At 42.0% G+C, this 125,402-nt stretch overlaps 5 protein-coding genes across 7 annotated transcripts; 1 reads left to right on the top strand and 4 right to left on the bottom strand.

Moving 5' to 3' along the window:
* Positions 1 to 3,389: 3,389 nt before the first annotated feature.
* On the bottom strand, positions 3,390 to 11,644 carry si:ch211-153b23.3. Its single transcript, XM_035408756.1, has 11 exons — positions 11,592 to 11,644; positions 9,154 to 9,331; positions 7,359 to 8,813; positions 7,159 to 7,251; positions 5,748 to 5,852; positions 5,419 to 5,528; positions 5,124 to 5,318; positions 4,760 to 4,922; positions 4,490 to 4,655; positions 4,197 to 4,291; positions 3,390 to 4,027 (listed from the first exon to the last, which is right to left on the bottom strand). The coding sequence occupies exons 2-11, from the start codon at positions 9,308 to 9,310 to the stop codon at positions 3,942 to 3,944; spliced, it is 2,625 nt and encodes an 874-aa protein (XP_035264647.1). The 5' UTR covers positions 9,311 to 9,331; positions 11,592 to 11,644; the 3' UTR covers positions 3,390 to 3,941.
* A 1,352-nt stretch (positions 11,645 to 12,996) lies between these two features.
* Positions 12,997 to 18,895, top strand: irg1l (immunoresponsive gene 1, like). The gene is made up of 5 exons (XM_035408748.1): positions 12,997 to 13,048; positions 15,444 to 15,631; positions 15,757 to 15,849; positions 16,477 to 16,682; positions 17,399 to 18,895. Exons 2-5 carry the CDS (start codon positions 15,554 to 15,556, stop codon positions 18,324 to 18,326), a joined length of 1,305 nt encoding a protein of 434 aa, XP_035264639.1. The 5' UTR covers positions 12,997 to 13,048; positions 15,444 to 15,553; the 3' UTR covers positions 18,327 to 18,895.
* A 7,541-nt stretch (positions 18,896 to 26,436) lies between these two features.
* On the bottom strand, positions 26,437 to 32,117 carry glod5 (glyoxalase domain containing 5). 2 transcript variants are annotated; one of them, XM_035408141.1, is made up of 4 exons: positions 31,767 to 32,117; positions 30,378 to 30,533; positions 29,775 to 29,930; positions 26,437 to 28,085 (listed from the first exon to the last, which is right to left on the bottom strand). In XM_035408141.1, the coding sequence occupies exons 1-4, from the start codon at positions 31,770 to 31,772 to the stop codon at positions 27,942 to 27,944; spliced, it is 462 nt and encodes a 153-aa protein (XP_035264032.1). In that variant the 5' UTR covers positions 31,773 to 32,117; the 3' UTR covers positions 26,437 to 27,941. The 2 variants fall into 2 exon arrangements, with proteins under 2 accessions (XP_035264032.1, XP_035264031.1); XM_035408140.1 differs by having other exon boundaries at positions 31,780 to 32,090.
* A 2,066-nt stretch (positions 32,118 to 34,183) lies between these two features.
* On the bottom strand, positions 34,184 to 42,104 carry rlim (ring finger protein, LIM domain interacting). Its single transcript, XM_035408139.1, has 4 exons — positions 41,968 to 42,104; positions 40,458 to 40,668; positions 38,380 to 38,478; positions 34,184 to 37,966 (listed from the first exon to the last, which is right to left on the bottom strand). Exons 2-4 carry the CDS (start codon positions 40,624 to 40,626, stop codon positions 36,105 to 36,107), a joined length of 2,130 nt encoding a protein of 709 aa, XP_035264030.1. The 5' UTR covers positions 40,627 to 40,668; positions 41,968 to 42,104; the 3' UTR covers positions 34,184 to 36,104.
* Positions 42,105 to 46,423: 4,319 nt separating this feature from the next.
* On the bottom strand, positions 46,424 to 118,430 carry nexmifb (neurite extension and migration factor b). Of its 2 annotated transcripts, XR_004764293.1 has the most exons (4): positions 117,930 to 118,430; positions 62,354 to 62,475; positions 50,030 to 55,555; positions 46,424 to 47,476 (listed from the first exon to the last, which is right to left on the bottom strand). XR_004764293.1 is itself a non-coding variant. In XM_035408138.1 (3 exons), the coding sequence occupies exons 2-3, from the start codon at positions 62,427 to 62,429 to the stop codon at positions 51,417 to 51,419; spliced, it is 4,215 nt and encodes a 1,404-aa protein (XP_035264029.1). In that variant the 5' UTR covers positions 62,430 to 62,475; positions 117,930 to 118,430; the 3' UTR covers positions 46,424 to 51,416. The 2 variants fall into 2 exon arrangements, 1 of the variants encoding a protein (XP_035264029.1); XM_035408138.1 differs by having other exon boundaries at positions 46,424 to 55,555.
* Positions 118,431 to 125,402: the final 6,972 nt, after the last annotated feature.

The following is a 125,402-nucleotide window of genomic DNA, read 5'->3' on the forward strand; positions in this document are numbered from 1 at the left end:
AGTGTATCACCCCAACACTGAAGATCAGAAGGAAAAGGTTTGCATTCTAGCTATGCAACTGCATGCAGCTTTTACAGTTTTGCAAATGCCTGGCTATCTAGATTGCAACACTAGCCAAATAGGGTAACATGTTAGACAAACTCATTGTAGCATTACATAAGAATGTCATGAGGAACTTTAATGAGTTACCTTAATTATAACTTACCCCAGCACCACTATAATGTATTCAGAGACATATTTGACTATAAACATATTTTAATTGCCAGAAATTAAGTGGCATTAAATTGTAGTCACAATGAAGAGACAGTTTTATATCAGAATACAACAGGTGCCACACAAAACTGATATGACCACACTCTTTCTAAAACAAAAAAAAGCAATACCACCTTCCTTCTTCCGGGGACCTATTCCAGTTTATTCTGACCATCTTTCCAATAATGGAAAGATCTCACCTTAGGCACCAAGCATAAAAATTGGGTCAAGTCTTAAAATTACTCAATTTGGAAAGAAAGTAATGTAATACTCCATATTTACTTATCTTTTCATTTCCTTCCTGGGGGAATAATCAGCGTAGTGTTGCTACTGAACCTTATTTATTGTTTCGGAGCTTCTTCCTGAAGCAGTATCTCTCTTGTTACATTCCAGTAGGGTTAGGGTTAGGGTTAGGGTTAGGGCTACTTATATCGCTGAGATAAGTTGTACTGCATCATTTCCTTTTAAGTGTATGTTTTTTCACAATTGAGCCATTGTGTGCAGACAAGGATATTTTAGATATTTACAGACATTTCTGATGACGTAAAAGCTTTATAAATTGCTGAGATTTATAATAGGGCTTTTGGAAGTTTATGGCCCATGCAATACAATCCACCAAAGTGCTAATGTGGCGCACACACATTACATAAATACTTGTTTCTGTCCACAAGGGATTTAACTCATATTTCTCAAGTGGGGTAAACATAGAAAAAAAATATGGAAAACATGTAATGCAGCAGTTATTAAGTTCTCTACCGGTACATGTATTTTTTCAATGTTTGTTCTGACCTGTCTTCGCGTTATTCTTTACTGTGTAACATTACACTTAACATTTAATACACTGATTTACTGGCTAGCATTAAATGTGAGTTTATGAAGTAGTTAGCAAGCAGTCATAACTTGCTATGTTCAGATAGACAGTTTATAGAGTGGGTGAGAGCAGCATCCATCTCTTTTTTTGTGCATTAGTAGGTGATATGTCACAGGTATGAAAGTATAAAGTTCATGTGACGTATGAAGTTAACCATGCATGATTAACACAATGGCAGCATTATGGGACCCTAAGTTTCGGGTAGTTAATGAAGTGACAAATTTGGTTAGCTTGCCAAGTGTTCTGTAAAACAGGAAGCAATTTTATTTTTGGTAACGGAGTTGCTGACTAACTCTTATAGTCATGAGGCACTGAAGATGATTGCATCAGCTCACAAAATCATGCTCCCAGCACCGCCTGATGGACAGCTTTCATCCAAACAAATTGCTTGTTTTGTATACATATTTACAGTCAAAACCAAAAAGTGTGTAACTTGAAAGCAGCTCATCAATTAATACTGTTGCTGCTGCGAGTAATCAGAGATACCATATTATGTGTGTGTTTTGTATTTAGGTTAAACTGATGGAAGCCACATGAATCTGATTACACACTCAGAATGTTAGCCTATAATCTACACAGGTTATGTGAATCAATACAGGCAAATCTCAACTCGAAACTCAATACAGACCTCTCAACTCAAATTTGAATTCAATGTGTTGTACCCGCATTTCCAAAATGCAGCAAACATTATTTTTCTATTTATTCATATTTTTCTGTGTGAAAAATGTAGAATCATATATTCATGGGACCTCTGGGACTAAACATTGTTTGTGCTTGTGCACTTCCAACTTGGCAGAATAGACTATAAAATAATCTGTTTATATGTACAGCCTCTGGAAACATGAAGGTGCTTTTAACTTGTAAAGACTTGACACTAAAACTGGCAGGTCAACAAAAATTTAATACACTATAACTGTAATAATATTTTTTTAACTCCAGAAAGTGAACTCTCCTTTTAAAACTTCCTTTAGAGTTACTTCTAATCTTTCCTTTGGAAAAGGTACTTACCCTAACATGTCCAATAGCCACACAGTGTTTAATGTGTATACTTTCCGTTGTTTTTAAGTGAACATCAAAGTCCTCTGGAGGAACTTTTCTGAAAGTAGAATATATACTGACATAAAATGCTCAAGATCAAACAAGTTCTTAAGAATATATGGGCAGATAAGCAGGCTATTGGTGCTTTCAGATACTGCAATTAAAATTAAAATAAAAAACATTTCATGTGATGTATGGCTTTACATTTTTTTTATTTTGTCTTTACATACAAGAAACAAAAATTAAATACTCACTGAAATACCGGCTCTTAACCATGAATTCTAGTGACTAAATTGTAGTTATCAAAATTTTAGATTGGTTATGGATATTTTGTTTCATTTCTTTAGTGACATTTTCGAACAGCCTGGGTGTGTTAATTAGACTATCGTTCCATTCCGACAGAGGTGTTTCTGACAAACTATTATCAAAATTCCTAGAAAGTACGCAATTAGGCTATAACCAACCTAAACTTTCTGATAACTAAAAGGTGGTCACTTGAAATGATGAAAAACAGAGGAGGCATTTCAGTTTTAGTTTCTTTGTATTTACCTTTTTTTTACCTGTGGTAATTGGCCAGTAATTTGATATTGGGACTGTGAAAGGAATCGTTACCATTTACAATATATTGCAATATGTTCTATTTCTTTAATAGAAGCCATTCAAGACAAAGGCGCTACAAATCCCTGTGGGGGATCCTGGCTATGGTATCAGCTCACATACAATGCAGAGACACGCAGTCGTGGATTTTCCCATTGTGCACCAGCGTGCGAGTGGTGTAGGCTGATCATAAGCTGCAGGGTGAATGAACGGGCAGCATGGGGACAACCACAGTGAAGCTGTAGGCGAATTGTGAATGAAAACGGCTGGGTGGGAGCATCACCAGACAGTTCTGGGGTCTGCGTGTGTGTCAGCGCCGGTGTTTGCTGCAGCCGGCTGGGACAGGCTCTTCAGCTCGGCTGTTTGTTTGTGGGCCCAGCTGTGGGCCCATTATTCTCAGGCTGTGCACTGATGTGTCAGGCATATGCCAAGACAGGCTGAGCTTCCAGTGTACCTTGGGTGCCACGGCACACTAGTATACGGTGTAAATGTATACTATGGAATAAGGAGTGCATAAATCAAAGGAATTTTTTTAACATATGAACATATGTGAATGGTTCATTTTGCTGAATTTTATTAAACAATTTTATTAAATGACACACAAGCTGGATACACAACGATTGCGCAAATCTGCTTTCCTTTTACTTTTATTCATGATTTATAGTACATCAATATGTATGCCCAATGCAGGCCCAATTTACATAGATTCCATTTAGTAGATATATATATATACAGTATATTATGTATGCATGCTTGTATGCACGTAGATATGTCTATTATCTTCCAATAAATATAAAAACATATAACAGTATTTTAAATAAAAGCAGTGTTGCCCATTAAAAGTGCATCTTGCTAGAGTGCTTCGTCATTAATATTTTCATTTCATCAATGCTATATTTGAGTGCACACATTGCTTACGTGAACAGATGGATCTATACTAAATACAGTAGTGTGACATATTCATCTCATCATTCAATTTTCATATTTTGTTAACTTCAGCCCATAAAAATAAATAACACAGATGCCTAAATATTATTTGTGACAATTTCCTACCCTCTACATATTTGCTTATTGCACATGTTTCACAATATTAAGTTAACATTAATGTGTGAAGGCCAGGGTGGGGCGGGGGGTGAAGCAGGAACACTGCTGATTTGGGTATGTCGATGGTGGGGAGGTGTGCTCACAGCATGCTGTTCTTTACTCTCTCAAATATGTTCCTGACCTTGACTGCCGGCACACATCCTTCTCTCAGGATGCCGATGGTACCTGGAAGCACACAGACCCCAGTGGCATTCCTTAACTGGTCACTTTTTGCATTTCACCTGAGTTTTACATAGCCCCGAGATTCCTCAGAGCCCTCAGAGTGAAGATACATGAAGGTAACAGTAGAAGACAGTACACTGTACAGTAAAGACAGAACCTTCTGCTACTTTACCTTCATCAATCTTCAAACAGTTGACCACGGTTGATGCCACCACTTCATTTGACTCTCCATCGCACAGTACTCCTTGTATCTTGTGTCCAAGGCGTCTATACCAAAAGAAGCGATTGTATACACTTCTCCATGAACATGAGCAGCTTCATCCACATCTTGACAGATTGGCATGACTACATTACTATGTAACAGGTAAGTATGCCATATAATGATATCTGTTCCACCATCACTATCAAGACAGGAGCAGGAAGACAGACACATACACACTCATTGCATTCCTGGAAAACACTCACGTGACAACCATATCATGGTGGGTGCTGTCTGGCTCCCCACTGGGGTTGGCAGATGTGATGGCAAGGGGCCCAGTGATATCACAGAGGTGCACCGTGACCGTGTGGTCAGGTACGCGGATCATGATGCTGTCTTTCGTTCCAACGCGGTCATAGGCTGGTCCAACTCCTAAACACATATTCAGAATCAACCCAAGAACACTAAGCGCTACCATTAAAAATACTAAAGATACAGTCACAAGTAGGAAAGATGATTGACTGTCTCTCTGTCACCTAGTTTGAATAGCCACTCCCCCTTGGGAACGATGCAGCTGATGCCACCAGGGTATACGTTCTTCATGAACTCCCACAACAGGGGGCTGAAGGGGGGTTTGGCTGCCATCAGCTGCTCCACACTGCTGATGCAGATACAGATAGGCTTCTCTGCTGGGCGGTCCTGTGGATGAAGAGGTGTGGAGGACAAAATGTTCATAACCCCACCCTTAAAATTAGCACTGCCTCAGCGCACTTCAAAACAAAGGTTTTAGAGTCACAGATAATCAGGCACTGATTAATTGTAACATCTGCTCCAGAAAGCTATCGACCACTGTTATGCCAGACGTGCCTTCATCAGGCACACACAATCCACGGCCCTCACCTTTATGTTGTAAATCTTCTCAATGGCTTTAGGGTTCTTGCAGGAGGCTGCCAGGGCATACACGGTGTCTGTGGGGATGCCACACACCCCGTTCTTATCCAGCAGCCGCGAAATGCTCAGCAGCCCACTGGTCAGGCGGGAGTCAGCGATGGGGCAGGGGAGAGGTGGTGCCGCTTCTTTCTTCTTCTTTTCATCCTGTACACAGAAAATATTGTGAGATAAGCAGTGAGATCCCCCTCCATGCCAGCAGCCAGGGCTGAACGAGATAAAATATACGAGGAAAAGGCAGACTAACCTTAAACACTGGAGGGCCTGTTGGCATCAGGTCCTTGGAGAAGATGCAGTTGGCCATCGAGGCGAGGGCTCCATACAGACAGATTATGGAGAATATTGCCAGCATAGCAACTGTAAGACAAGCACAGGAGTTTGAAAAGCAGACCCCCCTACCATTTACTGACTTACCCAAGGAGTGTGGTACAGTTCTTAGATATTTCAAATTGCTCTATAGTGATGTCACTGTTTTGTGGTGCAGAATCATTGTGACTCCTTAGGTCATACAAGGTTTGTATTTTTAAAGAATCTTAAAATCTCATAATTATTTTGTGTAACATATGAAGATCTTACTTTCCAGCTGGTAGGGCAGTCTGCCAACGGTGGAGAGGAGAAAGCAGACCAGTATGACCTCCATCACAGTGGTCAGTGTTAGTAGGACCAGGTTCGCATAGGCAGCTGTGTACAGAGGGGCCAGAACATGATAGTCCCATGAAAATTAGTCACCAATGTATTAATGGTTCCACCATATCAATCGATACCTATAACCACTATAAATACATACAGGAGATTAGGGGTAGATGAAAAAAGTTTCATTTGACAAATTCAAATGGATTAGCCTGTCATGACTTCTTCAACCCTTTGAAGAGCATGTTATTGGGATTTTGTTTTTAAAATTTTTTTATTTTATTTATTTTAAGTCAGTGTTCTAGAACTGCATTGCTTTCAATTATCAGTAATGATTGTTACATCAACATTAGAATATTCAGTTAAGAATATACTAATCACATATTTGTGATCTTACACCTTTAAAAGGGTTAAAAAATAAAAATAAAAAAACAAAATTGCTACATCAGAACCACAGCCAAGAATAATCTGCAGTGGCATTTAGCTTACATACCAGCTGTAAAAAATATTTGAACAGCTGCATAGCGATGTTGTTGTCAGGATGCGTGGGGGGACCCAAACGCAGAGGGCAAAAATACAAAAACTCCAAATGAATGAGAACAAGACTTTACTAACAAGGGGGGAACAAAGGGAACAAAAAGCCTCTCAGGGCAACCTTAACAAATGACGGAAAACTTCAAAACGCAGGAACAAATAAAATTCAGAAAATACAAAACACACAAGGGAACTAGAACATTGGCAGGAATACATGGAGCAGGTACATGCAGAGGCTTCGCACAAACAACCAGACATTACCACAAGGATCCAGCACCTGAGTCAAGCAAGAGGGAAACTTAAATAGAACAGACACTGACGAGACACAGGAGGGCACCATGAACAATCAGGCCACAGAGAGGGAAGGAAAAACGAGACAACCAGCAAACACTAATTGGATAATGGAAAATAATCATACAATTAACACAGGGGGAGCAGGACACAAAACAGAAGTGCCGCCATCTGGCGGCCCAACAGGGAAAACGCAGACAGGAAGACCGGACCATGACAGTTGTTACTTTACTTTTTGTTACACCTGGCTAAATACTTTATGGAACCCTTTGCAGTTTTTAACTCAAAATGCAAATTGTAGTCCTCCTAAAGTGACTTGATGATTACAAACCTGAATTCTGAAGGGAAGTAATACTTTTTTTCATCATTTCACAACATTTAAATTATGTACAGGTGGCTTGCCCACCCCTCCCATTCCAATATTGTTTTTTCTATATTAACAGATTATAATGTTATAGTGTTAGGGTTCTTTTCAGCAGAGCATCCATATCACTGCATTACCCCAAGAACCTTTTAGTGCCTTTCTACTTACCAGCAAGCATGAGGAATCCATTCACTACAAGGAATGCGATTGCTCCAGCTGTAAAGCCATATGCTGAACCAGCAGAAATACCAAGCTCCGGGCCTAATGAAAAAATAAAGGCATTTATATTAACTACATGGATGCTATATTACTGTTATAGTAACTACATGGATGTTTGTAACGTGTGACGTCATACAGTCGGCTCTCACCTGCAAACCGATACCAGGTCCAGGTGGCCCAAATGGCTGCATAGAGCAGAGGTATCACCGAGCCAAACCGCCGGCCGCCTTGGACCTGCAATCGGCTGACATACACCTGAACAACCGCGCCCGAGATCAGCACCCAGGGCACGGTGAGGTGCAGGAAGGCGGGATTGGGCTGGCTGGCGTGGATGGCAGAGAGAGCCGCCACCCCATTGGTGAGATAGAACAGGGTATCAGGCAGTTCTGCGGCTGTGTGTCCAGTGGGAGCCTGCTGCCATGCTCTACCCCTGAGAACAGACAGCGCCCTCAAGAGGTTGTCCATAGACACGGGCTGCGGCCCCACAAAAATCAGTGCCTTCTCTGCTATGGTGTTGATCAAGCGGGCAAAGGTGCCATAGAAGGAGAGGGCGGTGAAAAGGGAGCATGTGACCCCGAAGAAGACATAGTAGCCCTGAAGGGGGATCTGGGAGATGGTGGAGACTGTGAGCAGGAGGAAGAGGCCGTTATGGAGCAGCTCTAGGGTGTCCATGTTCAGGCTCAACAAGCAAAGGATCATCGCTGCAGCCAGGAAGAACCAATCACCCACCATGGCCTCCCTAGCACCAGCTGGTACCTTTCCGTCCATCAGGACCGACAGCACAAACTCCTCCCAAGATTTGACCAGCCAGTAAGTGCAGTGCAAGCCGAACTTGGTGGCATGGTAGCAGTCTTGGCGGAGGTAGCTGTAGTAGCTGGAGAGCAGCTGAGCCCCGGAGATGATGGAGACCCATACGGCCCCCACGGCGAAGGACGGGACATAGCCGAAGCAGTAGAAAGCAAAGATGAAGGGCGATACAGTGTCACAGAAGAAGCCCAGTGCCATGGGCTCAGCATATTTGGTGTTCTTCTTCTTCTCCTGCCCCAGGCTCTGGGAGCTGCTGGAGTTGGCCGTGCCCAATAGGAGTACATTGAAGAGCGGGCTCCCAAAGCCCTTCAGCGCGTAACGCTGGGACACACCCTTGATCAACAGTGTAACCGACCCATAGATGGCAAACAAGAGGATGAGCAGCTCTAGCACCCCGGACACCACCAAGGCCCACCGGCCCACCAGCCCAACCGCCTCAAACACCAGGGCGCCGGTGATAGCCCCAAACACAAAAGGCATAATGTAGTTGACTGTGGCGGAGCAGAAGGCCAGAATAAATGACAGGAGTGTGTAGGGAACGAGCCCCGCGATGGCGGACTGGCTGATGGGAGGGGAGAGCCACTCAGGACTCCCCAGGGTGGCATTAAGGTCTTCGGCTAATGAAACGTTGCCTGACAGGGAGGTGGACCCCCCAAGGAAGATCCTGGTGGCACCATAGCTGCTCCACAGTGCCGCATAGCCAACGAAGGATGTCCCGCTTAGGTGGTCATACTTGCGGAAGGACAGCAAGCCAGCCAGGAGTTGGCACACTCCTCCTATGAGAATGAGATGAACGCCTGCACACACACGCACATACACACAGACACACAGAGATATATACACGTACGTACGTACACGCACACACACACACACACGCACACACACAAACACACATAGAGAGCCGGAGGAGGGAGAAATAGGAGACATCTATAAGTGTCATCTGACACTAGTGTAAATTCTATATTCCTCTTGTGTTGGAGAGAAGTGTAAGAAACTATATGAGTCACACAATATTTTCCATTACGTTCAAACATTTGGTTGCCACGTAAATATTAGAAAAACTTTTTTTTTCATCAGGTGATTTCTCCCTGATGAAAAATGATGTTATGAAATGTTACAAAGTTCAACCTGCCTTACCTGCCAGAATGTCCTCCACCCCCTGTGCTGGAATGCCAGTACGTGCTCCGTTAAAGTTCTGCAGCAGCACCAGGAATGCACTGATCCCATTGGCCAGCAAGCCAAGCGTCCCTGGCTCCCCATAGAAACTGGCAGGAAATCCATCTGAGATTGTCATTGTGATTGTCTAATGAAGTTGCTAGGAAACAGGTTTTTTTTAAAGACAGAAAAAAGAAAAAGCAATAATATTATAATATGTTTTAAGTAAGAACTGCTACTGCAGGTGGCAAAACATTTATGATTTAATTCAAGCAAAAAATGAAACCCTGAGTGCACTTGTTTTTCAAAATATATTGCTCTCATGAAATATTAAACAATTGTGACTGGTTGTTAGAAATGTTAACTGCCGCATATATCAAATATACTTAGATTACTAGTTATCAAAATATAAATATAAATTAGAAACATAATACAATTATAAAATAATACAATTTCAGAAAATACAATTGATGTTTTACTTTTATCAAAATTACTTCAAGACTGAATAAATACATTAAGAAACAGTATATCTAAACCTGCATGCCCTCTACATACAGAAAAAGAACAGACATTCAAAAAGTGAAGGAAAAAAAAACATCCCCAGTGTTCTCTCCTTAAAGGGCTGATAGATAACTATGACTTTCAGACATTAAAAATTTTGGAACAATGCTATCCAAAGCCATATAAAATGATTCAAAAGAAGAATGGCATAGGGGAAGATCATAATAATAAGAAATCGCACTAGTCTATTAATGTTTGTGTACTGTTACACACTTGTGTCTTTATAATTCACCTCTTATGCTTTATTCTTAAGGACCCCAAACAGAAATGTTTTAGAAGATGATTCAGCTTAGCTACTGAATACCTGTGATAAAAATATTAAATTTAGTTCTGCCTCTGACAAATGAGATGATCAGATAATGATTGTTAACTCCACTCAGTATTGAAATATTTGATTTCAAACATGGAATCTTCAGCAACTATTACTTGAGAATAAAAATAAGATTACTCTTGTCCCGGGGTGGAATGTCCAGGAGTAGAAAATAAAAGTTCTGCCATGTGTTTCTTCCACCGATGAAGCTGGCTCATTTCACTAATTAGTTCTACATGCTGGCTGAAGTATTGTACTAATTAGCAAATCCAGGTGACTGGAACAAAATACGGGGAGGGGTTTTTCTTTCTGAACCTGGATTTTCCTGCTCTGTTCTTGTTTTACCATAGGCTCAGGGCGTTCAACTTTTAACTCCAAATGGCTCCAGTGATCAGGATACTTAATCGTTTGATAATCTATGAGGACCTCAGTGTCTTATTTGCCATTGGAAATTCACCTTTGATGTTTCGGGAGCTGAGAGAGAGAAACAGGTATGGGCCAATCCGAATAAACAAAGGGATAGATAATCAGCATTCCCTCTCTCAAAACAATATGTGGATCCACCCGCTGACATCTTATTCTTCCACCACTGTATCTCATATGTAATGTATAATAAATTATCCAAATGTCTTGGATCATAAATATGTTATTACATTTATGCCGTTTTTATGCATAGGTGTCTACACTTTTTTCCCCTTTCACTTTAACCATAATTTTTTGGACATTTATTATTATTATTATTTTTTTCTAGTCAGACAGAAATTTCCTGAATGGCTGTTTGTGAATGGTAAAACAGGCAAATACAGGCTGAGAGTGTCTGAAATAACATTACACAGTTGAGAGACTAAGCAAATACCTCAGAGACTAAGAGGAGTGAAGAGCCTGCTCTCGGGTAAAGTGTGCCATAATAATATCCAGACACAGGTGGCGCTATTGAGCAGCCAGACAGAAGGTTGCTGCATCTGAGTACTGAAAATCAAACCTCAGAGGGGAGAGAGGAAGAGCCATCCCACAGGACTGTATTACAGAGGACACACCTGCCTAAGTGTTTCTTTCAGTTTGCCACTGTAGTAGATCATGGACACAGAAAAAGACACCCGGTCAGGAATTTAAATGAAAATACAGACGGCAGTCCCGAGCAGCAACAGTTTGGTCTACTCCCACCTCAAATTAACTAACTGGCTGACTGACAGACCCAGGCATGTCCAGGAGCAATCTCTCGCAATGGTACGTGCCATTTTCTGTACACTAAACTCTGTGGTCTGTGTGCAAGTACCGGCAATTAATGTGCAGCACAATTTACTTTCTGAAAATAAATCTTACCCACTGATTTATTGCATTTTAATATACTGTATTATTATGTTACAGTTCACCATTACCAGAGGACCATTTCTTTAACAATTTCAATGGAATGCCCAGGTAGGTTTATTTACATTATCGTACATTAAATTTTTAAATTACTGGCCATGTATATTATCATATACAATTATTGCAAAGTTACTCAATTATATATAGTGCAGTACGAAGTCAGTATTGGAAATGTGTTTACCTGGTAGAGATGCTCTGTCCAAAGTGTGAAATGAACTAGGGGTGTTGCCCCATCACTATTTATAGGCCAAATGCCCTACCAGTGAAGCAGGAAGAGTGCAGAAATATGGTGACCACCCCCAGCTTCCATCACCCTTGACTGCCACCCCTACACCCACCCATCTGAATCATTTACCAACATTCAATACCATTTACTTCCTGCTCCAGATGATAAGTCCCCGACCAGAATATTAAAAAAGGAGTGTTTTGGGAATTCCTGCCCTTCTTTCTGCTGAGGTGCATTAGTGATGCTGGGAAGTCAGGGACTATATAAAAGGGGAATCCTTCCCCTCATCAGCACAGCAGCACGTTCCTCAAGCCTTGACATCTGACAAACTCTCAGAAAGAAGGAGAGAGAAAGAACAAGAGGAGAAGACATCAGAAACAAGGCAAGGAAAGCCAGAACAGACAGAGTGCACAGATAGACAGTGAGGTTTGCGTACCTTCAGTACATCGCACATTGACCAGAGTGACATTATGTGGTCTACACTGAAGGTGAGTACCAGTGCTCTATCATAGGGCGTTTGAGGCACTGACTTGATGTCATTAAGGTGCATTTAATGTGTAAGTTCAAGGCACTGATTCAATGTCATTAAGTTGTATTTACTTTGTGAGTTTATGCAACAAGGGTTCTGGGGCCAGCGTATGTTTCAAGTTTGTTCCCTTAGCCTGTGACTCATTTTATTGGATTGTGAGCAACTGTGAACAATTTCTCAGTTGTTCACAGTTGCTCACAAAGAATGATTGTCTCACATCCAAATGTGAAAGACAGGGGTTACAGGCAGGAATGGGCAGATTAAAGTTTTTGCTGACCATATGTCATATGTCTGCAGTTGTAGTTCCATTACATTAGAGGCAGTTAGCAGACTCCCTCATCCAAAGTGACTTATACAACATTTTTTTTTACATAGAATTTACATTGGATCTATTCATACAGTAAGATATATACTGAAGCAATGCAGGTTAAGTACCTTGCTCAAGGGTATAATGGCACGGTTCTACCTGGGAATTGAACCGGTGACAAGACTAGCTCCATACCCATTATACTACACTCCCTCTCGTTGGTCCATTGGTCTCTCTGGCTGATATGTTGACACTTTCTGGATTCCAGGACAGACTAATTGGCAGGGCAGGCAGGGCAGGGCTATAAATGTGTTCCAAATTCCTTCAGTAATCATTCTTGGAAAGACCACTATATAAAACCTTCTACTCTTTCATACTTTTTTGTGGTAAAATACACATTGTTGATAAAGATAAGACTTTTACTTTGGGTGTAGAGGTAGAGAGTGTCAAATGAAAGCAACTTGTTCAATACAGAGTGTGAAAAGGAGACTTACCTGTGTTACCTATGTTTTCTGTTTCAGAGGTCTTCCAGATATTCTTCTGTCATCCGAAGGCTGCATAAATCTGCTCTAGAAGGTGGGGTTAGTTCCTGGGCTGAAGACGGCTCAGCTCTCTTCCCTCTCCTGCTATATCAGTCCTTTCTTATTGTTCTTTATTGACACTTTCATCAGAAGAGTGACAGGACATACTAGACCTAACTTTTCCATGTTCTCCACAGACAGGAAATTGTGGCTTTCCTTAATGTCGTCTAAGCCCAGTGCAAATACTTTTTTTTTTTTAAAGCATGCTCAGTATTTTCTCAGAGGTGAAAACTGCCGGGCAGCTGTGTAGCAGAGGTTTTTAAAGTGTACTTTTTATCGAGGACATCCTCTCTTGGGCTGTACTCGAGTGAGTTACTTAACCAGAGTTCCGTCTGTAAATATCCAGCTGTGGTCAGTGGAGTATGTTCAAAAACTTCACCCCAGAAAAAGGCAGGAGTCCAAAGGTAATATTTTAGACAGTGATAGAAGGGCTGCAGGAAATCACTTTGTGTTTAGGGCCACTTCTAAAAATTTAATGAAAAAGGAAAAATGCAAGTTACTGCGCTCACACTTAAATTGGCTGGGTAAATGCCAGATAAAGTAATGAATAAAAGAAAAAAGAAGGCTCTGCGCACCGAAAGATGCCCCAAACATGCTTAAAGCACTACGTTTTTAATGGAAGACTATGACAATGTTTCAGCGTTGGCTTTTGTCAGTGTGAAGAAACTGTAAAACGCAAACACTAAAACGTTTGTCATAGTCTTCTATTAAAAACTTTTCTCTTTAAGAGAGTTTGAGGCATGTAGCAGCCAATAGTGTAATAACTACCGTTAATGTAATAACTGCCAATAACGTAATAATTTTTCCGTTCTTAATGTAATAAAAGCCGATAATGTAATAACTGACCAATAATGTAATACATTTTCTGAACCAACAACGTAATAACTTTTTGCATATAATGTAATAAGTTATTACATTATTGGCTGGTTATTACATTATTAGCTGGGTTTTTAAATAAATCATAAAAAATGTAATAACAGGAGCCGATAATGTAATAATATACTTATATCGCTTTTTAAAATTTATTTATTGGCTATAAAGTGTCACACTTCTATGACACTTACCCTTGCTTCCTCTTTCAAATAGCTGCTCAAAAACCTGACCACACGCACGTGCGCACACACACACACACACCTACTCTCTCTTTAGGAATTATGACTATTTATTTGTTTGTGGTGCTTGGTTAGACTTATCTCTAGCCCTGCCTTCTACTCCTTAACCATTTGAGTACCAAATGAAGTGCGAGCACATATGTTTGCAAACACAGACAATTACTCATGTCATATAATATGAAATTTATACCTCTTTGAAGATGCTTTGTCCACAAATACAAAGACCACCGTTTCTTTTCATGAAAAATGTCATCTTTAATTAAATGTATTTAAATAACTTTTTCAAGCAAACTATTTCAACCACACTATTATAGCTATTCAGCACTCTCTCTCTCTCTCTATGTATATATATACCAAACCTGACTCCTGAAAGGTTACATGAAAATGTATTACCAAATCAGAATCCTTGCCCTATTGACATCCCTGGCTATTTGAATACAGTCATGACAAGCTCAACAAAGAGTCTAAAACCGAAACAAATGATATCTATTGTTCATTCTTTTTTATTTTTGCCATTTTCTCCAATTTTAGTCGTTATACCAATTCTCTGTGTGTATCACGGTCCTGGTCGATGCGCTATCCTCTGGTGGTCTGGGGAGCATATAATGGGCCAGCTTGGTACAGACAACAGACCATCACTAAATTTCAAATAGTATCCAGCAGGAGCAGAAGCTGATTCCAGCCAGATTCCATCTTAGTCTGGTAGCTGGATTTTCCACCAGGATGTTAAACAATGCTATTAACGGAAGCCTACTAATTACAGATAATGATAATTAAAATGAAATGTGATAATTCATGCTGATGTGCAGAGATAGGGGTCAGGTGGGGCTTGAGCCTGTTGGGCAAGTGAGAATTTGTTCTGGGTGAGGCCCAGAGAAGGCTGGTCTCTTCCCTTTTTATGTACATTTTGGTTTTGTCTACATCGTTTTACAGTTATAAAGAAAATAACTCTAAAATAATGAATTTAAAAAATAAATTGGGATGAAACCAAAGGCTGCAGTTTTCACACCTTTCAATATACTTCTGCCCAATTGTGAAATTCATAGAGATTATAGACTATTTCATACAGATAGCCTGCTAATTACAAAATACTAATTACCTAGTTATTGATGTTATTGACACCTACAATGACCTATTCATTCAAACTTCAAAACAAGATTTAATGTATACATATGTACAATAACATAGATTTTAATATAAAAAGGACATTTTATTATTTTAAATGCAATGTCCTCCAGTGTGTCCTATAACATGCCTGAACAACAAATGTTTTGTCAGTGGCGGAACGTCCAGCCCCAGATGACACGGTGACCGGCAGTTTTGGCGCGTTCATCCATGGCGTGCGGCCAGACCAGCTCTCCCAGACGGTGCTGCGGCGGAGTAAAAGGATGGTGCTGGACAGCATTGGCGTGGGTCTCCTGGGTAGCACCACCCAGGTGTGCCAGCTGGCACTGCAGTACTGCCAGGTGAGAGCACTTTGCCAGGTACAGATGCACAATTCAAACACTAGGGGGCAGATTGACTGAGGATAGCATTAATTAGTCCATTTGTACAATGTATTCAGTCTGTAACCTGGCCTCTATCCCTCCAGCACATGTACGCCCCTGATGACATCAGCTCCATCTATGGCCACAGCGGCGTCAAGCTGTCCCCAACGCTGGCCGCGTTTGTCAACGGAGTGGCGGTAAGTGACACTGAACACGTCCAATGACCCATACGGCCACAGCCATGCCATTGTCCCCTCATCACTTCCCTGAGCAGCCCGGTGTTTAAATGTTACAGTGCCACTAGGTATAGTTGTAGACCAATGAAAAACAAAATAGGAGTCAAATAGTGAGGTGTGACTTTGAGTGAGAGGCTTTGGGAATATCCTCCCTGAGAACCTGACAACTGAGACACAACACTGTGACTGAATTTTTATTCATTTTCCTTTCTCTAGGGCACCCATCCCCAATGCTGTAATTTGGGCCAGCTCTCAGTTTCCTAAGAGAGCCCAGGCCTTGTCTTGATCTCTGGCCCTGGCATTATTGTTATAAGGAGCCAGACAAGGCTATTTTCTAGCCTGGCTCACACATATGTGTGTCAGGTACCATTTCTACAATGCCGGAGCTCTTATGTATGAGCAGTAACATGAAGGCTCTTCCCCAAGACCCACAGTGCATTACATGACCTGGCACACTGTTTCTTGCATTAAAACTGAGTGGAAAAAATACTACTTGGTATCTTGCTCTGCTGACATCATTTTGTAATGTATTATTACAACAGAGGAATATTTGAATATCCTTTAAAACTCTGCCCTTTTGCCCAACAGACTCACTCAATGGACTTTGATGACACCTGGCACCCAGCTACACACCCTTCTGGGGCAGTGCTTCCTGCCCTCCTGGCCATTTCTGACATGTTGCCCAGCAACATTAAGCCAAGTGGGTTGGACTTCCTCTTAGCCTTCAACGTGGGCATTGAGATCCAGGGCCGACTGATGAGGTTCTCCAATGAGGCACAAAACATCCCTAAGAGGTAAGGTTCTCCTAACTCTGTCCCAAATCTCATATGCAACCTATTGTGTCTCCTGCCTCACGCACACTAAGTAGTGATCTCTTCCTGTGAGGTTGAGAAAGGTTGTCCCTCAAAAAAACAGGAAACAGCGTCCACAGGATGAGACCCTCCACACTCTGCTGTGCTAATTTATGGCTACATCTCTTGTTTTTACAGTGTGAATGACACTTTGTTCACAATACTACATTGTATTAACCTAGCAGGTGCTCTCATCAAAAATAACTATGCTAAGCAAGAACCATAATACAAATAAAATCCAAAATATACATCCTGAATTAACAAGCTCTAAGGATGAGGGCAGGTCTGCAAACACTGCCAACCAAACAGGTTATTCTCCAGCTTCTTGCTCCCTCTTGCTGGCAGAGACAGCAGGAATGTTTAACTGAAGGCTCCTTCACACAGACGTTTACAGAGGGAAATTATTTCTCCGGCCTGCCCTGTTTATGTTGGTGTAGTGAGAATGAAGTACAGTGAGCAATAATGTGTTATTTCCTCAGTTGCCTCTGAAATTCTGGGAGCCCCAAAATCAGACACAAATAGGCAAGCACATACCAGACCTGGGACAAACATTGCTGGGCTATTACCAGTCAATACACATACTGTAGTAACACAGCTGGTGAGGAGAACATGCAGTTCCCATTGGTCCAACCCTCCTCCCTCTCTCTTTCCTCTCTCAGGTTTCACCCCCCCAGTGTGGTGGGAACTATGGGCAGCGCTGCTGCCTGCGCCCGTCTCCTGTCCCTGGAGCGCGCTCAGTGCAGCCACGCCCTTGCCATTGCCGCCTCCCTGGCAGGTGCCCCGATGGCCAACGCCGCCACCCAGGCGAAGCCGCTGCACATCGGGAACGCAGCCCGGTTCGGCCTGGAAGCGGCGCTGCTGGCGTCCCGCGGCCTGGAAGCCAGTCACCTGGTGCTGGACGCCGTGCCGGGCGTGGCTGGCTTCAGCGCCTTCTACGAGGACTACGCCCCACGGCCGATGCCTTCTCCCGAGGAGGCGGAGCCCCGCTTCCTGCTGGAAGAGCAGGATATAGGCTTCAAGCGCTTCCCTGCACACCTGGGCATGCACTGGGTGGTGGATGCCGCTACCTCAGTGCACAAGCTGCTGGTCAGTGCCGAGGGCGGAGCTTTCTCCCCAGGCCTCATCAGAGAGGTCCTGCTGAGGGTGCCGCCCTCCAAGTACATCAACAGACCCTTCCCCGAGTCAGAGCACCAGGCCCGCCACTCCTTCCAGTTCAATGCCTGCTCTGCCCTGCTGGACGGGGAGGTGACGGTACAGTCCTTCTTGCCCGCTGCATTCCAGAGGCCCGAGCTGCGTGCCCTGCTCTCCCGCGTGCGGGTGGAGCACCCCCACGACAACCCCGGCAACTTTGACCGCATGTACGGAGAGGTGCAGGTGAAGCTGGTCGGCGGGGACGTCCTCACTGGCCGCTGCGACACTTTCTACGGACACTGGCGCAACCCGCTCACCGATGAAAGCCTCCGCAGGAAGTTCTGTGCCAATGCTGGTGCCGTGTTGCCCCAAGAGAAGGTGGAGGGCCTGATGGAGACGGTGGAGAGGCTGGAGCAGCTGAGAAACTGCAGCCCACTCCTGGAGCACCTGCAGTGAGTGGTGCTGTCCAGCGGGGAGAGACATCAATGTAGCAATGTAGAGTTCCCGCAGTTTCCCTCTCTACCCACAGCCACCCTCTCCCTGTCTAAATAACAGCGTTACTTTCGTAAGACTGGGGTTTCTACACACTGAGTATGTGCACAGACTATAAAAAGTGGAACTTAAAGCACCAGAACAGAGTAAAAAGTAATACTAAATGTATTGCAAAACGCCAGCTCCAAGTTCCACTGATGCACATTAAATTGCAATGGTCTTAAATCTGAGAATCAATTCTGTAAAAACTGGTTTCAATCAAAATTGTTTAATTGAAAATAAGATGAACCATGCTGAAGTGATGATCCCATTCCCTGTGAATCAGTGACTGTTCTATATTCTTATGAATGCCACTAAAAGATTTATGACCTTGAAATACTGTCTGTAAAGTTAACAATAAATCCCATATTTTGTAATGATCAGTGATATAATCTTGAAAAATCATTTACTGTACTTTCAGAAAGGGTTTGTGTTCATCTGTAGCAATGCAACTGTATGTTCTGTAAATATATGCTAAATTAATATTTGTTAACACTATCCACATGCATACTCATATGTAATGAGTACAAATAACTGGTCTTTCACATAATTAAATAAAATATTTAAAATAAGCTGTTTTTCTTGCAATTATTTGCCTATAAATAAATATGTCAACTGCAAGTTCTGACTGTTTTCTCTAGTATTCTTTTGCAAATGCAGTCATTGCAGTATGGAGTCATAAAATAACTGCTGCTTAGGGGGGTTGTTCCTTCCTAACAGCTAAAGGCCAGAATACCTTTTGGCTAAAAAGTTCTCAGTGCTCTTTCTAAAAAAAATTTTTTTTTTTTAATTATCAGCTCTCAAAAACATCCCCAAAATCTTGCAGTAGTGACCCATATGAATTCAACATTATTTATATAAATATTATCTTTGTCTATAAAATATTTTTAATTCTTAAAAATCATTTTCACCACATGCAGTACCATATATTTCCAATGGAGGGTAGAAGGGTGAAACTGATGTAGGAATAAATCCCATGCATTTTGAAATATGGCAGGTGGCCTTTATTTATAGGACACATGACGTCATCATGAACACCAGTACGTACAAAGATATTTAAATAACAAAACAATGCACCCCCCCCCCCAATGAGCTTACAAGATTTCCATTTTCATTTAAAAATTAAACTTTTGAATGCAATTCACTTATGATTATCTGCTTATATAAGTACAGATATCATATAATGAAATATTAAGTGTTTGTAGACAAGTTTATACAGTTTAAAGAATTTTTAATCATGAACAAACTAGTTTAAGCAGGTGTGCCCAAACTTTTGACTGGTACTGTATATGTATGTGTGAGAACTGCTCTGCTAAAGCCCTGACGAAGGCAGCTTGCTGCCGAAACATTGGAGACAAAAATTTGCATTGGAGTAAACAGAGTGTGAGACCCTTCTTTCTGTTTAAGTTTTACTTGCATGTCCTTCTGGTCTGCACCTCGCTAAAACAAGGTGTGCGTTTTCTTTTTCACTTTTGACCAAGTTGATTATATATCATTTCAAGATTCTATAAATTTCTGACTGCAGTAGGCTACTTCTGTATGGCTAATGGAATGAATGACAGGAAATGCATAAATAAGTTCAACCATTTACTCAGGATAGCCAAAACCTTTACAAGAATATTATTAATTTTTCTTTACAGTTTTTGAATGTAGGATTTAAAATGTGCAAGAAAAGAATTATGAGCAGGTCACATGTCAGATTAAACAAACAGCATGGGCTCTATTTTCCAGAATCAATAGCTCATGGACAGGGTCAATGTGTGGGTTCACTGGGTGTGGCTAGTGAATGATAGTATTTTCGGGACCAGAGCATTGACATGCATATTTAATTAGACAGGCAAGCACATCTTCAGCTAACTGATTAAGCTCGTGAAGTCTCGGAAGCAAGCCAGTACTGTGCATGCTGAGTGAAAAACATTAAAACACCAATTAAAATGAATGGGGAATATCAGACTTTTGAAGGCAAAAGAACTCCCCCAATGGTATTCTGAAACGTCATATGAAAAGCAGATTGTAAAAAATATGTAATTTGTAATTTAAAAAAATATACATTTTAATAAATATTTTCCCCCAGACTCCTGGACCAAAACAACCATTGTTTCACAAACTGCTACACATATTGAAATTTATGATCATAAAAAAAATGACTGATTAAGTTTTCTTTTTTAAATCACCTTGGTTTCCTACGATAAATTCAATGAACCGCAAGCTCTTTCGTCCTCAACATGTGCAACAGAGGCTGTTTTCCATTACTTCTAAAGCTTTACCGCCTGGACCCTCCTACCCTCTCCAGTTCCTGTGTACACTGTAAGGACCAGTGGCGAGGAGGCCACCGAGCAAAATGCGTGGTGCAAGTCAAGGCAAGTCAAAATCCATCTAAAACCATTTCGCCAGTACGACAGCTCACAACGCATCATGCACTGGCCAGAAAACAGAGCGCCATGACTCAACACACTGACAATCAGAAATTCTGCATGGTTTTGACAGTACTTGGAAAGTAGCATATAGTACCACTAGACAGTATGATTAATCAGTTTCTGTTGATATTACTCCATTTTTCAACAGGAGAGATTGGGAGATTTTCCAACTGTATGTTGCATTGTCACTACTTTGCTGCAAATGTAATAGATATTCTATGTGGTGGATGTTATGCACGTATGGATGGAGTGGATATCCCTGAGGCACAACCAGGAATAAAGCAAGAGCTAGATTTGGGTTTTCATTACATTATAGGCATTTAGCAGACGCTCTTATCCAGAGCGACTTACACAACTTTTACATAGCATTTTACATTGTATCCATTTATACAGCTGGATATATACTGAAGCAATTTCGGTTAAGTACCTTGCTTAAGGGTACAACGGCAGTGTCCTACCCGGGAATCGAAACTGTGACCTTTCGGTTACAAGCCCAGTTCCTTACCCACTGTGCTACACTCCGTTCCTTTTTCTGTCACACAAGCAGAAAACAACAGGTAGAAAAACAACAGTCACCTTGTGAGGGCCTCTCCATATACCAGAGCAGAGCTACAGTACATCTACTGTTTTGTAGGGCAAGTGCATATTTAAGACAGGTAGCATATTAGATGCTGTAAGCATGAGCAGCTGTGGCAAACGTGCTTAATTAAAAAATAAAGCCAAATGAACCATAGCGAATACGGTTCATTTGAAATGATATTTGATCCAGAATTCTGTGTTGAATCAAAGACCAGCATCCTTGTCCCTGGCATCAAATTTTATCATAAGAAAATTACACAAGAGTCATACATTCATTTTAAGAATTCCTCAGGGGTCCAAGTCCTCTGATAGGCAATCCTAATGTACTTAAGAAATGTTCCAATATACCAGGCCGCTGCCAAACCTAAAACTGCTGTCCGTCAAAATGGTTCAGCTGACTGGCTCCTTTTTCATTGACCTTGTTTTTTAGTCTCTTTGGATATCTAAGTATCCAGAGCCGACAATGTAAAAGCATCAATGTAAGCAAGATGTGGTTGAGATACAAAAAACCAGCAGAAATGATTTCAAATGTGTTAAAATTTGTATATTATAAAGAGCTGGTGCAATTACAATGTACGGATTCGTTGCATTCTTTGTATGCACGTGTATACTTTTGGCTTTCTTCTCCCCTCTCATGTTTCAGTAGTGGTAAATAGTCCGTTCCATAATGTTCGGGACAGAAAGACTGTTTTCTAGATTTGGCTTCGTAGTCCACAAGATCAGACAATTCACATGTGGTTAAAGTGCAGTTTCTCAGCTTTTATTCGTTTTCATTAAATTTTGCTTTCATCACGTAGAAATTACAGCACTTACATTTGAATGCACTCATGGGCACCATAATGTTTGGGACATATTAATGTTACATAAATGAAAGTAGTAATGTTTATAACTTTATTGCCTATCCTTTGCATGCAATGACTGTTTGAAGTCTGTGATCATTAGGCATCACCAGGTGCTGAGCTGCTCTGCCAGCCCCTTACAGCGGCCATCTTCAGCTCATGCTCGTTTTGCGGGCTAGTTGCCTTACATGTTATCTTCAGCATACGGAACGCATGTACAATTGAATTCAGATCGGGTGACTGATCATTGTTGCTTTAACAGTATGTTTGGGATTATTGTCTTGCTGTAAGGTAAAGCACCATCCAATGAGTTTGGAGGAATTTGGTTGAACTTCAGCAGATAAGATGCTTCTGTAAACTTCAGAATTCACTGTCAGCAGTTACATCCTCAATGAAGTCAAGAGAGCCAGTACCAGTGGCAGCAATACGTCCCTGAAACACAAAACCCCCATCACCATGTTTTAGAAATGAATGGGGGTTCTTTGGATCTTGGGCAGTTTCTTTTGGCCTTCACACATTGCTCTTGCCATGACTCTGATACAAGTGACAATTGGTCTCATCTGTCCAAAGGAGTGTTATCCAGACCACTGCAGGCTCTTCGAGGGACTTCTTAGCAAACTGTAACCTGGACATCTTGTTTTGTGGCAAACTGCTCGTCTGCATCTTGCAGTGTAGCCTCTGTAATTGTGCTTGTGAAGTCTGCTGTGGACAGTAGTCACTAACACATCCATGCCTGCCTCCCGAAGAGTGTTTCTGATCTGTCAGACAGGTGCTCAGGGGTTGTTCTTAATTATGGTGAGAATTCTTCAGTCATAAAACATGTAGAGGTTAATGAGCTCACCAGTGCTCTCTTCTTAATTATGTTCCAAACAGTTGATTTTGGTATGCCTAAGGTTTTAGCCTATATCTCCATGCCTATGACTTCCAATGGCACAACTCTGGTCCTCATGTTGACAAATGCCAATAACAGACTCCAAAGGCAATTAATCAACTAGAATCAAGATTAGATACTGCAAGCTCTCTTATACCTGCATTAAGGGAGCAAATAAACACACCTGACTAATCATAAACACCTGTGAAGCCATTTGTCTCGAACATTATGGTGCCCTGAAATGGGGGGGGACTATGTATAAAAAGTGCTGAAATTTCAATTACAAAGGTGAAACCAAATGTATGAAAATATATTTTATTAAAACTGAGAATGTGCACTTTAATCACGTGTGGATTTTTTTGATTGCAAATCTCTAGGCCTAGGCCTTCTGAGACTTCAACTGATGATCAATAGTTGATTTCAGCCCCGTCTCTTAGAGTGAGATCCCACAAAAAGGGACAAAGATTAAGGCCAATAGTGTCATTGGGCTCTTTTTTTCTCAGTAAATGCGTTTGCCAGGGTGTTACCTTCAGAAGGCAACAAGTGGCCAAAGACTGGAATAGATGGCTGGAAATTTTTGTAGCAGTGGGATACATAAACATTTTCATTATTCAGACAACTGGGCTTTTATAAAACCACATTACTGTAACAACTGAGACTTGACAGAGCTGTTTCCAAGACAAGCACTGTTTGAAAGCAAACAGTTATTTTCCAGTAATAAGTTAACAGTAATAATGTTATTCTAAAAGTAGCCCAATAAGTTTGTTTAACATTTAAAAATGAGACCTCGCCTGCAAGTAAACACAGAAGGCCATTACAAAAAATAATGTTCACAATAATTTGGAAAAATATGCCAATAATACAATCCAACTCTCTGTGTAAATCCCCAAAAATAGTTCATAATCTTTTTAAACATGGAAGTATACAGTACAATTAGTACACACTATATAAAATAACACATTGAAAAAAATAAAACATTAATGTATTTTTTACACTTTTCACATTTCTTATCTATGTGCCAGTAATTACTGACATGCACTACATTTTGAGATTGACTGAACTAATTTTGCGTGCACCCACACACACGCACACACACATGTATTCCATATTAAATAAATAAATGCACACATAATCATGTTATATTTTGAGAAAACACTAAAATAAATACTTTACTAAATAGATCCGCTAATATATATTTTTATATGTAATTATAAGTCCGATAACTGTCGACATGCACTACATTTTCAGATTGACTAAATCCATTTTGAACATATATACATATCTTAACTATACTTATGTAAGAACCTTTCTAATTAAAAATAAATAATTTGTGAGTACATAAAACAACTACAAGCTCAACTGCATCATCTACTTTTTATGCTCTGACCTTTTACAGGAAGAGGAAGAAGAGTTACTGGAAATCAGGTTAGCCTTTTCCCAACTATTACAGGCAATGCAGAACAAACATTTGTGAAAGAATCTGAAAGTATAAGTGTCAGACAGTGAAGCACATGGGCTAAGTGTATTATGCCAATGTGAATGCATACCTCAAAAGGCAATTCATTTGGCTGAATGGTAATGATAATCAATCAACTGTAAATATTCAGAGAAAGGTAGCACAAACGTCCAGTAAGAACACTGTAAAGACTTTCCTTGTTACTGTATCTGGTAAAGACTGTCCTACTGGCCAATATGCAGAAACCACATTCAGTATCAAGTAGCCCTCTGTATCCTGATGATTCATATAAGCAATAAAGAGCTCACACACAGTAACCATAGGTGCGGCGGATAAACTGACAAAGGAAGCCTATAAATAGCCAGAATTTTGATTATGAAGAACCTGCAATGAGGAGGTCCTGACATACTGGAGAAAACCAACTGTACTTATTATTTGCATGGGCAGCAGCTCCAGCTGGGCACTTTGTATATTTATTTAACAAGACCAAACTGACTCTTTAAGGCCCTTCTCTGGCTAGCTAGTTTCTTTTAGAAATAGTACTCTATACCACTATACAATCTCATGGACTCTGGTTATTTTAACTATTGTTTTACTTGTTTGTTGTTGTTACTGGCCAGATGAGATGCCAAGTGGACAAGATGTTGAAACTGGGGGATCACTGAAGAATTGTATAGTTACTATGCATAGAAAGTGATCCAGTCCAATAGTCACTGTTGGCAGCCCCAGGTTTTGTAATGATTTTAGAAAACTGAGTGAGATTTCTAAATTTGATGCCGTTCCAATACCATGTGTGGATAAATTTCTGGACTGCCTATGGAATGCTAAAATTATTAGCACCTTGGATTTCTCCCTACAGGAAGAAGACTGCTTTTCCGACCCCCGGTGGACTATACCACCTTGTCTTTTTGTAGTGTCATCTCTAAATACATATATAATTAAAGTCTGCGGTACAAACCTAAACGACTGGCATTGTAGGAGAATGGCCTAAAGTACTTTGATTTAGGGCACCATGGATTTCTTGTCACAACCAAGAACTTGGCAGGCCTGCAGGGCCGTCCTGTTTTAGATCATTCAACCATCCAACAACTTCATTACTTAAAAGATGTTGTTTAATAAAGCTGAAAGGAGGACAAACCAGTCTTCCTGAAAATATTTGCTGAGTTCAGAGATGTTCTGTAGGCTGAACAATTTCAAATATCATTAAATAGCAGAATTGTTGCCTTGTTGCCTTCAAGTCTCCCACCAGCTCCCATTACCTCCTCAGACCACTTTCTGCAAAGTCAGGCCCTTCTCATCTTATCGTTTAAAACAGCACACATCTCTCCGCTTTCACAATGTTTCTACAACAGCACAATGCAAACATCTAGATATACTTTCCAAAAGCACTTTCTTTAAAACGGGGCGACATAGCTCAGGAGGTAAGACCGATTGTCTGGCAGTCGGAGGGTTGCCGGTTCAAACCCCGCCCTGGGCGTGTCAAAGTGTCCTTGAGCAAGACACCTAACCCCTAACTGCTCTGGCGAATGAGAGGCATCAATTGTAAAGCGCTTTGGATAAAAGCGCTATATAAATGCAGTCCATTTACCATTACCATTTACCAAAATACTTCAAATTGGCAAGCGGTGGTGTCAAATGTAAAAAAAAAATAATAATTGTTAAATATTTTTTTAATACAGTATACGTGATACAAATTTCCACTTTATAACAAGGAAGCACTGTCAGTTTACTGTAGGGCCATACAGTACCAATTAATCAATATTGTTAAATGCTCAAGAATGACATACACCCAAAGAAAAAATCAAGAAACTGGCTCTGACATTTAACCAGAGTGCTGTAGCACACCAAAGACAAATCACTACAAACACGAAAGTGCAATCAAATTATCATTTTAATAGACATATTATAAAGAACCAAAGAAAACAAAGAGTACTTCAGTAAGCACTTATTCTGTTAAGATTTTGAGTGAGATTTCCTGCTGAAGGATTTGATATGGATCATCTTAGACCTTGTTTCTGACATGATTAGCAAGTAAGTTAAAATGTTTTCCCCAATCACTAGTGATGGAACCCTAGCTTACAGTACTGATTGTACCATTACAAAGGTACTGTATAGGGATCATTGCTAAGCCACTGTGTAGACATGTTTATTTAAGAGTATAATGGAAACTTTAACAGTAATTAAAAGGAAACTATACTATAGCGGTGCAAGGGAACACAGTAAAATAGTAAAATAACATCCCCAATGCTCAAAAGGATTATATAGTATAGGAAATTTCATCAGATAGCTAGCTGTCGAACTTGATTTGAGACACTGGAAATTTGACAGAAGGCTACATGACAAACTGTGCTGCCATATATCTTGCTTACCTAGATAGCAACCAATCACGACAGCGAATGTTAGTCACTACTCAGTTTCATCTGTCCAACAGTTTCAGATCCCACTCCGGATGTGGTGGTGGTGGTTTCAGTCACTGGGATTGATTATTACCTGCTCATATATGTACAGCAGAATCTATGTAAATGTACACGATCTGTCTATTAAAAGCAAACTTGTGAATTTGGTCCTACTGTCATCCAACAGTTTTTTTAATATAAAATTTTATATAAAAGGAAAATATTTTAATCTCCGCATGAATAAATAGATCTTTTTCATGCAATGTGAACACTTCTGGAAGTAAAAAAAGTGACTGCGCTAGGTCTTTACAATCATACATGACACATAAAAGTGCTGTAAAGTTTTCCATCATCTACACTGAGCCCTGGATGAAGATTTAGTAACAGTTAGTTACAGTTCAAATGTAGCCCACTTTTAAAAAGTCAACACAAGGCTCATTAAAGCCTGGGTGGTGGTCAGTTTGGTTTTCCAGTAAAGCAGCAAGTTTTTCAGGTGAGGAAAAATTTGAGGACATTTGCACATGCCAAGATTAGCAGCTAGGTATTACGTGTGTGTTTGGGGGGGGGGGGGGGGTGGGGGGGTGGGGTTGGTGTAATGACATATTGACGTAATCTGCTGATTTTATCAGGACAAGCGTAGGACAGCTGATTGTTTTGGGGGCCGCATATGATTTCTGAATACATCACTGATTCTGAGAATAGGTCAAATGGGTGCGTTCACCAGTAATCTCAAATTTCCCGAGTCAAACCAGGACACAGCCATAGTAGCCTACTCAGAAACGACAATACAAACATTTTCTTGCTTCTCCTTCTATGCTGAACCACATACTTATGGTAATTAGGCTTAATTTCTTACTCTTTACTGTATATTTTTATAAGCAAAATTAGCATTTTACACTACATGACCTCTCAGGCTGCCTCATGATCTGAAATGAAGAGTTCATGGACAAGTAGCATCTGCATCTCTGGAAAGGTATAAAGTCTACAAGCCCCCCTGGCCCAAGGGCTGGTTGTAATTGGAGACTTCGATCAGGTTGTCATCGGGATCACGAAAATACAGAGAAGTGATGGAACCCTCCGCCCCAGTCCTCTCCACGGGCCCTTCCTCCACCACCACCCCACATGCCTGTGCACACACACACACACACAAACAGGACAGCACTGTCACATACAAAATAATGTCATGAAAATCTGAATGCCACCACTACATATTCTATTCAATCAAAATCTGCATTTTAAGTCATATTATAAATGTAGCACCAAAAATACTACTATTTAAGCACTTGTTATTCTCATTGAATTAGTTTTTATCCTCAAAGCAAAAATGTTCTTACGCTGCTCATTATTGGAGAATGTTTTATTGGTCTTTGAAGACAAAGGCTTTTTCACCAGTCACCAGCATGTTATACAAATATGGTAATACATCTACAAGTACTGGCTGAACTAGAGAGACTGTAAGGGCATCATGACATGTTGTGTAAGTGGCTGTGCAGGTATGAGGCAGAGTAATGTGGAGCTGCTGGGTGGCTCATTCGGTTAATGTGCTGTGTTGCATGGATGAGCCCCAACGGCTTGATGACAAACTGACTGAGTTGCAGAGATGTTCCTATCACTGGAAATGCTTTGGCGATCACCTACACACGATGGTCATTTTTCATTACTTGACTGGATGGCCACCTCAGACAGGTTTCACTGGAGTTTGTCATAGATTATTCAATATAGGCTAATAATAACTGTTCTATTCCTCAGTGCACCTATTTAAATTTACCAATACTGTGAGAGTGTTTCAGTCAAAAAAGATAAATGTCTCAATGTGTCATTATGATTGTCATGTAGTTATTTGCCCGTAGTTATTTTTTACAGTTTGAAAACAAATTCAGCATCGATTACTCTGTTCAACATGGTTTGCATTTCAATGATCTGTCTGTGAAAAAAAAACTGTATTTTTCCACTGCTGGTCTTTAATCGTTAGAACATTTGGATGTTTGTTTGAAAGGTGTAAGTGAAGAGTTAAGAGGCCTGTACCACAATGCCATCTGTCCGTTTTTGTGCAGACACATTTCAGTTAAAGGACTGATGAGCTAATCACACGTGGCCTAATTTTAGGTTCTAAATTGAATCTGGGTCACCATTCTGACACTGTCTAAATGAAAGCAGAGTCACCTTAAACTAGAGTGAAAAACAGGTATGTTTTCTCATGTGATTTATTTACTGTGGATGATTTGGGGTGTGGTGCCATTTCCTCTTTTCTCTTTCGCAGTAAAAAAAAAAAAAACCCTAGATACACTTTGTCTCAAGCAGAGGCTGCAGACTGCAAGATTCCAAATATTCCGATCCAGGTGCTTTTTTTGATTAAATGGTAAATGGTGAATGGACTGCATTTATATAGCGCTTTTATCCAAAGCGCTTTACAATTGATGCCTCTCATTCGCCAGAGCAGTTAGGGGTTAGGGGTTAGGTGTCTTGCTCAAGGACACTTCGACACGCCCAGGGCGGGGTTTGAACCGGCAACCCTCCGACTGCCAGACAATCGGTCTTACCTCCTGAGCTATGTCGCCCCTCTTTATTATGTCACTTTCAGAGGCAAAATACAAGAGTAGCGTTTAGACTTTGGAGAATTTGGAATTTTCTTTTTTTACCCAACAGATTGAATTTGAATGATTAAAGTGATAGGTAAACAGTGAGCCAAACCCACACACTGTCAGCTTGATGACTTTTCCCCCAGCGTGAGGAAGGGAGGAAGAGAGCGTGCTCCTTAGAGGAACAGTGATGGCGAATGAGGAGAGAGAAGTGAGGTGATGTGGAGTCATCTCACCTGGAGGTGCTCAGCCACTTTCAGCAGGGGCGTGTCTGTGATAAGACAAAGGTCAGCAGAGCCCGGGGTTGGTCGCTGGGCTTTTGGCTCAAACTCCTGGCCTAACTGGTGCAGGTTGAACTTCTGCTGTCCGAATCCCAAAGCTTTGCGGTTACCCTGGGACACCAAGGGAGAGAGATTTGTTCAGGGGCCTTAAAATCTCAAATTAAAATATAAAATGTTGAACTATTAAACCATGAAATCATTTTACAAAAATCGTCAGTGGACAGTGGGCATGTTTTCTGTAGCAATGGTGTCATAGAGCAATGGTGCATCCAATACTAGTACAATGTTGCCACCTGGTGGACATTAAGTAGTCTGCAAGTTACACTACAGAATTTGTTTCCACTTAATACAACAGAATGGAAACAAAGAATGTGAAGTTAAATGTTTCAGTTAATGTCATGCCAGTCTAAACTGTACTGAAAGTATGAAAATAGGAATAACTGGTAGTATAGATAATTTATACAATGTAAGCTACACCCATTATGAGCGCTGCAGGCATGACGTATCCTTGCAACTCCCCTCTTAGCTTTCTTTGACAAAGCCCCGCCTCCTTGGCACCTTAAAAGTAACAATCTCCATCCCCAGGACTTTGGAGTAGAAGGCAAGGGTGTCTGGAACACTCTTTACTGTCAGAACCAGGTGGTCCAGCTTACTGATCCGGACCGGGCAGGAGCTATGGAGCCGGGGTCCCATGAGCCCTGCATATACCTGAGGCTAGGACAGAAAAAAACACAGTAAAATTCTCTATTAATAAGTCACACATTGAAAAATATTAAGAAAATACCAGGGTGTCACATCATTATGCAGCAGTTGACAAAAATGGTCAAAATTTATATTTAGTTTGCACATATAAAGTGGTGGAGATGCCAAAGACTGCTAAATTAGGTACTGCAGTGAACAGGAGACTGAGAAGCAAATACATGGATGTGAGAGCAAAATATGTACATGGTTTATGTGCGTGTGTGTGCGCGAGCGAGTGTGTGCATGTGTGTGTGTTGAGGGGTTTAATTGACATATTGATGTCTGGATTTAACGTCTCCAGTTCAGCTTCTACCTTGAGATGCGGGGTGACCTATTGGGATGAAGGGGGGTCAATGCTCCTGCTCTCAGTCCCTGCCTGCATCTTCTCTGGCAGACCTGCCATGCCTTGTGCTTACCAAGGCACATGGTAAGACAGCAGACTTACCATGTGCCTTTGGTAACAGTAGTTTTTCAGAATAGTGGTTTTTGTCAGGCAGTAACACCAGTGGCATGACAGCAGGGGATGCTATTCCTCCAGCTTATATTATTTATAATATCTAGTTGGTATTTTAGTTTTATGTTATCAACTTCATAAATGTAATAGTGGTGTATATATTATTACATTTAAAACGGGTTAAAAATATTTTTTAACTCAAAATATGTCCTTAAACTCCCATACATGACTGGAGGGACGAGAAAAATTACTGCACTTAGAATTACATATATTTGATTAAAAAAACAAATATTGCCCAATGCATTGATCAAATAAGTTTAATTGTTCAAATAACACCATCCATTATTCATATATATATATATATATATATATATATATATATATATATATATATATATATATATATATATATAGGGAACCATCTGTCTCGATATCCAAGTTGCAATAGCTTTTACATGATATATTACGGTAATTCTTTATCGTCGGTTGAAATCATAGGTTGAAAGTCATTCTCGTGTTCTTCCGCGTTACCTCAATTTATTTCAAGTTTATAATAGACTTTGTGTTATTTTGATTAAATATACGTAGTTTTTGGCTATATTTCAGCAAAGACTAATCAACTGATTCGTATGGATTTGTAATATCTACCTATATTTTAAGCAACGCATGCAGGTAACATCACTCCTTCGAAGTTGGTCTGGTGTGCTACCTGAACATATACATTTTTACATTTACATTTTCGGTAACGTTACCTTCATACGTTACCTTATTAAACACTCCACGCCATCGAGCACCAAAACTCCCCAATCTCCCAAATACCATTGTCACCATTGAGACGAGAAGGAAATACAGTGGTGTTTTCTCAGACAAACTTGCGGAGTTTCTGAATACGGAATTCTCAGGAAATACCGTAATTCTTAAAATACGCTTTCCATGAAGGAAAACAAACCAAACAAGTATGATCGCAGGATGTCGGCGGGGGCGGGTCCGAATGTCGATGGGTGTGATTCGGCATAAAAGCACCCAGGATGTGATGCCTGGAACGTAAAACGGCTTCATGATTTGCGAAAAGCAAAATCCCATTATTTTCAGGACAATCGGTATCAGTCAGTGCCTGAATCATCGCATAGATACAGATTACATTTTTTTGTTTTACTGATTGTGCCCCAAAGCCTAAAATGTCATGCCAGAGGTGGCAATTTGAATACATGTTCGACAAGCTCGAGGAGCAAATGAAGAGCATTAGCCCACGACAGTAGCGTTTTACAGAATATTTTAACGAAGATTATTGCCTTTTGATAATCTGAGGGATTTTGACTATGAATGGGTATTAAAGCAACAATTATGTACACAGAATATGCGATTTGGGTGTATAATCGTAATGGTAAAAAATAGCCGACTAAGATGCTGGAAACGCCGATGTTATTAGGCTGGTGCCCTGCTACGTAATTGCATTAGACTACTTGAAACCATAATAGTGGTACAAAGCAGAAAATATTTTTTCTACAGGAAGCACACAGTTAATACAAATAAAATACGGGTACAAACTCTTTTTGCGGCAGCAAAGCACTACCCATCTCAGTAGGAGACACACCTGTACTTCGTAAGCGTGCCATTAGTAACTATGACAACTAGCAAACCCTGTAGTTTGCGTGCAGGAGGGTTAAAACCGTGCACTGGCAATTCTGGCAGTCTACAATAGCATTAATTAAATCTGGGCTCTGCAAATTTGACATTTTATGCAATGAAAGAGTCCAGCTTATGTCATTGTTCACTGAACACTACAAATGAGTTTGTGTCTGCGGCCCAAGCGTGTACGGGTAGTTTGAATTAGAAAGGTGCTCACTGCACACATTATGTAGGGTGCTGCTAGGGGACATTCAGGGCCTCATTGACAGCAAAATAAATTAAATTAAATTAATCTGATAGAAGCCAAGAAAGTCTATCACCTCACTTCCCTATCTAGTGCCCAAGTTCTTATGACAGCATAAAATATAAGTTTGAAAAAGCAGTATTTTTGAAGTTTACCCTAAGAAGAAGCCAGACAGGGTAGCAACAGGAAAGGTACACTTAAGTCATTTTTGAGAAATACCTGTATCAGGCCAATTACTTCCTGTCAGAATGTAGATTATATATTCCCCCATAACGATCAGAGGAAAGACTAAAAATAACAGTAATTTCTGAAACAGAACGTACAGTCCTGAAAATAAAATGAACTGCAATGTGCTCTGGCACACTGGGAGAGGTTTTTCATGTCTGAAAACTGCTTGGCAACTGGAGAGGGTTAGGTAGACAGAGCTGAAATTCAATGACTATTGATGCAAGGTTTAGCACTTTTCTTCAGTGGACTTTGCTGTGGTTCTTGAAATGTTATAGTCAAGAAAATCAAATCGACTCAAAACACTTAAAAACAAATGGACCCCTGAGTAACTAATTCAATAAAGGCACCTGCAACAATTGCATGCTGGGCCATGTAGTCTTTGGTTCAAGCCTCCCCAATGGCCAACTAGTCAGTCACACTGGGGCAAGGTGAGTTTGAAGTGATCTCTCAATTTCTGCACATGTTGCTGATTGGTCCAGGCGGGGCCAATTGTAGTACGGCTTCCTATATCAACATCACTACACAGGTCCTAGGAAGTTAAGAGCTTACCCTGCTTGAGAACTGGGAAGAAACAAAGTACAAGCAAGATGTAAAAACTGACATGAATGCTTATAGTTGTGAATAAATGCTATAAACTCCATGCTCTTATGCATATGTCCATCCTCTAGAAACACAACTACTATACAAGCTGAAAACATCTTTTTTTGCTTTAAACAGCACAAATGCCTCCATGCCTACCACTGTAAAGCTGGCTGGTAATTTTTGTAATCCAAACAAATATCCTGCATTGCACACAACTATCCGGACCAACTAAACTGGTACCACTATTGATTAGGGTGGGCTCCAGTTGGCCACGGGGACCTGCTGCAACTCCCGACTAGCATCAGGGGGAGATGTGCATTGCCTGTGATTCAGGCTCTAATTGCAGTACTGTGGGGCCTACAGTCACTGCCTCACTGGTCCATGCATCAGTGAAGTAAATTACAAATTGGGGGAAAAGGAAAATAAAAATAAAATAAAAATAAATAAATAAATATAAAAGAAAAATAAATTTTCAAACAATGTGTGTCAACAACAAACTCGATCTTTACTTTCAGAGAAGGAAATGTGACCTTTGTACACAGGTACACAAAATAATATTGAGAAGATGTGAAGAAATTTCAGATACCCTCTTATTTAATTTGCCTAAATAACTGCATCAATCCACAGAGTAATACAACAGTGCTTTTAGAACAAACATAACCTCTAGAAAACAAGTCTGAAAGGGAACAGGGCTTAAGGGAGTGGATACTCCATCTGTACAAAGATTTAGAAGAAATAAAAGTATATAATAACCTTGCATTTATTTCCTCCCCCAACTATCACACTCACATTTAAGAGGCAGAAAATACTTTTCCCTGTACGCACTTAAAAATGCAACCTGGGTAGTCAGACTTGGGAGCAAATGCACATTACCACCTTCAGATAACGTGCACATGATCTCCCGGCAACACATTGTGCGTGCTTTTACACTTCTCATTCGGCTATATTCCTCACCAAATCAGGTTATACCAGATTCAATTCCGTCTCAGGGAAAATTCAGACACAGAAATTCAAGGACAAATAATATATGAAATCACAACTTCCCTTCTGAGGAATGAACACGTACTGCAACTGTAATGGGGCATGAGGTGATGGTAATGAGAATGCTGTGTTTGTACAAACACATTTTTTAAAAGCACAATTCAAACAATCAACCAAAAAAATGGAGGTTTGTGTATCCATTAATTGTTTCATGGTTTACCATAGACACCTCGATGTTCTTATCTCATCTAGAAACATGTGCATCATGTTCTCTTAATCGTCAATATTTACTTTGCAGTTACTTTTCTAATATTCAAAACAGAAAAGGTGCAGTATTATCTGACAATAAAAATTCTGATGAGAAAACTAGTAGCAACAGTATACAGTGAAGAGGTAGGCCAGTGAATTGACAGCGGCTTAGATCAGGCAGTACCCCAGTATAACATCAGTCTGCCTCAAAGAGAATTTGTATTGAGTGATGTGAAGTGAAAAAGGTTCACCTTTTTCTGGAAGTGGGCGATTTCCATCTTCAGCCTGGAAAACTAGCTACTGCCTACACTGTAATGTATTGCTCATTGAAGAACTTACCTTCGTAATGGGAGTCTGTGCACCGAATAAAACTGAAAATGTGCATAGTTACATTTAGTTGTCACTGAAACTATGATTAGTTCTTTATTGTCAATTTAAGATACTGTTAAGACACCATTCAAATTACAATGTCAAAATGTGGGGAAAGGAATCTTCACAGGTGGACAAATTCAAAGCCTTAATTCTAAGTTACATCAGAAAGTTCACTGCATTCACACTCAAATGCATTTGACCCCAAGTCTTAAGTTAATTACAACTCCGAACACTGGTGAGGTTACGATGACGTCATTTCGAAAGAGGCGCGCATACCTCGGCTTAATCGCACCCCCCACCCCCCACTCACCCCGGTGCCAGTCAAAATTCAGCCGGGCTTCTGGCGTCTGACAGCACCAGACGCACAAGAGTTTGCTTCGCCCTTTAATGCCGTACTTACGTTTGCCAAAAGTCATCAATCGACCAATGAGGGTAGTTAATATCTCATCCGGGTTTGGGGGGTTGGCGTTAGTCTCCCACCCCACTGCCCCATCCCCACCAGCATCAAGGGCACGCTTCACACCTCTCTCCACAGAACTGCGGACAGTTTCATGCCCTCCGCTAACATAGAGGAAACGCTCGTTCCCCTACAGGTCCTTTGTAGCCAGTCTTTCTGCCACTTCCTACTGGCCCTTATAAAACCAATTTCGATGGCTTTTAAACAGTATGCAAATCAACTGGGTAACGTCTCAAGGTATTGAATGAGACTCTATGACAAAACCAAGAGGGGAAAAAAAAAAAAAAAAACTAAAGGCATGAGAAGCTGGGTAAGGCCGGCCTCCCCCCCCTAGCCCGAGGCTGGCAGCTAGACCACGCTCTCGCGGTTGGCGGGCACCAGGACGGCCCTGCGGCAGATGGGGCAGGTGGAGTTCTCGGAGAGCCAGCGGTCGATGCAGTGCACGTGGTACTCGTGGGAGCAGGGCAGCTTGCGCAGCTTGTTGCCCTGCGCGTACTCCGTGATGCACACGCTGCAGGTCTTCAGGGCGTCGTTCTCGCCGAAGTTGCGGGTGGAGAGGTTGTCGATCTGTTCTTTGGTGAGGCCCCGCGGCTGGTCGTCCTCGTCGTCGTTGAGCAGGAAGAAGTGCGCCAGCCGGAGGAAGGGCAGGGAGCCCGGCTCCTCCAGGCTGATGGGGCCCCGGGGCCCCACCCGGGCCTCCCTGCCGGCCCCGGCGGCGGGCGCCGCGCCCTCCGCGCCCCTCTCATCTGTCCGGGGCTCGGCGGCGTCCACGCCGGCGGAGGAGGCGGGGGCGGGGGCGGAGGCGGCAGCAGCGGCGGCGGCGGCGGCGGCCACATCGGGGCTGTGAAGTGCTTCCCCCTGCTCCGGCGGGGGGTTGGGCCCCCGGGTGGAGTCGGAGGAGTCCGAGTCGGAGTCCATGAAGTAGCTGAGCTCGCCGAAGCCCGTCATGATCTGCCGGATCATGGACTGCAGGGCCATGGAGGTGGCCTCGCTCAGCCCGGCGTCCGAGATGCGGCGTATGGGGATGCGGATGGTGCTGACGTAGGTGCGCACGCCGGCCCGCTCCGAGCGGGAGAAGGTCCGGCGGAAGCCGCCGCGCTCGCTCTCGTACAGGAAGGTGTTGTTGGAGGTCTGGGAGCGGGAGCGGGTGCGGCTGGCGATGCTGTCCCTCTGCCGGTACTCCCCCGGCCGCACCCGCCGCACCTGCAGGTCCAGCATGATGGTGGGAGGGCGTCGGCCGGCGGCGCCGCCTCCCCCGGCCTGGGGCTCCGCCTCCTGGGGGGCCGCGGGAGGGTCAGTCGCCGCCGCCGCCGCTGCCGCCGTCGTCGCCGCCCCCGCCCCGCCCGGCTGGGCGTCGTGCTCGGCGGTGCTCTGGCGGGACAGGACGTGCTGCCGAGTCCTGGAGCTGCCCTCCACCACGGCCTCGGGGAGGGGCTCCGGGTCCGGGGCCAGCGGGGAGCGGCTCCTCTCACTGCGGGCCCTGGTCCTGCGCTGCTCCGGGCTGCGGCTCCGGGCCCTCCTCTGGCCTCTGCGCGGCAGCGGCGGCGGCTCCTCGGCCCTGGGCCTGGGGGGAGGCGGCGCCGGGACCTGATGGCTAAAGGACTGGGTGATGGGGGATCTAGGAGGCGGGTCCTCGACCCTGGGGGGAGGCGGGGCCTGGACCGGGAGGCTAAAGGAATGGGTCACTGGGGGCCTGCGAGGCTCGGTCGGATCGTCCGCCGCGGGAGTGGGCGGGACCTGCACCCGATAACTAAAGGCCTGAGTCACAGGGAGTCCCCTGGGCCTGGGGGCGGGCACCGCTTGGACCTGATGGCTAAAGGGCTGGTCCACGGGCGCAGTCTCAGATCTGGAGAGTTCCGGCTCGGGTTCCACTATGACGGCCAGCTCCTCCACAACTGGCTCCTCTACCACCTCCGAGGTCTCCATGGGAATTTCTGGTTCCGCCCCCAGACTCACCGGCTCCTCCCCTTCCCCCTCCCCTTCCGCCTGCTCCCCCTCCTCGCTCCTCGCCTGCTGCTCGGCAATGTTGCGGTTGACATTGATCTCCAGGCTGAAGCGGAAGTCGCCGCTGCTGGGGTTGGTCCTGCTCACCGCTCGCCACGACTGGTTCCCTCGGTGGCCACTCCTAGTTGTGTTGCCTGTTCGTCTCACAGTGTTCAGCCAATCCAGAAGGGAGTCCCCATTAGAACCCTCCTCTTGGCCCTCTGGTCCTATTGGGGGGGGGGAAAATACTGCAATTTACGGGTGTGTTTTCAGTCAGCGGTGTAACACAGATGGTGACTCGGCTCTCCTGATTGCAGGGGGGAGCTCATTCCCCCTGAGGGGGTCAGAACAGAGACAGTTGTGAAAAGGGGGGGGGGGGGGGCTGATAGTGGAGGAGACAGTGAGGAGACCAATACATGTGGAGAGGAGTGGTTTAGCAGGAGTGTTAGGTTTGAGAATAGACAGAAGGTAAGAGTGTGTCATTCCTCCATAGGCTAGGATTAGAGTTTTGAATTTTATTGGGAAAAATGGGGAGAGTCATGATGTGTGATTATACATGAGGTGAGCGGCAGCATTCTGTACAGATTAAATGCTGACTTAAGTCTTAACCAGGGCTTTCTTAAGTGCGACGCTGACGTACCACTAGCCTCTTCGCTCCTGATTTCGCTGGGGTTCGACTGTTCTGGCCCATCTTTGATTTGCTGAAGGCGACTCAACAGCTCCTCTTCAGTTATCTCACCTGAGGGAGAACACACTGTTAGCGGCAGCACCAACTCCACACAGTCCCACTTTCTTTAGCAGCGAGAGCTAATTTCCCCACTGCAGCCCAATACAGCCTTTGGTGTGACAATTGCTACAAAAAAGGAACAAGAGTGTGAAGAAGGAACACAACCTGGCACATATTCTCCAAACACAAAAAAATCAAGTGGTTCCTCAGATTACCTTCCAAGAACCAGAAATAACCACATTTAAAAAGCTTTTTTTCAGGTGGAATTCCATGTGTTGGACATACATTGCAAGAGATATGCCACCTCTAGAAAGAGGGGGTTGGGGAAAATAATTATCCAGCTCTCAACTCTGAATACATGCACCAACGACAGTGTCCTTTTTGAATGAACGAACAAAAAAAAAATAAAAAATACTATGGTCAGCATATTCCGATCGCTGAAGCTGATGAGGCTCATCTCACATCATAGGAGAATACAGGAAGGCTTGTGCCTGCTACTGCAGTAGATGCCCAGATAGCTGTAATCCTCCATGTAAAACAGCACCAGGACTGAAAGCCACCAGACTTACCAGCACCAGCACAGCCCATTCAATGCCATCTCCTGGCAGGGCACTCGGCCAACGGACGCTCCAAATTTACCTTCCTTTCCACTGTCCTGGGACGGAAAGGATTCGGAGTCTTCAAGGGTTCTTCGGCTTTCTTTTATTTGAGTACACATTCACATCCACACATAACACTCAAATCAGGGGCTTACCTAATTTAAAGAAAAAAAAGCCTAAAGGTAAGTATGACAAGCACTTCATACGACCCTCCCAAAAAATAAAAAATAAAGCTAGGTAAAATTAAAATATACTGCTGTGTGCCATGAAGAGTGACAGTTCCCCACACTGTACAGGCCTGAACGCACCACAGTAATGGCCAGCTTAAAACTCCTCTAAATATCATGGGTTTCCATCATGAGTGCCACTTCTCAGGCAACATTTTTCTGTGCTGGTTCCTTCAACTTGCGAGTATAGATATGTGATTATAAAATGGACATCGAGATAGTGACCAAGAGTGTGATCGACTGCACTTCTTTTGCTGTAGTGCCACCGGTCCCTTGCAGGCGAGTGCAGAAAAAGGTTACATGGTGAAGTCACATTTGATGCAGAAGTCATTTTCTCGCAGTACAGTCTTTCATGGATTCCTCCTCCTTTCTCCACTGCTGAGACATTACCAGTGTGTGTGTGCGCGCGTGTATGCACACACATGAACAGCACCGTTGCAATTTTATCCTAAAACTGTCAAAATAAAGCAGGCCAGAATTTACTGCACTGATAACATTAGCTCTTACCATAACAGAGAGGAATAAGGCAGACACATTTCTCATAATAAACTATGTGCAATGTATTTCAATGTGTCAGCTCTCTTGTTCACATACTATTGGAAAACCTGGAAAAACAAAAATATATTCCATCTACCTACATATCTGAGTTCAGCACATGGTTTGTATCTTTCTGTTGCCCTGGTCAATTCCACTTTGCAAGGACACTCAAAGAAAAGGTACGTTTTCAAATAATAATCAATCTGTCCTGAGAGCTGACAAGAGGCACTTCTAATGCAAGAAAAGAATTTGATTCGATAAAATGTACACAGAGAGAGTAAAAAGAGGCTTTGCCAAGTGCCATGTGAATAATGTCGCCACACTGCCATTCAACTGTTACCAGCCTGTAATATAAAATTTAGGTATACTTTGTGACATTTCATATGAAAGGTGTCTGTGGAACGGGGAACAGTCCACACTATATGGTTTTCCTTCCCCATGTGTGTTTCTGTAGCCTGACCAAAATTGGGGGGGGGGGGGGGCAACTGCACAATGATAAGTATATCCACAGCGGCCATATTTAGGGAAAGCACTTGAAGTATGAGCTTTCTTAATAATCTAATAAGAGCAGTGTCTACATGATGCCGGTTGGTCTGGCATGGAAAATATGAACCCATATGTTTCCTACCAGGAGTGCCGAGAAGATTGTTGTCTCTCATAAGCCGGTAGTCCTCCTCGCTAAGGTTGTTCACAAATTGGTAAAAGGCTTCCTCTCTATCCAGTCGGTCCAACTGCCTCCTGCGCTGGGCGTCCGGCTGCTCGCTGCCACCTTGCTCTGAACTGTCCGAGTTTTCCATGGCCGTTCAGAGAGGGGTCCGGGGGCAACAGGCTAAATCCAGCTGAGGGTCGCAGGAAAGAGAGGGCATTCAGAACGACATGTATCGTCACAAAGGCTGTCATAGGCTGCCAGTAACTGCAAGTAATAGTAACTTAAATGTAAATCCGTTTAGGTTAAAGGGTTTACTAATTAAAACCAAACGTAGTAATTACAGAAAGGTATTAGAATAACTTGTTCCGATTCATTCTGATGTGAAATTGGAATTAATGACAGCATAGCTATTATTCAGCAGGTTTATCAAGCAAGCGACACAGAAAAGCCACCAGGACAAGGTAGCGCTAAACGTTTATATGTGCAATCAATGAGTGAGCGGATCACCTCCTTGCGTCATCCACACTCCATCGTCGGAGAAAAACCAGCTAGCACTAGGCAATATTTGTTGATTATGGAGTCAACTTCATAAATCGGCCATGTTAGCGAGCTAAGTGAAGCTGAAATGTTTACTGGAAAGCACCAAGCTAACGTTAACCATTTACAAACTTTCAATTAGCGGTACTTGTCACTTTGCTAAGTAGCTAGTCAGCCAAACAGTTAACAAGCAAACGACTACCATATCCAATTCAAGTTACAATCCTGCGAAGCTAGACGCTTCGTTAACAAATTAATGTTACCGCACCAGAGCAGAGGACAGACAAAATGGCATCACACAGACAAGCTAACGGTAGGCTACACTGACCCATATAAAAGTACAAAAGTAAATTTATCTTAGCATTGACGATATTAACGTTACTTTCAGGAATACTTCGTAATATCGAGCAGGCAGCTAACATGGTAGTTTGACACCAAGTAAGGATAAATTGACATATTTTATTCTAGACCGCTTTAGGATTACGCTAGCTAGCTAATGCTAACTAGCGACTTGGCAGTGTCGCACTGAAAGCAAGCTAACCTTAGTGAAAATCCATGACCAATGAATACAAAACACGACATTGTTAAATGTAGACGATTCATCCCACCTCAAAACTACAGCTTATGTTACGTGGCTCGTTAACCAGCCGAAATATATTTTTGGAACCATCTAAAATGTCGATTGCCGAACAGAGATAGCGTTCGCTAGCTCCCTAAATGTAAGGCCCCTCAACTTCCGATATCACGTAGCTAGCTGCTAGCTCCATCTAATAACAGCTGCTGGATAGCTAGCTAACTGGCCAGCTATGCTGGCTAAATGAAAAAAAACAAACAAGGAGTTAGCGAGTTAGCCGTTATCTCATTTGCAAAAGGCTTTTTACTTCGTCCGTTAAAAGAAAATTCAGACGAATTCGGACGGAATATCATTTGAGTTAGACCGCATCAAATATACCTGTTTAAATCCGTTGTCAGACGTTGCTGTTTTCTACTTTTGTTGTTTTTCTCTTTTCGGGTTTGGTTTAGCCAGACTACGTATCAGGACGCCATTTTCTTTACTGTGAATCTTCCGGAAACTGGGGGAGTAGGACACGGAAATACAGCATAGACAAATATGTCACGTTTCTTGCGTACGGTGCCCTCGCGTGGTAGGAGGGAAGAAGGGGCACATTCTGCGGCAGCGTTCATCTTGCTACTAAACTACGCAGAATAGACCATTATAAAATTTATAACAGGTCTAGTAATTTCTTTATCTGAACGTTTAAGTTTTCAGATAATAATAATAATAATAATAATAATAATAATAAAAATAAATGCAGCAGCATTATTATTGCTGGATTCTCATTATATTGCAGCTCTGTGTGCTGGTGCCTTACCTCTTTTAGTGCAGCCTAGTCAAAGCTAGGTAGACAGAATTACTATCGACAGGCGAAATAGCACAATACATTTTGTATTACAACTATGTTGATATGTTAATTTCCAATGAACTAAATAAAATATAACACCAGGCATTGTATGAACAGCAAAACAATAAGTAGCAATAGGGTCACACAGAATTTGCAGAAGAGCAATGAAAGTGTGCCATAAAAAGCATATAGGCTCTTCTGTCAACTTTGTCATTTCACTATGTGTGCATACATTTTTATGAGGGAATATTAAACACAAATACTATTCTGCATTGTACATAGGGACATAGACTGCAGCACAACTACTCCATTATTTTAGATTTTTAATAAAACAATTCAAATGTCATTAAAGTGGCTTCTTCTGACTTTCATTGGCACATCTCTGGTCTTCATGTTGACAAATGCCAATAACAGACTCCAAAGGCAATCAAAAGGCTAGAATGAAAGCTAGATACCGAAAGCTCTCTTATATCTGTACTAAGGAAACAATTGAACACACCTGACTGATCAGAAACACCTGTGAAGCCATTTGTCCCAAACATTATGATGCCCTGAAATGGGTGGACTATTTATAAAAGGTGCTGTAATTTCTAAATGATGAAACCAACATATCTAAAAATGGCCTTAAATAAAAGTAAAAGCTGAGAATGAGCACTTCACCACATTCGCATGTGACAGAAATGTTTACAAATCTAGCACAGAGCCAAATCAATAAAATATATATGCATATATACAGATGTTTGGGGAAAACAATATATACAAATGTAAGAATGATTGTAATCATTGTGCTTCAGTAAATATGCAGTTACAAATGCATTATGTGTAAGTTATCTGAACTTCTATACTGTAACTATAAAGCACCCTCAATTTTACAACATTAATTCTGGTGTTGTTCGAATGTACAGGGGGTTTTGGGCAAAAAGTTTTAAAAGATCAAAATAGAATTCAATTACCGCAGATAGTAAAATCCCGCATCAGCATCTGGTGCTGCCCTCGGTGACAGCCATGGTTCGTTGTCAGGGTAAGTCACCACGAACAAAGACACATTTTGCTCGCATCAGTGAAAGTGAAACTGTCTCTTTGATTCTTATTTATGCTTACAACATGACCTTTGGGTCCGCATAGGTCAACACTTCTTGCCAGCTTGACTCTCACTCATGATAGCTCCTAAGTTACCCAGAAAATGTCTTGAGGCAATGCTGGAGTAAGTTTAGCTATTCTCAAGATGGGAAACATCTATGTGTGCGTGTGTGTGTCAGGGGGTGTACACAAAGTGGAAGAGGTGCTATACCATGCAGTCACAGTACAGTACTGTTGTAAAAATAAAGCTCCTCCAGCAAGGATTCCAGCTACAAACCACACATTTGTTAATAGATCGAAGCAGCTCTCCACAGACAGATAAGATGACACAATGTCTTGAATCAGGCACAGGAGGGAATGCCGCTCTCAGCTGTGCCCAGTGTTATCGAAGGGTGGGGGAGAAACAAGTGAATTGAGTCAGCGAGAGAAGGGGAGGGGGGTTGGCTGACATGACTTCCACACCAAGGGATGATATTGTGTTTCCTTGATTAAAACAGTCACATATCATTATTGTCAATTGTCTTTCAATCTACCCAGTCAAATTGCTGCATTTGAACTTGGTTTTGGAGCGGTGCCAGAGGCATTGGGCAGTATGGGAGGAGGGTGGCAGAAAAAGAATATAAAAAGGCAAGGGTAGTGGTGACTTCCTGAAACAAATCCAGTTTATATACCAATCATACACATTAAATTAGCAATGTAGATCGACAAATATTAATTCTGCCTCAGTAATTTGAAAATGCAGGTGCAAGTATAAGTGAACTAGAGTGTTGATAACAATTCCATATAAACAAAAGAAAAATCACAGTATACATCCAATATAGTAACAGTTATAATATTTAGGATACCGTAGTAATAATGTTGAGGTAGACTCAAATGGTTGAAAGTGAAACTTAGCCAGCGTGTATTTGGCTAATATTTGAAATTATTTAGCTTTAACTGGGGGATGTGCCCATGAAACGTTTTTGTTCTTTACTCATTCACTGACTGATAGACTAAGGGAATAGCTCTAGCAATGCAATTGTATAGCTATCTGTAACACCACTAGGGGGCAGAAAAGAAGTCTGTCTGTGCTCAGGTTGTTGTTATGCATCAAGGATGTTTTTGGGAGACATCATTTATTGATTGTAATAGCCCTGTTCAGACAGACAGAGTGAAAAGCCGTTTGCTGCAACTTTAAGCTCCACAGTTAACTTCATTTAAAGAGATATTTTCAGGGTCAGTTAACTTTACCAACAAAATAAACTGAAAGAATAAGAAAAAGAAGGCCAAGACCTTCAAAACTAACACTGTGAATTGGACAAAGGGAGGATTCCTTGGCCAAGTGTACCTTACTTAGTAATTCAAATAGAAATGTAGTATTTGGAGGCAAGTGCACACAGCTACTCCAAATTATAAAACAGAGCAGTCTTCACAATAAAAAGTAGTCGCACTTTCATTCCTCATCACCCAATAGCTCCCCCACCAGCACTGAGATCTTGCTTAGGATATTGGGAATCAATTTAATTCTTTTGCTGAGATGATCTTACAAGCAGTTGAGTATTGTTGCCAGCCTGCTCCAAGGTAGAACTTTATGGCATTTACCAGAGCAAGTTGCTTTTCATGTGAATTGCAGGTTTTTTCCTGCACCAAGTGGGGCAACGGGGGTGTTTCTGGGGGAATCGTGCCTGCTTCGTAAACTGCTCCTGCTACTCCCACACACCTCCCCCCCAAAGCATTCCTCTCTCTGTGACACCAGGGCTGTCATCCTCTAATTTGCCTTGACACTTTTTTTTTTCGAACATTAACATTTATCTGTGAAACTTGGCTGCAAGACAGAGGAGATTGAAGATAACTACTACTCATCTCTTTTTTCTTTCTTCCCCCAGCTATTCCACAAGGCCATTTCAAAACACCTCAATCAAACTTTAGAAAGGCATCGCGTCTCTTGGCGGAAAAATTCAATAGGGAAAGTCTATGGGAATGAGAGGGTGTCATTTTCAAAGTCCTACCTTATGTTCATTTAGGAATGGATCAGAAATGCCACCAACACACACTCCTGAAACAAGCCTTCTGAACGCTTGCAAAAGCTGTTGATATTTTATCTAAATATGCTTTTGACACCTGTTCAAATAAACCAGAAAAATTTTCCAGGCCAAAAATAATTTCTGTAATACACCATAGTAATTAAATATTTAAGCCATCACACCACAAACCCATTCGCCTTGCACAATGACATCTTCCATGTTTAATATGCTCTGACAGAGTACATTTGATCAGTATTGCATTTATATCGATCTGAATTAACACTGGACATTTAACTGTTTGCCTGCAAGTGACCGCTGCCATTCTGCTTGTGTCTCTCTCTGGCAGTCTTCTTTATGTAGCCTAACAGCAGGTTTCATGGTTTGATGCCAAGCCAGGCCAAACAAATCAGATAAATAAGGCAATGTGATTGGCCATAGTATGTCTGACACATCTGCCAGTGCGACTGTTTTTTGGCTCAAGCTTGTAGTTTATCTTAACGGACCCCAGAGATGCTTGCTACTGACAGATGTTGGTTGCACCATCCCCCAACCGTGGAAGGCGTATAGACATTGTTTTCTTACCTGTTCATGAGTCTAACTCCTGAAACACTTGATGGGTTCCTGTCACTTAGCAGCAGATGCAATCCTTGCAGATAGAGGCTTTGCACAGTACACACGACAACAACACTAATGTGATTAATGTACGACAAAGACTCGTATACAAAGTTACAAAATACTTAACAAATAGAGAAATGAGCAATTGTGTAATTGGGTACTTGAAAAATGATATTAAAAACCTATTAAATTTGTATCCATGAAAAACCATAGTTTTTTTAAAGTCACTAAATATAATATTTCTGTAGCATTTCTGTAAAATTATGTGCATGCAACACTGACAAAATAATCAGACTCTCTTCTGAAATCTGCGTTCAAAAGCTTATTTTGATTTGTATATTTATTCCATAAACATTATTACAAAACTCAGCAAGTTACCAATATTACATTATCACCATACAGGCTTGATCACAAATATTTAAAACCTTTGCAACAGTTACAACAAAAAACAAAATAATACTAGAATAATTTACATGAAAATCTATAAAACAGCAAAGAGTTCACAAATTTGTATTATTTTTTCCTCTGTTTTTTGTCAGCTTATTTCTTATACACAATAGCACTACACTCCCACAACAAGATCAGCCTTTTTACAAAACTCCCAACAAAAATGTATAGATTTTTTCCATTTTTCTTTTTTGTCATTTGAATTTTGGTTTTTAAAACCAGAAACCTGTCATTATGCATCCTTTTCACTGCCTATCAGAGGCACAAAAAAGGTTACGTTCACACACACAAACATACACGCATGCGCACACAGACACAAACACACGTGCGCGCACACGCACACACGCACACACACACGCACACACACATACACACAAATACTTCACAACACTTTCTAAGAAAAATATACACTTACAAAATATGTTACAAATTGGCACACTGAAAAATATACAAGATTTCATGTCAAGAGTCCATTAAGAATCCTTCTGGTAACAACTCTAGACAATATTTATAAAGCTCAAAATTCTTTTCAAAGAAAAAAAGGCAAAACCAATTAATCCCAATTAATGTCAAAACCATGGTGTAAGTACATCGAACATAACATAACAATATATTATACATTCATAAAGAGGGCACAGAGAGTTGGGCTTTTCTTTGTAATTTTTTGTTGTCTCAGAAAAGTAGATTTTATGTGTGTGTGTGTGCGTTTGTGTGTCTGTGTGTGCGCGCATGTTTGACTTTATCAGCACAATTAAGAGACAGCAGCTCTGCAGTGGCACCTTGTACAAAAAAAATAATAATATTGGAAAATAGTACATTCAATTGACAGTAGGCAGAAATAAGAGAAGGCGGAGCATGGTGAGCTCATCACCTCCTGTACAGCGTCCAATCAGCAGCTCACCCCTTTCCAAACCTAGCAGAGTAGAGGACACAAAGGAGAACAGAGAGACAGCAAAGAAAATCTCATTAGGAATGTAACAGTGACCAAGGTCACAGCTTCCCTAAATGTTACTGTATTACTGCCCTGCCAGAGCAGCACAGCGCCTTGTCTTAATTGCTCACAACTGGACCATATTCATTCAGTCCCTCCGTTAAAAAAGAGCATTGATCACAAGAGTAGGCATTTGCAGTGTATTCATTCATTCACATCAGTAAAAAAATAAAATAAAATCATGAATTACATAATTTAGTTACATTACATTATTAATTGGTGATTCCAAATTGTGTGTGTGTGTGTGTGTATTTTTCTAAACAAAGAAGAAAGACAGTATATAAAAAGGAAACTACATTTTTGCATGAAGACTGGCGGGTAAGGTTTCTGTAATGTGCAATGTGTGCAGTACAGCAGAAGCTAAACTTGTTGTATCGCCATAGTGATCCTTTCACTATGGGCAGGCTTACATGACCTGCAGGGGGTGGGGATGACAGAGTTACTTCACAAAAGCTTACAGTATGTCAGATTAAAAAACTAGCATGCTTCATTGCACTCTGTCTAATCTGGTTTGCAGGGAGTATGGTTCAACAGGTGCTGTCACAAAGTGGTTCCAGTGAGGAGTTCATTAATGTGAGAGAAGCTCTGTGAAGATAGTAGCAGATTATCACAAAGAATAATGTAGAATACACACAGGAAAAGGGAATGTCTTCCTTTTTCAGTGTTGTCTTTTTCTGGATTTCTTGAATGTTGAATTTTGTTTAAAGACTCACTTGTCTGAACATGAGTTCAATACCAATAAGGCAACTGTAATCCCCATCCTTTCAAAGAGCTATCAGATCACTTATGAGAAAAGTCATTTTCACCAGACTCATTGATGAATCAGCAGGAACCTGACACTATTAAGAAATAAAAACACTAAAAAGTAATCTAAAGGTCCTGCAGAGTGATATCCATTTTTATTTCTTTAAATTATAGAAGGGGAATAATATAGTCAATTTGTGTTCTGAATAATTGCAAAATAAATGAATAAAAATGACATTTGGAATGTGACCTGTCTTTCCACAAGTGTAAGAAGAATGAGCAAGAACTCTGGAGAACCTGCTGGTTATTCATCACCATATACTATATAAAGGTACTTTATATAGGTGTCATTGGACAGGTCATAGAGGGAAAAGCCGTCAATTAAATAGTAATGCAACTGAATGGTCCTCATTAGGGAAACTTCTGGCTGTGGGGTTCATTTCAATTTCCTTGCCTTTGGTGAAATTCAACAGAGTCTTGTAAAAAAAAATTATTTACAGCCTTGATAGAAAAGGACTTTTAATGATTTTACTGCAAAGGAACAATATTATAAGATCAAAATGGTTGTGCCATGCCTACAAAAGTAGAGGATAATATACTTTTTTTTTTTACAAGGTCTATTTGTAAAGGTTTGGTATCTATTTTACCTTGATCTTGTCATGCTCCTAGTTGTCCTTTACTTTAAATATCATAAGATAATTACCTCAAGAAACCCAGGATAAACCAGAGAGGCCTCAAAAGGGCATACATGAGATCACTGGAGATCAGCCGTACTCCTCCACTCGACCACAATGTTCAGTTCAGAATAATAATAATTTGACATTAGCCCTCAGCCCTATTTTATGGTCTTACAATGCAGATGACCTGTTGGATACACCTGGATCTGAGTGTTTACAGAGGCAATCAAGGTTACGAACTCGGCACAAGCATACTGTATAATCACAAGCCTACTCTGTGTTTGGACCTGCAACGTCTGGTGTGCAAGCAGTCTACTCATCATGATACCACACTAATCAACATCTAAATTACAGTTTTATGCCTGCATCAACTGACAGGTCTCTGTTATTCATATTTAGATATTTTTTTGCCTTCCAGTAACCTACGATTAGAAATGCATCTCTTGTGACACGTAAAAAGTTTTCCACTCAGTGTCCTTCAAGTTATGAGACAGGAAAAAGGCTGCCTAAAACAGTCTATAATTAATAACAGTTGAAGATAATGTTCCGCTCAGGAACCACTGAGGCATGTGTTGCTTCTCCTTTCAAATATGTGATTAAGGTATTTACTTATCTTTATAAATATGTGTTGTGCAGACAGACTATCAACTGGATGTTGACCAGTGAACATTTCTTTATGACCCTATTTTATTTTTTTTTTCCACAAATTGATTTTGGCATTCAACGTTGTCAGTTGCTCTTTTACTGAAGCACTGTAAACGTTCACAAGTCAACACATTCAAAAGTTAATGTATATTGACTGGCTAATATTTTGACATTTTGTGGTAATCTCAGACAGTACTAACAGTGGGAGAAGAAAAAAATCCATGTCCTTGATGCTTATCATTTTGTATCCTTATCTTGGATGCTTATATTGAAAGGAATAAAAATTCGAATAGATGTTTGAGAGACATGGTCTTCAATTATAGCTGCAATGAGGCAACCTTCTGTTAATGCCATACTCCCCTTCAGTAGCCTGCAAATGTAAGACACATGGCATGATAGTTGTGCTTACCATTGGGCCATGGCTGAGGCTCTTGGTTTATCCAATAAAAGCTCTCATTGTACTCTTTCTTCTGTCACTTTCTTTCAGCATACACCAGGGCTTCTTTTCCACCTCTCTTTCAGCTTCATGTAACTGTGTGATGTTGAGGTAAATTTAATTTGGCAACATAATTTTAAAAGACAAAAACAAAACAAGCAAATCAGATTTTTTTTTCTGTTTTGGTAGATTCGTAGCTGTTTGCCACTGCCAGCTGCAGGTGCCAGTCAACGGAGAGGATCCCAAAATATAACTTCTCTGGAATGTCACCTCTTCATGGAGAGTCCCAAAACAGAACAGCCAATATTCAGATAGATAGAAAAATCACCTGTACAAGTTATTTGTTCATAGTTTGGCACATGAATTTTAGTATTATTATAATATTTTTCACCTTTTTTTCCAAATAGTGCATATGTTTCTATACAATGACATTAACAAAATCTGATTTTTTAAAGAACAGCGGTGGAATATTTTTAAAGTAATATTGAGTATATATTCAAGGCATAGAAACTAATCTCTGGGGCACTTGTTCTCAAGGCCCCTTAGGGGGAAAAAAGCATGTAGAACAAGAAGCAAATAACAAATTCATTCCAAGAATAAGAGGAAAATTAAGACATAAACCCAAAACAGTCTGATATGCAATCAATACAAATTGGTCCCTTTTTGCATTTGGAAAAGTCTGTCTTGAGACAAGTTTTCCACACTCCTGGGGTCCAGGTTTTGATAAAAGATGGTAGTTGCAGTTCTTTACAGGTTGTAGCTTTCCTTCATGACATGGGTCTGGCTGAAAAAAGGCAGACGGATATGCACGGAGTCCATATTCTGCGTACGATAAAACAGGGGTGCTTATGTTTTCACCGAAAGCAAATGAGGGTCACATTTTTACAGGCATGGACAGAAGTGCATAATCAGGGAGAGGGGCAGCAAGTTTCACTGAAAAAAAAATCACGAAACATGTTCACAAAAAAGGCTTTAAAAACATTTTTCAAGGCTTCCTTTTTTTCTTTTCTGACAAATATGAACCAAAACCAAAGTAACAAGAAACAAAAGACTTAAAACCAAAGCAGCAACGTATCAAGAAAAAACTGCAGCCATGGTAGTTTTGAAATCCCAGTCAAGCTGGACACAATTACTCAATAGGTAGTTTGCAAGTACAAGAAGTTTCTCATGCAAGTTATTCGATTTCTCTTCTGGGTAAAGAGGATATGGGGGTAGTCAAGGGTGACGTCTTTGCCATGCAGCTCTTGCTCTGAGTCAATGCGGGGGTGCGGGTGGGGGGGAAGGGGATAACGGGCAGGGGGCTCAGCAAGAAGTGGAAGGAAAAAAAATAAGGGATGCAACTGCAGCCAGTTATGAAATATTACCTCAGTTTTTCAAAAGAGGCCATCAATGCTATGTCCTTGCTCGGGTCTCGCTTCCCTTTAACACTCTCAACCCGGGGAAATTTCGCACTGGTTTTGTGGCGGTACATCTTTTTGTGCGCTGGCCCATTGACACTCGGGCCGCAGATGTTGGGCCTGTCGAACATGTTGCAGCCCAGAGCAAGAGGGGGGAAAAATGGGTGGGAGGCATTCAGCTTTGCCTGGATTTTACCCCCTTTTCCAGTTGGCTTCCGACCTTTTGAGGCCCCTGGGGATGCAGCACCCTTCCTCTTGGGATCAGGCGAGGTGCCTGCCAGAATTTTCAGGGTCTTAAGCTTGAGGCTGTTGGACTCAGGGGGCTGGCAGACATCAGATGCGGGGCCCCACAGCGGCTCGATGGAGGCCATCATAAACCGTTGGACCTCGGCCATCCCAGAGGCGATGTTAGACAGTATGTTGGAGGGCTCCTCAAATTCTCGCTGGTCATCATCCATAAGGTTGTTGCCCTCAGACCAGCTGGTGCCAGGCTCCTTAACCAAGGGCCAGTCCCCAGACAGCCCCAGGGCACCCCCGCCTGGTAAACAAATATTGTCTTTCATCTGACCTGGGGGAATCATACCATCCCGGAATTTCTGGGCCAATTTAGAGCCCCCTGCCTGGCCTTTACCAGCCTTTCCATCCTGCAGAGCTTTCATTTTTTTGGATGACCTAGAATTCTGCCGTGGGTTTTTGCCCTTCTCCGTCTTGGCCCCTTTAGGCGCCCTGGTTTTCTTTGCCCCCTTCTGTTCTGGAGCAGAGCCCTGCCCTGCATTCTGCTGCTTGTTTGAGGTCTTCTTCTTTGACCTTTGACCTTTCACTCCGCTCCCCATTTGGCTGACCTGCTCGGCCAAAGTGGTGTTTTTCTCGATGAGACCTGTGCTGTCTTCATCATTGAAGGTGTGGAATTGGAACTGGTGGCTTTCCACTGTGAACACGCCTGCCTGGTGCTCTGGTTGGTGTGCCATGCCGCAGTTCCACTTCATCTCAGCATTGCCACTCAGTACCAAGTCACCGGACTCCTGGAAATCCTTCCCTAATCCAACTCCCTTCAACTCAGGCCCCAGAACCTGAGGAGACAAATTGGGGGTGTCTGGAGGGGACATCTCTGACAGAGACGAGTGCCGGAACTTATCAGGAGTGAAGTTAGAGATGTCCAGCAGGTCTGTCGACTCCCTCAGCGGTGTGATGGCATCAATGCTTTGCTGGATCACCAGCTTGGGGCTGCAATGGGCCAGGAAGTTATCGTTCATATCGTCCTCACTGTCCTTCTCGCAGGACTTCAGACTCAGGGAGCTGTAATTGCTGGAAGTGGCTGACAGCGAACCCACTGAGTCAAAACTGATGAGCCTGCCATTGTCTGTGTTCAGTGTGCCTCTCTGAAACTGTAGATGTCCCTCTCCGCACGGTACCTGACACGCCTGATAATCAGCACTGGGCTGCAGAGGCTGCTCAGGCAGATAATTCTTCTCATAGAGCAGTCTGTCACAGTCCAAGTTCAGCTGGCTGTATCCTGAGACAGACAAGTTGTCTGCCATTGGCACAGGCACAGGGCCAGGAAAGCTGTTCGGCATAATGGGGGTTTCTGGAATGTCAGGTGCGAATGGCTGCTGGCCGGAGCCGAGCTGCGAATGCCACACGTGGGCGAAGTTTGGCTCTGTCTGTCCCGTGGGGTTCTGGGGGGACTGCTGGAGCTCAGACTCAGACGGAGGGGAGAGGACGCAGCTCTGGGCGAGCTGAAGAGAGGAAAACTGCTTTTCTTCCTGGGTGGGGCCGAGCTGGTATTGCCTGGCAGCCTGCTGGGGGAAAAAGGGGATCCCAGCGCCGCCCGACGAATCCGAAGCATCAAGCAGCGTCTGCAGATAGCCCCCGGGGATGACTGGTACGCTGGTAGCCACGCTCACAGATGGCGCGGGTTTGTCAGGAGAGCAGGTGGCTGGTATGAATGTGGATTTTTCGGCCGTGGTGGCGGTGTGATTTTCACACAAGTGGGGGCTGCTTGCCGCAGAGTCAATTGGTGCATCCTTCATGCTCCCAGTGGAGTCCTGATTTTTCAGCTCCGCCATGCCTTTGCCCTCCTCCTGCATGGCTTTCATTCTTTTGCTCCTCAATCTGGCTTCGCTTTTGAATTTTCTTATCCTGACTATTTTATTTCCCATTTCCTTGTCGGCCCTCTCTTGCGATCTGCTACTTAGTGCCCCGGTGTACGTGATGTCATTTAGGCCTAATGTGGCTGCACGGCTGGGGGCTGCTGCGGTTAATGGCATGCCCACGAGGGCTGCCTCTTCTTTAGCGCTGCTTTCTTGCCTGCGTTCAGATGAAGAGGAGCCCTGCTTGTGTACTGATTGCTCCACAGTGTGAATTCTTTGAATCCTGAGCCTGTTTGCAATCTTGTATTTCCTTTTCGGGGGCCTAGAACTAAAGGGCCGGTTGCGGCCGTTCAAATGAAAATGGCATTTATCGCCCGCAGTCAGCCTGCGCTGCTCGTCCAGGTCCCGTCGCCTCTTCTGCCAGAAGTCCTTCAGCGGAGCCAGCTTCTCATATTTGCTCATCGCCTCCTCACTTAAACTCACTGTCGGGATTGTCGGATCTAGTTTTCCAAGCTTGACCAGCATGTGCTTCTCCCCCTTAAAGCGGTTGATAATAATATACTTGATGATCACGGGGGGCTCCTTCCGAGAGGATTTTCGTCTCTTCTTTGGGCACCAGTCATCGTCCTCCTCCTTCTTCGGCCCAACAGGTGGCTTCTCACGCTTCTCCACAGTGTTCTTCTCCCCCTCAATGGAGTCCACGTCATACAGGTAATCCTCACTATAGCGTACTTTCCTCTTGGCCCGCAGGCCATAGTTCAGCTGGCTGGAGGAGCTGGAGTTCTCCCTGGACAGGAAGCGGTTCCTTCCCTTGGCCTCTCGGAGTGTGTCGAAGGAGGAGCCAGTGCAGGAGCTGTCATCGCTGTACTCCCCTGAATCCTCGGTGGAGTTGCTGAAGTCAAATATGTAGTGTCTTTTTGGGCTAGTGTCAGGAGTCTCATCGGCAGTGCTGCCATTCTTCCCCTCCTTGGCCTCATTCCCCTGCAAGTGGATCTCATCCTCCTTAAGCTGCAGACCAGCCGAGTCCTTTCTAACTACAGCGCCATCTTTCCTGGAACAGTTGAGGAGGACGCTGGGAAAGAAGTTGAACTGGGCGTCCTCCTGGACAGCATTGGTCTTCTCTCGCACATTGTCCTGGAAGGACTCGTAGCGTATCTTCAGGGAGCACACATCACTGCTTAGAGTGGAGTCATCATCATCATCATCGAACATGTAGTTGTCCACATCCTCCTCAGAGAAGAGGTTGACAGAAAGCTCGTTCTTGGAGCAGAGGTCCAGCAACTCCATTTTGCTCTCGCTAATGAAGGACTCAAAGTAGCCCCAGTCCTGGCTAGGATTGGTCAGCAGGGCCTCCTCACCATTGCACTTGTCCAGGAGCAGGCCCTCGTACAGGTTTTTGGAGGCAGGGTCATCTGAGTCACTGTCAGACTTCTCCTCCTCCCTCTTCTCCTCGTCGGTGGCCTTGTGCCCAGGGAAACTCAGGAGCTGGTCGGCCAGGAGCTGATCCCCATAGTGGGCAGTGTCGCTGGAGCTCATGCACTGCATGCTCATGTCTGGAATGGAGCAAGAATCATAGTCCTGGTTCATCTCCCCCATCTTCAGGCCTAGCCCAGGCTCGGGGTCAGCGGCGTCCTTGGTCTCAATGAAGCAGCCCAGGCAGGTGCGGCTTGGCTGCATCAGGCAGTCCTCCGTGAGAGCGGAGACGGCCCCCGGTTCCATCATGGCGAAGGGGGGCTTTTCGCAGTCCTCCGGCAGGGACCAGGGGCTCACGGCCTTGGCCGCGCAGGACGCAAGTGCGATAGCGTTGGTGGAGGACTCATTGGTGTCGTGCTCGGGGACCTCGGTCAGGCTCAGAGGGGAGGGCGGGCTGAGCGCGCACGGCTCCTTGGAGGTCAGACTGGCTTTCTGACCGGCTCTGTGCACGCTCACTGCGGCGGCTGACACAGGGAAGGGCGTCGCGGCGCCATCTGCGGCGGCGTACGGCTTCAGATGACCTCCCAGGTCATGTGAGTCTGCGGAGAGGAAAACAAGTGCATGGACAATATCAGAGGCATGCAACTAACTGGTTCCCATTTATTTATTTTAGATTCTCCAACATCCACTGCCCTTTTTTTGGCCCATTTCATTAAACATTGATTGTGCTTCAGTTTTACTTTTAATGGTGATAAAATCTTTAAACATTGATTTTGCTTCAGTTTTACTTATGATGGTGATACAATCTTTAATATATCCTTCCCTATTCTTTATTTGGTACATTTCCTCAAGTGTTACTCCTAGTGTTTATAATACAACATGTTCCTTCCCTCCCTCATTGAATCTTTTTAATTTCAACAGCTGAAGAATTGTATAATTAAACAATAACGGCAGCTGGTTTACAAGAATTATTAGCTTTGTTTGCCTGGCATAAATTTGTCAGCTGCTGCTGAGGCAGGTATATACACATGGGAAATGCACTTCCATGCGCTGAATACCATTTAACAAATAGCTACAAGCCTTGCTTTATATCTTACCCTCAAGCAGTAGGTTTAAAAATAAACTGGAACGGTTTCGACAGTAAGTGTTCGCAAAATGCATGGCCTTAAGAGTTGGAGAGAAAATCTCACCTTATCTCAATGTACGGGAGTGTCCTTATTACACATCGTAACATCTCTGCGCCCTTCGGTTCTCAGCAATTGCGCACTTATTAGAGTGGTATAATGCACATGACAATGCTACAGCAGATAAGCCACTATTGCGAAGTTTAAAAGACTGGGAGAAACTCTGCAGCAGTATCTCCCATTAAATAAATGAATGTGATGCTTCTAAAGGCACTGCATGTCCTGAGTGAAGCAATAGCTCATCTATGGCATAACTTCAGAGTACTACCTCAGGTTACTACAATGTAGAGGATTTTCAATTTCAGCCATGGTCATATCTACCAATACATGAAGGATTAATAAAAGAAATAATGTACAGACATGCAGCTGAGTATAGTATAAAATTAGTACACTACAAAAAAAAAACTACAAAAAAATATAACTAGAACATAACCCAGCAAAAAAAAAAAAAAGATAGATTGTTACTAAGAATCAGCTTGATAAAATAGAAAAAGACTGAAATATCAAGTGAAACATCTATGTTCATGCACTGTATGCTCCCTGTTTAAGCCCCAATACTAGTTTTAAAAATGATACAAGGCATGCTTCATTCTTTCAGATATCCAACAGCCCTTCCGTGTGTGCCCCTCCTCCACCAGAGACGATACAGACTGCAGTCCCAGAGCTTCTGAAGGCAGGCAGATTACTACTCCGCATTTGCTTAGCAAACGCCCCTGCCCAGGGGGACTCATATTGTGTTTGTGTTATAAAGCCACATATCTACTGAAGTAACTTGGGCACCTCGTTCCTGGCTCAACAGTAGTACCCTTACCTGAGGTTTGAATCTACAAGCTCCTGGTTACAAGCATAGTTCACCAAATGGCATGCTACAGTGCCAACAAAGGAACATGCACCACAGCCTTGATAATAGACTGATGGCAGTGGTGAAAGAAAGGAGAAATGTACTGTCCTCTGTCCAGGGTGTTCTATTAATCAAATACGTATGCAAATTGACTGAACTGAACACTGAAACTGCTTAGATGTTTCATTGTAAAGGAAAACCATTGTCATCAATCAAATCAATACAGTGTATAGATGTATAGCCGTTCCTTCTCACTTGGAGTTCATCAAATGTAAGCTTTTCTTTGTATAAAAGTGACATAAGTATGCACACAGTGGACATCTGAATAGTGCTTTTCGTATTAAATCCTTGCATACCTGTGTGCATTTCTGTGTACACACACATGTATTTCTTTTTGTGTATGTGTATATGAATATTTAAGTGTCTGTGGGAGTGTAATTCTGTCTGTATCTGCATGTGCATGTATGTGTGCGTGCGCAAAGAATGTGTGTGCGCATGCGAGCACGCGTGCGTGTACATGCACACAGTACATGTCTGATTTGGGTTGGGGATACTCCACAAGGCAGTATGACAAGCCTATATGATAAGACTACTGCAGTCACACTGGTGAGCTGTTTTAGACCATTCCACAGCTGTTTGACAGTCTTCTTGCGCTGCTCCTCCATTCCAGGTGCAGCTGCAATCTACCACGCCTACCATGGGGAGAGTGTGCCACTGGGGAAGGCACCAGAAAGCTGACTACATCCTTCCATCATGTGGCAGACCATGCAGCTCTTGCATCAGTTTGCACAGCCACATGCAGAGGCACAAATGAAACACTTAACAAAAATAATAAATCTAATATTCATGGAGCATGGGACCTGTCTGCGTATGTGTGTTCATGTACCTGTCCCTGTACCTGTGTGCACCTGTATGTGTGTGTGTATATGTGTGTCTGTGTGTGGGTGTGTGTGTGTGTGTGTGTACATGTGCATAGCCCTGTCTGTAAACCTGACTGTGTGTCTCTGCTGGAGGCTTGTGAAGACAAATCTCTGGTTTGATCTCAACAGCTGAGGAGTTAATGGTCCAGCAGGGGACAGATGGCCTTACAGTCACACCACACCCCTTATACAACCCCTCAAACCCACAAAAACACACACACGCACACACACACACACAGACACACACTCGCACGCACACACACACGCGCGCGCACACACACATGGACTTGCACGTGCATGCACACACACACACACACACACACACACACACGTCCACTTAAGCCATCACAAGCCTGAGAGAGCTCTGAAGAGAAGGCCAACCAGTTGGTGCAAGCTATTTGGAGCTGACATAAAGGCTCTGAATTAAAGGAATCTTTAAAGGAGCTATTGTTCTTGAGAGCAGTGTTTGGAGGAACTTGGACAGATGGAATCTTGCAGATGTGAAAAGGCTAAACTCTACTGGTGTTCAGCAATTCAATGGCAAAAAATTCCACACAAACACTCAGGACCAGATCCATAAAACCTTTACTATGTGGTAGCCTGACAATCATGCTTTCATTTTCTGCATTTCTGCTATTCATGCTACCGTCATTTACTGTGCCTAGTTTCAAAGCTTCAGGCACAATTATTTCATAATTTCTCAATCATGACAATTCAAAAGTCTTTGAAGAACTGAAAATAAGTCAGATAATAAAGTACCATTAGTAAGGTCATTTAACTTTAAAAAAAAAAAAAAAAAAATGAATGTGTCTGTACTGGTATACAACAAAGAGACCTAAAACAAATGCAGTGCAAAATTTTGTTGTTAGGAAAATTACATATCATGGGAAAAGTAAGGTCATGATTATGAGAGCCGATATAACTAAAAATAACTATTATAATAATAATAGTAATAATAATACTAATTATTATTATCATTATAGTTATTGTTATTAGCAGTAGTAGTCATATCAGTTTTTATTAATATTGTTATTATTATTATTATTATTATTATTATTATTATTAATATTAATAGTAATAGTAGTAGTCGTAGTTGCTGTAGTAGTCACAGTAATAGAAGTATGAATAATCAATTTATCAGCATGCTAGTCTAACTGGATTTATAATTGACCTGAACTAACTTCCCTGTCCAATCTTTGTTTGTTTCTTTGTTTTTATTGTGCCTTGGACTTTCTGAGTGTCTTCCCAATAACTAGTAACTGGCCTCCCTTTCAGCTTGCCAGTGTACTGCAGAGACAACCATTAGGGTGTTAACAGAAGCTACTTAATTGGTTTTGACTTTAGAGATCATCACAACAACAACACTGACCAAAATAGATTAAACCGAGAAAAAGGATATTTACCATAAATATCAAAAGCCTTCTGAAACTATTTTTAAGTAATTCCAAGATGCCAGTGTCATGTACCGGTCTGAAGTAGCCTAGCCTATAGCATGAAATCCATGGGCTAATAAAATATCTCTTATGCTTTGGGCTAAATGAGAGAAACAAATTAAAACTGGAAAAGGGAATATTAGGTTATATTTCAAAATTAATCTCCCCTCTCTCTAAACTGGAATTTAATACACCTTTTAATACACAACTTTTTAATATCAATATGTACACTTCACTACAAATCACACTGTAAACTATTTAAAGATATTAATCCTAAGTCTACTTGTGTTTCTGACCATGTAACATATGTGTTGACTGTAACCTGCCACGTATATCTCTTAACATTGGTTTTAAATGTTGCACCAATTTTAGTTTCATGATCAAACAGATATTTGTGAACATTTGTTTTTGTTTCTGTAAAAAGACATTTTCTTTTTAACGAACATGCAACCCAGTTGGGCTAGATCCTTCAAAGTAGCTTCCCCTGAATTTTCCTTCTGAAGAATTTCCCCAACTGGAAAGCACTGGTACTTCATAAAACACGTTTTGGATGAGCACCCATGAGAACAGAAATGGTTTCTGCTTGCGAAACCATTGAACTGCATTTTTATATTCGTTTTGGTGCTTCACTGCTAAAATAAGACCTGCAATCCTGTCTGGTTTAATGACAGTTTTATTGGTTTACGTGTGAACTATCATGCCTAGTGCAGCTGGTATATAAGTATTATTATCATGAATAATTTATTTTCTTTCAGTACAAGACAGATCCCCTTAGGCAGGGTGACTTACATAGTTTTTACACATTTTTACGTGCCATCATTTGTCCAGCTGGATGTTTGCCAAAGCCATTCCAGAAAAGGATCCTTCTCAAGGGGACAATGTACCTGGCAACTGAACCAGCAGTCAGAGGGCCAGCATCTTAATCACTGTGCCACACTGTCAGCCTTACAATCCATTCAATCATGTATTCGAGTACATAATATCCTGCATTCTTTCTAGAAACATCTGAGCTGAGTGGGAGTTTTGCAAAGCTACATTATGTTCTGTGCATATTTTCCTGTTCCAAATTTTTTGGCACATCTGCCCAGTCTCGCATCACACTGACCCAATGCAAATTAAAGAAAACCGAGGATGGGATCTTCTTCAGCTGCCTACATTTCGCTCTTGCATACAAATCGCAAAAAATATAGAGCAAGGCCCTATTTTAAAAAGTTGCACATCAAGGTGCTTGTCATTATGCACACACAGAAAAAAAAATCTGAAAACATTTAATCTCTGGCAAAACAGAATCGAGCCACATGATGGTATATTTTTTCACAAATAATTGAATCATCTTAAAATGGCTAAATATAAAGTTTATTTTAAACTATTTCAGGAATAATATCCAAAAACTTTGGAGATAAAGCATCTCTGGTACAGGCAAAATAATAATATGATGGTTTATCAATGACTCACTGATCTGAGCAAACCACTATAAAGGCAACACCTTTTGATGGGTTTACAAGGGTCAGCAATTGACACCACATGATAGCACAACAAATTTACATTGCTGAAGCCTCACTGTTCCATCACTCGGCTAAAAGCCTTCTCATACAATAATTTCTGCTCGGGATCTTTTTGAAGCATTTGCTGACATACAAAGACATTTAAGTATGTGAACCGAAGACCACTGCAGGTGACCAAACATCTCCAGGAATGCACTAGGTGGACTCGATGCAGCCCAGTAAATACACATGGCTGATGTGAACTGTGGAGATGGATCAGTTATCCCTTCTCCAAACAAGATGCTATAAATGAAGAGTGATGCTGGATGAATCATCAGGATCAGCTCTGGAAGCTCTTCTCTCTTGCCTCAATCAAACATATTTCCTTCTCCACAGCGGAACACACTGTATAAGTCATCTCAGCATTTTCCTCAAGGGTGGGCAGAACTCCAAGCTCAACAGAACGCAAATCAACTAAAAAAAACCAAGCTCTAGAGCTGGACTAGAGATGGAGCTGGATTGAAGGGGGAGCTGGCCGGATATGGCGCTGAAGACAGCATCTCAACAGCAGATATGAAATGCCTGTCCTTGATAAGTACTAATTAATGTACAAAGTAAATGGCAGTAAGTTTTATTAAAATATACAAAATATAGATATAGAAATACCTCAGAAAATAATCAGCAAATATAAAGCTTATCAACAGGGCTATTATTGAAAAATACAACTAGCTCTGGAGATAATATGACCAGTATAGCACACCAGTACGCTTCGTTACGTAAAAAAATGATTTGCTACATGAAATTATAATAATTATACATTCTTCTTATTCATGTCTTTAACAGTCACTCAAAAAGTGACTCTAGAGCCTGACTGAGCATTTCCAGATCTGGGGACTGGGATTACTCTGGAGCACTGCCAAGTCCACATTACAGCTAATTTGAACAAAGAAGCACATTTCTAATTCATGTGGCAACAGGAGGGGCGCAATAAGAGCTAGTAATTCCATTTTCAATTTTCATCATAAACCAGTGGAGTCCATTGTAGATCTATGGGGTTTCACGCTTCATTCTGGCTCAGGTCTTAATTAATTTCTTTGGAGCCACTCAGTTGACAGGACTATGAATCACCTGTTGTACCATGTGAATTTGTCCATCAGCAGCAGCTGGTTAAAATGCAGGTCCTAAACCCTCGGCGATGTGACTCTCTAAGGCCAAAATGGGACATCATTACACTGGATCTTTTTAATTCTTTTTCTTATTTTTGTAATTCGTAAACACCTGAAACTACAATAGCTCGTAGTGCTGGCTTCATGAAAATCACTTCGAATGCAGACAGACGACAAAAACCACTGCATAAAAAAAGGCAATCAATTAAATATTTTAGTGCTTTCAACTGTGATCTGACCAGAACACATCCCAGTACGTCAGCCTACTGAGAGCCAGAAAGGAAAGGTTGCATAGGCAGCTGGCAGTCACTTTAAGCCTGGACGGGTGGTGTTGCCATGGGTAGAGATGGGGTGAGGGGGGTTGCTTACCACTCTCATCCACCGCATTGATCCGTGTGGGGTTCAGGGCCTGCACAGCGAGGTTGGTTTCTTGTAGAACATCCATCAATGTGACCAGATTCTGCCCCCATGCATCATTACCACTGCCCAACCTGTACAGACACGACCACAGACAGAGAAACAGAGAGAGAGAGAGGGGATGAGAGCGGGTTACGCACCTGTTCAGAGCCAAATCGCAAAGGACCAAAGCCATCACTTGCTCCTCACATTTGCACAGGCCGGATTCAGAATGGCTGCGGGTGTGGGTTCGCTCTGTACGTGGTGCAAACGCCTCTCTGCGAGCGCACGCACGCAGAGCCTAAAGGAGACATCAGAGGGGTCCCTGGGGCGGCACGCACACCCTCTGTTCTACACTAATTGTATCACACATCCACGCCGGAGACTAACATCAGAACTACCAGGCAGTAAGTAAATATAAAGCCCCATGCGATCACGGCTACAATCGCCATGGCAACGCAATGCAAGATGTTGCTATTTCAAACTCCATTTACCATTGATTTCATAGTTGTTAACCCTTTGGGAGCACTCATTGTACAGTACTTGAAAGATTGTGGTTAGTCGGATCGGGTTGTGCTAGTAACCCTTCCATCTTCCCTATTATATCTGCCGATCACAGCCCATTCCACTAAAGCTTTTAAACAACAGATCAATGCGGTGGAACTCTTTCATTTTCTTTTCCTTTCTGTCCCCTTTCCTTACGGTTGCAGAGGAAAAAAAATCAAGACAAAAGCAGACAATGGTGTACACGAAGTCCGCATACACATCATGTTGACACAGAATAATGGAATGGAACACGAGCAAGCTCCAGATGTGTTTGGCTGCTTGCTGTCTGCCTTTTAATTTCAGCCGCAAATACATACAATGTTATATTTCACCAGCTGTTCCTTCAGGCAGCTGAAAGGTATCAAAATGTTCAGCACAGCCAGCGTGGACAAATTTCAGAGAACCTGATTATGCCCTCTAATGGCAGACAGTCATAACACTCGGTCAGGCTTGATCACAGTGCAGTTATTCACACAGAAGGTGAAGTGTTGTTGATGCACTGGCCTGCCCCTTCTACTACAGATCACCCTGGGTTGTTCCTGGATTGGCACACCACCAGCCCTGCCAATCCTATCTTAAATGGCAGAAAACACACACAACCACATTCCACAGGTCTTTGCGACTGGCTTTGTAAAAACATAGCCCGAGTGCCACTCGTGCTCCCAGTTCAACTGAAACTGCTACAATGCATTGTCTTTTAACATACAGCAACACAACTGTGTAAGCGCTCATGTTTTTATATGCCTACAGTATGTCATGTCAGGCAGCGTTCAGCAGTCCAGCTCACCTTGGCTGTCTAAAGTCTCTGCGTTGCCTGCGTAGCAGTGGCCACGCAGAGTCAGACTAGTCTCTGTCCAGTGCGTTGCGCTAGCTCAGCCCAAGTGGCTGGACAAAGCACAAACACCCACGATTCTGTTCCAGTTGTCAGCTCAGCCACTATCCCTGACAGTTGGAGGTACGTCCGTGAGACGGTGCTTTGGGACGTGGGTGAGGGAGGGCGAACAAGCCACAACACGGGACCTCGTGGGTAAGGGCGAGCCTCCAGCAGTTTCAGGTGCCCCAACGCACGGAGCTGCTAATATCCATCCCCACAGGGCTCCAACACGCAGTGCAGAGGTGTCTGCTTTCCCACGCTATTCTGACCCTCCGGCGCAGCTCGCTCCCTGTGCCCACCTCGCCCAGGAGGCCGAGGTGAAGAGAAGGCCAGAAATTTGCATAAAGAAGACAGACGGCCTGCGCTGCAAAACCCGCATAAATATATACGCCCTGGCCAATGGCTGCATCCGATTGAACAGGTTGTCCTCCTGCTTGGTCTGCTCACCAATGCTGACTGAAAGTTTGGGGGAGCAGATGGGGTAGATGGCCCGCAAAATAATACTTGATAGCATCCCAGACTTTAGCAATGAGGCAAGCTGATGAAGTACAGCAAGCCAAGAATCCAGCAATCACTCCGACATGACCAGGACATCAGTGACCCTTAACTCACTGCTCTTTGGATGGGAAGAGGTAAGGCAGCTGTAACACACACACACACAGTGCCCAATAGTATTCGATTAGAATCTCACAATACTCCAGGGTACACCTGCAAACTGGCACTGATGAAAATGAGACTACATGACAAAACAGAGTTTGGATGGATTTGTTATGGAAATTCATTTTTCACTCATAACTGTTTTCAGCAAGAGTAGAACACTTCCAGCATGATGATGGCAAGTGATGTCATGCAACACTACACAAAAAAAGGCAAAACAAAAAATGAAACCGTCTTTCGTTCACACACATGCCAAGGGGCCCGTGACAGCATTGTTCAAACTGGCAATGTTCCACTTCAGTGTAGACCTCTGTACATAGCTAACTCCCAAAGCTTATGCAGGACATACAGCACCGACTACATATTACAGGGAGGAGCCAGAGACTGAGCTGCCGTCGAAAAGGAGCAAGGGAAGAAGCGAGAGAAATTCTCATGCATTATTTTCAAAGCCCTAACACCCTTTCGATCAAGGGAAAAAAATCATCTGAAGGCTGTGACTAGTTTAAAAAAAGTTCTCTCTACCCACGTCATTGATGAATAAATAACAAGGCTTTTGTAACCAACTACGTTGTTTCGTGTGGTTCCCAGAGTTCCGATGATTGCGTATTATAGGTTGCTGAACATTATTAATAGCATTGGCAATTCCAATGCCTCATATGCATATACATACACGCACATACACATTTCAAACGTGTGTTTGCGAAATGTATTCATAGTCTTTCATTGTATTTAAGGTGTTTTTTATATGTATAAACAGGCAAACTAAAGAAGGACAAGGGGCTTCAATATTAGCACTAGCGTTTCCATCATGGAAGACAGCAAGAGGAGGACAAGTACCCTACGAGCAACATCTCTGGTTGAACCTGCAGTCTGCCTGTGCCAGCTGAGCGTACTGTCCTCTGGCTCAAAGGCTGCGCAGCTGCACAGCTCAGCTGGCGGACCGAAATGAGTGGTGGTTGACAGAATGTACACGGAAGGACAAGCATGCAAGTATGTGCTCTAACAAACTGACTGGAGGACTACAAATGAGATAGGGCATTCTAAAAATGAAAGTATTCCAAATTAAAGAAGTATTCCAAATAGCAGATGGTATACTTATTTTAATGGACATCTGCCAAAAGTAACACAGTAGAACTAAATCAAACATTTGAACAGATTTTTGTTTGCATGTGTACATTCTGTATAGGAATGCACAGGAAGCCCAACAGTATTCAGCAAACAGAGCAGCCGAAGGTCAGCCGGCATGACCACGCAGAGATTCTCCCGGCATGGCTGGAAGCAAACAAAATTAAACACGCTTCTCCTGCCTTTCTGTGGTGTGATCCATTAAGACACTGGGCGTCCTTCTACGTGCAACCGAAACGAGTGACAGAGAGCGATGTCATTTTTTTACGAGACCAGACTCGCAGGGATGGTCTGTGAATATTCATGAGAGAAGAAGAAAAAAAATCAGAATTCATTTATGGGTAACTCATGGGCAGTGAAGGCCGCACTGACACACATGCAGTCATATCACATATAAGCTGCCCCACAATCCCTCAGTGAGCACAAGCAGCAGGGCACACCTTCTGCTCTCTGCTGTCTTGGTGCGAGAAAAGAAATCTTTGCACAGTACTGGGCATGCTCCTCACTCCATGCTGTTCACAGACAACCAGGCACACACTTTTGAGGAGTCCTTCTAATTAAGCCATTAGGCCAGTGACTAGAGTCAGGAAAGTCCGAACACTGTCAAAGTCAAAGTCACTTCCAAATGTGAGTCTGCCTGCCCCTCCCACGTCGATTGGACTCATTGTCAAGCTCTCACCGTGCCCCTCACCTAATGCATTATGGGGCAAAAACGTAGCACATTTGAAAAAACGGGGGTTACAGGTCAGAGAGACGGTTCTGCCGCGAGAATAGATGCAATTCCACTGGGAGTGTATCTGCGTGCAGAGAATCATACCTTCTTCCAGTATGAAGAACAAATAGAAGAAATGAAGAAGACAATATTGCTATAAACCCAACTTCAGCCCCCCCATACAGTTAATTAATCTGCAGTCAGGAAAGAAGGAGCGGCAATGGCATGACAGACTCATGATCATTTAAGGGAAGAACCTAACATATCAGTTTCTCTGAAAATGACAATTACCATGACTTATAAACCAATCTCCTTTCAGTGTTCAGTGTAGCCTTCATTTACCACTACCAACAATCTTTATAATCATTCACGGATACTTACATTTAAATTGACATAAGCACTTGAAAGTGAACTAAGTTATAGCCCCTGTGCCACATGATAAGATGTCTGATATTTGTTTATGCATGCTTTTTTATATTTTTATGAATGACTATGTCATATTTGTGGCTTATGATGCCATTATAAGAACTGGAGAATATATAGGGTAGTTGAAAAATGAAAAAAAAAACAAAGCTCATTTTTCTTTTCGTCTTCGTTCACCAAAAGTGAAGATATGTGCTTGAGGCAAGTCTTCTTTGGCAACAGCACATCCCAAAACATTTGGAAATCCATCAAAATCCAGCACCCGCAGGCATGTGTTCTGGGTGTAATGCAAATGAGCTGGGTCAGCTGATAGCTTTTGCATGAGATAAGCCCTTCATCTCTCCCTCCAGGTGTCGGCCTGTTTGTAACAGTGTGACATCATCGCGCAGGACAAAGGGGAATGCAGCAAACACGCAGGCACACACAGCCTGCGGCCTTGGGTGGGGGTGCGGGGGGGGTATGGGGATGTCTCATCAGAGGGAAAAGAAATGCACATCATTATCTAACAGTGGAGCCTGCCCACAGCAGCCACTCCCCTCAGGACACCCTCATTTTAGCCTTGCACTTCACAGGCCACGGTCATGCTCATTACGCCTTTCATAACTCCAGCCCTGCAGCATGTAGCGCCACAGCTCCACACCCTGCCTGTGCTCTCGCCACACATGAACCTCCGACCTGTTGACCACGAGCCTCTCCCCTGTTGACCATGTGTCTCTTCCCTGTTGACTGCGCGTCTCCCCTGTTGACCATGTCGTTCCTCCATGTTGACCACCTTCCCCTTTGGTCGTCTCTTCCCCACTCCTGCATGCAGACACACTGCACCTTCAGTAATACAGTACTTAAAATAACGTTCACTCCAATTCTTTTTTTGTCTTCCAATTTGTAAAGTCAGTTTGCATTTCTCAGCGCTGGAATGTCACTCTGTCACTCTGGAAGACAGCCGACACGCATGTGCTATCTACCGAGGCATTTGATGCCAGCTGCTTACTACTTACTGAGCTCTGCAGTCATTGTATCAAATGAGTGCATGTTATGTACAATTTTATGCGGGTAGACTCCAGGCAAGTGGTTGCTGGTTGACTCCACTAAAGCACAGGCATCGCAAGATTTTGATAAAAGACTGTGGGGCCCATCCACTCACAATCTCAGCCACCTAGCATTGTATGGCTGCAACTTTTTCTACCCTTCCAAGCAATGGGTGGTTATGCTTCACATCACAATGGCATTGTTAAGAAGATGCCCTTCAGGCATTAAACAGACAGCATTTTTCATTTTGTCCATTTACACAGCTGGAACCTTACATGAGCAATTCAGGTCAAGAGCTTTGCACACGGTTACAGCAGTTCCAGTGTTTCCCTTGGAATTCAAACCAGTAGCCTTCCGGTCACAATGCAATTGTCATGTCTGTACGTCATATAGTGATAACTTTTAAAGTAAATGTGTTATTACATGGATTGATTAAAGGTTTTCTTTATAGTCAGTACCGGATATACTCACATAATGTGTGTACAGAATTTGCATTTATAACTATACAGGTACAATATCAACCATCAAGTTTTGACTTCACATACTATTCACACAACTACTCTTGAATTTGGTTTGGTTTAAACAATGTCAGTGAAATTATCCTATGGAGGTCTAAAGTCATTCTCTCTGATATTCCCTCCAAAGAAGACATAAAAATATTAGCTCATTGCCTTGAATTCTAAATGATGAGCAGCACAACTCCGAAGGCCACATCCCTCAACCTGGGAGGGATGTGGCCCAGAGGTCTTAGCTACTGTGTCGCTGATAAGTGACTGTTTTTATTTTAGCCAACTTCGTGTTCTCTGGTAAATGGAGGGGTGACTAAAAAAATGTTTAAAAAAATAAAATAACATTCTAGTCTAAATAATAAAACAGTATCCAAACTGTATTCATATTCATATTAAATTATAGTGAATCCAGTGCAGTCCTGCACACTGGACAGGTAACGAATCATGCGCAAAGCGCAGGTGTGTGTGTGTGTGTGTGTGTGTGTGTGTGGGAGGGAGGGGGGGGGGGCTTTAGATAAAATGCACAATTATCTCTCACCCCCAGACTCAGCTTATCTGCTAATTCACCAGCATCGCAATTACGAGCTCCGTCTGGACCATAGTTCTGTGTCGACACATTCACAAGTGCAAAGAGCCTGGAGAGATGCAGCAATCTGCCGCGTGGGGCAAAGGTGCTAGTTAGATTTTCAAGATAAGATTTTGTTTAGTTGTGCAATTTATTTTAGAGATGCTTCTGATCCGCCTGTATCCCTCTTCCTCTTTATCGTGTGTGTGGGCGGCGGGGGGGTGGGGGGGGTTGGGAGTGGGGAAAGGGGGAGGGTGAAATGGGGGAGGGGTTCGAAATCTCTGCTTCTTCTGTGGTTTCAGTTACAAACATTGTGTGTTTGCGTTGATTGTACTATGAAGAGGAGGCCCTCGGCCAGGATTGCCAAATGCGCTTTGTCATGCCAAATTGGGCTAGTTTTTTTCCAGCTGACTGCAGGGTCTTTTTTTTTCTTCCTGTTTCTGTTGGTTTTTATATTTTTTGCCCACTTGTATGCTCGGCTATGTTAAAGCTGGGTGCTTAATTTTATTTGCGCTTCATATCCAATTTGTTAGATACGGGGCTGCACAGATTACAAAAATAGTAACGAAACGCTGCTTAATCTAGTGTGAGATCTGGCAGCAAACTGGATGTGGCCACCAAAATGAAAATTCATCATGGATTTGAAGCATAGCACACCTCAGTTCTACTAAGTTTACAGTTCTAAACTGCATTGTCCAGCTTTAAATAAATCAAAGGCTGATGTCATTTATGCCTTTATGTCATTATGTGGATGTAATTTATTGTGTTCGCATATGAAGACATGTGAACACACTTTTAAAACTTTAAACAAATACGTACAGCACTCTGAAGCTCAAATATCCCTTCCATTGTTTAACTACCATTAAACTGCATATAAATAATTAGCTTCTTGTAATAGCTACAATAATATTTGCTAAAAACCTCTAACAATTCCTATATTTGATCTATTAACTACACATGGGCTTTCTGGCAATCTACAACCTAAGGATCTGGCAGCCTTGCTCTCAGTAAAAAGGTGTAAAATTGTGCCTATTCTGTGTGTGGCCTGTAACATGACCTCAAAGTGAGCAGAGGGGATCACAAAGAGAAACATGCTACAAGAGTGACTAATGGAAGTAAAGCTTTCTCCAAGGACAGTTGGTACAAACACTGACATACCGCTGACCTTCTGAAGTACTGCTGTCTGACACCTTTGAAGGCTCCCTGGAAAAAAAGAGCCTTGTTTCCTATGCGTATGTCTGCATGGCTGACGTCCACCTTGCCTGCACCTACTGGCTTGGAGACAATGCCGCGACGATGTAGGAGCTCTCTGCGACTTCAGGAGAGAACATTCCGTGACATCTGCTCTTGTGAGAGCTCATTAGAGGAACTTTACATTTCACGCATAATGCTTTACTTAAAATCTGTGTGCAAATGTCAAACACACATGGTGAAGGAACCCGCTATAATCTTCAAGCCTACGTACCGCATTTTGACTGTGAGGGCCCTTGGGCTGCGCTGTTTGCAAAGGGAAGTTCATTTCTTTCCTTTCTTCTAAGACTGTACAGCCCGCATTTCCAGTCAATCAACCAGAAATATATTGTGGTTTCAAGTTAAATGTCAAGCAAATCAATTAACCTTCCTTTTTAACCATTTATAAACCACAAAGTTCATTTTATTTAATGTACTGAGAAGTTGTTGCTTTTTTTTCTTCAAAGGATTTGTTTGCATTTGCTAATCTTTGAGGGGGAAATGGTGGGATTTTCTGTTTGTCTTCTACAGGTCTGTTTATAAAAGAGACCCACTTACACTGTCTTTGACTCTGATTGGCTAAATAGCTTGTTTTCTTTGCAGTCATGGCAACATATAGTCACCAAGGAAATATGGTTTAAGGCAACAGATATGGAAATTGAATTTCATGGTATACAATGGAAATGATGAACAAGGGCAGAGCAGCTTTGGTAGACCTATGTAGTTTTACAAACATATAGTGTCTAATTTATCTCTTTATAAGCATAAAAAATATCATAGTCTATTATACTGCTTATAAAATACAGTTTATGCAGTAATTACTTATCTTACAATAACAGAGCACAGCTAAAAAGGCAAGAACAACGGTCTTGTGGAATTATAGTATGCAGTGTTGCAATAAGTGCATTGCTTATTTATAATGGTAATAATGATCTCAGAAAATATAATAACAATATTCATATAAAAATAATATACTCTGTACTGAAGGAACACAGTTGAACAGATTGGTACTGAGCTGGTTAATCGCAACACCATACCATACTGCACCTGATCTAGTCACATTTACAGTGATTATCTAGCTGTGGTTGTCATCAGGTGTTGATAATTAACTATGCAGCTGTCAATAAAGGCACAGGATGGAGTGAAAAATAGCTTTATCTGCAACATTTCACAGAATAAAATGTTTCATGAAAATGTTACCAGCTGTAACTAAAGGAAGTATAAACAAATGAGCATGATGCAAAATACAAAACAAAAAAGTTATTACTTAAAAAAACAGGGCATACTGTTCCACAATTTAAAATACCTGGCATGCATTAACTCTCATTTTTGCATTAAAACTGAAACACAACACCCAGTATTTAATGTGGTGTACATAAAATGCGATACTATAACAGGACAACTATGACCAGAGATGAGGAAAGGTTCTTTGGCCTTATTTCAGTTAACAGAAATGTAAAGATGGAACGCTGCCGATATCTCAAATACTCTAATCTTCACCCTTATTTTATTTAATAATACTGCATTTCAATAAAACAAAAAGTGTAAAAAAATATCACATGCTCAAAAACGCATTTTCATCCATCCACGCTATCTCAGCAAATCTGATTCTGCCTAAGCGAATTACAATGCATTATTGGATACAAAATCAAACGGAGGTGGACAAATTTGCATGGGTTAGAACGAGACGGCACAACAGCGTAACGGCGCGGTGTGTCTGCGAGGCACGGGGCTCGAGATGCGGGCGAGTCCCAGCCGTGAGATTCGGCTCCATGATTTATCGTTCAGCAACGCTAATCTGACAATGGGTCTCGCGCTGCGCCCTCCGCATAATAACACGCGCGGTTGCAGATGTGCCATTCTGCCGAAAACGGCCCTTTTTTTCTCTCTTCTTCTCGCCGCTCGGGTCAATGGACTGCTTCACTACTGTCAAGAGCAGCGTGTCGGCGAGGCATGATGAAGACACTGCGACCGCACTACGAACAATACTCTGTATCAACAAGTCACACTGCGACCGCACTACGAACAATACTCTGTATCAACAAGTCACACTGCGACCGCACTACGAACAATACTCTGTATCAACAAGTCACACTGCGACCACACTACGAACAATACTCCATAACAACAAGTCACACTGCGACCGCACTACGAACAATACTCCATATCAGCAAGTCACACTGCGATCGCACTACGAACAATACTCTGTATCAACAAGTCACACTGCGACCGCACTACGAACAATACTCCGTATCAACAAGTCACACTGCGACCGCACTACGAACAATACTCTGTATCAACAAGTCACACTGCGACCGCACTACGAACAATACTCTGTATCAACAAGTCACACTGCGACCGCACTACGAACAATACTCTGTATCAACAAGTCACACTGCGACCACACTACGAACAATACTCCATAACAACAAGTCACACTGCGACCGCACTACGAACAATACTCCATATCAGCAAGTCACACTGCGATCGCACTACGAACAATACTCTGTATCAACAAGTCACACTGCGACCGCACTACGAACAATACTCCGTATCAACAAGTCACACTGCGACCGCACTACGAACAATACTCTGTATCAACAAGTCACACTGAGACCGCACTACGAACAATACTCCGTATCAACAAGTCACACTGCGGCTCAAATACTATTTCTTTTGAAACTGGTTAACATACGGCCACTTACAGAAAAATCCAAGCGCTTTTGACATTGCTTGATGATGGCAAAATGAACCCCGTTAATGTCACCGTCCACACATAGCAATAGCCCCAGTTTTGGCTGTAGTGCAGTAGGAACGTGTATGACAAGGATGCACACTGCAGATAATACGATATTCGATCACTCAATGACTCCTAATAAGCTGTACTCTTATTTGTTGCTCCTGAATCACTGTATGAATCCATTTTCTGTGTAATAATAATGACTAATAACAAAGAGATCAGCATTAACACTCACTTTCAGCAAAGGAAATGAATAATCTCAAAGACATCTTATTCTACACAGACATCTTGGGCTCTCCTTCATGAATATTGATGCAAGAGAACAAGTTTTTCTTAATTTTTTCTCTTAATTCACAAACATTTCAATAGTCATCAAAGCAATCATGTAGTTATCTCACTATGCAAGCTCATTTCCAATATATCACACACATAATGTACTTGACTGAACCACAATTCCACAGCTGTGTGCAAATATTCTTTCTACTAAACTTTATGTTTGGCAGGCCTCCAGCATTTCCTTCCTCATTAATTGTACTACAGTAATACTGTAACTGAAACTTGCTGGTGTGTTGTCTATGTTTGTACATATGTATGCATGTTCCTGTGCATGTGCTTGTTGCTATTGTTGTTGTTTTGTATTGTATTGTATTGTACTGTGTCATGTTCCTCCTTATGACAAACAGGTGAAAAGGATTCACAGACAAACAACCAACTAGAATAGAGGATCTATTGAAGAAAACTCACATACTCTCACATGTAAAGTAAGCTGCTTTATGTGGATATGTTTTATATTTTATTCAATAAACAACACATTAACCGTGTAGCTCCTGCTGCATGCCACAGTCACCAAAAACATGCATTTTCACGTTTTTATATGCCAACCCCACTTGCCAATGAGAATGCAGTCTTTACCCGTGACTGTGCTAACGGTTTACCTTTTTTCAAAATATAACCAATTCTAACATAGGTTACTTCACTATACTGTGCTGTATTATTTTGTATGATTGTTTATGCAAGTACTGCTTGGGCGGGGCTCCCTAGAAATATTAATGTATTTAATTTATATATCAATCGGAATCGTGTGCATGTGTACATATGTGTCTGTGTGTGTGTGTGTGTGTGTGTGTGTGTGTAGTTGTGGGTATGTGTGTGTATGCGTGAGCGTGTGCTTGTGTGTGTGCGTGTGTGTGTGTGTGAGCGTGCGTGTGTGTATGTGCGCATTTCCATGCGGCACTATGCACGCAACCAAGCGCACCCTCTCGCCCCAACACCGGGGGGAGCTGGGCAATGATGCTGATCGTTGCAATTTGTCTCTCTAGTTTGGTTCAAATAGCTCTTCCAGAGGACCCTACTTTTACATTTTCTGGCGAAGAGGGAATCTTTTTAATTTTAATGTTGCTAGCAATGCCCTTTTATGTTACATACATTTCAAAAGCGTAGCTCCCAGGAACAAACATTCACCGCCTGATGACTAAAAAAATGTCCATATTCATAAACATCTCAAAAAAAGAGAGACACCAAACAGTTATTACAGTTCATAAAGATACATTCTTTTACAAGATATTAGCAAAGACAATCTTTATAAATGAAATGAATTATATATAAAATATATCTAAATATTTGATAACTGGGTCCGGGTTTTATCATGTATAGGACAATGCAACTAAACAGCAGATTTTTTTCATACTAAATTTGAATAGCCTTCCCTGTATGTCCCTTCACGCATTATAGCATATGTAAAAAGCAATATTAGCTGAACAGTGAAGTACACTGTCTCAAGTCAGCTCATGTATTAAAACATTGATTTGTCTGACATCTTATATGGAGCATTTACAATTCTGCTTAGATGTGTGGAAGGCAGGGGTTAATGTCAAAGGTGGAAGGGTTGAGTTTCACCATCTGTACTTATCTGCCTTTAATTATCCTACTGTTGACATTCACTTGTTAATTGATAGGCAGTCTGGAGAGCTCTTCTCCACAGCTTGCATTGTATCCATAGAGCTCCATACATCTTGTTCAGCCAACCACTGATCCCAGCTTAGAGACATAAATTACGCCATTGTTCTCTCCCAAATCGGCAAAAAACGGCAACAACTGGGAGCAAGTCATGCAGTGCGTTTCCCTTTCCTAGCCTTACCCAGAAATATGGTCTTCTTCTGAATCTACTGCTTTATTTCTCTTTTCTTGGTCGCAACACGCACACAGTGTTTAATTATGTCTTGTTTTTCTTTTTTTTTTTTTACAAACTTATTCCAGACAACAACAAAAAAATCAGTGAAGCACAGAAGACAGTTGTGCAGTTGAGAAAAGTCTCAAAGTCACAAACCGCCAATCTTTTCATCCAAAGGTTAATTTCTGCACCGTGTATCGGATCCTTTGCTCAGCCGCACCGTTCGAACAAAGCCCCTCGCCTTGAGTGACAGGCCACACAAATACTGCAGAGAACGGTGCCGTTTGAGTCTGGAGAGCCATTGATTTCTGGCAACAGCACAAGAGCTGATGTTAGGTAGGCAAAAAGGGAACTCTAAACGAAACAAGAGCTAAAATTAGGGAGGGTGTACTCTCCAGCAGTACAAGACACATAGGGTTAATAATATTCAATTCAAAGGTACAGGGGATTAGGCTACCTCCGTGTGCAGTTAATGCCAATGAAATTGTGTGCAACGTTTTAGGGCTACAGTATTTTTTCAGGATTTATTGAAGCTGGCCATTACAGGGACCATTTCACTGTCTCTTAAACCAACCTCATTTCTTGTCCGAAGGTCTCTCGCAAAGTCTGTAAAAGCTTTTCTATTTGAGAGTAAACTGAGTGATGGTGTGTGCTTGTTGAGCAGAAGGTAAAGAGGAATTCTGTCTGGCCTCAGTCATAGCTGCTAAAGGGATCCGATGAGGTGTTAGGAGCTGATTATGCAACTAAAAGTCACCATGTCAAGGAATCTCTCAGGACCCCAGAGCTAACGAACCAGAGACGGCAGCGCTCGCTGAACGATAAAAGCTGTCAGCGTCGGTCTGCTTGTCCAAGAAGCAGGGAATGATGCACTGAAGCAAACCCTGTGAGTGATGACCGGTTTAAGCAATCAGTCCACAGTAAATAACTGTTGTATTCAATTTTTCTCAGTGATCTGATTCGCTTTTTTTTTTCTTCTCAAAATTCACTTCTCTGTCTGTATCAGCATCTGTATTGTATTGTGACTCCCATATGGGGATATGTATTGCATTGCAAGGCACCTCACCATGCCCAGCCTTATTCCATGACATAAACAAACACGCATTAATGCTCACAAAGCGCTACGGCTGTCTTGAAGAAACGGAGCTCTCGGGGGGGGGAGGAAGGGCTGCGTCTTTGGTTATCGGGGGGCCTCTGGAATGCGGAATGCATAATACGATCTTTCACGTGCCTGATCTGAAATGCAATCAGTACACAGTCTATCCAAAAGGCCCCAGTTATCTAAGCTGTGTTCACTCTGCCGTGCTGAATATGGATCAGGCGCAGGGCGTGCTGGCGATTGCTCCAGTGATTGCTGCAAAAGCGTAAGGTAGCTCTGTCCCAGAGGCTTTTTAACAAGTCAACAGAAGCACTCTGTCAATAGTGCTTTTCCTCACTGCGTTTTACCTTATCAGTCAGGCACATTTAGACTGAAAGTGATCAGTGGTTTCACATTAACTTTAGTATAACCTTTTGAAAGGCTTCTCTTTCAGAATTTCAATGAGAAAATTCATTGAATATGATCCATGCATGTACATATGCTATAATTAACATATAATAACTAGCATGCATTTGTGATATGAGTACATCACAATATTTGCATATCCCATATGTGACAAAATTATGGTCACTATTCAGACCTGTTATGAAAACATAATAAATTCTTAATAAGAGGGATATTTAAAGAACTACTGTCTGTGAAGTCTGTATAGATGATAGGACTAGGTAACACTCTCATATATATAATAATGCAGATATAGGAAAAAAGAACAGAAAAACATTATTATTCAGCATGGCAAATTTCTTTAGTCTGCTTCCTAGGTCTCCTGTCAAGTAGTATTCGATAATTGCCACCTGGGGAAGATTACAGGTCATTGTCATAAACAAGTCAGATTAATAAATGTCTATTATACTTCCTACAAACTCTTTCCCTTATTTTAAATGGTCTTATACTCATTGTTCTGATATGGTTCATTGTGATTTGGTGATATGGTTTTATTCGGATATTGTAGTATGACTGTGTTGATCTGTCAAAGCACTTTGAGCTACATACTCTGTATGAAAGGAGCTATATAGATAAAGTTATTATTATTATTATTGTTATTATACGGTAACTCCACAGAATATTTATAACACATACACAGTGCATCCCTCTTGCGCTCATATAAATTCACAGTGAGGGCTGTACTGATTGGTGAAAATTTTATTATTACATAATTAATTTTTACATACAATTCAACAATAAAATTTTTCTAACACTTATTAGAAAAATTACTAACAAGTTGTATGATTTGCCCTTGGCAATCTCGCCATAAACCTTTACAAAACCAAAATATCAAGAAAATGAAACAGCCACACTGCCCTTGAAACCAATCTGATCTTGAATTATAAGAACAGAGGTGAATCGGGGAAGGAAGGTCACTTTTAAAATCCTGACTGGAATGACAGAAATGTGGACATTCTTGGTGCGTGTGAGGAAGCACGCTGTGGGTGAAGTTTGAGCCAATGGGCAGAAAAAGCCCTGTTTTTGATTTTTTGAAAGCTCAGTGCTCTCCAGCACGTAACCCAAAAGGTCACATGCAACTGGGGCTTAAAGACCAGGTCCTGAAGCTGTGTTGATCCTTCGCCCATCCAATGCCTTCTTAAGGTGTTTGCCTCCCTTAAAGGACCGTACCGGTATTTGGACGATGAAGCCCATTTACCACACATTTTGTGTACTTTACATTACTGAAAACCAATTTGCAAAGCGTACATCAGCTATTTAGATTTGTAAATGTGTTTTTCCCTAACAATTTGTTTACCTTCCGGGCAACCGCTGGTTTCCATTCATTTCCGTACATTATCAAAATCAGGCTTATAAGTTGCTTTAGATAGCTCACTGTGAAAATCTTGTGACGTCTTATTTTTTGACAAAATTATTTTATCTTTGCATAATAACACATTTTAAAGTGTGGATTGTTATTAAAACTAGCCCGGCTAACTTCCCAGTAGGGAACTAATTTTTCATGCTGCACTCTTTGATTAGATGAGCAAGGCAATAAGATGAAAATGTAAATACAGGACAGGACTTTTAACCAATCAATGACATTCTCTGTAATTACACTGCACTCTGCTAACTGTCAGTCACAACACATTTCCCGAAGACACCACCAAAACAGAATATTTCTCCACCAGTAAGTAGTCCCAGCCCTTTTCAAGAGATATAGATGGTGAAATTGTACTCTAATCTTACCCTAGATTTACAATATGAGGTTGATTCAGTGCTCCTCCAAAGCCCATAAACGCAGCTGTCATATGTCTATTGAAATAATGAGATAAAAAATATGTCATTTTGACTTCTGACCTCAATTACCTTAAAATTTGTATGTTTGATCTTTTTTTCTATTATCTTTTTTCTATTGGTGTAAAATATAAGAAGCACATATTTCCAGTAAATATAAAAATGTTCCTATAGTTTTACATATTCGCTTGTGTGTTCTTTCTCACGTACACAGTCTAAAATAAGACGTGCATTTCGCATTGACCTAGACCCCCTCTTATGAAACACTGACCTTTAAATCATGTCTGAGAATATATTTTCAGTCATTTTTAAAAATACCCCTTTACTGCCATTTCAATGGTTCTGCCAAAGCAGCGAGGACAAAAAAAAGAAAACTATAGCATGAGAGAGACAGGAGGGAGCAAGAGAGAAAGAGGGAAAGGGACTACAATGAAACACATCCCAAGATGTTGTTTTCTTTGTCTCACCCCGAGGTTGTCTAATTTGTTGAAATTGATTAAGCATAGCAGGTGCGAATTCCTGCGAGCTGCCCACGCAGCACTTGGCACAGTGGAGTCAAAGTCGAAGGGGCACCTCGCAAACGGTGTCAGCCTTCCTACTATTCCCTCAGACTTTGTAACAACACCTGGATATCCCTGTGGAATATCACACACCTACCGCAGCAGAGAGGGGGGAAAAAAAGGAAATTCACACTTAAGTCCCAACTTTTTCAATCGAAAAACCCTGTGAGAAAACAGACCCTGTGTCTTAGCCGAGCGTGTTTGTCCGTTTGGGCTGTGTCGAGGTGTAAATGTGTCTGCCAGTCTATAGTCCAGGTTAAATTAGTTCTGAAACACTTTCTCTCATCTGTTGTTCACAGGGAGGTTAAAATGGATGGTCGTAGAGTTCAGTCCTTTTCACTGTGTCTTGGGAAAGGAGGAGGGGAGTCAATTAATAATACCCTGCATGTGCCATTTTGACCTCAGACAACAACAAACAAGATTTGCAGATGCTCTCCCAATGCTGTATTCGCTATGCTGAGACTTCTTCTGTTGAACCTGCTTCAAAAAGCAAGGTGTATGACACAATGCACTGTATAGAATCACAACAGACTATATGGGAATTAGATGTTTTGGCATTAGATAATTTTTGTACACACAATATTCTTTTGAACCAAACCTGTTGAAGTGAAATGGTGTGTGTAATTGTGGCAATTGTGTCAGCTAGACAAGGGACTGGCTGTCGATCACTGTGTAATTTATTGATAGGCAAAGAGAAAAGAGGTGAATCCTCGTCTACTGCATAGGGGAACGCATTCACCAGATGTGGATATTAACATAATTATTCGAACATAGCACATCAACTGAATTATGAGACACTGCGTTTACAGTGAAAAATACACAGAATAAGTATGGGCTCTGAGCATTCCACCAGGAACCGCAGAGAAATTCTGCCTGCACAAATAGCACAACTATAGTAGGGGGAAATATTCATTGGTGATGGTGTGAAGCAGTGCTTAAGAAACTGGACATGGACAACAAGGATGTATTTTTGGGTCAAAATCCCGAAAGGATGTCCTACTAGTGCCGCTGTGAACTGCTAAAAATGTGTACAGTCCAGTAATGGCTAACATGTTAAAAACCCATATCACCTATATGAATTGGGTGAGGGTTTCTGCAAAGAAATTGGGGGAAGGTAACAGTAAATGCATCATATACTTGGGCCACCAGGGTTAGGCCAGGGGTGGAAGGGCAATTAGGCCTATAACCTTCAGGGAATGAGAGTGGCAAGCTGAATTTCAGAGTAATTAATGTAATGATTCATTTGGAATGGATATAATACAAATGTCCCCTTATTGAACGAACAGAAAAACAGTAGATACTGAACACCCTGTGGTGAGGTGGGGGAGGGTGGAGATTTTGTCAGGTATGGGCCTCCCCCTTCCACACAGCTGCACTACATGCCCTGCTGTATAGTATTGTGGTAGCCCAGTAATACAAAACTCATTTAATGAGAGCCTAACCACATTTGTGTCTTTCCCTTTGGAATCCTTGTACAGCAGACACAAGCAGTTATGTGCAAGTGATCTTCCAAACCATTCGGTCCTCAAGTAAATCCTGTCCCTTCTGTCATTAACACATTTACTAAAACCTAGCATACATTACTCCCTAGGCTTAATGTTACAGCTCTGCTTTTTAAAATGGATGAAATTAAAGGGTAATTCACCGGACCCTACTGCACCTGAAGTGGACTGGAACAGAGACGAATCTCCACGTGGCCGACGCCTTTTCCCTCGGCGCCGAGACGGGTGCGTGCGCGGGAGCTCTTCATTTGCAGCGCGGGGAAGCTCCCTGACAACACCGCCGGGCCGACAGCGGCGGGCGGAGAAGCGCGGAGCACGGGATGACTGACACTCCCTCTCATATCCGCACCCCCCAGGGAAATAACCCCTTAATTCGCCGTTCGCTATTACACCGAGATGGGAAGAAGGGGCAAGTCTGAGTTGGGGGTTATTAAAGGCTTCCCAAGCGATTTTCAAATATCAGGGAATAAAGAAAAACACGAAGGAAAGCGGGTGACGCACAAATACAGAGGGCTCAGCGAAAGCATCGGGGGGGGGGGGGGGGGGGGGGTGGGGGGGTGGAGCATTCCCCTCCCCCACACACCCCCCCCCAAATGATGCTAAAGCTAAAAACCACCGCTATCTGGCAGCAACAGAAAGGCATGCCTTTACAGAAATGCACTACCCTGGAAGATGAATTTTGTCTCTGCTGAAACTGCCCTCTCACCACAATTTAAACCATAAAAACTGCAAACAGATGGCTGCACAGACTCTCCAGTCCCCAAAACCACCGCTAGCATTATCACCACCTCAACACCACATCTGTGGAAACAGCACAGGTTTGAGGCCTATTAAAAAAAAATCTGTACATGGCAGAAACAGCTGTCTCTCTAACGCATCCCAAACTGTTTACCGGCCATTGGACAAGCAACACTTTCTGGCGATTTTCAAACAAAGCCAAAACCGTGAGACACACCCATTTCTGTACGGCTTGAAGATACCGAACAAAGGACTTCAACTGCTACAGCGAGGATTTCACAGCATATGCGATTAATAGTATGGTACAAGCATTTAAAAAAAACAAGTCACTTTCCTTCATAGCTTACAGGTATGGCTGTGGCTCTGCTGAGGCACCACAGAACGCCACAAGTCCCAGCAAATTGGGTGATTTGCAGCATGATCTTTGCACGACGGTGAGAGCTTCTTTTTCTGGCCGACCCCTTAAGCGGCGAGCCTCACAAAAGCTCACAGTAATGGCTGCCATTCAGACAGTTATTAAATAAGCTTTCACTGCAGAGGAGGAAAAAAGGTGCATTCCCAACCACCACACTGCATTAACAGGAAGGCTCCTCTGGAGTTCAATCGCTTGGCATGAAAAGGCAAAGATAACAGCCTGATTACGATAATTTCCCATAATGCACTCCGAGGGAGAATAAAGGTACGTTATTAAAACAAAAGGTACATTTCAAAGATCTGGACCAGCACAACTCCTGTTTTCAGGCAGGTCTTGTCTGTGTTTTTTCACTATGCAACTAACATTCTCAGAATTGAGGCAGAAGGTAGGCAGGATCAATTAAGAGGAAAAGCAGTGGGATCAGATGATTAAGAGAACAAAGGCTAAAACAAAGCCCTGTAGGACAAAGGGTTAGCAGTAAGGCTCCAGAGCAGTGGCCCAATCCTAGTCAAATGGACCGACGCCATATGTAGGCTTTTAACCTCAGTTCAGCTCAGGTAATTATCTGTGATTGATCTGTTAACTGAACCTGATCTGGATTTGATAACACATAAGTTACAAATAATAATACATAATAATAATAACATATACGTTTTTTTTATGCACTTCCTGTTGGGTGGTGCATCAAGTAAAATCCTGTCCTTGATGAGGTGATGTGCCTCATGGCCAGGGTCCAGAGTCAAATCCTAACAAAGAACTAACTGTGATTGGCTTACAGGGTGAAGCCATGGTGTTTCCTATGGAGGGAGGGTTCCTGTTGGCAGGATGTTCCCCACATCATTCACTTTCTTCCAGTGCAATGGCTGTGCAGCTCGTCAGGTGCACTTCAGAGATTGCGTAACATGCTTGTCAACCTTCTCCTTGATAAATTAAATCTATTTACAGGCGTATAAATAGGATTGTACATTCCATACCTGCAGTAAAATAAAAGATGCTAATTTGTTCAAACAATAAAGTTTAAAAAAAACAATTTTTAAGATATGGAAAAATTGCAGTGGTATGTTCACCAAAGCAGTAATAAATAATAAGTAATACTGAATCAAGAGTATTATTTATTAATTGTTATAAAGGAATTAACTGAACAAATAATTATGTTTAATACCTGTACAATTAAAGATTTTAAAATATCTTTAACTCATTTGCTTTTTCATTTTCAACGACATGCTTATAAATGAAAGGCATATATTTAAAGTACCATACAATATATGATTTTTAATCAGCATTTCTATCAGTATTTCTGGGGGAAAAGGTTATCGTACGGATTTTCATTCACAGCACTCCACATGACATGGTCTGGTTGGGACATTCTGCCCATGTTGTAAAAAGGGCTGAGACCCACCAGTCAAGAGAGTACCCAGCACTGTGTCAAGCCTTGACTTGAACACATTAACAGTCTCTGCCTCTGCTACATGACCTGGCAAGCTGTTCCATGACAACTCCTTGACAAATACCTTATCATAACCATGCTGAAATTACCTTTATCTTATTTGCACCTATGCCCCCTTGTTTTCTGATCAGAATTCACTCAGTTAATTTTATTTTTTACATGTAAAAACATATTTCCAAAAACCTAAATTTGGTGCCACTTACAAATGTGTCTATCTTGCATCTAACTATCCTTATAAAGATAATTTTTGTAAACAGGAAAGAACAGAGGTCCCAACTCTAATCCTTGTGGGATGTCCATCGGTAGCTTGCCCAGATCTCCCTCCTACAGTTACTCTTTGTATTGTACCGTGCAGCCAATTTCAAACCCACTGTGAAATAACTCCTGTAATTTGTACTGATAACATTGCAAGCCATTACCCGTGTTCATTATGACTATGTATCCAAGTTCAAAAGCCTGAGTGAGCACATAAGTTAGTCACCTGCTCTTTATGACCAGTGACCACTGGTCAATAAGACGTTGGCTCCAAAATAATGCGTTTGGTAATTAAGAGCTCTTCATTAAACATGAATGATAATCCACATGGTCTCATATTTGACTAACACAGGATTAGCATCAAGAACAAAACAAAAAAAAAGAAAAGAATCCATTGACAAACTCAAAATGCTAAATTATAAAATGTTTTAATTCAAACAATTACAGCATTCACATCCAGGTTATCCCACGTTAATGAGATGTGACCCTTCTCTGGCTGACCTCGGGCAGATGTCTGATTGTGTCTCAGCAGTTCATTAAAACCGAGGAGACGCGGTGTATTTGCACCGACACCTGCATCTCTCTATTTCTGAGCTCAGCATGCAAATGCGAGTCCTCTGCACCACACAGCTGCCAGGTGCCACACGGTCACCATAATTAAACGCCACTCCCCAAATTTAATTTGCCTCCTCTCTGATACAATATGCAAAAACCTTGATTAAGGAGGACATCTCATGGGTATGGAAGGCTAGGTCTTATCTGGGTAAGAGACAGAATTACAAATTTGGTACATGCACACACAAACACACTCACACACACACACACACACACATGAATGAGCACAGATATGCGTATATATATATATATATATATATATATATATAGGCCAATATGTGCACACAAAAGCGCACAAACTTTCAAGAATAGAAAAATGCATGATTTTTCAAGGCAAACAGTAGTCTGTGACAATTAGAGTTACAAATTTAAAAAACTTTTTTCCCCATACTTTCTCAATTTAGCAACACATTACAAAAGACAAACATTATTTATCATGTATTCCTCCAATATATTTCCTGTGACGGCCATAATTGTGAGTTAACCTAATTAAGATCATGCAGACAGGAGTCACCAACTGAGGCACAAAGAATACCAGACACTTTCACTCCCAGTACCATACGCAGTAGCATACCGGTGTCAACATTGTTTCTCTTTCACTCTGATAACACCGGAGATTTTTTTTTTTTTTTGGTGGGGCGGTGGGGTGGGGGCTCGGCTGAAATCACAGTGGCTGTCGCTGTTCGTACACACAATGCGCTCCTGAGGGTAGCCCTGTGCAGTTTGATATCATATTAGCATTACAAAAGTCTTTCCACTGTCTGCGATGGAGGAGAAAGAAGAAAGCTCTGTCCTGTTCGATACCCCCGCACAGCACACCGCACCGGTGAGAGTCCTTGGATACCGTGTTCTGCGCTGGGTTGATAGCACTGCGGCTGGCAACTCAAAAAAAAACAAAACAAAAAAAAAAAAAAACAAGTAAGCTCCCCCTTGTGTGTGTACTGCAGTGCTGTAGGCTTTCTCTTCCTGCAAGCCCCCCACACCCCACCCTCCCCTCCCCTCCCCTCCCTCTCTCCCCTCCCCCTCCTTCTCCCTCTCTCTCTCCCTCCCTCCTCAAAGCCTGGGAATTTCCTCAGCACTTACTCACTGGCAGCTCCTGACTCCAGCCCTGTTCCGTGCCCAGAGAGAAAGCACCAGGGTTGCAGTGGTGACAGTCTGATTCGGAAGCTGCAGAGCCTGATGCGATTCAGAGGTGCGGTGCGCAGTGAATGAGCTCGGTGAAAAGAGCCCGCTAACCCGCAAAGACTTCCCAGCCGCAGAACATAAAAAGGAACAGGGCTGCAGGATAACAAAGATTTCTAAGCTTAAGGCTCAGTGTGTGACATTTATGCGACAAAAATTTGCAATGGTCATAAATGTGAATGTACGTGTATGTTGAGAAAAAAAAAAAAATTAAAGCACAGCTAAAATTGGGTAGTAACAGCATGCTCATAAATAAACCAGTGCAATAAAGCACTTATGTATCTGAATATCTGTTGATTTTGTATAACGTTACAGAATGTTTTACACTTGGACTTTGATGCCACCCCCCCCACCCCCACCCCCACCCCCACCCCCACATGCTGAAAATCTCACAATGGATTCAAAGCCGCAGTTTTGGAGCCACAGGGAGACAGAAGGTAGTTCAGTTCCCTGAATGGTCATTATGGTTAGGAGAGGGTACTGAATACACCTCATTCCTCTCAGCCCTCTCGCTCTCATCACAACACTGAGCCTGGCACATCCGCCGGGCCTCCCTTCCGAGTAGCCTGCCGTTGCTAGCCTCTGGTCTGGTGCCAGTTGCCTACTTGGCAGAGAAAGAGACACAGTACAATGAAGCTGGCAATTTCTGAGGTAACGTCTATGGAGCGCGATGGCGCAGCCCTCGTCTGTCGACGATGTCTGCCACGGTGGGCAGCCCCCTGTAACAAAGACAGCCACTGCCAATCACCACAGTCTCAAATCCAATCAGCATCTCCTTTTCGCCTTTCCCAACACTAATGACCTGGCAGGTCATCCCAACATCAGTGTTCCTAAACGGCTATGCCTTCGGGAAGCCCCGCCCACCGTTATTTCAAAACACAGCGCTCTGTGGGGTTCTCTGAGCAGGTGATGCCAAACCACCTGGCCTTGTGTTGATCCCAGTTCAGTGGCAAAAGCTCTCAGCTGGCTCATGGCTACCACTAATGCATTTGCCTGTGACCATGGTCCTTAGCTTTGCAGATAATTAGGAAACCTGAATGTCCATGCTGGCCCTAGCTCATTTCTCTGATTATACACACAATGTTAACCATAAGCTCATTGAGAAAACACCTGGAGTCAACTGAGCTGGCAGGGAAGAGAAGTGCCATCAACAGCCCCAAAGGGTGATCTCAGCTGACACCTACATGTCTTCCCACAAGGGCACTCTCAATCGAACTCTTTACCTAAAAACTTCTTGCTAACTAGCTCTCTGTGACCGAGTATCTAATGGCGGCCATGAAAATTAGGATAGCACTGGTCATTTTCATTTTTCAGTACCATCAATATATCCTATGAAAAAACCAAAATCTAAAATGTCCAACTGTCCAATTCTCAGTACTTTTGGACATTTTCCTACCCCATTTAGCATTTAACCAGGAAAGCCATTCATTTCAGCTGTCGAACAGAAGCATCATCGGTTTCAGTATTTTCATAGGATATGCTGGTGATACCGAAAAAATGAAAATGACCAGTGATATCCTTTAAAATAGCATTTACGTAATCTCTTTTACATCCCAATTATGGCAAACCTGGAAAGTGGCAGAAGGACGAGCCCAAGGAGCTCACTGGGGAACAAGCTCACTGGTCAAAGGGATCGCTGGAGGTCAGGAGGCCAGTGGCCTCATGGGAGTTTTGAAAAAGACACATGCGGGGTCTTATAATAAACACTAATAAGGGCATGCATCAGAAAGGCAAGAGGGGGTTTGGCCTTTGCTGATGCTAATTTGATTCCTTGGCTGAAGGGGGACTAATGTCCTAATCATTCAAACAATTGGTTCCATAAAAGTGATGGCACCCCCGAAACACACAGGGCTTTTTTAAAGACAGGTTCATGCAGATGGAATCCGGTTGAGACAGAAGCACGAGAACATCAGCACAGACTGCTAGCTCATCATACTTTCTCTTCTGAGAGACTACAGGTCATGGGTGGTAATCAGCTGAAGCATTCACATGAATGATGTTCTGGGTGCAATCCTGCGACACGGTTAATGGTCTGTAAAGGGTGCCAGTAAATTTGTTTTATTTTGATTATTTCATTGGTCATTTTATTATGATTTATTTTTCCACAGTAGATTATCTCTACATGAGGTCATTAATAACAGTGAAGACAGCTGACCTCAGCGTATTGATTGAGGCAGCAAGGCGGACACTCGCCTCCTGCTTGACTTATTAGCTGCATTCTCTTTGGTGCTCAGCAGGAGGGAGTGGCCACAGCGGTCATGTATTGTACATTGTGAGCCAATGGAAAGTTGACAGCAGTATTCAACAATGTTAAGATCTGCACTCCACTCGAGGGCATTGAGAGAAGGAAGAATAGAGAATCAAAACAAACAAAAAAAAACCGTGGCATTTCTCCAACAGTGCAAACAATGAACTCAGGTTAAATGCAAGATGAACATTCGGAGGATCTGCAGTCTGACGGAAAGAAAATTTACATTCCAGCACAATCAAACCCTCGTAAAGCGAAACAATCCTTAATGTCTTCTGCTCCCTGTAATGTAGTAATCACAGCACGGTGGACCTTAGTGACCTGCTAATTTTTCCATTAAACAAAACACACAGGGAAATCCATGAAATTTTTCCATTTAATGTCAAGGTGAGAGTCCTCCTCTCTATCCTCTAATGGAAGTAATGTGCAGTAATCATGAAAATACATGCAAATTCTGACCAAAGGAAAATGGCCTTGTTTTGGATGAAATTTTGTAAATAAAGAAAGTACTGCATCAGAATGCCTCCCATAGAAAATCTAATTGGCTTTTGGACTTTAACAAAGATTTTTCTTGGGTTTTGTTCATCCCTTTCTTTCTGTACTGGTCATTGTACAAAGACAAACTGTACCCATTGTAAAATTTGTTACTCTAATTTCATCAAGTGTTTCCACCAGTGTCTTCTTAATTATTTATGATGACACATCAATCATGTTGCAAACATAATTTTTAAACAGGCAAACTCCAATTCAGTTAAACATTTACAGTTAAACAGAAAACGGGCCCTGGAAATGTGCCTGTCACCAGACAAATAACATATATTTGAAAGCTTATAAAATCGCCTGTGATTAAATGAGTAACTGTGGTGAGTAACAGACATACCCACATGCACGTGTGTTGAAGAGACCGCAGTCTTGCTGAAACCACACATACGCAGGAGGGGCACAGCTTGGACATCTTTGCTCTACCCTTATTTTTAGAGAATGTTTGGCTCTGCATGAGAGATGAGAAAATTCATCAGAGCGTGCTGCACTTTCATATTGTTACGTGCATTCACACAGCATTGCATGTACGCAAGCAGTCTTCGCTCCATTATTTGTAGGCACAAGAGGTTAGGAAGCTGAACCAAAATTCTGAATTTGATACTGTGCACTGTGCTATTAAATAAATTGTGTTCTCCATTCTGGTCCCTGTACATGTGTAGAAGTGTATCAAGGATTGCACATAGCAATGAACAGTGTCATTTCATACGTACGGTATCTATATGGCTATGATCCGAAAGTGAGGAACAGGGGACAGAGAAGCACTCCCTATTTCAGATATACGGCTCACACAGTGCATTCCTCTTGCACCCCCAGGATGGAGGTTTTCCCTTGTCTAAGCAGAACACTCGCCATGGCTAAACCCACAGAGCATTACACAAGAAAAACAACATATTATCTGCAACCCTGACCCAATTAAAGTGTTTCAATGGTTCCAGTTGACACTGTAGACCCTCATTGTGTGCTCCGTTGCAAGTGAAGAATGTGCGTTTCGTGTATGTTCTCCCCACCCCCACACTCAGAAAGACAGCCCAGCCCAGCTCGGTTCCTCCGGAAAAAAGAGCACCAGCAGTGGCAGCGAGCGACCTGTAGTGAGGCCCCCCACTCTTCAGATTGATACAATCAAATACCCGCATTCAGCAGAAACAGACCAATGCACAAGAGGCCACTGTCTTGGGAAAATGCATAAAAATGCCCCAGTATTAGAGGAGACTCACTTCCCCTCAGCCAGTGAGCCAATTTTGTTATCTGCTTTTTCACTACCTTCAGAGTCACAAACTACAGAGCTTTGATGTTCACACAGACATGCACATAGTCATGTCAATCTGGAGGTGGACAGTGAGGCAGTGAAATAGAAAGAGAGAGGAAAACAGAGTGAGATGGCAAGCGAAATACAAAGTCAGAGTACAGAAAGACAATTGAGAGACAGCGAGAGAGAGAGAAAGAGAGAGGCAGAGCAAGAGAGAGAGCAATAGAGTGAGATGGGGGGGGGGGGGGGGGGGGTCCATGGCTCTGTTTCCCACCATGCCCACTGCCAGCTTCAAACAAAACCGAGCAGCCGCAATCAGTTTCCCATGATGCACTGCAGTCCTGGGCCCAGGCCCAGTGACATGCTGCTCCTCCTCTTTATGCCTCCCCCCTACGCTATGCCTGGTAAACAAGCCTCTTTTTTCTCTCCAGCTCAAATCATCCTTGCCGGTACGGTCAAATTAGCCTGGTCAGTTTTGTTTTGCTATTTTTTTAGGTTCATTTACACATGGCATGCTCTTGCTCTCCCTCCATCCCAGTACTGACATCTGTGGCTGGCCACAATATCACCATGTACATGCTTTCCTGCTCCTTATGCTATTTATTTTTAAGGTCTTGGAAACAAAAGGAGTAAAAAACACTGGTATGCCAGTATACTGTGTACTGGAACCCATTGTCATCACTAGACCCATTACAGAGAGTCCCTCACCCCGACCCAGTCTATGATGGCACATCCACCAGTGATTTGTCAGTCTAACCTCAGGCTTAGGATGCATTTAAAGGCCAACAAGGAGAAAACACAAAACACTAATCAATCATGTAATCATCTTCTGTGGCCCAAAGAAAAACGCTGCAATGCAAACTCAACTGAGTGCTTCAAAAGAGACAGCAGTTAAACCCTTGGGCTTGCTGCTCATCTCAGTTTAAATGTAACAATGGCATGGTGACCATGAGGCAGATCCATTGTGGAGCTGAATAGCAGAAAGGCCTTCAACTATCTACAGATTATTTAAAGTTGAACAAATCCCACAAAGGAAGCAAAAATAATCCATATTCTTTTTCATGAATGTTAAAAGCAAAATGGTTTTGAATTTTATAATCACAAAACCAATAAATCACTTATTTCACTCAGTGATCACTTTATTAGATACACCTACTTGCTAATGCAAATGTTCTTCCGAACAGAGAATAATGTGACTGCAGCTCAATATATAATGCATGGAGACATGGTGAAGAGGTTTAGTTGTTGTTCAATCTACCATTAGAAATTGGCAAGATATACGATAAGTAACTTTGACCATAGTATGATTATTGGTGCCAGACGTGGTGGTTCCAGAATCTCAGAAACAGCTGCCTCCTAAGATTTTCACATACTGCCTCTAGGGTTTACAGAGAATGGTGTGATTAACAAAAAACATACAGTCTGTTAGCAAAACCATCTTGTGAGAAAGGTCAGAGGAGAATGGGCAGAACTGTTCAAGTTGAACACACAACACATGAAAACTTGAAGCGGATGGGCAACAGCAGCAGAAAACTATGATGGGTTCTACTACTATCAGCTAAGAACAGAAAGATGAGGCTCCAGTGAGAATGAGATTCCCAGAACTGCATTACTGAAGACTGGTAAAAGGTTTCCTGGTCTGCCCAATCTTGATTTTTGTTGCAACATGGAGATGGTAGGCTCAGAATTCAGTATAATCAGCATTAATCCATGAATCTATCCTGCCTTGTGTCAATAGTGCAGACTGGTGGTGGTGGTTGTGCAATGGTGCAGAGTTTTCTTGGTACACACTATGTCTCTTAATACCAACTGAGCATCATTTGAATCCCCCAGCATATCTGAGCATTGTTGCTGACCATGTGCATCCCATTATGGCCACAGTCTACCCTTGGATATCAAATGGATATTTCCAGCAGGATAATGTCTCAAAGCATACATCATCTCCAGCTGGTTCCATAGACATAAGAGTGACTTCAGTATACTCCACTGGTCTGCAAGGTCCCAAGATCTCAATCTAACAGAACACCTTTGGAATGAGGTGGAACAAGATGTTTGCAGCATGACTGTGTATCTGAAAAATCAGTCATGCCATTCAGTCAGCATGGACCAAAAACCCTAAGGAATGTTCACAGCCCCCAGTTGAATCTGTGACATGAAGAAGAATGCAGGCTGTTCTGGGGGCATATTTACCTGTGAAAACAGAGCAAACCTCTTCTTGCGTGAATCTACCTGTGAATCTAGCCATCTAAAATGAAAATAATTCCTGAGTAGTTTGGTTCTAATAAACATGTACATGAATACGGCTTCCATCATTTATATAAGTTTCAAAACATTGTGCATGAGGACAGTTGTAGAACCCAGTGCACGAATTCAGACAATTTGGGCCAGTAAAATATGAAAAGATTGAGGGTTGGTCTGCTAACTGTGCTCCATGGAGTAACCCCTGTCCCCCCTTTCATATTGAAGCTAAGTGGTGTTGAACCCGCATAAATCCCAGGTTGTGAGCAGGGTCGCGGGCCCGGGTTGGATAATGCGGGTTGATCCTTTCACACCAGTAGCGAGCACTGGTTTTACACGAACCGTTGCCTCGAAGGGAAAGGGGTATCAGTTGCAGCCCACCTTGTCTGCAGTCTACCATGTTGGCCTTCTACATGCTTGTCATTCAGCACAGTGTTTTTGTCCACCTGCACTGTCCCTAGCCTACAGATGCTGCAGTATGATTGACATGTGATAACAGCTTGTAGCACCCTGGATATTGCTGCAGCGCTGTTAGTTCCCCACCCCCACATTCAAAAGTGCTTTTATACAAAACAGCCACACAGTGCCAAATGCGTGTGTACCAAGTGCCTTCAAGGCCCCCAGCCAGCATTTCTAATCTTATCAATGGAAACCAATGCCTACCCTTTATGTGTCAATTTACACGTGAATTTAATCCAAATGTTATTTATACATTTTGCGTGTACAGCTTGAACTTGGACAAAATATGTTAGTAATGGAGAAAAAATAAACAGCCATAATGCCTAATTATGTATGGGGCAGCATTCAAATTTCATATGGAATGGAAAGTGCTGAGCTTCTGTTTTAAATGATACATACATATGAAGAGCTGCAAATGAAAGCAAATGAGTGGAAAGGGGCCTCCTGCCAGTGTCGTCACAATCTGCAATTCGTCACCCTGGCAACTAATTATCCAATCACAAGGCAGGGGTGAGGCTTCCCAACCATTTGATACCATGCACAGTTTTCTATTCCCTAATTCTTCTCCACCAGACTCTCCAGCAGGTTTCCACCCATGTCTGGTACCACGCTGGTGTGCACACCTGTATGTCAACAGTTTTTCACATTTAAGAGAGCTTCCTGACAGAAATTGAGGGTTGTTGCCGGAAGGAAGAAGAAAAACATCTCCAATTGGTGGGCTGAATTCTATCTCCAAGCTGCTCATCCCTGCTCCCCTCTGCCTCGCCGCGGGTCTCTGAGCCTCTCTGCTGTAGTAGGCGGGGTAAAGAGAGGGAAAACCGTGGCTAATTGGGATTCATTCTCTCCTCTCTCCTCCCACTCTGCACAAAGCCAGCTGCCCCCACTTACAGAGGGCACCTCTCCAATGACAGGAGGAGGGAGTGAGGGTGTGTGCAGGAGTGGGGGAGCGGGGGGGGGGTGGAGGGAGGAGCAAGAGAAACAGAAAGGTTGCACAGCGATTGCAGAGTACATCCCCAGAGCCAGGATCTGCATTGAATACAAGCTTCTGTATTCAGTAACCCCCCTTTGCAGGGTGGAGTGATCAAAAGCATGGGGATTAGAGGCATGTCTGTGTTATGCTTTGCAGCATAGCAATGGGTTAAAAGCGCAGAATGGCAACCCCCCGCCAACAACTCATATGCACACACACACACAAGCGCGCACATTCATGCACACACACTCACACGTACACACACAACACACACATACACATGTGTGTGCGCGTGCACACACACATACACACACGCTCACACACACACAATTACATACAAGCACGTATGCATGGACCAACACATAGAAACATGTACACACACACGTATGCATGACAGCACATACAGTATACACAAACACACACACCTACACCAGTACACACACACACACATTTTTAATTACCATCCAACACAATGGGTACTGTGACTGTAATTAATAGCATTATGAAGATACTGAATGTCACGACTTGATCCTATTCCCTCAGCCAATTACTTAGTAAAATGCCATTTTGGCGGGACGCAGCCCAGACACACACACGGGGGCCAGGAGCGACCAGAGTCCTACAGCGTGCGGGAACATGCGGGGCTCCGACAGGGCTGACACTTCCTCCAGGACGTCTCCCGCGAGCTCTCGGCACCGCTGAGACCGAGATCAATGGAACGGCAGCGGGCTCCGTTCTGCGCTGCCTCCCCCCCTCGTCCCCTCCAGATTCAGCACCGCAGCGACACGCAGACCTTCACAAGCAAAGGGGAGACGGGAGGCCGAGGAAAACAGGGTCCTGGTCAGGGGAGGGGGGGCTCGGGGGCTGGGGGGGCTGAGGGGGGCTGAGGGGGGTTTCCGGCCAACCTTCAAGCTCTCCGTGTCTAAAAGATGCTGAATGAGCTTTTACAGCATTGCCTGTCACGCCAGTCATCATGATTGCCATCATCAGCACCACTGCCGTTTGACCTGCGCTAGACTGCAGACAGCTTTCTTCACGTTGGCACAGAACCGCCCCCACCCCCAAATTGAGAAGCCACTCCACCGTCCCCCTCCTCCTCCTCCTCGCACAGTGCTCTACAGCCGTTCAGCATTCAGTCAGCTTTGCAGGAATGTGATGAATGTGTGCCTCTTCAACATAAATCTTTTCTTTCCCCCCCCCTTATCACCATCACAGTTTCCAAGGTGAGCTTATTTGTACACTGGCTGTGCCAGGCATTAATCTTTTCATCACTCCAACATTAGCATGGCCTCTATTAGACAGAGTTTAAATGCATGGACATATCTCTCCTTTCAAGAGGCCAGTGCGCTAACCTGCGTTTTCCCATTTCTGTTCTGTAATCCCCAGCACTTATTAAAGCTTAGCTGTCCTCATTCTCAGGCATTTCTGAGAAGCACGACACTAGGCCTTGAGAGACAGAGAGAAAAAAGCGAGGGAGAGAGCGAGAAATAGAGAGAGAGAGAGATGTCTGCTTTGTCAGAGAGATGTTTCTCAGCTCGCTAGCCCTCCAAACCCCCACATACTCATGCCTTCTGTCCAACAAACACAAACACAGGCACAGGGATTTCAATAAAAATGCCCATACACAGCGGTTTGAGCCATTCAAGGTCTTACTAGAAACACATCAGTGTACTGATTGCTAACTGACAACATGCAGGCAATACTGTAAAGCCTGGACTGGCTCACACAAGGCTACCTGCATGACCTGGCAGGGCTATTTCAATCACTGCAGGCAAGTATGCACAAATGCAGCACTCTCATCTGACAGACAGGCTCAATCTTAGCACAGCAGCATATAGCTAAGACATCCATTCCATTTCTCTCAGCAACAACTATGGTTGTTAATGGGCACTGCTGCCTTCTTGTTCTCTTCTAGCTGTTCCCAGAAATTTTCCCTTCTTTTATAAACTTGAATTTTTGAAGTCACATGAAGATAGTGCATCTGCTCTACAGCAGAGTGAATATATATAATTTAAAAATCACTGTAGTTCTAACAGCAAAATCATATATATTTTTTGGTTGACTGCAGAAACACAGTATTCAGTGATTCAAGTGTGAACATTTGAACAACCTCGATTATAAGACACCATTTTCTGAACAAACCACCTGCTAAGAACGTTATTTCAGAAGGCTACCTCCATACAGGACAACAGCTGATTCTGAATTCACACAGCAGTAAACTCATTTATTTGGTCCTTGAGGATTAAATGAGGCGAATTCCATGATCCTGATTCGGTCATTGATGTGAAATGGCATCACACAAACTGACTGGCCTGGGTACAGTCACATCCCTTTCAAAATGTTTTTTCACCTGTATGAGAATCATGGCCGCATGCAGTAATATCCATATCATTATCTTTCACAGTGCCCTAAGCAGCAGTGTTCCTTCAACACACTGCCTACTGCTTAAGGCAGAAATGAGTGGCTCTCTTTGCAATATAGGCTACTTAGCACAAAAGCTATTTGACCGCTGCACTGAAAATTCAGTATTCTACCAAACGTGCCCTGCAATTGATTCGACCCCTTAAATAACTGCAACTCCCAAAAACAGGAAAAATGGGAGACGTGGAAATGAATGCGAAATCCCTTGACATCTCCGTGATTCCCCCGAAGAAAGCCAGAGAATCGAGACGCAGACCGCGTGAATTGCGATGATCTGAAATAAATAGATTCTTCTCTCGACGCACAGTGACAACTTTAATTTCCTCCGCGTGTGGCGCCGGTCGCTACTCTGACAATTGATCAATCAAAGGCAGAGGGTCTCTGAGGCAAAGGGCAGGCAATTTACACAGCACCCCCATCCCCCACCACAAACGTCTCTCCTCTGGTACAGCCCTTATTAGTTTTAGCTCTATACTGGGATACTAACTCATGAAAAATATACTAAATTGTACACTATACTATACTATACTATAACACATTTGACTATATTTTTACAGAGCTGTGTATTATATGAGAAGCTATAACTCGACCCTGAAGAGTCTCAGCCCTAGCACTAGTACCCAGGCCACCTGCGCCATGGGTCGCACTACCACCTTTCATCACCAACGACTGTGCTTGCTTGAGGAATACAAATGGAAGCTCAGAAAATGTACCAAACCCTGGCTGACCCTAAAAAATGAACACCTTCAATTTAGTCTAAGAAGTCTAAAAATGAGACGAGTACTCTTTTACCAGTAGCAGAAGAAAGAGAAGGTACTTCAGGAGTCAGGAAGAGGAGTGGCTTCTGAATTAAACACGAATTAACATTATGTGCTGTTCAGTATGCAAAGCTTATATCCCTGCTAAGAAAGGGCCATTCGATTAATTTAGTTAGAAACAGGGCTACTAACTTTTCTGCCAGGCTAGTGGAAATTTCAGGCTACTAGATTGGCTGGCTGATTATAAAAGCATCCTTATAAAAATTCAAAGTTTCCAAAGTGTTACAAAAAATACCAATGGTTTGATCATCATTTTCTGTATGTTAAATGTACAGGCAAAAAACATAGCGGATGGACCTTTTCTGAGCAGACACCAAGAAATGCACACGTCGCAAAGGAGCTAAGGTGGCGCTGAGAGGAACAAGCACTGACGGAAATAAAATGTCGAGAACTCCTTCCTCAACGTGACATCTCCTTTCTAAAAGCTTTAATTCATTTAATTTAATTTGTCCATGCAGGACTTATTTACATTTTATTCCGGTGATAGTTGACTGTAAGATTCCTTTGATTGGCACACATTTCTTTTTAAATACATATGCTTACATAAGAGCAGAGTCCTTAACAGTTGGATATCTGAGAGGGTGAGAGGCTAATTTTCTCTGACCGTTTAATTAAGAGAATAATAAAGAATAATTTCTACTGCCTGTGTGAGTGAAGGTGAGAGAGACTGATTTCTACAGGTTCTGAGAGCGAGAGGGTGAAATCGAGACTCATTTCAACTGGGTCTTTTAAGTAAGAGGGTGAACCAGAGATTAATTTCATGTGTTGTATCTGAACAAGGTGGACAGAGAGACTCATTTCTAATGGGTATTTGAGTAAGAGAGGAATAAAGAGAGACTCGATTTTAATGGGTATCTCAGTGAGATGGAGTAAGAGACTTGTTTTTTCTGGGTGTCTATGAGAGATGGAGGGCCAGACTAGTTTCTACTGGGTAACTGGATGTGATGGTAAAAGAGGGAATCATGTCTACAGGGAATTGGAGTGAAAGGGGGAAGTGACACCTGGAATAAATGCGACCCTCAAATTTTAATCCTCATGAAAAGAACCAGTCTCGAAAATGTGAGGGTAGGACTGAAGTTGCTAGTATCAGGCTCTAGGTCCCCAGTATTGTTGCCAGGTTTGCTTGGTTTTCTTTATTGATATATATCAATGTATTGCAGCAAAGAAGCCAAAGGAAACAAAACAGTGAGAAAAAACAACCAATATAAATAACAGTTCTGTTGTCCTAAAACCTCCCGCCAGCACATAACCCAAACTGCAGATGTGTCCTGTCATCTCTTTCATACTTGTTTCCTTTTCTAAAGGTGAAAATATGATTACCTTTCCCAGAATGTGAGACACTGTTCTGGGGTTCACGCCCTCTTTGTTCAGAAAGACATGCAAATAGCATGATCCTCTGGAAACAGCAGAGTGCTCTTTTGCACTCAGATTTCTGCGATTGCAACACGCAATGTTTTCTTTATTCCCATTTTCCTTTTAAAACAAACAATTGAGATTGCTCATAGCATTGTCTTCAATCATAAGCCAAGAAGATCATGAAAGAGACAGGGATTTTTTCAACACATGCCAGTGGACCATGGAAGGATGCCCCAAAAATTTGAACGAAATATAAAAATGATATTTTTCCTGGGTGCTGTTTACTACCCCAGATCACATCAACAGTGTTTTGCAAAATGGAAAGCAGAAAGATTTTTGATAGAGTGAATGTTTGCGCGTCAATTTATTTGATGTTCCCAACAGTGTGGCACACCGGGGAGGGTTTTTTTTTAAAAGGAAATTTACAAGGCTCATCAATAGAGGGTCAAAGACAATAAACTCGCTCATTTCAGAAGCAAGGACAGTGCACGCAGGACATTTTTATTTCAGTGTGTGACAGGAAGCGATAACGGCACTGCCTCTTCACATGCACAGAAGAACGCACAGGCATGCTGACTCGTCTTCCAATTCATAATGGCCAGACCCTTCCTGCTGTTAAGCCTCAGATGTCGGATGTTTTGTACTCACAATCGTTCCCTTTTAGTGCACTCGGATATTGGTGCAGTGACAACAGCAATAGAGGAGAAATAAACATGGAGTATGGAATCTCCAGCTACAGGGATGGTAACAAAGATTTCCCACATGTGAAAATCAGAATCGTTTCACCTATCTTCTCAGTAGAAACAGTGATGTGAAACAAATCAGTTTCTGCACTTAACACAAGCATCTTTGCATGGAACTGCCAAACACCTTTAAAGGTTTTACGTTCATTGTGACTGGCAATTAAATGTGTGCTGATTTTGAAGCCTCTTTTGTAGCACTGAATCCGCAACCATCTTCATAAATTCTTGCTAATTGATTCAATCAGGCTTTGTTGATTTAGCTAAACAAGTTTTGATCATCCACAATAAGTTGTCATGGTGACGTGGCACCACCAACCAGAAAGCATGGTTGAAAAAGTTATAATCATTCCCTATGCATTGAAAACTTATAATTAAACCAAGAGAGTGCCATATACAGAGCTGTTAATAAGCAATACTGAAAACAAGCTCTTAGAGACTCCTTTGCATTTAATTTAAATTATGGACAACTCAGTCTATATACTAAAATCCCGCCTTTGTGTTACCAGCAGCTCATTCTGTGAGAGCATGCAGGGCAGATCGCTATTTGAAGACCAGCTGGCCACACCCATGCCCAGAGGGAAATCTTTGAGGAGAGCATGTCAAGGGGACAAATGGAAGGTGAGCGTTTGCTCTTTTCCTTTTTGTAATCAAGCATATTGATCCTGCGAGTCTTCATGAGCCTGTCCGTGAGCGGCAGAGGATCTGTGTGAGCAGTGCGGTCGTTCAGCCGGCTTATTCTCTGCCTTCAAGACAACAGTTCTCCCAGCCCTGAAATCAGCCCTCCCAATATGCTTCTGAAAAAGCAAAGGTCAATCAGTAATTCTGAGCTCAAACAGCACACCAAATCCACCCGGCGCTCTCCTGGAACTCTACTGTCTTCTGTCTCCCAGACAACGACCAATGCCAAGGACTAGGGTGGCACAACCCCTTTTGCCAAGAGCAGCTTGGCAGTGCCAGCTCACAAAGGGTCTCGTCGTCTCAGGTCTATGCGATGGCCAATTAAACAAAGCCTAAAGACTAAAAATTTAAAAAAATACAAGAAAGAAAAAATAAATACAGACGCTTAATTAAGTGGATAAGGTTAATGAGTTATTTATATGGTTGACGCACTCCGGTGGTTTAAAAGGTTAGATGCTTCTACTCGGCTGCCCTTTGGAGTTGTGGAGAGATCTTCCCCTATTTGCACGCTCTCCCAAGCAACCATAATGAGGGTCACGCAGCTCAGTGCCTCCCTCCGCAACCCGTGTGCTTCAGGAGAGCCAAGGAACAAACAGATCCACGTGAAGAGAACGCCAAACACCCCCCCCCCCCCCACCACCACCATCATACGCTCACTCACTCATTCTCACTGTTTCTCTCTCTCCCTCTCACTCACTCACTCTCTCTTTTGTTCAGACACCATTTCCAAACTCCTTGTTCCTTATGTGTAGTTGAGAGTGGGGGATGTGGTGGGTGGGTTCTGTTGACTAGAGGTCGCTGGGGGCCATTATTTAGGAGCAGCCTATGGGCATCATTTACCAAGCAAACCGCACAAAAAAAGGAATTGTATGTTTTGTTTTGGTTTTTTGACCACATATTATTTTATCTGTTGAACAAAGGCTTTGGCTGCAAGGGCCTTAACTAGGGGTTTTGAAGTTTTTTTTTAACTTCTCTTCCCAGATAACAGTTACAACAAGGAGTCATGCAGTCATGGTCTGGCTTCCCTTTCTCGGTTCATGCAGGAGCCACTCAACTGAAATATTTTCTTGGACACAGCCTACTGTGTCCTACTTGTTCAGTGACACTCTGCTATGTATCGAGTAAATTATGCCTTTCTATGTCCAGAACATAATTAAGCAATGGCAATAATGGGGACACATTATGGCCTCGCTGAAAGTCACATGAAATCATCCAAACAATGGAAAAAAAAAAAAACATATGACTGATTAAATGATTACTGTAAATGATGTCATTAACTGATTAAATGATTACTGTAAGAACTGTAAGCAAATACAGTCTCCAAGAGATGCTGGTCCTGAACACTAGGCCAACATGTTCTGTTCTTACACATAATTTTTACAGGCACCCATTCTTACCCACTTCTCACACATAGAACAGCACCTCCTTTTACCATCTTTAAAGTTAATTCTCACTATTATGAGTACAAAAAGGAATCAGTACTTTTCTCTTTAGCTGCGGTCAATGTGAAGATTCCCCTAATCGACAGGCTAAGCTCACCCCTGTGTCACAAATCACTGAATGCATCAGCTGCAAAAGCACACCAGGTTACGGCTAAAAAATCCACCAGAAACTTGGGCAAGGAAGCTGTCATATCTGGGCTGTACATGCCGTCAAGCTGTAGGCAAAAAAAGTTATTGTGTTACTTTTCCTTTTTTTGCTGTTGTTTTTGTGGGGGTTTTATCACGTTTGCCATCCTGAATGGCCAATCGCGTGGTTTTTATGAGCAAGTATTGGACAAATGGGAACAAATGAGGCAGCGGGCGGTGACTCAGTGCTCTAATGAACCAGCGTATTGACTCACTGAATTCCCTCACTGTCTGCAATGTGCGGATCTCAGCTGCCACTCTGAATACCAATTACTGCGTGCCTGTGAATGGGGGGAGGGAGTCCGCCAGCCAGCAAAAACAGCCCGCTGAGCACAGAGGACGTGTGCACCCGTCAGAGGCGCAGAGGGGGCTGATGGGTGAAATCTATGGGAAAAGGGAAGTGGATTCAAAGCAGGGGAGAGGGGAGGGAACATGGGGGTGAGAGAGTGTGGGGGGGGGGGGGGGGTGGAACTGAGGCTTTTTTCAACGTCGGCCATATTCAGCACGCTGCAGAGTCTAAGCTTCATGCCGACCGCCGGGGTCCTAAAGCTGCTGTACGGAGCAGTGTCTGCTCTATGCTCCTGCTCATGCAGATGCCCCATGATCAAAACAAGTCTAACCGAGGCTGATTCATGGACGCAACCTGCTAGGGATTTTTTTTTTCTTTTTCGGCCCCATTGGAAACGCAGTCCAGTCTACAGGCGTTTCACACAAGCAACCAATCCAACCTCCTTGCAATTCTCATGACAACCCTAATGAGCCTCCTCACATTCTGCATGATACCACTAATTTGAGAAAATTTCCTGCACAAAGACATAATTAGACACACTAATTAGACTCAGACTTCGGTGCACCAAGATCCTCCGCAGTTCAAGCTATCCGCCTACCTGCAGAGTGCTAAAATAGGAAGCAGTCATCGAGTGCATGTATCTATGCTAATTCTATCTGGTGTATAAGTGCAGACAAGGTGTGCCTTTATGTATATGTTCCCACAAAAACAGCTTGCTATACTGCGGTGATGTGCATGAAAGACTGTCAATCACCAGGCCTCTCCTCCTTTAATCTTTCACATACAGATTCCCCACTGCGCCTTCCACACCTAACAGGGTAGAACAGGTCTCACTGCGAGCACCCACATTTCTATTACAATTTTGCCTGGAACCAGGGTACCTAATGAAGCGGCTGTCATCATAGAGCACACTGTATTACTCCTACACTGGACTAAATGATAAAAGTGCACCAAATACCTCATCATCCCATTTAATGTGAGGAAAACAAACTGAACTGGAGAGAGGGAGGGAAAACATGTCTGTACAATGCTAAATGATGTTCTGCTATGTTTAAGCTTTCTGGTCATTCTAAATCTAAATGAATGTGTGGGTGCGTACAGTACAAATAAGCATGTACATCTCAGTATGTGTGTGTGTGTGTGCGTGTGTATGTGTGTATGTACTATCAGTGAGAATTCATGTGAGGCTGCCTATATGTGTGAGTGTGTATACGCATGTTGGTGGGGCTGTCATTTCAGAAGAAGAGGTGGATGTTGTGGATGTCTCAAGGGAGCCCGTCGCCCCTCTTCAGGGAGATGCCCTTTATGAAAAATAGCAGGCTAATTAATATTTATCCACTTGAAAAATCCCCTCTTTAAGACTTAGATTACAAATATGAAATGTTCCCAGGCATTTGTAGTATGGAGAACAGGGGCCCATTTTACATATTCTGGCCAAGGTGAAATTTCTGATGCAAATTATCACATACCATTTATTTGTAAGTCAAGCAAGCAACTACACTACACTACATTCTACAAGTTCTCTATACTGCTATGTTAACTGCTATTTTTTTATTTTTTTATTCACTATTACAGTTCATTTCATTGCATACCAACTGTAGTGCACCAACGTAAAACTAGTTAAAAAATAAACCATTTTAGTAAGCTTTCTTTGCTTCATTGCTATTTTTTAAGGGGCACTGCTAGTGGAAAAGGAAAGAAAAACAACTTAGGTTTACTAAAATAAACATCCCATTTATTTCATGGGATGCCAATTCACTACTTGCTAGTACCTAGTTGAGTTACTTAATTGAACAGCATTTAATGAGAGGGGGAAAATGTCAACTGATCCAGTGAATACTGTATATTTTACATCCTCACACATAATTCCACACACTATGACGCAAGTAAGCTCTTGAAATCGATGAGCACTACTGTAGACCAAGACATTTAATTTCCTTTGAAAACATTTAGCATTTCTTTATTGAGGATATGAACAGGTCTTGCATATTAATCTGGATTGATGATTTGAATTAAAATATCACCCATGGTTCTGCAAGAGATTCAGAAAATAAATAATGTGCGGAAGAGTTTACGTGGACTTTGTTAGTCAAAAAAAAAGACACAGTACTGTGACACTGTGAAGTTGGTACTGTTCACATCTGGGATATGACAGTCAGTGTTTCCCACACATACGCTTTATTTGGGCGGGCCGAAAAAATAACCGACATTTCAGTGCTGAAATAATTCATCATTCAACCATCAGTTTGATTATTTGAATTGTTTTAATTTGGTGGATAAACATTGTTTTTTCTCCATGTACAGTGTACTAGTTTTTTAAGTTGTAGTTTTTAAATGGCCGACATTGGAGCTGGACTGATTTGATAGGCTATATGCTGTGCAACTGCACACAATGACACATACATTCCATTACAACACACTTATGCAACAAACCGGTAGTTTTTACTCAAAGTTGGTCTAATGATTTTGTCAACGTTACGAGTTAACTGGCTAACACGTCCTGTGAGGAACACTGAAAACAGTAGGCTGGTAACCTTCGATGGCGAATCGCCAAAGATAAAATCTCTTCCAGAGCTGATTTATGATCAGGGAGATAAATTATAAAGCCAACAAATAAAAAAATGAAATATTCACACCCAAAAATATACATATATATTTTTAAAGACTAAATTGACAACAATTTATGCAAGTGATTTGCTGTAATAGTCATAACATTGGAACCATTTAAAATACTGTAGATTGAAAGTTTTAAAGCTGTTTTTTTAAATTAGAGTATAACATTTCAAAACGATTTTCAGTAGTCATTATTTCATGGTACATTCATATTTAAAAAAATAAATACATAGACAAACAAACAAACAAACAAATAAATAAATAAATAAATAAATAAATGCAAATCAAATCAAACTCAACACAAAACACAAATAGCACTACTAGAGACCCATTCTACGATTTTCAATTTTTAAAAATAATCTATGCCAGAACATGGTGCCATCCTTGGTCGATTAACGGTGGAAATCTTGCTCTACCCCGCCTGTCCCTGTTCATTCAGCTTGCTCTAGAAGGGGATGTACAGAATCGCGCATGCTCTGCGGAGTTGCCAAGTCTGCTTGTATTATGTGACTTTGGGCTTGTGTTTCTTTTCTAAAAAAGACAACTATTGCTCAAGGATGCTAGCTAGCTTTTTTAACAGTAGCTATTTAGCTATTAATTTAGCTCAGGACGTGGAGTTGTGAAGTGTTAGGGAGTGAAACTAAGGAAATTATGGAAAATATTGAAAACAGTAAATAAGTGTTAAAGGTGACACATAGGCCATTTGTTATTTGTCATATCTGTTTAATATATGTAAAAGATTTCATATATTTAATTTCATTTATTGTAATATATGTAATGTACCATTTTTATGCCAATGGGTCACAGACGGCAACTACCCCCTCATTCCACAGACTACAATCACAAGTAAATTTCAGACCTGTGGGAAGCCCTGTTACAGTGCATATTATGTAAATGGCTTGGAATATGGTTTGGAGTGTAAAACACAATAATGACTAGGCTATTTCAGCATACAAATGTATTTCCTCTGAAGATGTCCTTATCTTTGCACTCGAATATTCTACAACACATGTACAGCTGACATGTTTGCCTGTCCCCCAATGAGAACTCATCCTGGTACTGTATTTATATTATAAACCTTTTATCAAACTTTTTAACAGCTAAGGGAGGCCACCTTTAATGAAAGCATGAATAAAGATGTGAGATACCTGAGACCACTAGCTTATCTCTCTCTCTCTCTTGTTCCCTTTCCAGGTGTCTGTCTGCATGATCGGACCATGCCACACCTGTCTTCTGTCCACCACTGAAGAAACTGGATTCATTCAACGAGCTGTGCAAAAGTCTCGAGACCTGATTTCAGTTATGGTCTGAATCTAAGCTGCTCTTTGCACGCTCTGAATAAAAACGAAAAAAGAGAGACTTGGGTGAATATAGAGTGTGTGGGTTGCACTTAGTTTACTCATACCGCTCTCTCAGCCCGGCACCAGACTGCCGCTTTCATGTGTCACAACTCACACAAGCATCACGCAAAAATGACAAACAAATATATATTTGGAACTTCACCTACAGGCATTACACAGTTTGGCTGCGACACTCACAAAATTTCACAAGCATTTAACATTAAAATATTAGAGATTTAAGGCAGATGAAAATATGATACACAGATAGACAGACAGACTGACATACAAACAGACAGACAACAGACAGACAGAAAACTCACTAGACAGCTTATCAGGCTTTGGTGGTGTTCTGCTGGCTGTTTTCACAGTGGTGGCCTGCTCTCTGCGGTAGTCTCTGAACCCTTCCCCCTGGTCTGAGCCTGTGAGATACCCAGCCTGGACTCAGGGACCTGTTTGAACTGAGTCACGCTTCACTACTTCATAGCCCAGTGAGACTTGCCAAAAATAAATAAATAAACGAATAAATAAATAAATAAAATCAGACTGCTGATGCCTTAAGAGCGCAGATCTCTGACAGGCTCTGATACGGACCTGCATGCTGATTCCAGACTGCTGAGGAATTGTGGGTAAAGCAGAGTCCTTGGACCTTGGTGACATACCACATGAGCTCTACATATCTCCTTTGAAAGACCACTCCACCCTCCCACCCCACTCACTGTATGCTAAACCAATTTTGGCTATTAAGGCAGGGGAACTTAAGTTGACCAGTTAAAAGCAGAGCTGTTTGGATTCAATAATGACTTCATTACTTGCAGGTATTTTTAAACAGCATGTGGATGGATGTCAAATCCAAATTCCTGACAAGTCATTCTGTAAATATGCGCTGTGCCATTCAACACCTGAAAAAAAAAACTATCATTGAAACACAGGAAGTGAAATCTGCTCAAATCACAGGCTGTCTCGCAGAAGCTGTATGTTGTATTGTCCTACATATAGGCCTATTGCATTTCACCATTCAGCACAGCAGATCACAGGCTTCTCTCTGTATGATACATTCTCTGCCTGACCCTTACATGCAGTGAACCTGAATTAAAAAGAGGCCGCTTCATTGAACCTCCTTTAGAAAGTTTGCTGAACCGAAATTCAGTGTTCATGCGCTGATGAAGGAGGCTGTTTCCAGAATGCAACAGCATTAAACTTACTAACGAGTTGTGCTTTCCTAATTTGGCATTGCTTAAATTATTTTCATCAAGGGCATATCATGATGAGAACATCTTTGAAGATCCTCTACATCTAAATTGTTTACACCCATGCATGCACAGTATGTCTATACAAACACATACACACAAACTAACACACACACACACACACACACACACATAGCACAAAACAGGTGCACCACAGATGTGTTAAAGAAGTAAGATTGTTGAGGGAAGAGTTCACATTCTCAAAAATGGAAATTAAAAAACTAAGTTGTTGGTACCATCCTGCACTACTCCATCAAAAAATGAATTTAGTTAAATTTGAAAAGAATCAGGGACAACCTACCGCCTTATCTCTCATGCAATGGGTCAGAGAAAATACATCTAAAATGTACACAGATTCTTGCATATTATCATTATTATGACTTTTTTTGAAGCTCCATTTGAGATTTAAAATCCACTGTATTTTAAATGAGGAAATCTGGCATGTTGTGTCAAATGAAAGTGTCAAAGACATGCCTTGTGTTTTGACAATGTAACAATGGAAGTCCGCTGACATATGGGGTTTGGTCTGCTCAGGCTCTAACTGCATGGTGAAGTCTGCATGCTGAATGCTAGATAGGAATGTGTTTAACACTTCTGGGTTGAATGGGAGTCTAACGGAATACCACAATAACTGGCTGTACTTGGAAAATGTACTTGCAAGAGAACGTTATTTTTATGAGACAGAAAAGATACACTGACTCAATACAAGCCAGGCAGAAGAGAAGAGGCAGAAAAGCACGCTTGCTTTAAACAGATCACCCCATGTTTGACAACAGTGTTTGAAAGATCTCCATTGATCAGCAGTGACTGAGAGAGGGGTTCTTTGCCGGAACCTTCACAGGTCATTAATAAATAAATCAACATTAATAGGTATTACCTTTGTCAGAGTTGTACTGTTCAGTTGTCTTATATTATATTAATTACATCTACAAGCAATTTTATGCATTTATATTATTTCTGAACCTCAAAATAGCATTTTAATGGAGTCCAATGCAATGTATGGTTAATATACATGTCACTTCAGCTGTCCAAAATGGTCAAACACTGCCGTACAGTAAACTGCTCTGAAAACATGGGAAGCACGTTCACAGCAACCAGATTCCATTCAGGTCTTAATCTCAAAAAATAACTTCAGATGTAACACAGGTTTTACAACTCTAAAAATGAATTCAGATCCTTTACATATTTTATAAGTGTACAAATCCACCTTATTTATTTTACAGCTTAAATAAAACATTAAAGAATGAACAAACAAACCAATGTAACTGTTTCTCTAAAGAATTGGGACAACCTTGGGTAAAAAAACACAGCAGGACTTCACTGCAGTGGTGTACATAAGAAAGAAAAGAGGTGATTTTTATCCGCTAACAAACACAAATTTGACAGCAAAATTATCTGAAAATTTTCTAAAAACAAAACAGGAGTGCTATCCTTTTTTCCATGTGACAAAAGAACTAAAGAGAAACATGAGGGTTACTACTTGACACTGGATTAAATGTATTTTTTAATGTTTATTTGTCACCCAGAGACAAAGAAAATAACTTCCATGTTTCATGTGCTTTTTAATGAATAAAAAAGAGTCAAACAAGTTAAATACAAACATGTAATGTAGGGCTAGCATTTTCATAAAGCAGCACCACAACTACGCACAATCACAGCAAAAAAAAATAAACATCCACAAGAAACAAGCAACAAGTCCAATGAAGGTAGCCCGACTGGTAGCAGCTTAGAACTCGTTAAGCTAAAGTAATAAAAATAAAAGCAGTTAACTAGCAAACCAAATCCATTTTCACTTATCAGAACGTATACGTATAATATACGTAAATTGCCTTGTTGAAATAAGGAATAAAATTTGCAACACTAATTGCATATTAGCTTACATCAGGATGAATACAGGCCTATGTTATTATTATTATTAGTATTATTGTTATTGTTATTATTAAAAATTCTGTTAGGTCTCTTTGAACATAGATAATTCAATTATCAATCATTGTTGTTTTAAAGGGTAACCAATGAACCAGTAGGTCCCACTAACCAAAGAACAAATTTGGAGGAAAACGTACACCCTTTCCAGTATGGTTCTTAAATGGGTCACAATTATACCTGTAAAACATTTGATTCTATGATTCTATCCATAAAACATTTTGACATTTTATTTTTTGTCTGTCAAGGCTTGAAAATTGAAAGAATGAAAGAAATGAAGAATGAACCTCAGGCATGTCTATATAATTTGTAGATACTTTTAAAACACAGGACAAAGGTACAAAAAAAATCTACATTCACAAAACCTTTGGTATGGGAAAGCTTCTAACTGGAAAGCTGAATACTGCAGATGGCACAGTATTGCAAATTCTAATTAGGGGAAATACAATAAAAATAAAAGGTCGGAATGAAAACTGGAGGGAACATACTGAACTCCAGCGCTGCTTTTGTTTGGTTCCCATAAATACCCCACTTCTCTGGCCGTCTCCTCCCCCAAAACTTTGTCAGTGCATGAAACTAGAGACTCCCAGCATCAAGGGGCAGGCAGTACAAAGGCCTCCTGTCATTCCTCCACTCTTTCACTGGGGATCTGCCCCTGTTCAAACCCCCCTGAGACACCCCCCTCCCCTGGGACCGCACTCTCCCTGCTCCTGTAAGGGCCCATTGCACCACAACCTCCCTGTTCCCCCTGCCTCCAAATCAGAGCCCACTGTGCACTTTGGCATTTACGCGTACACCGCATTTTATTCATCTGACAAAAAAAAAATAAAAAATGGACCAAAATTATATATTTTTTTAACTGACTCAAAATTTATGCAAAATGATGCTAAAAGCAACAGCTAATTTGCAGGGAGACGAAAAACTGTACAAAAAAAAAAAAAATTTTTTAAACTGAGGCCGTTTTTACAACTGGATATCTACAGTTGTGAGAAATAATGTAAGCATGTAAAATCGTTTGATGGGGTGTTAGGCAGCCATGTGCAGCCAGTATGCCCCGTACGTGCTGTGGCACATATTTTACCAGTGTCTGGAATGCTGCAGGCAGAATATGAGACCACTGTTCCACAAGAAAATTCTGTCTCGGGCATTGTTCCAGAATATCCCATAAATGCTCAATTGGGTTCAGATCCGGTCACTGAGAAGGCCCTGACATATCCTCCTAAGACCTGGAAATTAATTTTTGTCCCCTTTAAGGGACATTAATCATGAATCTCAAGAACCATATATTTTAATATGCTGAAACCTACACTGTAAGGGAAATGATTTAAAATACATATATATTTTCACTGTAACATGTTTTTGTCATCCAACATGTTTGTATCATGTCATTAAAATACTTCAACTTTTTTCTCCAGGGGCTCAGAAGGACACGGATCATCAGGACATGGACAAGGACAATATCGATCTCGTGGTCTTCCAACCACTGGCAGACTATGCATGCTGTATTGAGGGAGGCACTGGCATCTTGAAATACCTTCATCTCTGCAAAAAAAATAAATTCTGTAACATGGGGTGAAGAGGATTATTTTCAAGTAAAGACTGACATCTACCATACCTACAAAGCGTTTGACTTCAGCGAAAACATTCCAGGAAAATGAACCCCACACTATTATGCAACCACCAGATCCCTTCACTGTCGGAAGACTTTTGTTTCCATTTCTTTCATTCATTATTTGTACATTACATTTATACCTACCAGACAGTCATGGGAAAAAGCCTTGAAGTAAAGAGAAAAACAGACCCAATAAGACCAGTGTGGTGTGCTTATTTCCCTCTGTATTTAGAGGCAAACTAGTGCTCCGGTATTTTGATTTAGCCCAAAAAAAAATATCCAGCAGGTATGTCTGTGCAATTCCGGCATCTCGGGAGCTTGTAAAATTAGTAGCCATTCACATATCAGGCAATCATTATAAATATAAATAGGTATAGTACAAATAAATAAATAAATATATATATAATATAAATATTAGGATAAATCTGCTTAGAAATATGCAGCCATTCACATACAATGAAAACTTATCAGTCCCTGCCATATTTTTGTTTTACGATATAAAAAACTGTTTTAGTTTAAATCAACAATCTGACCACTTGTCAGTACTTTAAGGTTTTCAAGTTAAGAGTTTTCGCATATAAGGCTTAAGTGACAGGCTCTTTCCTCTTCTGACTTTTGATGGTAACAGTGAGATAAGTGCTTTTACAATATGATTTTTGGCCTTGATACCCTCATGCCAAATTTAATCTTGGCCTGACTGCCTTCTGATTTGCCAACGCCAATGTGGGTTTCAGCCAAAAAATGACAAAAACTGAGGCCTGCTGTTTGGGGCCAAGAGAAGCAGGGTTGTACGCCTATGTAACAGTAGCAGTTACACCCATGTATCAGAAGCACGGACGTACACCAATGTAACATTAAGCAAGGCTGTACGTACAGCCCATGGAACAGAAGGACGGTTATACACACATGTAACAGAAGCGTGCTTCTACGCCCAGGTGCCAAAAGCTACCGTCAATTACAGTCAGGGAAGCTGTTCAGTACAAAGGAGAAAGCATGTAAAGTAAGCCATTCAGAGAATGAACCTTGTTTAGTTTGCCACAGTCCCCCTTTCCTGAATGCAGCTGTTCTTTTTTTCCCCAAAGGTCACGAGACACCCAGAACAACGGCTGACTGGCTCTGTGGAAGAAACAGGTAACACAATGCCAGGGCATGCACTCGAGCGAATGCCAGGCACTCACAGCACAGAGGAGACAGTGCCAATCTGCCCGGGGGGGGGGAGCAGGGTAGAGGCAGGCCATTCTGCTGAGGATCGAGTTACACGGTGCATGGGGGGAGGCGGAGAGGATGGCAAGACAAACTGGGAATCACTGGCCACAATTGGCAGTGGCAGCACTGAATCTACTGATTCTGTACTTTTGCCATTGCTGCTTTTACACATAAAAAACCCACTGACACCCTTCTGTCAACTAATGCATCATGCTGTATAAAATCATACTTTATACTCCAGCAGGAATCAATCCGCTGCATTGATTCATAGCATTTAAGTGGCCTTTAGACAGCCTGTTATGGAGGTTCAGTGTCCAAGACCTCTGCTGTGTATGAATACAGGATGGCACAGTATGGGTGTGGAGAGGGTGTGTGGTTTAACACTGTGCATGAGTGTGGCACAGTGGGGTGTGGGGGTATAACACTGTGCATGAGCGTGGCACAGTGGGGTGTGGGTGTGGGGGTATAACACTGTGCATGAGTGTGGCACAGTGGGGTGTGGGGGTATAACACTGTGCATGAGTGTGGCACAGTGGGGTGTGGGGGTATAACACTGTGCATGAGTGTGGCACAGTGGGGTGTGGGGGTATAACACTGTGAATGAGTGTGGCACAGTGGGGTGTGGGGGTATAACACTGTGCATGAGTGTGGCACAGTGGGGTGTGGGGGTATAACACTGTGCATGAGTGTGGCACAGTGGGGTGTGGGGGTATAACACTGTGCATGAGTGTGGCACAGTGGGGTGTGGGTGTGGGGGTATAACACTGTGCATGAGTGTGGTACAGTGCAGTGTGGGTGTGGAGAGGGTGTGGGGGTATAACACTGTGCATGAGCGTGGCACAGTGGGGTGTGGGTGTGGGGGTATAACACTGTGCATGAGTGTGGCACAGTGGGGTGTGGGGGTATAACACTGTGCATGAGTGTGGCACAGTGGGGTGTGGGGGTATAACACTGTGCATGAGTGTGGCACAGTGGGGTGTGGGTGTGGGGGTATCTGTGCATGAGTGTGGCACAGTGGGGTGTGGGGGTATAACACTGTGCTTGAGCGTGGCACAGTGGGGTGTGAGTGTGGGGGTATCTGTGCATGAGTGTGGCACAGTGGAGTGTGGGTGTGGGGGTATAACACTGCGCATGAGTGTGGTACAGTGCAGTGTGGGTGTGGAGAGGGTGTGGGGGTATAACACTGTGCATGAGTGCGGCACAGTGGGGTGTGGATGTATAACACTGCATGAGTGTGGTACAGTGTACTGTATGTGTGGGTGTGAGGGGTACAACACTGTGCATGGGTGTGGCACAGTGCAGAGTGGGGGTGGGTAGTCTGCGGCAGCAATGCGCAGTCAGCGAGAGCTCAGCTCATGGAACTCATTGTCCCGCAGGAGGAGACTCAGCTCTTTCCCCTCGGGCCCCGAAAAAGCAATCAAATAAGCCCTCAGTCTCCCCTGGCCTTTACCTCTGCTTAATTACAGCGCCCGGCTGCTTAAGCCACAGCTGCGCAGTCAGAATCAGAGCCCCGCTCTACTGTGGGTGGGTCTAAGCCATGGCAGGTTGCTCAGCAGCAGTTCATACCGCTATCAGGTACGCCGGGGTTGCAGTGATCAATAATCTCCAGGGCACATCGCTTCTCTGGCCCTGTAAGTCAATATTCTGCATGATTCACAACGCGGTTTGTTGCCACAGTATTGATCTACTTCATTTTGGTCACAATTGTGGACTTTATCACTGAAAGAAAACTACAGTATATCTTCTTTTTCTAACAGCGTCAGCAGCCCGACGCTGTAAACAACACACCAGTCACGTTCCAGCTACGTGACACCATTTACAAAAGATTAATTTATTTTGGTTTGTTTGTGTTCCTAAAATTGTTTAATTTCCCTAAACTGTAATTTTATTTTGGCCGCTTGCGAAATGTGTCCATGTTGCGATATCTATGTGGTGCATTCTTCTACCAGCCTACACAGAATACGCTCTCAACACAGATTAAAAGAAAAAGAATGTAGCCTAAATGGAGAAGGGTGCACAAGCTTTACCCGCACAACTACCCCTGTACATTGGCCATGCAGAAGATGGGAGACAATTTGTTGGGTAAGCAAGTTCTTGCTTAACAATATTATGAAAATAAAGCTGGATGGAGGAGAGGGCTCATCTAAGCCTCAAGGCCTCAAATCCAAAGGAACACTGTCAATAGTCAGACAGAGAATGAATCTGCTCAACTCAATTTCACCTCCTAATAGCACTTGTTTGACTTTTCTAAGCTTGCAGTGTTGATCATTTATAGATCGCATAGTTCCAGAATGCTGTATATAATTTATATAAACACTACTTTTACGGCTAACCATCATTTGATTGTGATTCATCTAAACCCTGCATGCAACTACTGATGTACTTGCAAAACAATACTAATCATGAAGCTTAAATGTCGTCTGTAATATTACTATGTGTATTTCATAGGGATGCATGACGATATCAAGACAGCATCAATGCTGGCCGATAAACGTAAACGCAAGATAACATAAACTACAAGAGTACGGTTGATATGACAGACCAATATGATGACGCAACACACATGCGCAAGAGGTGCGATGCATTTGATGCATCACTGAAGCTTAAACTAAATGAAAATGTCATGCTCAAAAAGCAGCCCAACCATAGTCATCCAAGCAGCTTTCATTTATTATGTAGTTTCAACATATTATTTCTACCAGCTAAGCTCACAAGCAAAGTTATATACTCAGTAGCTCTCAAGCAAGTTGAAATACTTTGTTATATGAATAAAATTAATTCACATCTATGCTCATTTACAATGCCTTCAAAAGGTTCCACTCCCTATTGATTCTTTCTTATTTTGCTGCACATACATACAAAATGGATTTTTTCTGCTCCTATATAGGTAACCCTGTATAATATTAAAATGAAAAAGGGATCCTCAGAATTATACTAAAAATAAAACCCTGAAAATGGTTTAATTGACAAGTAGTCACCCCTTCATATTAACAACCTAAACTGTGTTCAACTGCATGACTGCTGAATAAATATCATTGGCTTTCTGCGGACCCACGACTGAAACAGCAGGTCAGATCAGTCATGCTGTCATGAAGACCAAAGAACTGCCCGTAAAATATTGAAATTAGATTGTTAGGAGGCAAAAAAAAGCTGGAGAAGGTCATAAACAGATTGGGAATGCTTTGAACCTTCCAAGAAGCACCATTTAGTCCATTTTAACTACATATAAAAAAATATGGCACAAGCCAGAGGGACCCAAGATCAGGCCATTCTATTAAACTGAGCAACCACATAAGAAGGACAACTGTCTGAGGAGTAACATAGAGGCCAGTTAGTATAACAGAGCTCAATGGATGAAATGGGAAAAACAACCGCGATCAACGGTCTCTTCAGCACTTCACAGATTTGGTCTCTTTGGGAGAGTGGCTAGATAGAAGCCACTTCTGAGAAAGACCAACATAACATGCCTGGAGTTTGCCAGAAGACACTGGACAAACCCAAAATTGAGCTGGCCTGAAAGCAAAGCATTTGGTTTGGAGCAAACCGGGCAACACTGTCTCTGCTGTTAAGCGTGGTGGCAGCGTCATGCTATGGGGTTGCTTTTCAGCAAGAGGGACTGTTTGTTGAAATCTGCATTGAGGGTGAAAGTTTATGTTACAACAAGACAAAGATCCAAAGCACATGCCAAAGACTACAAAGGGATCACTTCAAATCAAGATGGTCAGTATTCTAGAATGGCCCAGCCAAAGCTTAGACTTCTGTGGTATAACCTGAAAATTGCTGTCCACTGATGATCTCTGTCTAACTCTCTGTCAGAGTTGGAGCAAATTTATAGGAATTGACAAAAATTATTTAATCCAAATGTGCAAGGCTTTTTCATACCACAGAAGACTCAGAGCAGTAATTGCTATTTAAATCATATTTACAAAGTACTGGCTCGGGGAGGGGGGATAGGATTAATACTTCTTTAAATGAGAAATGTCTTTAATTTTTATTTTTTATTTTTGTCGAATGAAAAGTATTTTTGCATCAATAGGTGTAGCTGAACGAAAAATGTTCCAATGCATTAAAAGTGTATGCTGCAACAGTACAAAACGCGATAGTTCAAAGCAGGTGAATGATTCTGAAGGCACTGAATTTCTTTCATGAATGTGGAAACTTGGCTGCAGTTTGCATATGAGCAATAATGTAAATGAGGGTGTAATCTGCTCTGGCCAATATGAACAGACAAATATTGGTCCCTGAATTTCCCTTTCCTAACCCTAGTAGTTCTATGTGGCTTAAGCCTACCATTGCTACATCATTGCAAAGGTAAAGCGCAGCCCGCCCATCCACCCCCTACCCCCCCACCCCAAAGAAAAGGCCTTAAATCTTCAGGTTGCTAGAAATGTTTGCACAGTTCAGTTCAGCTCCGGATGTTGCTCAAAATGGCCGGCACTCTGCCTTCAGCGGACTTGGGTACTTAATGTGTCAGTGACCTACAGCAGTCCAAGAGCACTCACCCTCACAGAAATAAAAGCAACTGGCTTGGGTCTTGACAATGGCCATCAGCAGGACCTCATTTCCTTGGTCTAAGCTTTGTTGGAGATGAAGTGTCAAAGTGGGAAAAACCAAAAACAGCACTGGTTTCTGGATAATCGTGATGCAAACACAGGTGAAGCAGCTCTATGGGCTGAATTTACAATGGAATAATATAGATAGATGGGCCTTTTGCGATAACCCTGGGTTTCATTAAATGTATTATTTCATTAAGCACATCGCAAAAGTACTGCTGTTAATATTTGGAAAAACACGGAAGATGAAAAAGTTCAAAGTGTACAGAATCATATTTTATGACACTTATGGAACACCGTATTTCAATCTGTATTTACACACACACACACACTCACATTCAAAGAATTTAAAGATCACTAGGAAAAACAGGCAAACAGAGGACTAGTCTAAATATAAAGAAAGTCCTTTAGTTTTTAACAAAGGTAAACTGGCAATTTGTCTCAAATATGAAGTTGCTTTCCCAGGTATACGCACCTCTAAATATGAATTTGGTGCCCTGAGAAGATACTGTTGCTACTGTTGCTTATTGTTCTCATTTCATTCGGGATTGTCGCGTCATTGTCAAAACAAATAGACCATAAACAATATCTTAGGTATTCACACATGCAAACGTTAATACACCTTTTACCACTCATGCCCTTCTTCAAATTGAAACCCACCAACTTCCACGTTACTACTTTCCAGTTCATACAATGTCCCCCACGATTTTTACCATTTTAACATGCTGTTATCGTTACTTAATTTTATTTGCAGGCAGTTTGTTTAATGTGTGCATGTGTATAATTATTTAAGAGAAAAAAAAACGCATTACACTTGCTACACATCTCTACTGTTTCGGTAATCAGTTCCTGCACTAAAGCCGGGCACCCACCGCACGCGTATCGGCCGCGAGCGCACTACGCGCGTATTACGCGCGTAACTGAAGCGTAGTTGAAGTACTGTTATTACAACGGCAGCGGGCGACGTTGTCTCCACCAGATGCGAACGCGTCGCGTACCGGCTGCGAAGCTCGCGCGACACAAGCGAACTGAAGCGTAGTTTTTCGCTTCTGTTCTATTTTTTCGGCTTGTCGCGCGTCACGTTGGCCTGTTTATACACAGAAATATGCTCTAAAATGCTAGGTATACATGCTCTGATTTATATTTCATTCTTATATTACTGGGGGTGTGTCCCTAGTTACCTCCCAGATATTTTTTAAGCAGCTAAAAAAATACAAGCCTTTTCGTTTTGTAAAAATAAATAAATAACTGGAACCTGGGGGAAAGGCAAACTTAAAGTTTCGCTGTCTTATTTTCCGGAGGGGGTGGGGTAAATTTGAAAATACACCACAGAAAGACGTAGGCTATTGAGTGACGTAAAAGGGAATGCACCGAGCAGCGGTTTGTTAGCTCGAGTATTGGAAGATAGTTTTTAACCAACCATTGCTCAGCCTATTTGACTTCTCCGATGTCTTCGTTCGCCGTGCTTTCAAAAAGGGCTTGTTAATAAAAATCAGATAATCCACAGAGCTTTAAAAAAATCAGATTATTTAGTGGTCTTGCCGATGAAAATGCACCTATTTTATAAATGAAGTTGTAAGCAAGCCTTTATTGCACTTGTACTTCAAAGCTTCCGGTGTTCATGGCGTTGTGGTGTTCATATCCCTTCAAGATTAAAACTGTTACTGACTTTTTCATGATTAGCTGATTTTACTAAATCTGATCCTATAAATGTTTTGACGTGAATGGCAAGACAACACGGGAATTCCCAATGGTTGATTACGGATTATTTCTCACGTAGGCTATTTACGAGTTAACGAAATATTACCAAATTAACAAACTGAAAAAGGTCTCTCACCAAAGTATTCACTTAACCCATAATCAACAGTCGTGAACAAACGTGAAATACACGATGTAAAAGCCCACTGCAGACTGCGAGAGCTACTAGGAATATATAGCTTTTACGCAAGCCTTTGCGCGACACAAACGGAACCAGTGGAGACACCCTACGCGTCGCGCCGTGCTGCTTCGCCCTGCTGTTTACGCGACGCATACGCGACGCGTGCGGTGGGTGCCCGGCTTAACTGTCCACGCGGCGTTAGCCTATTTGATATCCAGCGAATAAGGCAGGCAGTGCCTCGTCTACATTTAAATCCAGTATTACTGAGACGCAGAGCACCACAGCAACAATGATTAACCTCGGGACACCCTCAAACGACCCGCAGTGTTCACCCCGTTGTGCAAAAAGCACGTACTTTATACTGTATCTGTGGTGTTCAGCACCAACCAAAGGACACTGCAAATTTCCCCGTTCCTGAAACAAGCGGTTTATTGGAAGACCTATCTAGATAAAGGTCGACGGGCATGAGGCATGTAATATAGCTCTACGTGCAGTGCTGCATCTGTGCCGAACGCGGGGAAAAACAGTCTATTTGTGTATCCGAAATTCTATCCAGGCGTGCAAACCGGAACACCGTAGTCCTTTCAAAAGTCATGCAAGTTTGCAAGTGCAACACTATTCAAATGTCGCTGTACCACTAGAAGCGTTGTCTAAATTGTAGCATGATCCAGGACTTAGATAGAGGATCGTAAAATAATTGCGGTGGTGCACCGCGCAAAAAGTATCGCAATGACGATAATGGCAGAGCAATCCCACAAAAATGGCAGAATGAATATCCAATGTCTAACTACGCTGTGTTTGTGTAATCTACGCTACAAATACAAATAAAGGCCCGTTTCACATATTTAGTGGCAATGGATACAGCTACAGTAGCGTGCATCTCCACGTTCAAAGCATACCATCTCTCTATGCCACCGCAGTATCCAACTTACCTCTCGATGCACCCACACTGCGCTTTCTCCTCGTCGCCAGGATCCCTTTGCCCCCTCCTCTTTCTACAGAATTACAAATGTGTCTTTTTTCTTCAATAAAGGCACTTCTCCATATTTTCCCCGGACCCGGACTTCCAGTACTAGCAGGTGGACGCGCCTCTCGGTGATGGAGCCAGCGCGCTTCGCTCCCCCCTACCACTCCATTTTAAATTACAGCAGTCTTCGTATTCCAGGAAACAAATTAGGACGTTAACCATTCCATTTTCCATAAGATCGCCAGATTTCAGAGAACAGTCATGTCGTTTGTGATCACATCCCTAATTTATGGCGCCCCTTCGGTTGTTTTACACCATCTACAAGGTGCTCGATGCTGCCATTGTTACGCGTTTCTTTTTTTTTCTTTTTTTTTTTTTGCAGCTGGACCCCCCCACCCCCCTCTTCCCTGACGAGCGCAGGCTCGTACGCTCGTTCGCTTGCCTAGTACTCCCCCTCTTCCTTTTTTCCTCCGACCTGTCATAAAGAGCGCGCCCACCAAGTCCACGCAAGGCCGCGCACCACATCGCGGACGCGCTAAGCAAAACAGGTGCTTTTCTCCGAGAGCGAGCGAACATGATGCAGTGGTATCATACTATAAAGCATTCGGAAAAGTGTGAGAGTATTTTAGACTTTATCTCCGGGAAATCATTTGATGCCGACATCGTCTTCGTCATCATACCGGATGCCTGGACAGTTTTATTTGATAAATTAATGTTTTTTTTTTCATCCATAATGGGTTTATATGGACTACATGGTTTGTTCTTTTTTAATTTTGACCTCTTCAAATTTTACTGAAATATGTTTTCTGGAGAATTATCCACAAATTAGCATTCCCAACCTTTGAGGAGATTTGTCAAACTATCATTGTACCACTAGGTCCGCCAGAATATCTACAAAATGTACAAAGTCAAATAAATTTGGACAAATCTGTATGTTTATCAAAAGCAATAAACAACGGGAATTAATTTAGAACTAAAATTAAAATGTTAAATACACTCAACCACATCTTCACTGCTACGGTCAACACCTGACAAAAGGTCAATTAACAGTGCTCAAAATGCACAGGGTCTGCCAAAATGTATCATACCCTAGATAAAGATGAACAAACATACATAAAATAAATTATACGAGTACTGAGGTAACCATGTTTCACTGTTGCACGTGCTTTACTATCATTGTGGAACATATTCTGCATAGCACTGATTGCGTGACATCACCCAGAATTTTTTTTTTTTTTCAAAAAATAAAATAGGTATTTCCACTAGTTCCTAAATTGTGACATCTTCGTGAGGACAAAAATATTACTTTTTAAGCAAATATTTTGGCAAAATCTGGTATGATACATGAAATTGTGATATTGTTTAAACCTGGGCACAGTTCCAGGTATTTTAACATTATAAAGTATGCATTTTAAAATTTTATGTAGAAATATATATATTTTTAAATTAAAAAGTAATTTATTGCTACGCACTTTTAAATGGGTGCCTGAATATACATTTAAAAGGGATGGACAAAATAATAGAATCAACATTAAAAAGGACTTTGAAGTAACTAAATCACAATCGCAAAAGCAGGTGAGCCACATGGAATTGAATGGCAATTAGCAGTATGTGTCAGCTATTAAAGGGGTCTAGCAATTCTCACTTTGATATGCGACTTTCCAAAACATGAGGCATCTAACTGAGTTACAAACAGTCTGTGCCTGAATTGCAGATTTTTTGGTCACAAAAACTGCTAAATTATTTAATGTAGCATGCTAAAACAGTGTCATGGCAGCATATACCAAACACGAACAAACTGCATTGGCACAGAGGAACAATGGTCACAAGTTGAACTTTTCTGTGCAACAGAAATTCCTCTGGTTGGTCAGGGTTTGGGCAGTCTGCATGTACCAGCTGCATATCAAATGTGTTGTTCCAAGACAATGACTCCACAGCTCAGCTGAAAAAGTAGCAGCAGTTGCTTCAGAGAATGTGTGATTTCCTGAATTCTCTCGAACTGGAGAGCATTGCTGTGATGAGGCTGGCCTACACATATGATCAGACATACCAAATTGAGACAAAAAATAAAATATAAAAATCTGGCCAAAAAACTGTTTTAGTATTTTTTTTAAGAACACTATACTATTGACACACATCTAGCTATCGATTTAATAGACCCTGGTTTCGTTATTGAACTCCAGATTACTGCTCACTTTTCAAAATGTCACCTACCTAGAGGTAGGCTACCTACAACAGCAAAATATTCACACCTGAATCCAGCACTAGAATGAACTACTCTATCAGCTAAGTGAAGCTGAATGCTCCCACCTTAGTGACTTCCATGACTGTATGGCATTTTAAGAATTAATGATTTTTTATTAATGTATGATCATTTCCAATTGTGAAATTCCCATTGCACCAGATTACAAACATACAACAGAAAGGAGAACTACTTTTTGAAGCATATTATTTTGAAAAATATTGGTGGTGATGTGTCTATGTGGCGATGAGCTTGGCAGGAAATACTAGTCAGTAATGGCTTTTGGTAATGGGCTGAACATTGACCTGATGACTGCACACTTGCAGGTTAGGAGAATAGATTTGACGTAATTTGCAGTAAAAGAAAAAAAATAACCTTCCTTTTCTGGCCCAGAACGTCAGTGCTCAGGTTAATGTTCTCTCATAAAGCAGGGCTTGGTCCTAAAACAGCTTGAAATAGATGAAAACTTAAAAGCTAAAGCAATTGACCCACCCTACTTTACAGCCCTTTAGAGTATGTTCCCAAATGCTAGCTAGATCTGCAGGGAGATCTAAACAAAGGAAAAGGCAATTCAACTGAAATAATATGTACTTTGATTTATGTATAAAAGATAACCAATAATTTCACAAGCAACATTTTACACTTGGTTAAAAGTCGTGCCACCAATATTAAATGATCACCATAGTAACACAAATTGCAACCAAACAGGTTTTACAAATTCCTTTTCAACACAATAAAATGGTTTTGAGGTCAGCAGCAGCTAAAGGAAGGTGGAAAAAAAGGTAATTGATGCTGGCACTTCAACTCCTCAGACCTGACAGCAGTATTAATCAAATGCTCATTTAGGCAATTTACTTTTTTCCTTCTGCCAGCAGGCCCAACCATTTCAGAACCTCAGGCTAAATCAGTGATGTCTTACAGGCCATCACAACCACTTTCACCAAGATGTTTCAAACCCCCAGACATGGAATACAGGAATATTTCAGCTAAAAAATGTAACATGAACTAGAGTGAAGAAAATGTTTCTCCCCTTTATTATTCGTTTTCTATGGCATGTTAAAAGTTCAGTGGTTACTGAAACAAACTGAAAATCCTGTGGAGGAAAAAATAGTAAGAATCAACATTTTGTCCTACATCTTTTCAGTTAAGTTATGAAACACTGCTGTGTGTGGGGTTGCAACACATTTTTAAAAACATTTTTTAGCTGAAATACTCCTGTATTCCATTTTAAATGTGCTGAGCTAAAAAAATAAAAATAAAAATAAAAATAAAAATAAAAATAAAAATAAAAATAAAAATAAAAATAAAAATAAAAATAAAAATAAAAATAAAAATAAAAATAAAATAAAAAGTATTAAACCAGGCTGGGCAGTTTTAAATCTACATTTACAGGAAAAAAATCTATGATCTCAGACCAGCCCCATCAGCCTATTCTCTCACCATTGTGTCAAATGTCAACCAATATAGAAATAAATTAATTTTACACCTGGGAATAAGTTAGACTCATTTGTGATGTGTTACTGATTCAATCCACAGCATGAAGTCCTCACCTAGTATTCCAGAACAAATGAGTTATATACTAACTGGAAAAGTATTTCTAAGGCCTATGAAGACTCCAGTCCAGCAAGACCTGAATTTCTAGTTCCACGCCATAAACTGAAATCTAATTCTGCTGGGACCCTTCTGCTATTGGAAAGACATCTTAAAATGCAGGACTTGTATAACCAAGACCATACATTTTTCCCTCTATTTTTGAAATTTGGGAGTTATGTATGCTTGTTTAGTCAAAACTACAATAACGACCACCACCACCCTTTCTTCCAGGCATTCTCTGTCCACCAAGTTTCAGGGAAGCACTGTTTGGTGCATGATTCAACTCAACTCAGGAAGGAAGTACATGTCCCACTGAGATGCATGTGGAAGCCAGCATATGACTTGCCCTTGTTTTAATGTCCCAACCGTGCATCTGCCAATTTAGGCAAGTCTAGAATTGGGCATGACTATAGCGGCAGGCTCAGGAAAAAAGGTCTGACAAAAAAGAACTGCTTTCGAGCCATTCCTCCATTACTGTGGCCTCTGTTTTTGCTTGGCCTGGGATGTGACCAGACTGCAGCAAATTTACACTGCTACTTAACACTGCAGAGTAATACTCATCCGAAGTGGCTATTAAATTAGAAAGACGTGTTAATGGTTAATGGTTCAGTTAAGGCTTAGAATCTCAGTCTCAAAATGGACACAAAATGGGGTGATTCCTTGTATTTTCAGCGAAATGCAGGCATCGTTTGTGCCACTTACAAGTACATTGAGTGTACTCAGAATCACATAGAAGAGAAAACCTTGCATGCTTTATACTGTAAGGGGAAGACTGTTACTACATATTTATTTGTAACTTCATGTATGTGTGGGTGTAGTGGGGCTTTAATGGCAAATGGCTTTATCTTCTTTCCATGCATTCTCATTTGTTGTCATTCCTCAATTCTGATCAGTAGCACACTGGAAGATAGAAGCAGGCCGACGCATATGGCAGCAAATACACATCGGCAGTGGCTTTTGAGAAAAAGCTGTGGGCAGTCATCAGCAACACAATGGTGCTTTTCCTCTTTGTACTCGGATAAGAATAAGCTGCTTCCCCAAGGCTCGTGGGTTAACCTTGGCTTACCTCTCACTCTATTTGTTAGTTTCCCAGTGAAAATTAAATCTTCATCAGCCCCAATCGACAGGGTATCTCAGACTGCGTGACCCTGAGGATAATGCTGCTAATGTAATCTGTCAAAAAACTTGCCACCTTATCTGCAGCCAAACCCTTTTTTTTTCTTTTTTTTCTTTTTTGTTAATGGGACAAAAATCCCAAGTGCAAGCCAACAACAGCAGCAGCAATGAGAGAAGCAGTTTTTCTGATCAACATCTCAAAGCAGCCCTCCTCAATCCCCCACCCGTGGCCAATGTCGCAGATCTTATTAGAGGCTTTCCGCATGGTTCCCTGTATGTGCAAAAGCATTATTCTGTTAAACAGAGGGAGGTCACCCTCATTACCAGCTGAACTCCGGCAGCAGCAGAGAGACATCACGGACAGGAAGGCTTTCCGTGACATGGACATCTGCCACTGGTAGTTTTAATTTGCTCCTCTGCCAGATACAAAAAAAAACCCTGCAAATGTTGTATTTGTAGAACAAATGAATCTTAAGAAGCATATAAATCTGCACATGTATTTATAGAGCAATTTTCCCGAGTGTTGACGCATCTTCAAATTTGAACTCAACACAGTGCTTCGACACGACAATCACGCTTTTCCACACGGGTCACTGGAAACACCTCAGTTCTGACGGGAAATGGGAGGGGCTTAATTGTAGCCATCTAGTGTTATCTTGAGCTTGGTTTTGTTTCGTGACACTAGTATGTGCATAAATCAAGGGCAGCAGGGCTTTGTGGATACATTTCTCAATACTGTTTAGCTGCGAGAATAGATGCCACAAAACAGCTCTTGGTTGAAGTAGAGATTTGTGATGTATGCACATAACTTACACAAGCTTCACAAAGTCATGGTAAATCTAAAATGAGAACAAGTAAGCAATGTGTACCCCAGGTACTAAAGAACTAAAAACAACATTCAGATTTTAGCCTTTATAAACGGGAGATAGATTACTGTCAAAATGTAAGAACATATTACTAGCAAATGCAGAATGGGATTCACAAATATAGAACATGATTCACGAAAATAAACAATGATTTGTAAACATAGCCTAAGCTGTGAAAATGTATATTCAGGAAAAAATATAAAATGTAAACTGAAAACACGTATGATGCAAAAAAATAATAATAATTCACCATTAAACTAACGAAATTTAAAGAAAGAATGCATTTCTCATTTACAAAAGTGTTCACACTCCCATGTACCAAGATAAAGACAGCATCAGTGGAGAGAAAATCACAATCACAAATTGAAAATCAAAAGGGGTCACTGTCCCGATGGAACACAAATCTTCGCCCTCAACGCAGATCTCTTGTGGACTGAAACAAGTCCTGAAGTACGTGTCTGTATTTGGCTTGATCCATCATGCTCTTAATGGCCCTTAAACAAGCTTCCTGGTCCCTTCTGCTGAAAGCAATGCCATGGTGACATTGGTGATAGGCTGCGTTCGGTTTGAGCCAAATATAGCACGGCCGTCGGACAAAAGAGCTCAACTTCAGCCTTTTCTGACCACAAATCTCTTCAGCAACATAGGTGGGGGTCTGTCACATGGCTTCTGACAAATTCCAGGTGTGATTTATTGTTGGCCGTTTCTCAGGAGTGCCTTCGATCTATCCACTCTTCCAAAGAGGCCAAACCTGTGAAGTACTGAAGAGGCTGCTGATTGTAGCACAGTTAACTCTGCAGCTCTATCAGTGTTGTAACTGGCCACTTGGTCACTTCTTTGACAATTGCCCTTCTTATGTGGTTACTCAGTACGGTAGGATGGCCTGATCTTGGCAGTGTCTTGGTTACACTATTTCTCCCCCCCCCCCCCCCCGCCCCCTTTCTGTTAAAGTTGCTCATAGGCAGGTTCACAGTTCTGCAGATCTTTTAATAATCTTCTGCAGTTTTATTTAGCCTTATAATGACTTAATCTGAGTGTTCCATGTGCAGTTCTTTGGCATTCGCGACAGTGTGAGTGACCCAAGTCGCTGTTTCAGTTGCGAGTCCTCTGTATTTATTCAGCAATCATGCATTTTAACACAGATGGGCTTTAAATCAACATACAGTAGGTGGACCTCAGTAACGCGGCATTTAGTGTTATCTCTCAAGAAAATGGAATAAACCTGGACCAATTTGAGCTGTTGCTACAAAGGAGCGAATATTTATTAATGAAGTCATTATCATGGTTTTATATTATTCTGAAGACATTTAAACACATTATTTCATTTAAAAAAATTTAAATGGGATTCGGCCAAGAATCCTCTTATTTGACCTGCAGCCAAACAAAAATCAGTGGGGGTGAAAACTTTCTCATGGCACAATACATAATGACTCAAATACAATAGGATTCACAACTTTTGCCCAATTCGTGACTTACAACCTGTATGTCCAATTATATTTCAAATGGTACTGTGGTCACAAATTCAAGTACCAATTATTTTTCGGAATAAATGATCAGTAAGTCGATCCCAAAAAATACTCATTAAATTACAAACAAAATATTGAGTGAAAACATTTGTGGA

The sequence above is a fragment of the Anguilla anguilla genome, chromosome 3, assembly GCF_013347855.1.
Source record: "Anguilla anguilla isolate fAngAng1 chromosome 3, fAngAng1.pri, whole genome shotgun sequence".
Taxonomy (NCBI): domain Eukaryota; kingdom Metazoa; phylum Chordata; class Actinopteri; order Anguilliformes; family Anguillidae; genus Anguilla; species Anguilla anguilla.

Excerpts from the sequence above, each read along its gene's own strand:
- si:ch211-153b23.3 (XM_035408756.1), bottom strand. The coding sequence starts at position 9,310 with ATGACAATCTCAGATGGATTTCCTGCCAGTTTCTATGGGGAGCCAGGG. Across the intron at positions 5,529-5,747 it reads ACTGCCCTACCAGCTGGAAA|TTGCTATGCTGGCAATATTC; the intron begins GTAAGATCTTCA and ends CTTGTCTTACAG. Across the intron at positions 5,319-5,418 it reads CAGGCCCTCCAGTGTTTAAG|GATGAAAAGAAGAAGAAAGA; the intron begins GTTAGTCTGCCT and ends TTCTGTGTACAG.
- irg1l (XM_035408748.1), top strand. The coding sequence starts at position 15,554 with ATGGTGCTGGACAGCATTGGCGTGGGTCTCCTGGGTAGCACCACCCAG. Across the intron at positions 15,850-16,476 it reads CGTTTGTCAACGGAGTGGCG|ACTCACTCAATGGACTTTGA; the intron begins GTAAGTGACACT and ends TTTGCCCAACAG. Across the intron at positions 16,683-17,398 it reads GCACAAAACATCCCTAAGAG|GTTTCACCCCCCCAGTGTGG; the intron begins GTAAGGTTCTCC and ends TTCCTCTCTCAG.
- glod5 (XM_035408140.1), bottom strand. The coding sequence starts at position 32,073 with ATGAAGCCGTTTTACGTTCCAGGCATCACATCCTGGGTGCTTTTATGC. Across the intron at positions 29,931-30,377 it reads TGGAGATTGTTACTTTTAAG|GGTAACCGCAAAGCTTTGGG; the intron begins GTGCCAAGGAGG and ends TTGGTGTCCCAG. Across the intron at positions 28,086-29,774 it reads AAGTGGCTGAGCACCTCCAG|GCATGTGGGGTGGTGGTGGA; the intron begins GTGAGATGACTC and ends GTGTGTGCACAG.
- rlim (XM_035408139.1), bottom strand. The coding sequence starts at position 40,626 with ATGGAAAACTCGGACAGTTCAGAGCAAGGTGGCAGCGAGCAGCCGGAC. Across the intron at positions 38,479-40,457 it reads CAATCTTCTCGGCACTCCTG|GTGAGATAACTGAAGAGGAG; the intron begins GTAGGAAACATA and ends GTTCTCCCTCAG. Across the intron at positions 37,967-38,379 it reads CAGGAGCGAAGAGGCTAGTG|GACCAGAGGGCCAAGAGGAG; the intron begins GTACGTCAGCGT and ends CCCCCCCAATAG.
- nexmifb (XM_035408138.1), bottom strand. The coding sequence starts at position 62,429 with ATGGATGTTCTACAAGAAACCAACCTCGCTGTGCAGGCCCTGAACCCC. Across the intron at positions 55,556-62,353 it reads CAATGCGGTGGATGAGAGTG|ACTCACATGACCTGGGAGGT; the intron begins GTAAGCAACCCC and ends TCCTCTCCGCAG.